The 121392-nt window shown below is 37.1% G+C and overlaps 2 protein-coding genes across 3 annotated transcripts; both read right to left on the reverse strand.

The window, feature by feature from the left end:
* Positions 1 to 26841: 26841 nt before the first annotated feature.
* On the reverse strand, positions 26842 to 103154 carry UBE2W (ubiquitin conjugating enzyme E2 W). 2 transcript variants are annotated; one of them, XM_039238383.1, is made up of 6 exons: positions 103053 to 103154; positions 61680 to 61771; positions 56228 to 56330; positions 44864 to 45019; positions 41231 to 41306; positions 26842 to 32240 (listed from the first exon to the last, which is right to left on the reverse strand). In XM_039238383.1, the coding sequence occupies exons 1-6, from the start codon at positions 103152 to 103154 to the stop codon at positions 32227 to 32229; spliced, it is 543 nt and encodes a 180-aa protein (XP_039094314.1). In that variant the 3' UTR covers positions 26842 to 32226. The 2 variants fall into 2 exon arrangements, with proteins under 2 accessions (XP_039094314.1, XP_039094315.1); XM_039238384.1 differs by lacking the exon at positions 103053 to 103154 and adding an exon at positions 79293 to 79310.
* On the reverse strand, positions 87761 to 88141 carry LOC120235865 (signal recognition particle 14 kDa protein-like). Its single transcript, XM_039238385.1, has one exon. The coding sequence runs from the start codon at positions 88118 to 88120 to the stop codon at positions 87788 to 87790; it is 333 nt and encodes a 110-aa protein (XP_039094316.1). The 5' UTR covers positions 88121 to 88141; the 3' UTR covers positions 87761 to 87787.
* Positions 103155 to 121392: the final 18238 nt, after the last annotated feature.

Genomic DNA, 121392 nt, shown 5'->3' on the forward strand with positions numbered 1-121392 from the left:
AAAAAAAATTTAAACCAGAAAAAAAAATATTTTAAAAACAAAACAAAAAAAAATTGTCTCAAAACAATAAATGGGTCATGAGCCCATTTATTATTTGTTTTAGATAGGAATTGTATTTCCTCTTAATTTTTAAATTATTTCCCCTCTTCCCACAAAAAAAAAGTGCACATTTTGCTGTTGTTCCCTTGTTGTATTCTCTCTGGCAAATGTTTATACTCTTGATACGGAGTTACAGATAAAAAATGCTTTATCTTCCATCCTCCTAGACTGATGTTTGAAAGAGAAATAACATTTCTGGTAACCTAAGAAACTTGGAAGTGAGTTAAAACAGTCATTCTCAAACCTGGCTGTGTGTCAGAATCATCGGGGGGAGTTTTATTCCCCTAAAGTAGGAATTCTGGCTCTATTCCAAATCTTACTGGAAGGGGATTGAGTTGAATTGATTTAACACTCAGTAATGCTTCATTTAACGAAGTCATAATTTTTTCTTAAAGAGACAAAGATATAAAACATAATCTCTTTCCTTTCTGTTACTGGTAGGAACTAATGAGTTCATGAAAGTCTCTTCTTAACTACAGAGAACAAACTGATGGCTACCAGGGGGCTGAGGGGTAAGATAGGTGATGGGAATTAAGGAGGGCACTTGTTTGTGAAGAGCACTGCGTGATGTATGAAATTGTTGTATCACTATATTGTACAACAGAGTCACATTTAATCCATTCTCTAGATGTATATTCTAGACCTCCACCACTACTTTTCTCTCTCTCTCTAGAGTAATAAGACTATATAGTTTCTCTGAGTAACATTATCTTCCTTTCTTTCTCCTTGCCTCTTACCACATTCTCCTCTTTCTCTCTCTGAATTAAGCCTTTTAGTCTCTCTGCCTGGTCATTGTCCAATTTCACTTCCTCCCCACCCTGTCATTTCTCTCTTTGTACATGCTCTTCCATCAGCACTGCATACACCCTGCTCTTTATCTGTAGCTGGGAATTCTAGTTTTATGCTTTTAGACTGTATTTTGTCTTTTGGCTTTTTTCTTTTTTCTTTTCTTTTTCACTTTCAGTATGCTTGTTTGTTGGATTTGTCTGTGCATTTGCATGCGTTTGTTTCCTGTGTGTTTGTCTGTTTTCTTTTCCAGGGCTACCTCAAGAAACAAGCCAAAGTACACATGGTGGAGAGTCCCAAATACCACTACAAGTAGGGAAATAAAATAAACAAAGTCTCAACAAGGGAGACCAAGAGACACCATTCAAAGAACATATCCTGAATAGACAGGCCCTGGACAGTCAATGAGTTTTCTTTAATACAGCAGTACTCGCAGGTGCAGAGCACATAACAAGCTTTTAAAACTAACAAGAGACAGAAAGCTAACCAAAATGATGAAACGGAAGAACTTTCCTCCAGAGAAATTCCAGGAAGAAATGACAGTTAAAGAACTGCTCAAAACAGATATAAGCAACATAACTGAACAAGAATTCAGAACAATAGTCATAAAATTAATCGCTGGGCCTGAAAAAGACATGGAAGACAACAGAGAAGCTATTGCTACAAAAACTATGGAGTTTAAAAATAGTTGTGATGAATTAAAATATGCTATAAATAAGGTGCATAATAAAATGGAGGCATCCAATGCACGGACTGAAGAGGCAGAGAGAACAGGTGAATTAGAAGACAGAATTATAGAAAAAGAGGAAGCCAAGAAAAAGAGAGATAAACTGATCCAGGAGCATGAAAGGAGAGTTCGAGAGTTGAGTGATACAATCAAATGGAACAATATCAATTTCATAGGAATTCCAGAAAAGGAAGAGAGAGGGAAAGGCGCTGGAGTCCTTGAACAAATTATATGAGAGAACTTCCCCAATCTGGGAAAGAAAACAGACATTGAAATCCAAGAGGCACAGAGAACTCCCCTCAGTCATAACTTGAATTGATCCTCTGCACGACATATCATCGTGAAACTGGCAAAATATAAGGACAAAGAGAGAATTCTGAAAGCAGCTAGGGAGAAAAGGGCCCTAACATACAAAGGGAAACCTATCAGAGTGGTGACAGACCTATCTACTGAAACTTGGCAGGCCAGAAAGGAATGGCAGGAGATCTTCAATGTGATGAACAGAAAAAATATGCAGCCAAGAATCCTCTATCCAGCAAGCCTGTCATTCAGAATAGAAGGAGAGATAAAAGTCTTCCCAAATAAACAAAAATTGAAAGAATCGTCACCACTAAGCCAGCCCCACAAGAAATCCTGAGGGGGACTCTATAAGGGAAATGCTGCAAGGAACACAAGGTACCAGAGATACCACTACAAGCAGGAATCCTACAAAGAACACAATGACTATAAATCCATATTTTTCAATAATAAAACTGAATGTAAATGGACTAAATACTGCAATCAAAAGACATAGGGTAGCAGAATAGATAAAAAACAAAATCCATCTATTTGCTGTCTACAAGAGGCTCATTTTAGACGTGAGAACACCTTTAGATTGAAAGTACGGGGATGGGGAAATATCTATCATGCTACTGGAAGTCAAAACACAGCTGGAGTAGCTATACTTATATCAGACAAAGTGGACTTTAAAGTAAAGACAGTAACAAGGGATGAAGAAGGGCACTATATAATAATTACAGGGTCTATATATCAGGAAGAGCTAACAATTATAAATGTCTATGCACCAAATACAGGAGCACCCAAATACATAAAACAATTAATCCCAAACAGACACAATCTTATGGATAACAATGTGCTAATAGCAGGGGACTTTAATACTCTACTTACAGCAATGGATAGATCAACTAAACAGAAAATCACTAAAGAAACAATGGACTTGAATGACACATTGGACCAGTTGTATTTGACAGATATATTTAGAACTCTACATCCTGAGGCTGTGGAATTCACTCTCTTCTCAAGTGAGCATGGCATATTCTCCAAGATAGATCACATACTGGGTCGTAAAGGAGGCCTCCATAAATATAAAGAAACTGAGATCATACCATGCATGCTTTCAGATCACAACGCTTGAAACTTGAAATCAATCACAGGAAAAAGTCTAGAAAGCCTCAAAACATGGAGGTTAAAGAACACCCTACTAAAGAATGAATGGGCCAATCAGGCAATTAGGGAAGAAATTAAAAAGTATATGGAAGCAAATGAAAATGAAAATACAACAATCCAAACTCGATGGGATGCGGCAAAGGCAGTCCTAAGAGGAAAGTACATTGCACTCCAGGCCTATTTCAAGAAATTAGAAAAAGTGAAAATATGAAATCTAACAGTGCATCTAAAGAAACTAGAAGGAGAGCAACAAAAGCACCCCAAATCCTGTAGGAGAAGAGAAATAATAAAAATCAGAGCAGAAATAATATAGACTCCAAAAAAACTGTTGAACAGGTCAATGAAACTAAGAGTTGGTTTTTTGAAAAAATAAACAAAATTGACAAACCTCTAGCCAGGCTTCTCAAAAAGAAAAGAGAGAGTACTCAAATAGACAAAATCATGAATGAAAAGGGACTTATTAAAACCAAACCCTCAGAAATACAAGCAATTATCAGGGACTATGATGAAAAATTATATGCCAACAAACTGGACAACTTAGAAGAAATAGACAAATTCCTAAACACACACACACACACTACCAAAATTCACACGGGAAGAGATAGAAAATCTGAACAGACCCATAACTAGTGAAGAAATTGAATCAGTTATCAAAAACTTCCCAACAAATAATAGCCCTGGGCCGGATGGCTTCCCTGGGGAATTCTACCGGACATTTAAATCAGAGTTAATACCCATTCTTCTCAAGCTATTTCTAAAAATAGAAATCAAAGGAAAACTTCCGGACTCATTCTAACGAGGCCAGCATCACTTTGATTCCCAAGCCAGACAGAGACCCAGCAAAAAAAGAGAACTACAGGCCAATATCCTTGATGAATACGGATGCAAATATCCTCAACAAGATACCTGCAAGTCGAATGCCAACAGCACATAAAAAGAATTATCCACCATGATCAAGTGGGATTCATTCCTGGGTTACAGGGCTGGTTCAATATTCACAAATCAATCATTGTGATACATCACATTAACAAAAGAAAAATAAAAACCATATGATCCTGTTGATAGATGCAGAAAAAGCATTTGACAAAACACAGCATCCCTTCTTAATAAAGACCCTCGAGAAAGTCAGGATAGAAGGAAGTTACTTAAACATCATAAAAGCCATTTATAAGAAGCCCTCAGCTAACATCATCCTCAATGGGGAAAAACTGAGAGCTTTCCCTGAGATCAGGAACACGACTCGGATGTCCACTCTCACTTTTGTTTTTTAACATAGTGCTGGAAGTCCTAGCATCAGCAATCAGACAACAAAAGGAAATAAAAAGCATCAGAATTGGCAAAGAAGTCAAACTTTCACTTTTTGCAGACGACATGATACTCTACATAGAAAACCCAACAGACTCCACCAGAAGCCTACTAGAACTGATCCATGAATTCAGCAAAGTTGCAGGGTCTAAAAAATCAATGTACAGAAATCGGTTGCATTTTTATACACCAATAATGAAGCAACAGAAAGAGAAATCAAGAAACTGATCCCATTCACAATTGCACAAAAACCCATAAGATACCTAGGAATCAGCCTAACCAAAGATATAAGAGATCTGTAGGATGAAAACTATAGAAAACTTATGAAGGAAATTGAAGAAGACACAAAGAAATGTAAAAACATTCCATGCTCATGGATTAGGAGAATAAATATAGTTAAAATGTCATTACTACCCATAGCAATGTACACATTCAATGCAATCCCAATCAAAATTGCACCAGCATTCTTCTCAAAACTAGAACAAACAATCCTAAAATGTATATGGAACCACAAAAGACCCCGAATAGCCAAAGTCATATCGAGGAAGAAGACCAAAACAGGAAACATCACAATCCCAAACTTTAGCTTCTACTACAAAGCTGTGATCATCAAGACATTATGGTATTGGCACAAAAACAGACACACAGACCAATGGAATAGTATAGAGAACTCAGAATTGGACCCACAAATGTATGGCCAACTAATCTTTGACAAAGCAGGAAAGAGTATCCAATTGAAAAAAGACAGCCTCTTTAACAGATGGTGCTGGGAGAACTGGACAGCAACATGCAGAAGAATGAAACTAGATCATTACCTCACACTATACACAGAAATAAACTCAAAATGGATAAAGGACCTGAATATGAGACAGGAAACTATCAAAACCCTAGAGGAGAAAGCAGGAAACAACCTCCTTGACCTCAACCGCAGCAATTTCTTAGTTGACACATCCCCAAAGGCAAGGGAATCAAGAGCTAAAATGAACTATTGGGACCTAATCATGATAAAAAGCTTCTGCACGGCAAGGAAACAATCAATATAATAGACAACTGACGGAATGGGAAAAGATAGTTGCAAATGACATATCAGATAAAGGACTAGTATCCAAAATCTGTAAGGAACTCACCAAACTCCACACATAAAAAACCAAATAATCTAGTGAAGAAATGGGCAGAAGTCATGAACAGACACTTCTCCAAAGAGGACATCCAGATGGCCAACAGACACATCAAATGATGCACAGCGTCCCTCATCATCAAGGAAATGCAGATCAAAACCACACTGAGATACCACCTCATGCCGGTCAGAGTGGTGAAAATGAACAAATCAGGAGACTCTAGATGCTGGCAAGGATGTGGAAAAATGGGCACCCTCCTACACTGTTGGTGGGAATGTAAACTGGTGCAGCCCCTCTGGAAAACAGTGTGGAGGTGCCTCAAAAAATTAACAATAGAACTCCCCTATGACCCAGCAATAGCACTGCTAGGAATTTACCCAAGGGATATAGAAATGCTGAGGCATAGGAGCACATGGACCCCAATGTTCATAGCAGCACTCTCGACAATAGCCAAATCATGGAAAGAGCCTAACTTTCATCAACTGATGAATGGATCAAGATGTGGTTTATCTATACGATGGAATACTACAGGGCAATGAGAAAGAATGAAATCTGGCCATGTGTAGCAAGATGGATGGAACTTGAGGGTGTTATGCTGAGCGAAATAAGTCAGGCAGAGAAGGACAGATACCATGTTTTCACGTATGGGAGGATTAGGAGGAACTTAATGGAGGACCATGGGGGAGGAGAAGGGGAAAAATAGTTGGGGAGAGGGAGGGAGGAAAACCATGAGAGACTCTTGAATGCTGAGAACAAACTGAGGGCTGAAGGGGGTTGGGGGAGGGGAAGGGGGGGAGACGGGCATGGAGGAGGGCACTTGTGGGGATGAGCACTGGGTGTTATATGGAAACCAACTTGACAATAAACTATGAAAGAAAAAAAAAATAAAGTGAATCTTTTGCAGAATCAAAGGAAAAATAAAAGCAGCCTCTAATTCAAGTGCACATACAAACATCCTGGAAGACGGCACACATCTTTGCAGAGAGACCACTGGCTCCAAACTGATACATCAGCTGTCCCTCCAGTAGGCTGCTGTAATGCGCTCTCGGGTCAGTTATCTCTGGATGGTGCATCTGTGATATGGCCGGTTGATCCCACAGTCGTTGGCTCATTCCCATCCCTCCTCTGCTGGGAAGTGGGTCTCCTGATCAGATACCACATTATTGGGAATCCGTGCCTGTGGATGGGGGACTCTATGAGACACCAGGTAGTGACGCTGGCTCTTCGACTATGCTGGCAGAAAAGGTAAACCAATAACCAGAATAAGTGTTACTCTGGTGAGAACAAATTCTTGCCCTTTGTCACAGTTTGCTAGGGCTGCCATAAAAAAGTGCCACCAATTGGGTTGTTAAACAAGAAAAGTTGTCTCACAGTTCTGGAGACCAGAAGTCTGAAATCAAAGTGTCTGCAGGTTCCTTCTGAGGGCATGTGAGGGAAGGGCCCCTTCCAGGCCTCTCTCCATGGCTCACAGATGGCTATCCTTATAGCCACATGATTTCCTCCCTGTGTCTTCACATTGTCTTCCTCCTTTGTGTGCCTCTGTACAAATTTTCCCTTTTTAAAGGACATCAGTCATATTCAATTGGGTCCTACTGTAATGATCTTGATTACCTCTGTAAAGGTAATCTCTAAATCAGGTCACGTTCTGAAGTACTGCAGGTTAGGACTTCAACATATGAATTTATGTGTTTTTTATTAAATTTATTATTGAGACAGAGAAACAGAGGATGAGCGGGGGAGGGTCAGAGAGAGAGGGAGACACAGAATCCGAAGCAGGCTCCAGGCTCTGAGCTGTCAGCACAGAGCCTGATGTGGGGCTCGAACTCTCGAACCATGAGATCGTGTCCTGAGCTGAAGTGGCCACTTAACCAACTGAGCCACCCAGGCGCCCCCGACATAGAATTTAGACGGGACACAATTCAACGCATAACATTCTTCCAGGACAAAAGGGGCCCAACGTAGTGATTTTCCCACCATTGGATTGTTGGCTGTTGGAGATAGACACTTACACACAGTTGTGCACATGCGTGCGCCTGCGCGCACATGCACACACACACACACACACAAACATAAAGATAATATTTATTTCTATAAATATTCTAAAGCTTTGTTCCGCAATGCAACTGAGTTACTTGGGAAGAGTTTGATTCTCTTGAAACTTACTCCGGGCTTTCTGAGGTGAGTGCAGAACAGTATTTAATTTTTCCTCACTACTTAGGCAATACTCTTCTATGCCCCATGAATGACAAGGATTTCCGCTCTGACTGGTGGGAACACGGACTCTTCACAGCTTTTTGTGATCTCTGCACATTGCTTCTTTTGGGCGGTTCTCTCCCCAGCCTGAGCATTTCCTCACAGGCTAAAGACTTGCTGGACACCACCTGGGGCTCCCTGGCATGCTCTCTCTGCAATGATCTCTACTCACCAGTATTTGCTCCTGAGAACGCCAGTCAGCCTGGGCCTCCATTGATTTCCAGCTGTGTCTCCTCAACGCAGGATGATGGTAAGGTTCCACTTGGCTCCCGCTCCAGGCACAGCAGCATGGAAACACCACCCTGGCAGGAAGCTACAGCTTGGAGGGCTCACCACGTTGTTTCCCTTCTTCCAGGGACCACTGTCCTTCCTTTCCCGATAGCCAGTGTTTTGGAAACTGTTGTTTCTTATAGAGAGCTTTTCAGTTCTTTCATTCTCTTAGTTCCTTAAATTGGTCCTTGTTACTTCATCTTGGCTAGATATAAAAGATTATAATTTTAAAAATATATATTCTATTTTGGCAAAGTGATGGGGGACAGTATGAGAGGCTTCTACTTGGCTTTACCTAACATGATGGCTTTGGCCCCCAGGAGGCAGACTCAGTATAAGGTGTACTTCAACTACCAAATATGTCAATCCCAGTCAAATATCCAGGTATGGAAGACTAGCCACAGAGTGCAGACCCAGTGAACCCACCATAAACTGGAAGTTGCCAAGGACCCTATTTATTGCCTGGCTCCTCATTTGTTCCATCCTTGAGACGGGAGCCAAGAAGACATTTTAGACCCTTGTGTTCAATAGCCCTAGAAATGTCTGAGTATTCTTCTTTCTTCACTGTATAATCAGCAGAGTAAATAATGTCATCTGAGTATGTACCTTTGGGGAAGAAGTGGGGAAATCATTACAGTGTATACTAGCCATGGTATTGCACAGTTCTTTCTCCTGCAGTCAATGAGTCCTGGATCTAAATACTGTTTCTTGCCTACAAACATGGCAAGATCATGTAATTTTGCTGAGTTGACCACATAGCCTCTTGTTCAACCACTATTGCATTTACTTATTTATTTATTTATTTATATCAGATAAAAACTGTATATATTAAAAGCATACAATGTGCTGTTTTGATATTTATATACATTGTGAAATGATTAACATGACCAAATGGATGAACACATTCATAATGTTTCATACCATTTACATATGCATGTCCACGTGTATGTGTGTATGTAAAAACACTTGAGATCTATTGTCAGCAAATTTCAAGAATATGATACATTGTTATTAACTATAATCACCATGCTGTCCAATAGGTCTAATTTTGCTTTCTTTTAATTATATATACTGAGTAGTATCCTTGTTGGTTGTTTCTGTTTTGCGCCTTTGGGACTCTGTTCTAACCCTGTCCAGAACTCTCTGCAATGCAAGCCCTCTTGGGTGCATTTCTGATCTAGAGTTATTACAATTAAATCTCTGGTTTCTGGCAGTTATGCACCACCACCTGCTTTATGTTGCTTTGGGGCTGCTTCATCCCCGTTGCCAACAACAATCCAAGTTTTGGGATAGCCTCTCCAAGGGCTTGCCCTGGCCTGCGGAGGAGACACCACTGAAATTCCTAATGATTCTAGTGCCTCCTTTACCTGCACCTTAAGATGATGGCCTTGTGATCATTTGTCCTCCAGGACATCTCATGGAATATAATGCTCTCGGGAGTCTTCTGATCTCACATAACATCCACTCCACTTCTTTTTTATTTGTATTTATTTTATGCTCACTTCTTTATTTTTATTTATTTTGACAGAGACAGAGAGAAGGAGATAGAATCCCAAGAAGGCTCTGCACTGCCAGCATAGAGCCTGACATAGGGCTTGAATTCACAAACCATGAGATCATGACCTAAGTCAAAATCAAGAGTCAAAGCCTAACTGACTGAGCCACCCAGGTGCCCCAGCATGCTCACTTCTTTAAGTCTTTTATTCTCTTTCTATATAGTATAGTAATTCAAAGGAGGGCATTAAAGGCAAGTGGATCCTACTATTGCAAAGCAGACTCCATCAAGAAGCCTGTCCATAAACAGCTGGGAACACTTCACAAGTGGATTCCCCTCAGCTGGACCATGGATGCCCCCATACTACACATACCTCATCCACAGCCTCCTCCCTGCTGTAGCTGGGTCCCAAAGCACACCCCCAATGGTGGTGGTAAGAGCAAACTTTGGAAGACGGCTAGTGAGCACACACAGAAAGCTGGCCTGAATCTGTTGGCCAGCAAGACAGCACTAACTAGAGCTTTAGCTCCAACTTAGGGAAATCAAAAGTAAAGCTGTCAGCAATGTCAGCATGGTGTGTTGCAGGATTGAGAGAAGGCATACAGGCTTAAGAATTGTGCCACAAGTAGGAGCCAGAAGCATGGAGCAGATGTATCTACAAAAGATATGACAAAGCCTTAGAATCCCTAGCAGGGCTGATGGAAGGTATTTCTCTCCCAAAGAAAGTAAAGACCACAGGAAGTGACTGTCACTTCAAATGCAAAGACGAAAATGCAAAACTTAAAGGAGAATGAAAAACCAAGGAAACAATGCACTACCAAAGGATCACAATAATCTTCTAATTACTGGTCCCCAAGAATTAGAGATCTGCAACTTACCAGACAAAGGATTTAAAATAGATGTTTCAGGAGCACCTGGGTGCCTCAGTTGGTTGAACGTCCAACTCTTGATTTTGGCTCAAGTCATGATCTTGCAGTTCGTGAGATCCAGCCCCATGTCAGGCTCTGCGCTGATAATGCAGGGCCTGGTTGGGATTCTCTCTCTCCCTTTCTCTCTCAAAATAAATAAATATTTAAAATAAAATAAAATAGCTTTATTTACTTACTTACTTACTTTTAATGTTTATTTATTTTGAGAGAGAGAATCCCAAGTAGGCTCTGCACTGTCAACGTAAAGGATCTCTCGAACCCTAAGATCATGACTTGAGCCAATATCAAGAGTCAAATGCTTAACCCACTGAACCACCCAGACATCCCTAAAACAGTTGTTTTATTTTTATTTTTTATTTATTTATTTTTAAATATTTATTTATTTTTGAGAGACAGAGTGTGAGCAAGGTAGGACAGAGAGAGAAGGAGACACAGAATCTGAAGCAGGCTCTAGGCTCTGAGCTGTCAGCCCAGAGTCTGATGCGGGGCTGGAACTCATGAGCCGCGAGATCATGACCTGAGCCGAAGTCGGCCACTTAACCAATTGAGCCACCTAGGTGCCCCTAAAACAGTTGTTTTAAAGAAGCTCAGGGGCACCCAACTGGAGCTCAGGTCTCATGTCAGCTCAGGTCTAATTCAGCTCAGGTCATGATCTCACTGTTCCTGAGTTCATCCCAAATCAGGTTCTGTGCTGTCAACGCAGAGCCCACTGTGGATCCTCTGTCCCCCCGCCTCTCTGTCCCTTCCCCATTTGTGCTCTCTGGATCTCTCAAAAAGAAATAAACATTTAAGAAAATAAATAAAGAAGTTCAATGAGCTACTAGAAAATACAGAAAGATAATTCCACAAAACCAGGAAAACTATACATGAACAAAAGGAGAACTTTTACAAAAACAGAAATCATAAAAAAGAACCAAATAGAAATTCTGGAGCTGAAAAATACAATGAATGAAATGGAAAAAAAAAAAATGCAGTGGATGAAGTAGAAAAAAGAATCTGTGAGTTAGAAGACAGGAATGTTGAAATTACATAGTCTTGAGAACAAAGGAAAAAAGGAAAAAAAGTGAAGAAAGCCATGTGATCTATCAGATACAATAGAAAGAAACAATTTGTGAATTATTGAAAGAGAAGAGAGGGAAAGGCGCCAGAAAGTTAAAGAAACAATGACTGAGAACTTCCCAAATCTAAGGGAGAGATTTATACATCCAAGTTTATGAAACTCATAGGTCACCAAAAAACTCAAAGAGCTCTTCTTCAAGACACATTATAATAAAATTGTTAAAAATAAAAGATGAAGAGAGAATCTCAAAAAGCAATGAGAGAAAAGCAGCTTCCAATTTACAAGAGAACCACCATAAGGCTATAATCAGATCTCTTGCCTGTTAAATTGTCAGCAGAATATTTAACAGGCAAGAGAGAGTGGGATAATATATTCAAAGTGCTGAAAGAAAGAAAAAAAAAACTATCAACAGAGAATAGTTTAGCTGGCAAAGTGGTCTTTCAGAAATGAAGGCGAGATAAAGACCTTCCCAGACAAAGAAAAGCTGAGAGTTCACCACCACTAGACCTGCCTTACAAAAATTGCTGACAGGAGTTTGTCAAGCTGAAATAAAAAGAGATTAATTAGTAATAATATGAAGGCATATGAAAACATACAACATACTGGTAAAGGTAAGTATATAGTAAAATTCAGAATACCTAATACTGTAATATGATGGTGTGTTAACTCTAGGATAGAGGTTAAAGGACAAGAGTATTAAAAATACTTATAGCTATAATAATTTATTAATAAATACACAATACAAGAATATAAATTCTGACACCAAAAACAAAAGGGGAAAGTAAAAGAGTAGAGTACTTGCACATGATTGAAGTTGTCACCAGCCTAAAACAGACTATAATATTTATAAGATATTTTACGTAAGACTCATGGTAACCACAAAGCAAAAACCTATAGTAGATTCACAAAAGATAAGGAGAATGGAATCAAAGCACACCACTATGGAAAATCATCAATTCACAAAGAGAGGGAGAAAGAAACAAGGAAACTATAAAACAGCCAGAAAACAACTGGCAGTAGTAAGTCTTTACATATAAATAATTATTATAAATGTAAAAGGATTAAATTTTCCAATCAAAAGATAGAGTGTATTTAGGTAAGTAAAAAAAAAAAAGACTCAACTACAAAAGGTCAGGTACAAAAAAGAGCCACCTACAAAAGGACCATTACAGTGGCACCATTTCAGTCGAGTCGGTTAAGCATCTGACTTTTGGTTTTGGCTCAGGTCATGATCTCACAGTTTTTGGTTTGAGCCCCACTTAAGGCTCTACACTGACAGTGCTGAGGCTTCTTGGGATTTTCTCTCTCCCTCTCTCTGCACCTCCCCTGCTTACTCACTCTCTCTCTCAAAATAAATAAATAAACATTAAAAAAAAAAAAAAGGCTCACATCAGCTTTATAGACACACAGAGGCTCAAAGTGAAGAGATAGAAAAAGATATTCCATGCTGATGGAAACCAGAAGTGATCAGAGTAGCTGCTATAGTTTTGTCAGACAAAATAGATTTTATGTCAAAAACTGTAAGACGAGACAAAGAGGGCCATTATATAATGATAAAGAGACGAATGTATCAAAAAGATATAATTCTAAATATATATGCACCCAATATCACAGCACCTAAGTATACTAAGCAAATAATAACAAATCTGGAGGGAGAAATATATTGCAATACAATATTGGTATGGAACCTCAATATTCCACACTTCCAACAATGAGCAGATCATCTAGACAGAAACTCAATACAGAAACAAATTTGAATCATACTTTAAATCAGAGGGGAGCCTGGCTAGCTCACTCAGTAAACTATGCAGTTCTTGATCTTGGGGTCACGAGTTCAAGCCTCACATTGGGCGAAGAGCTTACTTAAAGAAAAAAAAAAAAGCATTAAACCAAATGGACCTAATGGTCTATTGTTGTGGGTTTCTAAAAGTTTATTTATTTATTTTGAGAGTGAGAGTCAGGTGGATCAGAGAGAGGGAGAGAGAATTCCAAGTAGGTTCCGCACTCTAAGTGCAGAACCAGATGTGGGGCTCGAACTCATGAACTGTGAGATCATGACCCAAGCTGAAATCAAGAGTTGAATGCTCAACCAACTGAGCCACCCAGGTGCTCCCTAACAGTCTGTTGTACAGAACATTCCATCCAACAGCAGGATATACATTCTTGTCAAGCTCATAAGAAGTATTCTCCAGAACAGATCCTATGACAGGTCATAAAATAAGTCTTAACAAATTTGAGAAGAATGATAATGCCAAGTATATTTTCTTATAATAATAGTATAAGACAGAAATCAATAACAGGAGGAAAACTGGAAAATTAACAAAAATGTGGAAATTATACAACATACTCCTGATCAATCAAAAAAGAAGTCAGAGAAACAAATATTTTGAAACAAATGAAAATGGAAAGAAACACAATGTACCAAACCTTATAGGATAGAGCAAAAATAGGTATAGAAGGGAAGTTTATAGTGATAAACGTACATTCAGAAAAAAGATCTCAAATAAAACATCTTACACCTCAAAGAACTAGAAAAAGAGGTACTAACTAACCGCAACATTAACAAAAGGGAGGAAATAACAAAGACTTGAGCCGAAATTAACAAGAGAGAGACCAGAAAAATAATAAAAAAGAGCCAGTGAAAGTAAGAGCTGATGTTCTGAAATGAAAAATGACAAACCTTTAAACTAGACTGAGACAAAAAAGAGAAGACTTAAAATAAATAAAACCAGAAACAGAAGAAGAGACATTATAACTGATGAAACAGAAATACAAAGGACCATAAGAGACTGCTATTAACAACTATATGCCAACAAATGGGATAAACAAAAAGAAATGGATACATTCCTAGAAACATACAACCTACCAAATCTAACCCATGAAAAAATAGAACATACTAATAATGACTAAGGACACTGCAACCAAAAATTTCTCAACAATGAAAAGCCCAGGACCAGATAGTTTCCCTGGCAAATCCTATTAAACATGTAAAGAAAAATTAATGCCAATGCTTCTTAAACTCTTCTAAAAAAGTTATGAGGCCAGCATTATCTTGGTACCAAAAAGGGCACTACAAGAAATAAAACTTCAGGCCAATATCACTGATGAATACAGGTGTAAAAATTCTCAAGAACATGTTAACAAACCAGATTCAACAGCACATGAAAAGGATCACAAACCATGATCAAATAGGATTCACCCTTGGATGCAAAGATGGTTTAACACATGAAAATTGAGAAGTGTAGTGCACCACATTAATAGAATGAAAGATAAAAATAGAAAGCATTTGATAAAATATATCTTTTCATGACAAAACTATCATAAACTGGAGTGGAAGGAATGTACATCAACATAGTAAAAACCACATAATTAATGTCATATTCAAGTGGTGGAAAAGGTGGAAAACTTTTCCTTTAACACCAGGAACAAGACAAGAGTGGTGCCCACTCACCACTGCTATTCAACACACTACAGGAAGTCCTAGCCAGAGCAATCAGGTAAGAAACAGAAATAAGTGGTATTCAAACTGAAAGGGAAGAGATAAAATTATCTTTGCAAGAAATATGATATTATACATAGAAAATCCTAAAGACTCCACCCCAAAAGTGTTAACTAAGCAACAAATTCCGTAAAGGTACAGGATCCAAAATCAACATACAGAAATCAGCTTCATTTCCGTATACTAATAGCAAATATCTGAAAAATAAAGCGATTCTATTCATAATAACATAAAAAGCAAAAAAAAAAAAAAAACAAACCAACAACAACAACTTAAGAATGAGGAACTAAATACAGATTTTTCTAAAGACATACAAATGGCCAACAGGTATATGAAAAGATGCTTAACATCTCTAACCATCAGGGAAACGCAAAACAAAAACATGAGGAATCATCTTGCACTGTTAGAATGGCTACTGTAGAAAAGACAAGAGATAACAAGCGTTGGCAAGGATGTGGAGGAAAGGGGACTCTTGTGCACCGTTTGTGGGAATGTAAATTGGTACAGCCACCACGGAAAACTGAATGATGGTTCCTTGAAGAATTAAAAAAATAGAATTACCATATGATCCAGAAATCCCACTTCTGTGTATGTATCCAAAGGAAATGAAATCAGGATCTCAAGGAGTATATGTGTTCCCATGTTCCAAACACCATTATTCACAATCACCAAGATATAGAAACAACCTAAGTGTCCATTATCTATAGACAAATGGATAAAGGAGTTGTGAGACATGTAAAATGGAATATTTTTCAGCCATAGCAAAGATCTTACCGCTTGTGTCAACTAGCATGGCTCTTGAGGACATGATGATGTGAGATTTGATGTACATTGGGATCTAATGATTACAAGTAATAATACGGTACTATACACCTGAAAGTTTCTAAGAGTTAGATGTTAAATATTCTCACCACAAAAAAGAAATGGTAGTTATGTGAGGTGATGGAAATGTTGACTAACCCTATTGTGCTAATCATTTCACAATATGTAAGTGTATCAAATCATTGTACACTGGGTGTCAGTGTTGAACGTCTGACTTCAGCTCAGGTCATTCTCTCACAGTTCATGAATTTGAGCCCCGTGTCAGGCTCTGTGCTGACAGCTCAGAGCCTGGAACCTGCTTCGGATTCTTTGTCTCCCTCTTCCCTGCCCCTCCCTCACTCGCACTCTGTCTCTCTCAAAAATAAACTTAAAAAAAATTTTAAATCCGGGTGCCTGGGTGGCTGTGTCTCCCTCTCTCTCTGACCCTCCCCAGCTCAAGCGCTCACTCGCGCTCTCTCTCTCTCAAAAATTAAAAAAAAAATTTTTTAAATAAAAAAATAATTACAATGTAATGATTTGTGTTTTAAATTTTTAAAGTTTTTGTGGGTTTGTGTCAAATTTTGTTTAAATTAAAAAAATTTTTTTTTAAGTAGGCTTCATGCCCAGTGCGGAGGCCAATGCAGGGCTTGAACTTATGACACCGAGATCAAGACCTGAGCTGAGACCAGTAGTTGGACACTTAACTGACTGAGCCACCCAAGTGCCCCTACGTTGTACACCTTAAATTCATGTTTTATGCCAATTGTATCTCAATAGCATTGAAAAAAATTTAAAAAAGGGGATAGTTCTTTCCTTCCATTATGAGACTCCACATATTCCAGGTAGATCTTATTCTTTATCTCTTTTTTTAAGTTTATGTATTTATTTTGAGAGAGAGCACAAGCTGGGGAAGGTCAGAGAGAGGGGAGGACAGATGATTCAAAGCAGGCTCTGTGCTGACAGCAGAGAGCCCAGTGTGGGGCTTGAACTGACGAAATGTGAGATCATGACCAGAGCCAACTTTGGATGCTTAACCCACTGAGCCACCCAGGCGTCCTGATTTTACTATTTCCTAAACCTGCTTATGTACTTGGCAGTTGGAAGAGGTGGGAGCAGAGTCTAGGAAGGATCCCTGATGGGTCTTCTCACTGGAGGGTATTGTAGCTGTTAATAAGGAGGGCAGGTCATCTCTACGGGCTCTAAAATTACAGAGGAGTCAGGAAGCCACGATCTCTGGAGTCCCACACCCAGATGTCTCTATCTCACATGTCAGGGTCTCAAGTTGTCCAACTGGGACCCTGATCTTCGCATAACAGATCTGCCCAGTTAAGCATCCAAATATCTTTGAAGCTCAAGGCTCTTTCATTTTTTTTTTTAAGATTTTATTTTAAGCAATCTCTACACCCAGTATGGGGCTTGAACTCACAACCCTGAAATCAAAGAGTCACATGCTCCACTGAAGTAGACACAGAATCCTAAGCAGGCTCCAGGCACTGAGCTGCCAGCACAGAGCCCAATGTAACCGTGAGATCACGCCCTGAGCCAAAGTCAGATGCTTAACCAACTGAGCCACCCAGGCGCCATCCTCAAGGCTCTTTTAAATGCTGACTGTGGTCTTGGACTTTTCCTGTTCTCTCACTGCAGGAGTTAAGACCTTCTTTGGCAATTACCAAAGAGGCCCTCTGGTGTTCAGTAGTAGTTTTCAATTGTCATCTGCCCTCAACTTTGCATTATCCCTCTCTTGGAGATGCTACAGATTCAATTGTTCGTGTTGTCCCCTCCCAATTTGTATGTGGAAGTCTTAACCTAATGGGATGGTATTTGGAGATGGAGCCTTTGAGAGATGATTAGGTTTAGATGAGATTATGACAGTGAGGCTCTCATGAAAGGATTAGTGCCCTTATAAGAGCAAGTTCCCACTTACATTCTCTCTCTCTCTCTGTCTCTCTGAGTGTTGTGAGAATACATTTCTGTTGTTTTAGCCACTCTTGTATGGGATTTTGTTATTGTGGCCCAAGTAGACTAAGACAGAAGATAATACAATTTATTAACAATCACCCAATTTCATTGTCCTTGCAGTCATTGTTCTCCCATATTTTTCAAATGCTTGAACCATTGTACTGTCCAAGGCAGTCCTCTCCAATGGAGCATTCTTCCAAATCACCACTTGTGTAAATTTTAGCAACTGGGCCACATAATATCTGTGGCAGGGTCTATGACTCAAATGCCACCTGGGATGGGGTCCTCATTGTCAAGAAGATAGTGAGTGTGATTGGGTCTCAAAACTCTATCTCATTAACTTTCTTCTTGACCACACTCAGTGGTCAATCAACTCTGTTGATTCTGGTGGTGAGAATCAACACTAGATTTAGGAGGGCATTGTGGTTTTTTGTGGTGCAGAGTATGTGTAAGTAAAAGTTATGTATGTTTGTGAAAGATAAAAAAGGATTAGGCTAGGGGTGTCTGGTGGGCTCAGTCAGTAAAGCACACACCTCGATCTTGGGGTCGTGATTCCAAGCCCCATGTTGGGGAGGAGGGGTTTACTTTAAAAAAAAAAAAAAAAAAAAAGATCAGGCTATGAAAACCAAACCATGGCGTAGATCTGAAACCTGTGAAAGGAGAGAGTGGAGGAGGCAGATGAGGGTAAGGGCAGCGCCAGACTGAGATGCACATCTGCCAAGATCTCACTGATCCAATGGGAAAATCTAGACCAAGGATGATCTATTGGAGAAGTCCCACACTGGGCAGCAAAGGCTGCTGGCTGGAGGCTGCTTGGGAAAAGTGTGATTTGGGCTCTATCTGCAGCAGATTCTGAAGGGCTACCATTGGAGAATACCAACCAGCTAACTGTACTGCTTGCAGCTGACCAGCAAGTTATTTCATGAAAGGAGATGGTACACTCCCACAGCAGCCATGCTCACCTGTGGTCACTGGAGGGAGTGGGGGGAGAGGGAGGGAGAGAGAGAGAGGGAGGGGGAGGGAGAGGGAGAGACTGGAATGTGTTCATTTCAACAGATCGGAAATCACAAAACAGTATGTAGAATTCAGTTATTCAAAATAGAAACCAAAGGAATGACCATTTGGAACCAGCATAAATTCACCAAGGATGAGTTGCACCAGAATAACCAGCATCTCTTTCTTTGATAAACTATATAGAAATACAGCCTGAGAGATAATAGTTTGACATTTGGTAGAAAAAATAGCAGATAGTAGTTAAAAGGTTTAAATAACACGCTGAGCTGCACACAGGATGCTGTCAGATGCTCATGTCCTTACTTTTTTTTAAACCCTGAAAAGGTGCAGAAAGGCTTTGAGGTGGTACTGAAAAGGAGGGAGAGAGAATATGGTACACAATAGAATAAAAAAGCAAAAAAGCACAAGGCTCAATAGAATGGCAGAACTTAACAAAGTAAAATCTCTTGGGAGGGGCGCCTGGGTGGCTTAGTCGGTTAAGCATCCGACTTTTGCTTAGGTCATGATCTCTTGGTTCGTGGGTTCGAGCCCTGCGTCGGGCTCTGTGCTGACTGCCAGCTCAGAGCCTGGAGCCTGTTTCAGTCTGTGACTCCCTCTCTCTCTGACCCTCCCCTGCTCACGCTGTCTCTCTCTCTCTCCTAGAAATAAATAAAAAACATTAAAAAAAAAAATCTCTTGGGAATAAGTAACATACTTCACTTGGGATCCCCTCTCCCCTCAAACAAACAAACAAACAAACAAACAAACAAACACAACCCTGTCAGAAAGGTATTTCATTTACATGAAACACAGTCAAATGTGCCCCTGGCGTACCTCCAAGGAGCTCCTAAAGCTCTGAGAAACAGCTTGAAAATCCCTGACCTGAACCACAGAGCAAATTCCATTATTTTTTTGTAGATCAAACAGTTCAAAGTAGTAAGATCAGTTCTGGTTATCACACTTGAGAGCATCTTTGAAAATCTTGGGGCTACAAAAGAATAATGAAAGGATTTGAAAACGTATCAGGTAAAAAACCAGCGAGGGAGATATTTTCCCGGGGAAAAAAAAATGTGTTCTCAGAACATCTGGAAATATCTGGAGAAGGGACCAGGACTTATTCCATGGGTCTCCACAAGGCAGAACTAGCAAAAAAAGAGACGGAGAGTGTGTGATTAGTTTCCTAGAGCTGTCGTAGCAAACAACTACAACCTGGGTGGTCTAAAACAACAGACATTTATTCCCTCACAGTTCTGGAGCGAGAAGTCCAACATCAGGTATCAGCAAGACCACGCTCTCCAAAGGCTCCTGGGAAGATTCCTTCCTTGTCTCCTCCATTTCCTGCTGGTTCCGGACAATCCTTGGTGTTCTTTGGCTTGTAGATGTATCACAGCATCGTTACATGGAATTCGCCCAAGCTCCCGTGTCTCAGTGTCTTCTCCAATTTGTAGGACACCACGTATATTGAACTAAGGTCCACGCTACTCCAGTGTGGCCTCACCTTAACTAATTACAGCTTTGACAACCCCGTTTCCAAATACAGTCACATTCTGAGCTACTGGGAGTTAGGATTTCGGCATATATTTTAGGAGGACACACTTTAATCAAATCGTATAAGCAGACTTCGGTTTGAAAAAATAACTTCCTAATAATGAGGTTTGTTCAAAAGTGTGTAATTTTCTGTGTTAATTCCCATCAGTGAAGGTGTCGGGGGTGATCACTTCAGAGAGATGCTGAAAAATAACTAATTCATTGGGTAGGTTATTAGACTCGAAAATATTAAATTTTTCAGCTGTTGGTCAATAGGCAAGAATTTCATGAACTAAGTGAGATCACATCACTCTTTCATTAACATTGCCACCTAAAAACTTCAATTCACATCTAGTCACTAACTGACTAGCTAAGTTACTGTATTTGGTACTATGAGGAAGTACAAACATATCCCTTCCCCCAAACCTGATCCCCCCTCCTTGTGTTTTGGTCAAAGTCATCAGCCTCTGTTCAGTTGTCTAAGCCAAAAAATATGGATGGGGGTCAGGTTAAGTATAAACATATTGACTTAGAGCATGGACTTTGAAGTCAGACTCGATTAAATTCCAGCTCCATCACTTTTAAGCTGTAATTTTGGGCAAGTTGATTATGGTTGAATTTGCCCACTTTCTTATACTCCACTTCAGGCCATTATCATCCTTTGCCTTTATTGCTTAAAACCTCCTAATTTTGTTTGAGTTATAACATTCAGTAAAGTATTAATATTTAAAGCATGGAATTATATTTAAGTTTTGTTTTAGAGGGACAGCACGTGAGCAAGGAAGAGGGGCAGAGGGAGAAGGAGAGAATCTTAAGCAAGCTCCACACCCAGTGCAGAGCCTGATTTGGGGCTCAGTCCTACAACTGATCATGATCTGAACCAAAATCAAGAGTTAGATGCTCAAGCAACTGAGCCACCAAGGAGGCCCTAAATTGTGGAATTTAATGAGTTTTCATATACATATACATCTGGGAAACCATGGTAATCAACTATCCATCACCTCCAAAAGTTTCTTCCTACCACCCCATATATCTTCAGGCAAACACTTCTGACTTTTGTCACTATAAATTTGCAGTTTATAGAAATAAAACCATACTGTGTACTTTTTGCATGGGTATTTTTACTCAGCATAATAGACGTTTATCAGTGTTGTTTGATATATCAACAGTTCATTCCTGTTTTATTGCTGAGTAGTATCCCAATCTACGGATATCTCACATTGGCTATCCAATCACCTACTAATGGACATTTGGGATATTTCCAGTTTGGGTATTTTTACAAACTTGATACAAACCTTTATATACAAGTCTTTGTGTGGACATATTCTTTTTCTCTTGAGTAAATACCTCAGAGTAAAATGGCGGACTTGTATAGTAGGTACAAGTTTAACTTTTTAAAGAAGCTGCCATTTTCCAAAGTACTTACACCATTCTCCATCGCTATCAGTTGTGTAGGAAATTTCCCATTATTCCACATCCTTGCCAAAACTTGGTATGATTAATGCAGTGACTGTGCAGTAGTATCTTGTGAGTTTAATCTGTATTCCCCTAATGACTGATACTCAGCAGCTTTTCATTGATTTATTTGCCATCTCTGCATTTTCTTCAGTCAAGAATAGTAATTCAAGTAAAAATAATCACAAAATTTGCCCATTTTTAAATTGGGTTATTTTGCTTCATGTTATTAAATCCTAAGATTTTTTTTTTTTAAGTTTTTATTTATTTCTAGGAGAGAGAGAGAGACAGCGTGAGCAGGGGAGGGTCAGAGAAAGAGGGAGTCACAGACTGAGAGAGGCTCCAGACTCTGAGCTGGCTGTCAGCACAGAGTCCGACGCGGGGCCCGAACCCACAAACCGCGAGATCATGACCTAAGAGAAAGTCGGACGCTTAACCGACTAAGCCACCCAGGCGCCCCATAAGATTTTTTTTTTTACAAATCTAAATTCAAGCCTTTTATCAGATTATATATTTTGCAAATATTTTACCTTTACAATTTCTTTTTAAAAGCCTTAATTTTAAATTTTGTTGAGTCCAATTTATCAATTGTTTTTAGTAATTTGTTTCATAGCTAAGAAATCTCTGCCTAATCCAAGATCTTGTTTTCTTGAAATTTTATAGTTCTACTCGTTAAGTGTATGATTCATTTTGGGCTAATTTTTGTATAGAAGATTTTTATTTTTGTTTTTTTACAAATAGCTTTCCAAATGTTCTAGTACCATTTGTTGAATACATTATTCTTTCCCCCTACCAGTACCTTGGCATCTTAAAAAAAAAAAAACAAATTTCTGTACTCTCCCTTCTGTTCCATTGATAGGTCTATCTTTCTGCCAACACTTTATAATAAGCCCAAGTCCTCATCATCATTTGTTACTGATAAGGTCTCTTATTTTTCCCCTCTTTGTGACCCTTCCAGCTCACTCTCCAGACTATAAGCCAAGGTATTTTTCTTAAGTGCAAATCTCAATCCATCAGTCCCTATCACCCAGGAGATAAAACCAAAACTCTATTAATTTGGTCTTCTGCATGATAGCTCTAATTTTATCTCAATTTATTTTTATCACTTCCGCATCCACATTCAATGCTCTGAATACTGTTCTCTCTCACTCTGAGCTTTTGCCCTTGTTGTGTGCCTATCTCAGATGCCCTCATCTTCACTCTCCCACCTTTGCCTGGCAAACATTCACCACTTCCCCTGGAATTTTCCTGGACTCCTTTAGACAGCTTTATTCTCACCTTGATGCTCACTCAACACTCTTGTGATTAGCCTATCACACCAACTGTCATACTATTTTAATTACCCATTTGTTTTTTCTGCCAGATCATAAGCTCCTTGAGATACAGAAAGCACTTTATATTTGAATGTGTAAAGATGAACAAGACAGTTCTTGTTCTTCAGAAGCTCTGAACACAATGTGGTATGCAGAGCAGTAAACTGTACCAGATCCTGGCACTCCCCACCCCACACCTCCAGTGCTTTCTAGGTCATTTCAGTGTTTTGTTTCCTAGAAGGGATAACCTTTGTGTATTGGTCACTGTATTGAAATAAATCACGTGTATGGATAATTTGAGACCTAGGAAGAGAATAGTTTCCTCCACAGAACTTTTATTTGATCCTGGCCACCTCCTGAGGACACTGCCAGAGACCACACCTCTCAATCCAAGTTCAAAGCCTGACATTCCCTGAACCACTCCAACATGTAAGTCTGATTCAGAGTTGTTTCCTCAGGTGACCTCTACTCTGGGGATGGAGCTCTGATGGTTTCTGGCTCTAGTTTTGATAGGTGGGATGTTAGTATAGTGGCTCAGACTCCTTCCTCACTTTATTTTCTGAGCAACATTTCCTGTGATACTGCCTACACAGTGACTCAGCTTTGTAATCTCTTCTCAATAATGCCCTAAAGAAAAAAGGGACAGAGTGCTAGGCCCAACTCTTTGTTCAGCAGAAACTGAAAGACCAATTTCAACCTTACCCTCACTCACAAGGCTCTGCCATCCTTTGGGCCTTGGCTGCTGCTCACCTCCACCCCTCCCCTACCTCCCGCCCCTTACTCTGAACCAGGCACATCCTCCAGGCTGGTCCTCATACAAACCCTGCCCTAGAACTTCTGTACTTGCCTAGAACTTATCTAGCCATTACAGTACTTTTTGCAGCCAACGCGCTTCTGTGATTATCAAAAACTGCTATTTATCCGCACCTTTTAGGGCTCATTACTTTTGATACTATTTTTTTCTTATTCTGCTCAGAACATATATGCTTTGTCTTTTTGAAGATATATGCTGTCTTTTTTTTTTTAACTTTTTAAAAAATGTTTACTTATTTTTCAGGCTCCAGGCTCCGAGCCGTCAGCAGAGCCAGACATGGGGCTCAAACCCACAAACCACATCTGACCCGAGCCAAAGTTGGACGCCCGACTGAGCCACCCAATGCACCCTGGTACGTGCTTTGTCTTATCTGCCAACCTCAGCATATGAGGTACGAAGTACTTGCTTAATGTCTGTTTTTAACCTTAATGAGCATTTGGTTTACCTTTATGATCTTGGGTCTCCTCAGATATATTTAGCTTAAAACAATTATATTATTTTTTAAAATAAAATTCCTTAAATATTGTATTTTTGAGAATGTGCATGACCGTTCGTGCATGTGGGGAAGGGACAGGGAGCAGGGGGCCAGAGGATCAGAAGCAGGTTCTGCACGGACAGCAGAGGGCCCGATGAAGGGTTCAACCCCACGAACCGTTAGATCATGACCTGAGCCAAAGTCGGACACTTAAATGAGCCACCCAGGCACCCTAAAACAATTATATTCTTGTAAATACATTCAAAGTAAGCAGTTTACCTCAAACAAAGGGCAAAGATATGGGAAAAAAATTTTTTTTAATAAACCAAAGTAAAACCAGTGAAGAATGGTTAATGGATTACTTCAAACCATTTTGAAGTACTTTTTTTCCTCAAACTTTCTAGGACAGGAAGGATAAGGTGTTCTGCTGTGACACTTCACACAGATGGTGGTTTAGATGTAGGTTTCAAAAGTGGTAGCACCTGCATAATTTCTTTGGAAAAGTTACTATAAAAATACAACTACAATCAAGTTAATGTAACAAACGTTTATTAAAAGCTTATATGATGTGTACTGTGCGCTATATGCTGGGGACACAAGCACAATTGTGATATTGCCCCTGCTGTTAAAGAATCCAGGACAGAAGACGGGTACGGAAGAAGGACAAAGATAACCTTATAACTACATTTGAACTGGACTTTCAGGTAGAAAAGCAGATGAAAAACACTCTAGGAACATGGACAAACATTAGCAAAGTACAGGTAGTCTTCTTTTGCTACTATTTAAGGAACAAGGTGTGCAGATGGCTGAAGAGCAGCCTGGGAACACAGGACACAGGCAGTGAAGGGCCAAAATATGGCAAAGGCACTGGGAGAATGGAGAGATTTGAGATTTTTTAAGGAGAGGCTCTAAAGGACTTAATGATGAAAAATATCAGAGAGGACCAGTAAATTGTGGTTAAGTCTTCATTTGGATAACTAGTTGGATAGGAATGCCAATTATGACAGGAAAGAAAAGAGAAACATGCTTTCTGGGGTGTGAGAGGGGACATAAACATGTTTTTAAGGAGTTTTATTTTTACTATTTTTTTAATTTGAGAGAGAGCATGAGTGGAGGAGAGGAGCAGAGGGAGAAAGAATCTTAAGCACACTACACTCAGCTCAGCGCAAAGTCCCAGGGCTCGATCTCATAACCGTAAGATCATGACCTGAGCTGAAGCCAAGAGTAGGAAGCTTAATCAACTGAGCTACCCAGGTGCCCCAGGACATAAGAAAATTTTAATGTTAAGTTAGAAAGCTTTTCTGCAGGATACAGTCATCCGTATTAGGTTCTTGCCTGATGAGTTATATCTACCCACAATATTTCCTTGAAGGTCACGTATATGAGAAGAAACTTTCTACCTTAGTTTCTTATTTGAACTTTCCTTATTAAAACATTTCCAAATTCTGCTCAAGTGAAAAGAGCACACAGGTGCTCCCACTTATATATTTTGCCTTAAGCAAACATTGAAAAGAAATCTCGTAAGTAATTTTAAAGATTTATTGACAGGAGTTCCCAACATGACAGATGTTGTAGAACCACTGTGACCTTGGACCCTATGATCCAAGCACAGAAAACTCTTAGCTGTGTCCTCTGACTTCTCTTCAGTTCACATTTAATTTTGCTGTATGTTAGTTTGAAAAGTACTAAGGATACAGAGAAGATTTCAAAAGACTCACTTATCCACAGTGGCTTAAACCATCTAAGAGAGGTAGAAATTATTTTAAGGATTATAATAAAAGGAGAGAATGTCGTCAAAGTACAAAGAAAGATGGATCTTTCATTTTTGTAACCAGCTACTCATCTATTGTTGAGGGATGAAGAAACAGCATGTTAAAATAAGGCAGGTTTATGCCCCAGTGAGGAGTAAGGCGATCCTGAGGAAAGCAGATCCCCTAAGTTTTCTAACAGAAAACTTAGAATATGTGCAGAGAATTCTTCCTGCTATGAATAACTGAGATGCAGAAGAGATATCCTGATTCTTCTACTTCTCCTCTATTCTTCCCATAACTTCAGGAGTCATTTATCTACATAAGTTAGTTGATTTGTGTGTATATTTAAGGAAAGTATTCCAAAATTCTCTACATATGTCCTTATTAATCTAATACAACTTAAAGTTCAGCAACACAAGACTCATGGTGGAACTCTTAAGCAAGTGCCTAGGTCTCAATTTCCACCTTTTGTGAAGATGCCCGTCTTTTAATCAGGACTTCTTCAATTAAAGCATCAAGAACCACTAAAATACACTAGGCTACATTGCTAAGTAAACACGATCCACTAAATAAACAAACAAGTGGCGCTAGTTCATCCTGTTGCATCTATTTTTGGAAATGGACATGTCACTGTTTCCACAAACCTTTGAAGATCGCACGCAGTCCTTTGTGATGAGAAACTAGTGTGTAAGTAAATTTTTACATTATTATAAACTACAAAGAGATTTAATTATCCAATTTAATATTCAAGTCTACATAAAAAAAAATCAATGACAACTGCTTTATTATTAAAAGTTACTGAATTCCATAAAGCACACAATGTAATTTATATTCAACTAACAAAAGTTTGGTACATGTATTTAAAAATATATAATATATAGATTTATGTCTTAACATTTATATTCTATTCAAAAAGCAGCTTTACATATTTTACAACTTGAATTTATAAAATATATACATCCACCCTATTCAAATCCTCAAGCATGAGCTTCCATTCCTATTAATAAAATGCACAATCTGTATTTCTGAATATATAGAGAAAAATGGTACCAACTAAAAACAACAAATCCATTTTAACTTGAACATGGACTAAATTCTTGGCTACCAGATAACTGACATGATAATCAATTCGATTAATGATTTTTATGCCAAGGCTGACAATCAATCTGCATTTATGTAAATAATCTGTGGTTAATTATTAAGAGACTTGCATTTATATTTATGGTATGTGACATTCTACCACATTCCTTGCTGGTCTTGTTTCAGGCTTTAGAATTAGAGAGGTGGGATTATTCAATCTTTCCATTTACCAGGAAATTTGACAAGTGAGGTCACACCTAACAAGCCAAAGCCCAGAACCATGCTTTGCCTTTGAGAAAACTGCTTAGAATTATTGCAGAAGCAAACTTTTCACAAAACCCTGACAAAGTATGCACCAATAAATAGAAAGAACCGTTTCTCTTTTTCCCTGTCAACTGCACTCAACTTGTACAACTGAAGGTCTTTAGGTATGGTAAAAACATACCAGCTTCTAGTCAGGCATTCCTTCCACATATCCAAAATGTCTTCAGATACTATATTGTTTTATAATTTTTTTTCATAAAACAGTCTATATAACCATTCTGGAGACTCATCCTCAATTATCAGTCCAATAACTTTGGAATTAAAGAATCCCAATAACTTTGAGAATTAAAGTCACAAAGAACACCTTAATCATCAGGTCCATGTCAGAACCAGAACTTCAACTTGAAGGATAAAGATCTAAGTTTGAAGTACATGTTTAGACTTCACGGGCCTCTAATGATAATGATGCATACGAGCCAGTCTTTAATGCAGTTTATGCTGAGAAAACAAAAGTCTCCCACAAATTATTATTAAAAAGAGAAGTTCCAAATCTCAAAATAGTGTAGAAACTTAACTGGAAAAAAAACTTTTACCAAAACAATTAATTCAATTCATTTGGGCAGTAATTAGGCTTTGGGAGAGTCACCATCCAAAAAGTAAGCAAAGCTTCCTTAATATTAGTATTTAAGAACTAAATTACAATCAACAGCTCATTTATCAAGTAGTCAATTATTCAGCAAATTTAGACACCTACTCTTGAACCAAAATAACGTATCAGAAATTCTACATATTTTATTTGTAGGAAGGGGTCTTCTTATTTAAGAAAAATTTCTGCTGTAATTTCAATAATCTTCCTTCTCTGGATTCCCTAACCTGAAGGAAAGGGAGGAGGAATGAAGGAAGGAAGGGAGAGGGAGAGGAAAATTTAGGGAAACTGAAGGCTGACATATTGGATATCTGTGAGAAGATAGGAAGAAAGAAAAATAAGAGAGATAAAAACAAAAGACTGCAAAGAGGATCAGAACCAAGTGGTGAAGATTAAAAGACACCTTCACAGAACTTAATCATGCAAAGGCATTAGCATAACACACAATCGTGCAGTAACTGATTTGGGGGACAGTGAATCTTCAGAAAAGATATGGGTAAGCCTCAGTTCATTCTGAATACCAATTTATATACACTTAATAATCCTAAGCATTCAGCTAAAATATGTACAAAAAAACTAAATAAAAGTGAGATCAAGAAATATAAGCAGCAGTAACCATAAAGGCTTAGAACTAGTGACACTGATTTCTTTATTTAAAAAAAATTTTGAACACACAGTACCTCCTCTTCTCTTCTATTTTTAGGAAGAAGTTTTAACAAGTTTTAAATATCTCAATTCTCAAAAACAATAGGCTTTTTAAAAAGTAAGACTTGATTACCAGAAACAAGTAATATGTGGTTACATACCATTTTCATATCACTACTCATTTCCATTATTTGTCAATTCATCTTTGATGCAATCTGGAAATAATTAAGCAGTCACTAGATACCTGTTTTAGAATCTGAAGAAATTATTATTCACCACAGGAATCTAATGATATATATTTGCATATATTTAAAATTGCAGAAGGGAAAAAGTAATAAACTATTCTAGTTATTTTATACTAAATATTTATACCTAGTCAAAACAATAAGAATTAAGATCTTTCTCCAGATGAACCGTATATAAAAGGTATTTTTTAGCATTTTCTGTTGGGGATTAAAAACAGCTTTATTTCCCTGCTAGCTAAAAGGAGGAATTCATACACTACAAGTAAGTCCTTTAGAGGTGAATATTAAATTCCTTAAGAGAACAGCCATAAAATTTATTTTAAAAAATTTATCTTAAAAAACTGAAAACCATTTCTCTCTTTAAAATCTATGGCATTAATACCTACTTGACATAATATTTTTTTGAAAGGGCACCAAGTTCATGATATAAACATGCAAAATAAGGAAATGAATGTATCACTGTCTTAAAAGAATTTGGCAAACCAGAAGAATGGCCTTAAAATAAATAAATAAATAAATAAATAGAGAGTACATACTGTCTAAATATGAAAGTATAATTCTGTAGGCCTATGTAGCAGACAGTGCCCCAGAGAGCAAGGGAAGAGGGAAGTAGCATATTCCTATGTACATTTTCTTGGTATTCTGGTTGTCTGTGTAACAACATATTACAGAGAAATATTGTTTATTATTACAAAGTCATTAAATGCTCTCTCTAGAGCAATGACTTAAGTAAACATCTTATGTCTTTTAATAAGGTAACTTACATTTAAAATCAACTTAATTAAATCTAAGTGCAAAGGAGTTTCCAATAATTCCTAAGTTCAAGGGAGTAATGTAACGAATAAGGTGTTATCTTATTGCAAATTTTGAATGGTTAGTATTTCTATATTTTAGGATATTTCATCTTCTCTTTAAACCGTAAAATGTACTGAAATTATTTGGTTTCGTTTACTTTCCTCTGCTTCATTTTAATTTGTTTTATGGTATCTCTATGTAGAGAGAGAGGTATGTTAAAATACTATTTTTATTTTTAAAAACTCAACCGAGGCTATATATGACCTATCAGTCTACAGGATAGCATTGTTAGTCTTTGACCTGGTATATTAATTCCTTTGGTGAATAAACGTCACAGGTCATTTCTTTATAAAAGAATTTTAGTAAGAGGACCAGCATTATGGAGAATGATTCCCCCACCCTCACAAAGGATCAAGTCAATCAGTAGTTTAGAGCAGTTGTGTAAAATATGAAAAATATATAATTTGTCGCTTCAATTTTCATATTAAAAAGCAGTTAAAAATAAAAACTAAGAGCAGCTCAAAGCATTCCAAAAAACATTTTTTGTCTTGGTTAAACAGGGCAACTACTAAGACTGAAAGAGACTACGGTGAGAACTTAGGTATATCTAGTGAAGAAAGAACAAAAATGTGTTTAATTTCAAAAAGTGGTAGTTGCTAACTATAGTATAAACAGTGTCCACAATTTGGTGGCTGGCCATAGTTTTAATTTGTTTTCAAGTTATTTCTACAGCAGACATATTTTTGAAGTCTACCCACCCCTGAGTTCAGCAATTATAGTTTTAGAGTGTAAAATTATATGCCCTTAATTAACAACATGTACAAAGCTACAAAATGTCATCTATACAGAGATTAAAAACAATTTTGAAAATACTCCTTGCCAATTATTGATTGGATGGTTTTGCTGGGGTACATACTTCAAACCTTTTAGCCAATTGGCTTTTATTTTTAAGCCCAAATCGATTCATATATTTATTCACTGCAGGATATGTCAAAAAGAGTGCAACAACAGGCATTAGTAAAAATAACGTTGTAGTAGAAACAGATTTTTGCATATGTGAAAAGGTAATTTATAAAATACATAATCGCTTTTTAAAAAGAGAACCTAGCTGCAGTATCATTAACTTACATGGTACTGAGAATTGGACCTTTCAACAATTTTTTTCTATAGAAAAACTTTATCTAGCTGTAAGCAAAGTCTTTTAAACAAGAAAACAAAACAAATCCCTCCAGGAAAAACCGTATGGTTCTGTGAGACAAATAAGCAAACATACCATTCTATAGTGTACTTTTGCCTAAATTTCAAAATAAAAATGTCCACACTCTTTTGTTAAAACATTAAGCCTCTGTCAAAAATGTATTTCTTATTGTAGGGTACAGGATTAAAGGACAAAATGATACTTACAAGTAAAGAAAATTTACAGGAAAAAACTCGACAAAAGTTTTCCAAGTGAAGTATTGTAACATTCAAACTTGACTTAAAACATAACAAAAGAAACAAAATTGCAAACAAAAACCGTTTATGGATTTTCCAAACATAAATAAATGAAATAGTGTTTAGGCAGTAGGGCTCATGCTGATGGCTAGCAGGAAGTAACAGAGTGTAATCTACTTGGAAAAACTATTAATGTACAAATACGCCCGAATTAGGGACTGCAGCAGCTGACTCATCACTGCCATTTTTCTTACTTCCAAAATAAAGCCTTGATTAAACCACTCATACCCTATATTACTCATACCTTTACTTCAGAGATTGAGGAACTATATACAACAAATGGATTTATTTTCACCATAGGGATAACATATTGTACCTCTCTGCCAATGTTACTTGAAAACCTTCCATGTCAAAACAATTTGACAGCAGATATAAACAATTCAATAAATACGCAATGATCTTTCATTACAGTCCTTTAAAGACGCATGTTAATTCATGCTGTTAACCTTAGGATCACAGTGCATAGAATCCAAATATAAACAGTTGGGGTGACTTTCAAAGTAATGTTGGATCCCTCACTTTATTTATAATCCCACTATAACCAATAAGTTCATTTCATAGGCCCTATCATGCATTAATCATTGGGTGGCAGGAGTTAATGAAAATTTTTCCTATTAAACGTCCATTGCCGGCAATGAACGTCCCAAAACCGCCAAGGATGTCTTTGTTATTGCACAATACATGAGGACCTGGAACTTTTCCAAAAGCTTAAAAAAATAAAAATAAAAAATGGAATTATATTTGACATTTCCTGACACCTGCATTAATACTGTATGACTAATAAAAGCATGTCAGTTGCCTGGACTGAACCAGCGATCAACATGCGCCCAGAATGCACACAAGTAAAAATGCAGTAAAAGGAAGTAGTCTTCATTGCCTATAGGTCACTTCCAGTCAAAGGTTAAAGTTCAAAGACTGAATGATCAAAGTGCTCATTTTCTCAGTAGGACTATCTTCTGCTAGGAGGATGATAACAGTGGCATCAACAAGTATCATCTTTAAGAAAAGGAGAAAAAAGATAATTAAAAAAGTCAAGCATGCATAAGTAAAATCCACAAGTTAGTCTAACATATAAATAACTTCAAGTAGCAAGAAGAACATGGTTTATTTGACTCACTTGGCTCCGCCAATATGTGCAAATAAGAAGTCCAATTTGTGTTCAATGATATAGTGACAAACGTATCAAATTCTATTCTTTCATGGAAATGTAGTTCATACAGATCTTAAATAATGTGTTAATGTGTTAGTTCTACTTAAAATAATAAATTGATATATGTTAGCATATATTCAGGATTTATCAGTCTCAAGAGTTCTTTTAAGGGCCACAATTTTAAGTTATAACGAGACAGGAAGTAAACTCCTGACCAACAGTGTCATACTATTTAACACAGGATAATACAAGTTGTGCCTTTAGTCTATGAAAGAAAGAACTTCACAAATAAGGTATAATCTCCAAATCAATTAATACATAGTTAGTTATTAATTTCTCTCTAGAAAATACATTTTTCAGTAAGTATAGATATATATGGAAATTAGTTTAAAAAACTAAAATAATTTAGTAATGACTTCTGGTAACCTCAACATATTATATTTATGTAAGACATGTAATTTGGGGATTTATAACTTATTTTACAAATTTTATTTCACAAGATATATCTGAAGGATTTATTTTGAGGACTAGTTACTCTTCAGAAACAGGCTTTAGACAGAAGCAAGACTAGTACCAACTACCCAAGAGTTGTAAAAGCTCTAAGGAGAACATTTCTGAAAAATTGGCCAAAATATTTTACAAAATATCCCATCTTAGCATCAATACACTGCTAATAAAACCCCCATTCTCAAGGATTCAATGAGAGCTAAAAACCAGTAAATCTGACTTCTATGCTAGGCAAACTCATGGAATATTCCATCACCCTATACATTAAGGATGATCTAAAGGGTGAAATACACTGGATTTTTAAAATAAATCATTAGAATTTTTTAAAGAAAATATCTTTAAGAAGGAAGTTAAGTGGACAGTTTAATAGTTTCTAAACATCACATGAAAGTGTGGTTCCTAAATTACTGTGGAACTTGGAATAGAAAGGAGATAAAGATATCATGGGTATGGAACAAATTTAAGAGTATAAAATTATTAAAACATCACTTTTCCAACAAAATAATTTATAACATTAGGGCCCTTGAAATTAATACTCAAACTAACAGCCCTTAGATCTCTATGCTAAGGGATGGCACTAAATTATACCTGATAGGTCAAACTTTAAGTATCAAGCCATATGACAATGTATATAATAAAAAGGTGAGACAAAATTCAACTTGAGCATCATATACCTAGTTAATGGCCAAAAATAAACTTTTATTTCCAAAGACATATCATCTTTGATAGGTGATACTGAAAATGGATCTTCATCAAGTTGTTCAGTTTTGAAGTTTTTCAGTATAGTAAGTTGCTGTCGAATGTGCTACAATCCACCAAAATGATTAAGAAATCCAGATAAAGCTATGCTCCCTATCCTAATCCTCACCTTGGATTAGAAGTTAAAAAAAAAATTTTTTTTTGAGGACTAATATGATACTCCCTGCCTTAAATACTCTATCTTTAGAGAAACAAGCTTACTAAATAAGTTTTGAAAATGGAGTTCCAAGATCTCTGATGGCTGGACCCACAGGGTCACATGGACTTAAACATTACAAATCCATTATGGCTGTAATAACCAAAAAGTCTATGAGCAAATAACTTAAGTATAGAGACAAGTATGAGCCAAAGCCATGGCTAACTTTTTCCTAGGAAAAAAAAAAGGCCATCATTAAGAAGCAAAAAACTCATTTGTTAGCAAAAGGAACAGTTTCATCCTACAGATGAAAAAGATTACTGAATACCAGGATGACTTACAAAAAAAGACGGTTATAGTAAGATCAAGACAAATATAAGTCTATAAAACATGCTCAAAGGACACAATATATCTAACCTCTTGAATAAAGTATTTGTAGCAAGATGAAGGCTTGGAAAGAAAATCTTAGATGAATCCTTTAAATTTTTTTCTGGAACTGTATAAGCCCTTATTAAAACTATATCCTCAAATATAATACACAAATCACCAGTTCCAAAGAGGTGATAACTACCATGGCTAACTTCACTAGGCTTCTGGGAAATATGAGAGAGACCTGTATTAGAAGAATCATTTAGTCTTCCCCAGAGTATAAGAACCATCACATTATAATGGACACCACAACCATCACATTGTATTGGAAAGCACACCCCTGGATATTCCCAGGGACAAAAGACTAGAAGAAAAGGAACACAGTAATAAGTCAGTAGATATGAAGTGGGATCCCAATTCCAAGAAAGACAAAAATAAATCTTTACAGGTGAGTTTGTGTCTCAACAGTGTAGGGAATTAAAGTTTTCTTTTGATGAACCAGTACAAGAAAGATTTCACAGTAGACAAGAGAACTGTTATCTAGCATGAAATAAAGGGGAGAAAGGCTGTTAAAATGAGTAAACATTTAGACTTAGGAATTCAGAAAATGATTTTGTAAGGTAGCACAAATAAAAAAGTTTACACCTAACATATGTAGTTCTATGGACAGCCAAAAGGCAGGAAGAAAAAGAGTACATTAATACAAGTCTGAGACAATTTTATGTTCCTATCCCCTTATAATCCTTAAAATTGTACAGAAAATGTTCCAGCTGAATGGAACCAGAATGTAAAGTTTTATTCAAAAAAAAAAGAGATTATTCTACTCCTCCCCAAATTTATAAACTCAACAGTTTATTGGACATAACATCGAAACATTATGCCAATCTATTTCCTGTAAGCCTAGTTTTCTGAAGCCATTACTCAGTAACAGTCTTAAGATATACTGCTCAATTCTCTATCACCTTGAGAAAAATGCTTCAAGGAACCAGATCAGTACTACCATCTGTGGAAAGCAATCATTATGAAATTAAGTTATATACATTCAATATGGGCCCCAGGAAACAGATGGATCATATTATTAATGGATGGATTCTATTGGCTATCTTATTCAAATATTTTTATGATTTCATAAAAGGTATTTTTTATCTCTTTCAAGAACAATTATATCTGTTTTGATACTGAACTTTGGGCTCATTCACTTGTGCGCTGGATACATTTGTGTGCTAAGCTGATGACCTTTTTAGTCCTGGGCCCTTTTGTATGCAGATATGAATTGTCTCTTCAAATACCTATTTTAGTTAGTTCACTTTATTATTTTTTTAACATTATTCTCTCTGTTTAATGGATTTTCCAAAGCATATGGACCCCTGGCCTTAATTCGCAACACAGAGTATTTGCATTCCAATGATCTTAATCCTTCAGTGAACAGAAACTATGCAAGAATTCTAAACAGGTGGATAGTAAACTTCAAGTAAGTAACAGTAAGGAATATGTATTCACATATCAGGAAATTTTTACACTTTAATATTAAGGAGCTAGAGACAAATCTCAAAAAAAATGCAGAAAGAAATGCAGAAGATATGATACCATAAAGACAGTAACAATAGGGTAGCAGTGACTGTCCTACATTTTCAAGGTATACTAACAACGTGGAAGATCACAAATTTAAGTTGAAAGAGGTTTTTCAAACACCCAACGCTGGTATCTATCTGCCAACTCATGTCTGGTGTATCAGCAGAATCCTGCTCTTCTAAAACCAGACCTACTGAATGGACAAAGTATTGTTTTTCATTAATAGTGGCATCCATCCTGCATCCAGCAAGCCCCCTCTCAAGTGTACAGATATTATGAAACTAACCCCAAACCCCTCTTCCCTCTGGATTACAAACACTGACAAACACTCTGTCCCATGTTGACCCAAGAACTGTGGAGCATGTACTGAGGCCCACAATTCTGCTTGGCTTCTAGAAATTGAAACGTTAAGTGTTTCAGTAAGTACATCCAATTCCAAGCAAGTCTTTATTCAGTCTCTGATCTTTTTGTTGAGGTTTGCAGGTCATGTCAGGACACAGGGCTGGCCTTGTAGCCCTTTCGGAATTAGATGATGCTAAGAAATAACAAGAGTCCATATTTCTTGGTAATTTGGTGTTGTAAGGAGAACACAATTGATCAATGAGCATCTTTTGGAACTAAAGCAGCTAAGCAGAAAAACATATAAGCTGAAATCTGGAAAGCTCAAAACAAAGCTGATGTGTTCTGCTTTATGAGTGAGAGTATGATTATCTTTTTTGATAAGATTTTCCAAATTCAACTATAAGGTCAGGTGAGCCATTTCTCACACTGCTTATAACTGTCACTATGAAATGTATAAAAGCTACACTACTGAAATGCTTTAGTTTTTAAAGGTGAAAGAAGAGTTCAAGGAAGGCTGTCTACACCCACTCACCTTTATGAAAGAGCACCTGCTCTATCATCTCAAAGTATAATTAGTATTACCCTTTCCTGATTACATATGATGTTCACTCATAAAGCAAAACTGTGTCGATTTAAAGAGAGATTCTGGGAGGGGGATGATTCAAGTATGCAGGGTTCAAGCATGAGTACAAAACATACTGAGATAAGAATCACTGTAAGTCAATACTCTGAGGATAAGTTTTAAACAGAATTATATGTAAATGAAAAAAAATGTATCTGTACCTGGGACTGGAACCTGAATTAGAATAGTCATAATTTAGCTGAAATATAATCCAGTCTTTTAAAGATAGCTAATTTGTATTTTGGGGGCAGGAGAGGAGAAATACACTTTTACTCTGTTTATTGGTGAAATGAATTCCTGAACTATTACATATTAAGAAGTTAATTTAGTTTAAAAAGCCTCTTTTTCTTAGTACTTTTTGGCTAAGGTAGAGAATGTAATAGTTCAAGCTATTAAAAGACTTTTTCTATGTTAGTTATCAAAGTAAAAATTTCTCAGTTAACAGATAAAAGCTATTAACTATGAAAAATAACTTCTACTATGAAGTGTATTTTATTTTAAATAATTTTATATTTCTAGTTTCACTATGTGACTTTTCTCCATTTCTTTTTTTTTTTTTTTTAAGTTTATTTATTTATTTTGAGAGAGAGCGGGGAAGGGGCAGAGAGAAGAAGAAGGAGAATCCCAAGCAGGCTCCAATGTCAGAGCAGAGCTGGACACAGGGATCAATCCCATGACCGTGAGATCATGACCTGAGCCAAACCAAGAGTTGGATGCTTAACCGACTAAGCCACCCGGGCACCCCTCTCCATTTCTTATTCAAAAGTACGTAATGAGTAATTCTAGGAATATTCTTAGATAAAGGACTTCTCATAAGTCCTTTTATCTAAAGGGAGCATCAGTGGGCCTGAAAGACTGTTATCTTTTTGAAATTTCCCTACCAGGGAGGTAAGGAAGGGAAAAAATAGGAATGTACTGTGTCTAACACACTGAGGCAGGAGAGGTTATACTTTCAAAATATATGTATTTTTAAAATTCATCACTCCAAGGCAATTTCTTCTCAAGTTTTATTAGAAAACACAAGTGGCTTAAAAACACTATGAAAAAGACAATGAGGCATTTCTTTTTTAATTTTTTTAATGTTTTTATTTATTTCTGAAGACAGTGTGAGCAGAGAGAGAGGAAGAAACAGAATCTGAAGCAGGCTCCAAGCTCTGAGCTAGCTGTCAGCACAGAGCCGGATGCGAGGCTCAAACCCATGAACCGTGAGATCATGACCTGAGTGGAAGTCGGATGCTCAACTGACTGAGCCACCCAGGTGCCCCTGGGGCATTTTTTTTTTTTTTATGATCAGTATAGTTGAGTTTGAAACAGAAGGACTATATTATCTTTAGAACTTTGACACTTTAAAAAATGTTTGATGTAGTGTGTTTGTCAACATTGATTGACTAATCTTAATTTTTGATGAATCTGGGACTTTCTATGCTAAGATACAGGGTCTGTGACACTCAAGAATTTTTTTTTTTTTTTTGGAAGGGCTCCTTGTAAATGCAGAGAGAAAAAGCAGTTTGGTGTTTGGTCCTAGGCAAGAGGATGAAAAAGAATGAGAAGCCAAAATGTAAATTGAATCAAAGGACTATTTACTTAAAGTAGGGTCTTATTAAATGTTTTAGTAGACCTTCAGTGCTCAGAAAGAACTCCTTAAGTCTGATTATATTTTACATGGAAACCTGTCCTTTTAGATCTCAGAATCCCTGTAATGGCAGTCCTCAAGTGACAAGCTCTATCAGAATTATTTGGGGATACCTTAAAAACTAAAACAAAATGAGCATTCTAGGCACAGTAATAAACTTTATTAGATTCTTTAAAAAGAAAAAGTAATCAACAAGACTGCTGAAAGAGTTCCTGAGGGTGTGTGTAGAGGAAGGATTTGTTGAGGCAGGTGTGTATGTGTGCATGTCTGTGCCAGATTCACAGTACATGGAGGATAAAAAATAGTGTGTAAGTAATGCTCCACTTAACATTCTACGTATAAAACACTTCATGTTTTAAAGATGATTTTCTTAGGAGGACTGGGACACCTGAGTGGCTTGGTCAGTTAAACGTCTAACTTCAGTTCAAGTCATGATCTCACAATTCATGAGTTTGAGTCCCACGTCAGGCTCTGGGCTGACAGCTCAGAGCCTGGAGCCTGCTTCAGATTCTGTGTCTCCCTCTCTCTGACCCTCCCCTGCTCATGCTGTCACTCTCTCTGTCTGTCTCAAAACTAAATAAACGTTAAAAAAAATTAAAGATGATTTTCTTAGGATGGATTCTCAAAAGTTTGGTAACTGAGACAAAAGGCCTGATCTTAAACTTTGTTAAGATCTTGCTATAGATCTTTGTTAAGATCTTGCTATACATTCTGCTAAACTTGTTACACCATCAACAAATTCAAAAGTACTATTTGTTTTCTACTCTGTACCCTTTTCCAGCATTGCACTCATTTTATACAACTGTGCCAATTCAATAATTTCAAAATATTAAATCTGTAATTATTTTACAGTAAAATTTTTGGCCTATGCTTTTAATTAATTTTATTTTATTTACTATGTTAAGCAACTCTCATAAATGGTCTTTATTTTTAATAAGCTATAAATGCTTTTTACATTTTTCAAATAAAGGTTTACTGTGCTTTGAGGTTTATTCTTAAAGGTTTAAATTTTCATAACTCTTTAATATTTAATATTAATATTTATGATTCTTTTTCAGAAATTCTTCCTCCAGAGTTAATACTTAACTTTAAAAAAATACACTTTCAATACTCTGGTTTCTCTTCAGATAGTATAAATCTTTCACCTTTTAAAAAAATACACTTTCTTTTGTTATAAAAAATATTTAATTTTAATCCACAGGAAATTTTTAATTCATTTGCCTTTTTAAAATTCTTTTATTATTTTTTTAATGTTTTTTATTTATTTCTGAAAGAGACAGAGAGAGAGAGAGAGAGAGAGAGAGAGACACAGCGTGAGCAGGGGAAGGTCAGAGAGAGAGGGAGGCACAGAATCTGAACCAGGCTCCAGGCTCCGAGCTAGCTGTTAGCATAGAGCCAGCTGTTAGCATAGAGCCAGAGCCCGATGCAGGGACTCGAATCCACAAACCGTGAGACCTGAGCCGAAGTTGAATGCTTAACTGACTAGCCACCCAGGCGCCCCAGGATTACCAACTTTCTAACAGGATTACTTACTAAATAATTTTTCACCTTCTCACCAGTTTGTGACACCTAATTCACCATATATTAAAATTTTATATATAGAAAAGCCTAGGAAAGGGTAATTCTATTTTGATGTCTTTTCTTGCATTAGTATGTTTTGGTATCTGGTAGATCATTCTCCTTCATTATGCTTTAGTTCAAAATCCAAACTGCTCTTCTCACCTATTATTTTTTCTAGCTTTGAAGCACCTACCCATCATTCCACCAGATTTTTACTAAATCATATTAAACCTATAATTTGAAAATTATTTAATACTGGTTTGTCATCAAAGATCTCTCTTTTTTACATAGCTCTTACAAGTTTTGTCGTTTTTTCTTCTAGGTCATCTGTAATTGTCATTAACATTATCCTGAGTATTTATTCTTCCACAGCTCTCAGGAATGGCATTCCTCTTTCACTATGTTTTCTAATTTGTAATTGTTGGCATAGTGCTATTGTACTGATTCTAGTAATCACTCACCTCAACACCTGCAGAACTTTAGAATTTAAAAAGTTTTTAATTGACTCAAATTACTTCAGGTAACAGGAAGTTTCACAATGGACATAAAAGTATGGGGGGGGGAGTCATATTCCTAGTAATTAGCTCTGTCAGATCTCATTTCTTATTAGGCTAACATTTAAAAAAACTAAAAACAATGCTCTGATGGATACAAAATCACAGGGGGTGGTTTTTGTTCATTCCCTTCAAAAAATACACTGAAGAGTAGAAAATTTTTGTTGCGAATTTCAAATAATTTCAAAAATTTCCTCTTTAAGGAAGTAAGCAGTGAGATCAGTTTAGAAAAGACTAGCAGTTTTCAATTAATTTATCAGCAATCTCCCAATAAAATCAATAAAACAAAATCAGGGAGAGACCTATATTCATACAGCTACAATCAGAAGAACCACAAATTTTTGACAACTATTAGAAGAACTTTCCTTAACTGAATGGGCCATCTCTTACAATGTGATTGATCCCCTCTCCCATCACTAAGAACAGTACCAGAATAAAGTAATTACAAAAGACATCAAAATTTCTATTTCAAGTAACAGATTTCCAAATAACTAATCCCAATTTCACTTAAAAATTATTAAAGACTATTTTTTAGTGATAAAATGGTAGCATTTTAGAATGTTAAAGCAATTTTATATTTTACTTACATGATAGCTATGATTTTATGTGCCCCATTAAAAATCTAGTCCAATGTATCCATTAAATGTCTTAAATATTTTAAAGACTCTTCTCCATATTACGAAACTGTATCAGTTATATACTCCCTTCTTTTCCCTAAATAGATATATAACCTTTCAAATAAAAATGCTAAAAAGTTAAAATTCTAAAATAAAACTGCTTACCATGATACCACCATTTTGTTTTCTTTGGATTCTTGTTACATGTTCGAACATAAAAAGAATTATCTGGTGGTCGTCTCTGAAACCAAAAAGAATTTAAATAGATAAGAAGTTGTAAAATAGAAGATTTAAGGAGACAGTTTTAATAAAAGCTTTAGCAGTATTATTATAGAAAGCATAAAAAATATAAATGCTTATGTGGCACAAATGAATATATTCCAGGAAAAGTAGACTCTTAACACTGAAGTTAAAAAATAAAGGTATGCATGTGTGATTTGGATTAGGTTCCAATTATTAACCCAAAGTGATAGCATTATGTTTTAAAGAATTTTGCTTTCATTTATTTTATCTCTCTAAAAATAATTTAGTAATTACTTTTGTAAACTAATTAAAAAAAAAAGCAGGTATGTCTACCTAAGTAGGTTTCTCTGAGTAACTAACAGCAAATTATAAACCTCCCCAAAGAATTATGGTTTTCCTGTAAGGTAGTATTCACCAAGGACAGACCAAGGGATTCAGTTTCCAAACAAAATATATGAGGAAAAAAAAGGGGGGAAACTATATTAGCATTTCTGCTATACATATGTCCTGACTAGCATAATATTAGAAACATATGGCAGCTCTCCAAGGGAGCTATAGCAGGGAAAGAGATGCTAACAACACAGAAGACAGATTATGGAAGGGAATTTCCCTGAAAATGCTGGATACTGATCACACAAAACGAGTATGTGACTCTCTACACCAAAATTTGGAAACACGTCAAATTTGTACTAACGCCACTAAGGGCAGGTTAGTAGGTAATATGATAGGTCCAACCCAAAACCAATGGTGAGTAGGACTGCCTAGACAACAGGAAGGGAGAAAAGCAGTCCACTTGGCACTTCTATCACGCAGGTACAGAACTGATCTTCGCTGAGCCTTGTAATGCTCTTATAATATAGTTAATAATAGTAATTTAATAAAAGGGAAGAGTAGAATATAAAATGTTAAACAGCTTTCCCCAAATTACTCTGCTGATACAGATGGAGAAGATACCTGAAAAATTAATATTATGAAATTAGATGACTGACAACCTCAAAGAATAGATGGTCTGTTGCTGTTTGTTCTACAAAGTCACAATCTGTGTTCATGTGGAATAAATTGCTACCACTGCAACAAATTTCATAAACTCATTTTATGAAATGTATATTGATTAGAAACCATTCTTCAAAAAAGAAAAAATATATATTTAAGGAAAAAAACACTCATTCTATTTGCTTAAGTCAAGAATACAAGCAAACTAAGTGATCACAGAGCTATGGTTCTTAGAAAAATAAAGTAACTATACAAAAAGATGGGGATTACCAAAATGGTTTTAGGAACGGAATACAAGCTAGAAAATTTGAACGATCTACATTGGAAGGGCACTGAGAATAAATGGTAGATTACTCAAAAGCCTCTCAATATCATAAATTATCTTTAATCTACTAAAATCTACTGATATAATGGATTTAAGTGTCCTCAGTTTAGGGAACCATTCTTGACTGTGAAAAAGAAAACTGGAGTGAAGGAATTATGACTAAATCAAAGTTCCCAAACGCTTATAGTAAAAAATTAAAATTTGTATTCAAGTCAAATATTAAAGTGAAACTCATAGCATCACCTGGCCACAGAATAAAATTCACCTCTTTTAAAAGAGCTTTGGTGAGTAGTTAGAAGACTTTTAAAAGCTTATTTGGAGCTAGATCCCCTCAGTGCCAGAGCAAGTTTCTTCTTTCTTCACCTTTGTAATCTCGTACTTAGCACAGTGAAAATAGCAGCTAGTATTAAGTACCTACTAAACGTTTGCTGAATTTTTCTCATATTTCACGGAACTAATATGGTTAGAATTCTATCTTCCAGATTATCGTATTTAAATATAATGAAGGTTATATTATATAACATAGCTTACCAATAATTCAAATGGAATAGTCATTTACTAACTATGCAAAAAAACTAGTAGTAGAAAACTGAAATGTGAGAGGAATGATGAGAATTAAAAAAGGATAAAGACTATAGTCATTTTCTAGCTTTCAATAGTAAATCATTACATTTATTTATTTTAAATCATTACATTAAAATGCAAAAAAGTGCTAATTAATTCAAGGCATATGCAAGGGCTATGGGTACACATCACTGGTGTTCATCTCAACTTTTCTCATTAAACTCTATACTTACTCCTTCACCTTTCTGAAGACATTAAACATTAACAAGGACACAGAAGTCCTTGTAACTGCAAACTGCTCTGCTCTACAACCTAAAAATCTTTATGTGTGCTGGGACTGGAAGTGTGGGGGATGAGAAAATATGGAAGCAATAAATGAGTAAGCGTTGTTTCCAAAGCCCTTGGAGGTTAACAAAAGCTCAAGTGTAGCCTTTATATGCAATGTGGAAAAGCCCACAGGCAAAGAAGGAAACTTAAATTAAAAAGTCATACTACTATTAGATAATATGTACCTTATTTCCTCTCTTCTAAGATGTACATTTTTCTGCACATTTTCTTGAATATTCTTGAATGGGGACACATACCTTTTAACTAATGGTGTCACAGTTTTAACTTCCAGAAGTTTTTTTTCTTTCTTATATTAGGCATATGAAACTATATACTAAGGGCTCATAATGCCAAAATTAAAAAAAAATACAATTTAAACCATTTTTTGAACAAAAAAAACCTATTGGTTTGTTTTTTTTAAACTAACACCAAGAAACAGCTTATGGAACTAACATTCCAAGAAACTTACTTTGCAAACAGTGTCTTAGTGTTTCAGTCTTGAGGACCTATCATTTAAAAATGAACTACTATCCCCCCTTGAAGTTCTCTAAACACTAATTTAGTAAAAATGATAGTTGAATTTGGAGAACACAGGAAAAAAAATGCTGAAATAACCCCAAAGATCCCTAATATGTAAGGTAAATTTGTTTCTCTTTTAAACCAAATACAATAGGAAACCCTTGCGAGGAAGAGTCTTTAAAATATAGAAATATGAGTACTGTGCTACCCTAACCCTCAGGCAGAAGTGACAAGAGGGCCAGAAATGCATATAGGATTTAGATACTTTAAAAGGGTATCCTAAATTTGACTCATCTGACTCTGCTTTCTGGTAATTTTTGCCTTTCTGTGGATTAGTGAAAGAGAATTAGAGAAAAAGTCCAGAAAATTCTACCGGTAATCAAATCCTCCTCCTTCAACCTAGTCATTATGATGATCATAATGATAGGAAAGCTCTGGTTCCCGGGAAATTCCCTAAAAGAGGCTGATAGAGTGGGAGCCAGCAGGGTGGAAAAGGGAGCTATGAAACTTGTTCCTGGGGCTTTCCACTGTGAAATTTAGAAGCAAGAATTTCTTGTACACTTATGCCCTGTGTATGCTTACAGAAATAAAATTAAGATTATTTAAGAAAATTTGCAGAACTTTTCTAAGAAATATAAAACAATATCTGACTTCTATGTGGAAGGAAAGATTATCACAATAATTTTCTAATCTATTACTAAACATGTATTACCTATAACTTCATAATAAAAGGTATTAAGTCTTTCAAATAAATTATATATTAAAATAGTTTCTCTACCTACACTAAAAGAAGAGATATTACCTGGAATAATTCTGAAAAGTCCTACCTTTTCTTTGCAGCTGGAAAGCATGCTAATAATGCTAAGACAAACTGATTGGACTGAGAGCGCTGGGGACCAGTCTTCTGTTAGAATGGATAAACAGATATGACCATTGCTATAAACATGAGGATGAACAGGAATATTTTCACCAGTAAACATGACCTAAGAAAGAATAAAATTCCATTAACACTCAAATATTCTGTATTATAAAGAAATAAAATATTCTCCACAGAACTTATTATTTTAAAAACCAATTAAGAACCAGCAAAATCAGTGCTAGAAACAAGATAAACAACTGCTCACTGTTTATTCTCATCAATTCATGAAGTACTGGTTTCACTGTACGAATGATCACACAGGGAATGGTACATATAGGGGAAAAGTCCAGATCATCTATCTTTAATTTCAACTATTTTTCACAAATTTCTTTTAAAAATTCAGAAATTACCATGCATTTTTAGCCTAGTGAAAGACTACTATATTTATAAGAATGCTTTTTCAAAATCTACTCATTGCTCTCTGCATACAGAAATCATATGAAAGTATTCAATTTGGGGACAACATGAATTCTGGATGATAGGAGCACCCCCTTCCACTTTGTAACAATGCTATCACCTAAGGTACTACATGCAAAAGGAAATGACTGCTATATATATACACCACCTGCTCTAAACTCACTTGTCCATTATGATGAGTACACATTACTATTTATTAATCAGCAAGTAACTATGTGCTTACACACACACACACACACCAGTTGAATGAGTCTCCCAATTACTTGTTTTTCTCTGCCTTTTCTTCTACTCACTTCTTCTAACAGTTTTTCCTTTCTCTACCTTTCCTTGCTTCGGTACTGTTTTTTGAAAGGTAATAAATCTATTATTCCTGCCTTTGCCCTAATAATTCATTAAGTATCCTGATAGTAGTGCTTCTTAAATGTATCTACACTGGGCACCTGGGTGGCTCAGTTGGCTGAGCATCCAACTCTTGATTTCAGTTCAGGTCATGATCCCAGGGTTATGGGATCAAGCCCTGTGTGGGGCTACACCCTGAGTGTGAAACCTGCTTACGATTCTCTCTCTCTCTGCCCCTTCTACACTCGTGTACACTCTCTCAAAAACAATAATAATATATTAAAAAATAAATAAATAAATAAATAAACACGTAACTCCATAATTAAAAACAAAACCCATACCTACACTAAGCATTTGAATGGGCAAAACAGTGAATTCATACCTTCTGAAGAATCTGTTAAGCACAGCCCAAAGTAGGACAAAGAAAGCAGAAATCTAATATTTAAGAATGCTTATATAGGTTACTTCATAAAAATTACTTTGATATAAAATTAATCCACCAATCCTTACATTAATTTTATGTTGCAGTAAGATGTACCATTTTTATTGTTGTTTAGTAGAAATTACTAATTTCTTACCTTAAAAAAAAATCACCTGAAAATCCGGTTAAAAATAAAAATTCAAAAGTCCCACTTTCACACATACTGATTCAACAGGTAAGAGATTTTTATAAAGCTCATCCAATATAAACCAGTAGTTCCCAAAAGAGATTTACAATATCTCTCTCAGCCCTACAAACTGCTTCACACTTGAATACAGCAAAATCTTAGTTAGAAGCCCTACTTTCAGTTATGTCAGAAACTAATGAAGTATTTATTACTCTAGGCATAGCCTATTTTCCCTGTTATAGAAAGCCAGTGAAATAAGTGTGGCTAGGGTAAAGTATGTCATTATTTAATATGGGATGTTATAGAAAGTTATCATAAGGTGGATTTTTGCTTTTATTTTAAAATATCTAACAATTCTGACTTTATTACAATTTCAGAAATATTTACATTTGAACAAAGCACTCTTGCATAAGGAAGAGTCCTCTAACACTTCAAATATACTAACATATGGAACTCAATGCCTGGACCGAAGCTAATATAAGACAACAAGAGGAATTTTTTTCTCTCAAAGGAATAATTAAATACATTCGCATATTTTTTATTTCTTTAAATTCTGGTCATGCAGTCTGTATTTCCACTGAAAAGAGCTAAAGTAGAGCTGAAAACTAAAAGTAAATCTCAAAATAAGAGATATCACATTACTTGCTCTGCCTGACTGTAGAAGACCACCCAATCCCAACTCTGGCACAGCTGTGTTTAAAGCACATTATTTATCTCAATTTTATCTATCAGTGCTATTACTTTTTGCTAAAAAAGTGCTGCCCTACAAAAGGAAATGACTGCTTAAATGGTCTTGCAGCTCCATACTTTTTGAGTCTACCCACAATTATTTTAAATTTTATTTTTTATAAACATGTAGCCCATTATACGTATTTTATATGCCCACAATGTGTTGTAGATTTCTAGGATTTACAATCTCACAGAATATGCATCTGCTTTGGGGTATTCATTCTGCCACAAAATCCCATTTGACCACTAGGATATTTTCAGTAAGAACACAAATAATGCCCAAGACCTTATCCCCTGCCATGAATTATTTTTTAAAGGGTATTTTTTTTTTCAGTAAGATCTCCTTTTTAAAAAATCACACAGAATTGTGCTCTGAAAGTACCAAAAGAGGGGCGCCTGGGTGGCTTAGTCGGTTAAGCGTCCGACTTTCGCTTAGGTCATGATCTCGCGGTTCGTGGGTTCGAGCTGACTGCCAGCTCAGAGCCTGGGGCCTGTTTCAGTCTGTGACTCCCTCTCTCTCTGACCCTCCCCTGCTCATGCTGTCTCTCTCTCCTAGAAACACAACAAAACAAAACAAAACAAAACAAAACAAAACAAAACAAAACATGAAAGTACCAAAAGATGAAGAACTGCTAAGTTATCTTCTTTGGCAAAAATTAATCAATTCATCAGCAACCATCAAGGAAAACACACAGCAAAATACAAAGGTTATCACAACATGCTCTAAATAGCCAATTCACAAGGCAGAAAGAAAGTAATATTCCTCTTAGAGAAAACGGATTACAAACTAAATCTCTTGGCCTGAGAGCCAAGAAGTGCCCATGAACCAGGAAATCAGGAGAGAAGGGATGAAATGCAAAAGATATCTACAGCAGGAGCAGCAGACACTGATAAGCACAAAAGAGAGCCAGAAATCAAGACAGAAACAGCTCTGAACTCTAAGGAAACTGAAATAATAAAATTAATCAGACCTCAATAAACCTTTTTAACAGCAAATGCAGCCAGCCTAAAACTTTCAGCAACCAAACAGGGGAATCAATAAGCTGCACATATTAAGAATCAATAAGCTGCACATATTAAGAGAGCCCCTAGGACCTAACCTTCCAGATACAGAACTTTAGAGGTTTGCCTAAACATAGAAAGGCTGAGTTTACATGCCAGAGATGATTCCCTGAAATAAACGAAAAAAAGAAAAAACTTTTTTCAACAGCTTCATGTAAAAAGGCCAGGAAGTAGCTTCCACAGACAGTTTTAAACTCTGCAATTCTGGTTCTTTACATGTGACAGGGAAAATAAACAAGGCTGAATTTCTTTAAGATCATGCTCTTAACTGTCCTCATTTATTTAAACACACAGTACAGGGGCGTCTTGGTGGCTCAGTCAGTTAAGCCTCAGACTTGGGCTCAGGTCATGATCGCACCGTTCGTGGGTTCGAGCCCCACGTTGGGCTCTGTGCTGACAGCTCAGAGCCTGGAGCCTGCTTCAGATTCTGTGTCTCCCTCTCTCTCTGACCCTCTCCTGTTCACGCTGTCTCTCTCTCTCAGAAATAAAGAAAACATTTAAAAAAAATTTTTTTAAACACACCGTACAATCCAAAGGAGGAAAGGAACATTTCAGTTATTTAACTGCGGTCAAGCAGTTTCTGAATAATGAAGAGATGAAGAGCTGTTTTCAGAATTAAAAATTTTTTGAGGGGAATCCCAAGTAACTGGCAAAACTAAAACAGATTTAATAAGACAACTGAACACAATGAATTTCAAACGAAAGGAAATAAATAAGAACTTTGCTAATTTATTTTAAAAGTTATTTATTTTTAAAATTATTTATTCAGATTAAAATTTAGCATATAAACAGTTAACAGCCAGAGACTGCATACACTCCCTACTGCATAAACCAAACAATAAAATGGAACTACAGATTTTATTTATTTATTTTTTTATATTTTTATTTATTTCTAGGAGAGAGAGAGAGAGAGAGACAGCGTGAGCAGGGGAGGGTCAGAGAGAGAGGGAGATACAGACTCTGAAATAGGCTCCAGGCTCTGAGCTGGCAGTCAGCACAGGGCCCGACGCGGGGCTCGAACCCACGAACCGCGAGATCATGACCCAAGCGAAAGTCGGACGCTTAACCGACTAAGCCACCAAGGCGCCCCATCCAGCACTATTTCTTGAGGAGATTGTCTACCCCTCACCGTATAGTCTTGGCCCCTTTGTCATAAATTGATTAACTACCAATGTTTTGTTTCTGGGCTCTCTATTCCATTCCACTNTCTGAGCTGGCAGTCAGCACAGAGCCCGACGCGGGGCTTGAACCCACGAACCACGAGATCATGACCTAAGCGAAAGTCGGACGCTCAACCGACTAAGCCACCCAGGCGCCCCTGGAACTACAGATTTTAAAGAATAAGCTGCTTTATGGGGAAAAAAGCCACAATTTTAGATCTAATGCAGGTGAATCACATGTGAAGTTGTGAGTCTGCCTAAGAAACAGTCCTCAGATGTTTCTAAATTTCCAAACATTTCCCAATCATCATGGTATACAAGAACAAGTATGATCTAAGAAAACTATGCTCAGGATGCATACAATTTTGGAGTAAGTAAGCACATCCAACCTAAAGTTTTAAGCAAGTCAACCTCTGGGTAACTTTTGGTACCAAATGTACTGTCTTTCATAAAACTACTAATCTTGAGAATGAAAGCTACTGACAGTGACAAAATAAAGACTGGACATTAAGTAACTATTTCTAATAGGAAATTCATGGCAGTAGCACATTAGGATTTCCAAACATCAAGCCCAACACTGAATGAGCACACAAAACTGAGATCTGACCACAAGGAAGGCATACTACTGTGTTCAGACTAATGTTCTGCAACTAATTAGAAAGTGAGAACCTAATATAGGGTCAAACTAGGTCAAAACACGTATTACAAGAATAAGGAGTACAAAACAGGCTATAAAATATAAAAGCCAATCTACAAAACTATACCAAGATTTCCCTAGGGACAATATAAGGGAACGTTTTCCCTTATTAAAGCTGTTAAGTAGATAACAGCACTTAATGGGCAACTACAGAAATTGAACATAAAAGCAAAGTCTGTTGTAATCAGATATCTAATTATTAATAACGTATGATATATGCAGTCTAGCACAAATGGTAAATATTTCACAAAAATAACTGGGGATTAGAGTTTTAGCAAAGTTTTTAATTCAATGCTCCCCTTTTAGTAATTTAATATGTACTTGTAGCATCGATATTAACAGTTCTTCTGGTATTCCATAATTACCCTTACCATGCACTATACAAGTATTATACAAAGTTCCTGGATACAATGAAACTAAACTTGGGTTCCCTGAATGGTACATTCTCTCTCCTTTACAAGCCGTGTTCTTCTAGCGTACCAGTCTTCTCCTCTATCTTCCCTTCTTTACCCCCAAGGCTTCACTTTTTCCTCATCAGGTGTCCTAGATGCTAGACAATTTAAGGCAATAAAAATGTTTATTTAAAATGACTTTGGAAAACTTAACCACCATCACATGAAAGAGCAAGGAGAATCACACTATGAGAACACTATGAAAATAGTTTCTGGATCTCTGCAACGGAGGAGTATTAGCATCAGAATTAAAGGGTCCATGTTAAGGGGGCACAAATAGGAAGGGGGTAACAATGAGGAGAAAGTGACCTGCCCCCAGTGTTTCTAAAGCTTTGTAATAAAGGCAAGTATATTTCCAGCACCACTTTTAGCATCAATATGGTTTTAGGACTAAGTACAGTGTTCTCTTCCCCCTAATACTTCCCCACCTATTTCTAAATGCCTAAAATTTCAATAAAAATTAGAGTTGAAAAGCTTAAAAACAAGATATAACCAGGATATTTACAAGATAATATAGATGTGTTTCAGTTTTATTGCATTCAAATGGAATGTTCTGACAGAGGAAGGGGGTATAAGATCATAGATATTTGGAAGGGAAGGGCTGTTAATGTGAGGAAATAGAAAGGAAAAGAAGCAAAACAGCAGACACTAAACTTGAGGACTTCACAGTTTGGATGGAGAGGTGACTGTACCCCCCAATTCCTTTGAGATAAATCTCCAAATCCTTCATACTGCAAGACTCTCTTGGATAAACCCCAAAACATTCTTCATGTTTCATCTCCTCCCACAGCCCTCCAAGTATCTATACATAAAACTACATTTGCTCACAAATCTCAGAAGAGGCCATGTCTTCTTGTGACTTGCTCCACTTTTGACAGAAATTCTTCTTGTGCTTTAAGTCCCAGTACAGACAGGTTTTTCTTTTCCTCCTCATCCTAATCTAATAAGTCACTGCTTTCTCTTTTGCTCCCAAAGCACACAATTCATACTTCAGTTAAGGTCCATACAGTTACCTAGGCCAAACATTGTGGAAGTCTTCCCTGACTCATTCATATTCCTCATCAATTCATGAGTAAATCCTGTTGGCTCAACCTTTAAAAAAAGGTCCAAAATGTGGCCACCTTCCATAGCCTCCACCGCTATCCTTCTGGTACAAGCCACCATCAACTCTCACCTGGATTAATGCAATTGTTGTCTAGTCTCCCTGTCCCTTGTACACCCAACAGCCAATGTGCCACAAAGTAGCCAAATTTTTCCTTTTAAGTAGGATTATGTCATTCTTCTGCTCAAAATATTCAAACGTTTTTCATCTCATTCTGAGTAAAAGTCAAAATTCTTACAATGGACTATATATGTCTTACACAATTCATGATGGACCTTCTCGCCCAAATTATCTCTCATATCTATGCCCTCTACCTCCTACCCCACTTCTATACCACTCCAGGGACCTGCCACATGGCTCCAGATTTAGGGCCTTTGCATTTCTTTCTTCACCTGCTCTTTCCATACTTCTTTCACATGGCTTACCCACTCACCTCTTTGAGACTTCTGCTCCAAAGTCATCTTTTCAGTGAAATCTTCCCTACTTGTGCACTTCCTTACTTCACTACTAAATTGCTAACACTTAGTGCAGCATCTGTTGTAGGACATGTGATAAATACTTACAGAATGAATTAATCTGTGTCTACCTATCCACAGAATACACCAATTATTAAAGGCAGGCCCGATGCCTTTTAATTTCTGTGCTCTTTTTTATCTCTCAAGTAGAGAATACAGGGTTTGGCACATAATTCATGTTTAAATACACATTAATTCAAGTTCAATCAATCATTCACCTATACTCTAGCACAGAAAAACATCTAATAGACAAAGATATTTTATTTTCTGTATGGCTGACTGTAAGTGCACATTAGTAGAAAATAGTGATGGAAAAGTGCCTCATCCCTGCTCCCAATATTAAATGGTTTTGTTGTTTCGGTTTCTTTTAAAGCAAATGACAGGGCCAAAAACCGGTTTAGATAGGCAGCTTTTTCACTATAAAGCAAGATACAGGAGAAATTAACTATAACTAGCAGGGAAAAGAAAACACAGCAGACTATACAGTTTATTATGGTCTTAAAGAGCTAACTTACAGATACAAAAATACAAAGCTCACAACAAACTGGTCTATTTTAGGTTTATTTTACCAAATTCGACTTTTGTAAGTGGTAGTAAATTCAATACTAATTACTGCACAGGAAGATCAAAAACTAATTTTCTAGCAAGTACCAGTGTTACTGGGTCTCATCAAATAAAATCTGTGGTAAGTAAGGAATTTCCTGCCCTTGAGTGGTTCTAATCACTTCCCCAGGGCAATGGACCAATGGAAAGTTTCAGTTATTGGAAAAACCTCAAAGCTGATATGCACAGCAAGCAACTGTTAGACTATTATTATTATTTTATAATCTCATAGACGATGTGATTAATAAAAACTAAAAAGTAATTTTAAAGTATTACTAGCCTTAGAGCAGCTCTGTCATTTTCTCAATCATGGATACCAAAATATACAACCTATGTACACACACACACACACACACACACACACACACGGAATTCTACTCTGCAATCAAAAAGAATGAAACTTTGCCATCTGCGGCAACGTGGACAGAACTAGAGTGTACTATGCTATGCAAAATAAGTCAGTCAGAGAAAGGCATATATCATATGATTTCCTTCATATGTGGAATTTGAGAAACTCAGCAGATGAAGATACGGGAAGGGAAGGAAAAAAAAGATAAAAACAGGGAGACAAACCATAAGAGACTCTTAAATACAGAGAACAAACTAAGGGTTGCTGGAGGGGTGTTAGGTGAGAGGATGGGTTAATGGGTGGTGGGCATTAAGGAGAGCACTTGTTGTGATGAGCACTGGGTGTTATATTTAAGTGATGAATCACTAAATTCTACTGAAACTAGTATTACACTGTATGTTAACTAACTTGGATAAAAAATATATTTTTTGAATAAATGAATATTGAATAAAAAGCATGAGTAGAATGGGGGGAAAAAAGAAAAAAGAAAAAAAAGGAATCCTCACAGTCCAAAAGATTGGGAACAACTGCCCCAGAGCTTTCAAAGTTATCATTCTACATATAACCCTTCACTTTTAGAGATAATATTACTGTCTGGATAAATAGGCATTTTCCTCATTCTAGCAATTACACCTAACTGGCAGTATGGAAAGAAGTAACTTGGGTTTTGAGTCTTGACTATCCTACAAGCTGGCTTTTAAACCAGGAACAAAACATTGTACTTCTATAAACTTCACTTTCTTCACTTATGAGAATGAATCCATCTTCCCTAACCACTTCGTTAGAGCTGTTACAAGACAAAATCAGAATGAAAGTCACATTAGAAAGTATGATACAAATATTACTACATAGTAAAAGGCATGGAGGTAAATGTGAGGCTGAAATGGTTAAGTTTATACTTGAACTCTTAAGCTAAAGAGTTTTCAGATTTGACTCCACAGAAAAAAAAGAAGCATTAGAAGGAGGAGAATAGGAATTGTGGTGGTGGTGGTGGTGTGTGTCTGTGCAAACCAATGAGGGAACTGCACCTGCAGAGAAATCGAACAGCACTGTGAAAGGATGGTTAGGAGTGGAAAGAACTAGAGGCTATTATGTAATAATCCATATGAAAGAGAGACTTGGGACAACAGCACCGGCGATAAGAGTAGACTGACTGATGCACTGCAAAAGGACCTGAAAAGCCACATTTAATGGTGAAGGAAAGAATTTCAACACAAGCAGACAGATGGACAATAATCCAAGGGAAAAAAAAATTTATTTTATTACTGGAAGAGACGGAGTTTGGAAGTGTTAATTTGAAACATCTGGAGGTATTCAAGTAGTGATATCCAAAAAGGGTATGATATTAAACCTCAGAAAGAAAAGGCTGTACACACACCAATAGATCTGGGAGTTAGCTGCTTAAGACGGTTGAAGACATTAGAGAAAAGAGTGAGAAGAACAGGGGGTATTGAATAAAGAACCCAAATAAGAAGAATCAGAAGAGTGTGCAGAAGTCAAACTAGGGAAGGAGAAAAAATAAATCTGAGGTATGATGGAATCCATCATATATGCTGTAACTTACAGAAATATTCAAGATGAAATTCAAATGATGTTGCAGAGTGATATTTGATTTAGAATTAAATGCTAAGGAGAGAGTTTAGAGGACATTTCTGCCTTGGTTTACAGAACTATTATTTTCCTCTGATAAAAACAATCTGTAGGCTCCCAGAGGAAGCCTTCTCCAACATCCCTCTAGTCAACATTTCGGAGTTGGTGAGTCATATTCTTCCTTCATATACCTTCCACAAACTTAGCTGAAGTGAAGGAGAAGAACAGGTTGAAGGTGAAAAGGAGATATCTGAGACAACAATGCTTTTAAGCATTAACAATTGAAATGATGCTGATAAGCCAAAAAGCAACAAAAGGTGAAGATCATTTTCTAGAAAGAAAGAAGATGTTTGCTTTGGTTTCTGATCGTAGTCTACAGGTGCTTATTATAGAGGCCTAAAGGGGGCACCTGGGTGGCTCAGTTGGTTAAGTGTCCAATTTCCGCTCAGGTCATGATCTCATGGTTCGTGGGTTCGAGCCCCGCGTCGGGCTCTGTGCTGACAGCCAGCTCAGAGCCTGCAGCCTGTTTCAGATTCTGTGTCTCCCTCTCTCTCTGACCCTTCCCTGCTCTCTCTCTCTCAGAAATAAATAAAACATTTAAAAAAAAATTATAGAGGCCTAAAAGCCATTACCTTTGGCTTTATTTTTATGAAAATGATAAAAATAAGCTTCCTAATCTTAATTTTCTGCTCACATAAAAACTGTAGAATTCAAGGAGTCCACTTCCATTTAATTCTGTGCCTTAAAACAATTACCTCTTTATTTATAGCATAATACAGTAACTGACTTCCATTTGTACTCCTGCATGGCCAAGAGCACTGTTAGGTATATTAAAGTGGCAAGGAAATATGATTTTCCTCAAAAATAACATATTTTAGCACTTCAAATGTAGAATTTTAAGTATTCGGGAAATTTCATTATCCAGAACCTCATTATCTAGCAATATTAGACAGAGTTGGCATTAAGTCTTATCATTTTGCCACTAGTAACTCATTCACCCATCTTCGAAGCCAGCAGTGTGGAAGTCAGCCTAGAGTCTCCTTTTCTCTAACTTCTAATGATTAATCATTCACCACAGTTAAACAGCTCTCAAAACAGTTCCTCTACCACTGTTATCATTTGTCCAAGTATTAACCCATTACCTAAACTAACTGTGCCTCAAATTATAATGATCAGATTTAGGGCCTGTGTTTCGATACTTAATATTCCGTAATATGTTCTATCTTTGCAGTAATAAAAGGCTACAAAGACAGCATGTTAATGCAAAATCAAATAAGTGTTCCTTTCAAGAAAGCACTGCCTCCTCACAATTATTCTATTCTATCATCTAGGAATAAGTGCCTCCTGGTATTCCAAAATGCTAAGTTCTCCCACAATCCCTGGACCTGGGTTAGATTTCCAGCCTCTTTCTGCTAACATCTATGGATAAGAAAAACTGTTAAGTTCTTAGAAGTACAAAAGCAAACCCCTAATCTCAATGAAGTAAAACGTTCCTAAGATCTTGATTATATTACAAGTAACATAAAGGAACAAATCTATTAACATAATTATAATAGATTTTTTAAGTTTGTATTTAGTCAAAAGTCACTAATTTAGTATTTTGCTATAATCTAAAAACACAGTGAAATGTTAGAAAGCAAGGCAGTTACCTGAGGAGAGTCAAAAGGATATCGACTACTAAACTTAAATAGAAGTTGAAATTTTTCTCCTTCATATAAGGTACCTGGTGCACCTTCCATGTCTACAATCCACCTAGAACAGAAAAAAGAAAGAAATTAAAAAACTTCAGATAAGAGGAATTGGGATGAGAAAGAGAAAAGGGAACACCAAAAACTTTCTCAATGCTGGGCATTAGGATAGGAGTCATTCATGTGCAACAGGAGCTTCATCCTGCCAACATCTGTAAAAGTAGGCATTAACACCCTTGCCCTATTCCCTTCTCTGACACTCAAGGGTTATTTAACCAGACCAAAGTCAGACAACTAGCAGAGGACAGAGCCAAATTTTAACCAAGGTCTAAACACACAAAATAAAACCCAACTCAAGGGTGCTGACATTAAAGCCTGTGCACTTGCTACAAAATTTATGCCACCTTAGTTCTCCAAAACACTATTCTGCAATGACTGAATAGATTTTTATAGATAACATGAAACAAATGAACTGCCTTTCTGATATCGTTTTAGAAGCAATGGTGGAAGTAGGTATCAACAATGACTAGAGAATCATGGGCATTAGACACATCTTCTCATCAGTACTCTAGAGAAGACTAAACAGGAGAAAAAGAAGCTAAGCTGACATCAGTCCACTTACTCCAATGGCTATTTAAGGCTCTATACCCCTTGCCTTTGCATCTCATGTTTCAGATCTCTTCTCAGAAGAGATTCCTATGACCTCTTTATAAGCTTACTTTGTTTCCACATACAACAATCATGAATACAAATCTGTTTATAATTATAGACTGTAAACTTACCTCTTACTCTTTTAATTTATTTTTAAGTAATCTCTACACTCAACACAGGGCTAGAACTTACAACCTGAAGATCCAGAGTTGCATGCACTACCAACCAAACCAGCCAGGCACCTCTATCTCTTGCTCTTTTAAAAAAAAAAGGGGTAACAGGAGTAGATCAAGGATTATGGTGGCAAAGATGATAGGGTCACACTGAGAAGCAAAAGTGGACCAACCATTAGAATGAGTTCCTAATTATATCTCTGGCCAATTCTCTTCATCTTAAATTTTTTAGGTTTAAAAATTTACTACTTTAAGCACAGGGGGAAAAAAAGGAAGTAATATTGAGAATACAGTGTTGGGGTTCTAGTCACGATTCCATATACTATGGACTTAAGACTATGTAAAATAATAAATGTGCCTACTCTCTGAAAGTAATCAACTAACACATACGGGCCCTTAAGAGCATAGTTATTTATTTTCAAAATGTGTGTTGAATACTATACACCGTATTAAAATATATAAGCCAAGGACCAATATTTTAAAGTGAAATTATACAGGCCTGTCCTTTAGCTGTGTGGCCATGAATAAGCTGTTTTACTACTCATTGTAACTATTTTAATTGTAAAACTGGTATTAAAAACAAGTTAAAATTTCATTCAAAAAAGATATTCATCTCAAAGTGTTGGAAAGATAACTGGCATTACATATGCAACACATAGCACTTTCCTGACGTCAGAACCAGTACACAGTAAATTAAATATAATGCATAAACTGCATTAAAAACAAAATTTAAAACAAAAACCTATTCTCTTTACAAACCAGGTCCTTCCTTTCTCGCCATCAATATCCCCTTTTTTAATTCCCCCCTGACATCCACTATGCAGTTATTGTTCCAAGGAAAAATCAGAGGACTTCCTGGTGTCCTTTCATTCTGTTTAAAGGCAAATTTTAGGACATGATGCACCACAAATTTACATGTGCTCTATCCAAACACAGCTTTTAAATAATAGCTAAGCAAATATCTCAGTAATTCTTCCAATACCTGGGTGAGATAGGTCAAAGAAGGCATAATTTTCAACACTGTGTGGGGTAATTTTAAATAACTTTTTGCTAATTAAAAAAGTAAGGTATGTTTGCTCACCATAGAGAATTCAGAAAGGTATAAATAAGTAAAAATCACCCAAAGATAATAACATTGAAATTCTTTGGGTACATTTCATTCTAGTCATTTTGTAGTTTATGCTATTGACATCCAGTAGTTGAATTATGTGCACACTTAAATTATATACATTCAAATCACCAGTGTTTATGATTCCAATTATATGCACATGCCCCATGATATGGGAGAAGTTTCAGTTCTTAACTTCCTGTGAGTTGCTATTGTTCTAGGATTCTAATGTTTAAACAGGTACTTTTCATGCATTCATAGTTCCTACTAATCAAAGAAAACAACCAACTATTTCCTTCTGAAGGAAAAACCAGCTCTGTTGGATGTATTAAGACAGGATACATACCAATATTGCCTCTCTAAGGGATATTCACAGGTAATTATGACTATACAAAATTTTTGTGTTTCATGCTGACTGTAAGCTATAACTTATGGGATGCCATTTTGCTGTCTTACCTTGAGAAACCATTTCCCTATTACTGGTATTTACATGGTTTCCAAATTGTCCCTAGAAATAGTAATGTTGAAATGAGTAGAGTTAGATCTAAGTTAATCTTTTTTTTTTTTTTTTTAATAAGCTCTATGCCCACCAACATGGGGCTTGAACTCATAACCCAGAGATCAAGAGCGGCATGTTCTACTGAACGAGCCAACTAGGCACCCCTGGGTTAATCTTTCTATATCTCTGTTCCTTCCTTAAGACAGCATAGGGATTTATTTCTTAGGTCAAAGGATATGATACTCTTATTTTTCAAATGTCTTAATATATGCTACCAAACTGTCTTCCAGAAAACTGAATGTGCTTTCATTTTAATTCTTACCCCATTTAAACACATACTTTAAGATCAAATTTTTTAAGAGTACTTTTAAGTCCTGGAAGATAGACAAAGTTAATAAATTTCTGTGATTCATTTATAATAAATTATTTTAAAAGAAAAACTGCTTAACAAACATCTCTAAATAACAGGTTTATCCTGCAACAAAGACAATGCTGTTTTGGTAGTTATAATTTATGGTATAAATATCTGACAATCTATACAAATGTTTCCATTTCTAGAAATGTAAAACATTCCTTTAACATTTTATAAATCATTGTGTTGTATAGTTCCGCACCCCCCCAAAAAGTAAAGATTGAAAGAGGAAGCACTTGTTACCAATGAAAATGAAATATATTCTAATTATACAGAACAAAAAAAGAATAATTTAATTATACAGAACAAATGCCATACACTCCATTTTCAAATTTTGACAGAAATGAGAAATCAATTCAAGAGTCACAAAAAGAACCTTAAATGCATTATTACTAAGTAAAAGAGATCAATTTGAAAGGCTACCTACCGTACAATTCCAACTATATGACATTCTGAGAAAGGGAAAACTATACAGAGAGTAAGAAGATCAGTGGTTGGGGGAGGTGAATAGCTAGAGCACAGGGGATTTTTAGGCCAATGAAAATATTCTTTATGATACCATACTGATAATACAGGTCACTGTACATTTGCCCAAATCCTTAGAAACATCAAGAATGAATTATAATGTAAACTACAGACTTTGTGTGAGTATGATGTGTCAATCATAACTCATCAGTTATAACAAATATAACACTCTGGTGGAAAGATGTTGATAACAGAGGAGACTGTATGTGTGAGAGCAGAGGATATATGAGAAATCTCTGTATCTTCTGCTCAGTTTTGAGGGAAACCTAAAAATACTCGAAAACCCAGCAATGTTGTAAAAAAACTATTATAGAGTTAGAGATCTATACTATATTTTCAAACATCAATATCCATCCAATTCATCAAAAGATTGTTCTTAAAAAGCTTGACTTCTGTCTTAAGTACTGACTCAAGTGTCAAAGTCAAAGGTAACCAAAATAGTTTCTCTATAAGGATAAGTATGTCCATGAATTTTTTTTGCATATTTGTTTATTTTGAGAGAGAGAGGGACAGAGACAAAGGAGAGAATCCCAGGCAGGCTCTGTGCTGACAGCAGGGTTTGATCCCACGAACCATGAGATCATGACCTGAGCCGAAATCAAGAGCTGGACACAGCTGACTGAGCCATCCAGGTGCCTTAGTCCATGAATTTTGATCACTTTTGCTCTCTGGACCTAGAATATCACTAAATATTTGCCCTACAACTTGGTCTACAGTATACCATTATCTTGTTGCCTCCTATTCTTTTTATGGTTTTAGAATTTTTTGTTTTTGTTTTTGTTTTTAAGGAGAGGGTCCATTATTTTAAATTCTCCCCTCCCCCAATTTCAGAACAGTTACGCTTGTCTAATAAACTATTAAATAAAAGGAGTGGTAAACATAGACTATACAGGGTGTGAGATCTTAAGAGGATACTCTTGAAAATGTTTCAAACTAATTCAAATACTCATTTTTATGAGAGAGGACACATATCTCTCTACTCTTCTTGGTACTGTATCTGGGAAAAGATTTCATTTCTTTACCCCCAAGGAAGGAGCTGAATTAGAATATTTGTGTCTTCCTTCCATTATTCACTTTTTCATACTCATGAAGAAGGTTCTTATCTATTAAAAGAGGTTGCTGAGGGTCTGATATTCATTTAGTTACCCTTCTGTACAGTGCAATTAATGTGTTTATGAGATGGAGACACCTCTTGACTATTATTCTCTTTTAATGTAATGTAACACCTCTTTACATGTAGTTTTGAAAAATGTAATAAACAACCTCATATCAAATTGCTCTATTTGAGATGATCATTTCATAAACAAAGTCAGACCTAAGTTTTTAAATGCTACCACCTTAGAAGGAGACATTTTAAAATATTACTAATCAGGGGCACCTGGGTGGCTCAGTCGTTTAAGCGTCTGACTTCGGCCTAGGTCATGATCTCACACTTTGTGAGTTTGAGCCCCGTGTCAGGCTCTGTGTGAACAGCTCAGAGCCCAGGCCAGATTCTGATTCTGTGTCTCACTCTCTGCCCCTGCCCTGCTTGTATTCTTTCTCTCTCTCGAAGATAAAAATAAACACTAAAAAAAAAAAAAAACAAAAAAAACTGATCAAATAATGGTTTTCAAAAAGAAAGGGTTCCTATATGATCCTATTATAAAAAACAAAATTGTATATATAAATGCATAGAATAAGATTTATTCACTTACCTCTTGATGGAAGAGAGTGGAAGGAAATATGAAAATTCTACATTAAAAAAATAAGTATATATTCATACATTACACTAATAATAAAAGAAATACATAATGCTTCAAAAATTAACTACCAGGGCACCTGGGTGGCTCAGTAGGTTAAGCATCTGACTTTGGCTCAGGCTCAGGTCATGATCTCACGGTTCATGAGTTTAAGCCCCACATGAAACCGTCAGCCCACTTCACATCCTCTGTCCCCTTCTCTCTCTGCCCCTCCCCAGCTCACGTGCATGCGTGTTCTCCCTCTCTCTCAAAAATAAATAAACATTAAATAATTAAAGTAATAATAACAATACATTAACTACTTACTGTGTAATTGAATTTTGAACACTCTTTTCATTTAAAGTCATTCCAGGAGGTGGGTCATTTTGCAAAGCCAACAGTTCTTTCTGCAGTCGTTTCTAGAAAAGAATTATCAAGAATAATTTATATTTTAAAAAAAAAATGACAGTGTAAATATCCTAGTTACACAGACTAAAATCCTTTATTAAATTTCCTCCATAGGCTCATATATTTTCAAGTCCCTTACATCTTGTATATATGCCTCACTCTCACAGTTTTAATTGCCAGTCTCATAATTCACAATCAAAAAATGTCTAAATATATTTGAAAACAGTGATGTTGTAAAGTGGTTATGAAGAAAGGCCAGCTACCTATAAAACATCACTGTTAATCCACTGAGGTTAGGTTTCAAATGCTTAAAAGTTTTAGCAGTGTTTCCTTTACTGATTTCCAATTTAAAACCACAGTTCTCCATCATCCTTAAAGAATGTGTCATTTCAGACATGCAAGCTTTTCAGAGAAACTATACAAATAACCATTCATGCAAAGACTTTTGAAAACATTTTAACTTTTAATTTACAATTTACAGCTCATATTTGTTTTCTTAAATAGGATATTTGCATAAAAACTTCAATATCAGAATATAACATATTGGGGCCCAAGATATGCAGTTATTTTTCCACATAAATCAAATGACTATGTATTTTACATTCTTGCTTATATAGTTTTTATTGTTCAACTCTTCCCATGTTATCACTATGGACATTCTTTTTCAGTATACAACAAAGCAAAACAAAAACCATAGGAGCCCATAACTTATGAGTTTAAAAACCAAATAACCCATGTTATTAGAATTTATTTCATGGAACATTATAAGGACTCTTAATGGGCATCTTTTCTTGGAATAAAGTAGACCAGCATGGATATCTGTTCAGAACTCAACATTCTCTACTTAAAAGCTAGTTTGTGCTTTTTCTGGACAATGAAATATCACTACCAATACAGCAATTATTTCTATACTTTTTCAATTTATGGTACCTTTAAATAAATTTAACATCATCCAACTGCACTACAGATTAGGGAACCTCTCCCTTCTTGGGGAGCCTGGGTGGCTCCGGTAACCGACCAGCTCTTGATTTCAGCTCAGGTCATATCTCATGGTTCATGAGTTTGAGCCCTGTGTCTGGCTCTGCACTGACAATGCAGAATCTGCTTGGGATTCTTTCTTTTTCTCTCTGTCTCTCTCTCTCTCTCAAAATAAAGAAATAAACTTAAAAAAAAATTTTTTTTAAACCTCCTTCCTTCTCTATTGAGAATCACTGTAAAAGAACTTATTAACAGGCACACACAGTTGGCCCACAAGCAGGTATCTGTGGAATACCACACCTATACTGTGTCTTTTCTGCCATTACCCCTCCATTTGTTTGCTGTCGCCTCATAATGAGGACAGACTATGTTGTTGATCACAGCATCCCCAGGGGCTAGAAAACACTCAAAAGCATTTGACAGTAAATCACTGAATGTTAAAAAAAAAAAAAAATTCTCCTAAATTCCTAAATGGCTCTTAAAGTGGCCAAGAATGAAACATTTCCTTAGATCTTGCAGTATCATAACTGCTTGTAAAATGAAAATAAGGTATCAACTACTTACAATTTCTGATTTCAGCTGCCTTCCAAACTGCAAAATGATTACAAACTGAACAGTAGTTAAGAAAAATGTTAATTATCTAAAATATAGAAATGAAGCTGCCTAGGTGACCTGTTTTGAATAAAGAAATATATTTGTGTGATGTCTGGGTGGGTCAGTCAGTTGAGCGTCCAACTTCAGCTCAGGTCATGATCTCACAATTCATGGGTTCGGGCCCCGCGTTGGGCTCTGTGCTGACAGCTCAGAGTCTGGAGCCTGCTTTGGATTCTGTGTCTCCTTCTCTCTCTACCCCTCCCCACTTCATGCTCTGCCTCTCTCTGTCTCTCAATAACAAATAAATGTAAAAAAAAAAAAAAATTAAAAAAAAGGAAATATATTTGTGATAAATTTCTATGTTGGAACAAGGTTTTTAATTCATTCCACTTATGTTAACAAATATAGGTTATATAATCAAGTAAATTTTTTTCAAGTTTTTTAATTTAAATTCCAGTATATTTAACATACAGTGTTATACTAGTTTCAGGTTTGTAATACACTGATTTAATGATCAAGTAAATTTTCAATATTTTTGAAAGAGAATGAGAGCACACATACGTGTGCAGAAGGGGAGGTGGAAGTGCAGAAACAGGGGACAGAGGATCCAAAGCAGACTCTGTGCTGACAGCAAAAAGCCCAATGTGATGAGGGGCTCAAACTCACGAACCATGAGATCATGACCTGAGCTGACTGACTGAGCCACCCAAGTGCCCTGATCAAGTACATTTTTATTAATTTTTTAACTGTTTACTTTTGAAAGAGAAAGAGAACGCTCATGCACAAGGGGAGAAAGGGCAGAGAGAAGGGGACAGAGGATCTGAAGCAGGCTCTGTGTTGACAGCAGAAGAGGCTGATGCAAGGCTTGAACTCACGAACCACCATAAGATCATGACCTGAGCCTAAGTTGGATACTTAACCAACTGAGCCACCCACGTGCCCCTCAAGTAAAATTTTAAAAACACTGGGTGCAACAAGGAAAAACTGGTATCTTCAATGCAGGACTTCTCAGAGACTGCCACAATGATTCTCCGAGGGGAAGAAGATAACAAAGAGGTTTCCAAAAAGTAATGGAATCCCATTAGTGTAGAACATCTCCAAAGTCTTGTTTCTTTTTTTTTTTTTTTTTAATGTTTTATTTATTTCTGAGAGAGAGAAAGAGACAGCATGAACAGGGGAGAGTCAGAGAGAGGAGGAGGCACAGAATCTGAAACAGGCTCCAGGCTCTGAGCTAGCTGTCATCACAGAGCCCAACACGGGGCTCGAATCCACGAACAGTGAGATCATGACCTGCGCCGAAGTCGGACGCTTAACCGACAGAGCCACCCAGGTGCCCTGAAGTCTTGTTTCAATAACCACGTTTTGGGTAACACTAGTGTAGAAATTCTACAGATCTAGAAAACTTTACTAAAACAGGACAGGCAAGCCCTGTTATCAAATCAAGGATACAGAAGAAAGTCAATTTGCACAGCTACTAACTGAAACATAAGGATATAAAGGTAAGCTAACAAGAGTTTTATTGATATCATTATTCCTAGGTCTGTTGAACATAATGATTAAGAGTTCTATGAAAAAAGAAATGTTTTCCCCACCATGACACTAATTCTTACATGTCCACAAAGAAAGAGATCTGTGATGACCAAACTCCCAAGAAAATCTCCAATTAACTCCGCTTCCTTGTATTCACATCTTTGTGTAGTTCCTTCCCACACTGTCAAAATTCACTGATAGCAGAAAAGATGGTATGTCACTCCTAGATTAGGTTACAAAAGAGTATAGTTTACATCTTGGTCACTCTCTTTAGAATCACTTGCCATACTGTGAACAGCCCAATTCAGAAGCCCGCATGATTACTGGCCTCCTGTTAATAACGACATGATTTGGAAGCATATTCTCCAACCCTAAGCTAATCTTTCAGATGACTGCAGCCCAGGCCAATACCTTACTTACAAACTCAAGAGAGACTCTAAGCCAGAACTATCCAACTAAGCCTCTGGTTCCAGACCCTTTGGGCTACATAGGATTATAAATATTTGTTCTTTTAAATTACTAAATTTGGAGATATTTTGTTATTTAGCAACAGATAATGCAGGATTTCTGCGCCAAACTGCCCACATGAGAAGCGGCTATAATCTACAACTGACTTTCCATTTCAGTTTCACAGGTCAGAATCTAAAACATTCTGAGAGAGTGAGTCACCACATAAAAAGACAATTCATGCCAGTCCTGTACCGTCTTAGCTACTAGGCCATAAAGTACTTTGCACATATCCACATCGCCTCCAATAAAAAGATAAAGCAGGACCAACCTTTTGAGGGCCAATGAATGTTTACTAAGCCCGCTAATAAAAGTAATAATTCACCCATGCACTTAAAATCAAAACATTAAAAAAAAAAATACAAAGAATGGAAAGTCAAATGGTTTGTCAATTTGGCAGTTTCACAAAACAGAGAATTTACCCTTTGGTAAATTCTTCCCAGAATAATAATTCATTGGAAAAGGCAGAACATGTCTTTAAATAAGCAATCAGTCCCCTCAAGGGTCCTTTGGGTCGTCTAAGAAGCTACTTCTAATGAGGTATACTCAAACACAAAACAAAATAGAACAACAACAAAGAAACTGGCCCTAAGTTCATGAATATGGACAAAAGAAGCTAAATGAGAAGGACCTAAAAATTTGATGTAAAAATAAACAAGAATTCATACTTACTTAAGGATATAAAGAGCTAGTGATCTATTTAGAGATTATACCATGTAGCATCAATTAACAGAAAGCTATTATCACATGAGGAAGCATTCAGCTCTTCCTATCATTGAAGACAAAGTATTATAAAAGTAGATGAGAAACACTAGCAGAAGCAATGATACCACCAGCTGTGAAAACCATTATGACAACATGCCCTGCTTTCCCAGACAGTACTAAGCATGGCAGCTACAGACTGAAATAACTGAAGATAATGGAAAATAATTGCAGCAGATAACTGCCATAACCAGAGAAGCAGAACTACCCAGAAACCACTGGGAGGGGAAGAGGCTAAGAAATTTGCAACGGTTCTTGGCCAAGGATCACCCTTTGTACCTAAATTGGTGAAGCATAGAAAAACTAATTTTATATATTGCAAATGTATCATGATTCTATGAGTCTAAGAAACACCATCAATGTTAAGATGCACCATTATTTTATGTAACACTAGAAAAGGAAAATTGCTGCCAATTGAACAACAATACACCATTGGTAAGACATATCTTCATTTCACATTAAATATGAAAAAACTACACTTTAAAATCTATGAATATTAATAAAAGTTTAATTTTCCTAATATTTAAATACCAGAATTACTTGCAAAATAAAAATTAAGTTGCTGAATAAAATTTAATATGCTTAAAATGATTCTTGTCTCAATATTTAATACCTAACCAAAAATACATGATTTCAGTCACTCTTTAAACATGCATTTTCTTTCCAGAATTTGCATTAACAGTGCACAGACATCTTACCCTCCCAGACAAAAAGGCCTAAAGCCTCTGGTAAAAGAATTTCTTTTTCTCACCTCATTCATCAAAAATGGTCAGGCCCAGAATCTAAATGTTTGGAAGTACCACAAATCTAGAGTAAACCTGAAAACTCTGAACTAAGCCATCATCTTATATTGGTTCAAGTCTGGAAAAAAACAGGAATTTGAGCTCTGAAGAGGTCCAGATGGATTTACATAATCAGTAAGAAAGATCCTGATACCTCTAAATACGCTGAGAGAGAAATAATTAAACATTTTGAGAACTGGTTTGGCTTGGGGTGCCTGGCTGGCTCAGTGAATAAAGCATGCAACTCTTAATCTCAGGGTTGTGAGTTCAAGCCTCATGTTGGGCGTGAAGCTTACTTAAAACAAAAACAAAAACCAGATTTGGCTGTTTAGTAGCTCTGGCTTCAGCAGTCCAGCCAGCATTTCCTTTTCTTTTCTTCCTCACAAAAGCAAATTGTTCAAAGTGATATGAATCCATTCTAATTTATTACCTTTTGTGGGGAAGGGGAGTATTAAGAAAACCACTGACAAAATTTGCAACTATTATCAATGACAAGGTATTGGAACATACCACAAAACTGAAGGACACTCCAGTATGTCATAACACTGCAGCTGGGAATCTCTGCTCTAGATAACTACAACAGCCTAGGACTTGTAACCCTGTACTTACAGTGACACCAGTTCAGTTCCTAAAATTTTTTCCAATTCAATACATGTGAGGTACTATTCTTGAGATTTATCCTCCCCTATGCCTGGGGCTTATTCCTACAGGCCTGGGTTGAAGAAAGAAATTAATATAGTATGAAAAGGCTGGTCTGGAGCTTAACCTCCCCTCTCCCCACTACTACTTCTCCAAGAATTACTACAGTAAGCTGCTTTACACCAAAGCTGAACTGTGGAAACACAAAACAGTTGACACAGTAAAGAACAGACACATTTATTATTACTCGTAACTTCATGAGATGTAAAGCCCTTGGAAAGCTCAAGCTACAGTTTATATACAAAAGAGAGAAAGCAATTTAAAAAATAATCCCTTTAAAACTATAACCACTGTATTCTAATCAGTCCTATTCCATTTCCCCCAACTCAAAGTATCAAAGTTATCCAAATATACACTCATAATGTTAACTCAAGCTTGAATATACCATATGCCTCCCTGGCATAATCAGGATATGAGATAATGGATAAATATAAATACTAACACTTTTAAATATTAAAAATTTTTAAATAAATGTGGGGATTGAGGAGATGGGTTAAATAGGTGATAGGGATTAAGGAGTGCACGTATGATGGGTAGGGGATGATGTATGGAAGTACTGAATTACTATCTTGTACACTTGAAAGTAATATAACAATATGTTAATTGAATTAAAATAAAAACTCAAATTATATAGACATATAAATACATACATATATACATAAAATCTCACAGGTCCAAAAAATGTTTTTAAATAAATGTGGTAAAACTCTATCCTAACAGAGTCCAGCAATTGTGTACTGAACATAATAATTTAGCTTAACAACAATGACTGCATTATTGTGAGAGCCTTAAATAACAATGAGATCTATAAGACCATAGGACTCTGCAGCAAACTGTGATAGTTTGGTATCCTTGTTTTCCACTATTTTTTTTTTTTTACTATCATCTGCTTTTTCATTGTCAATAAGTTATCACAATACCTAACTTCTACTCACTGATAGCTTCTTTTTCTTTCTCCTCTTTTTTCTCTCCTTCATCTGCTGCTTTCCCCTCCACAAGCCCACCCTGCATTACCTAGCAAGTTTATTTATTTTGATGAATGTATCACTTTATTTCTGTGTAACCGTACTCATCGTCAGGGCTAGCATTAATAGTGCCAAACATTTATTTCTTCACATGCACTTAAACCTTTATTAAATAAACTGTCTCAATGAAACCAACTGGAGAAATTAAGAGTAATTTCTCCAAGTCTTCATTAAATAAAAAGCATGGCCCAGTAACAGGTCCACAGATCACACTGTGTAGCACAGTGCTAAACCACGGAGTTTCATCCCAATGATGTGATCTCTGCCTCTTCAGCTACTGTCATTTTCATCAATGCCCATGGTCATATATTAGTCCCAGTTTTTCTTTTTCACACAGCTAAGGATGATGAGTATGACAGTATTTACAAAAAAGGTACTATTATGGTTCAACTTTTATATTGAACGTTACTGTTTAAGCTGAAGCATACATCATCAAATGAAATGTATCAGTTAGCCAAGTTGTAAATGCAACATCAATATTCTTAAAGGAAATTAAAAGTGCTACTCCAGTGAAAACATGAATGGTAAGAAAACAAAACAGCCTTTTATTGCTGATATGGACAAAGTCTGAGTGGTCTGGACAGATCAAACCAGCCACAAAATTCCCATAACCCAAAGCCTCATCCAGAGCAAGGTCCTAACTCTCCTAAAATCTGTGAATTCTGAGAGAGGTGAGGCAACTGAGAAGAAAGGTTTGAAATCAGCAGAGACTGGTTCATGAGGTTTAAGGAAAGAAGCCGTCTCTGCAACATGAAAATGCAAGGTGAAACAGTAAGTGCTAATATAAAACCTGCAGCAAGTTATCCAGAAGATCTAGTTAAGGTAATTAACAAGGGAGGCTACACTAAACAGATTTTCAGTGGTGATGAAACAGCCTTCTACTGGAAGATGCCATCTAAGACTTTCCTAGCTAGAGAGAAGTCAATGCCTGGCTTCCAAGTGTCAAAGAACAGGCTGTCTCTTGTCAGGGGCTAATGCAGCTAGAAACTTTAAGTTGAAGGCAATGCTCATTGGCCATTCCAAAAATCCTAGAGCCCTTCCGAATCATGAAAATCTATTCTTCCTGCGCACTGTGAATGGAACAACAAAGCCTGTATGACAGCACATATGTTTACAACATGGCTTACTGAATATTTAAGCCTACTCTTGAGACCTCCTGTTCAGGGAAAAAATATTCCTTTCAAAATACTACTACTCACTGACAATATACCTGACCTGGTCCTGGTCACCCAAGAGCTCTGATGGAGATGTGCATTGAGATTAATGTTGTTTTCATGCCAGCAAACATAGCATATATTCTGCAGGCCACAGATCAAGGAGTAATTTTGACTTTCAAGTCTTGTTACTTAAGAAATACATTTAGCAAGGTATAGCTGCTCAATGGCAGAATAGATACTCTGAATATTTCTATAAAAAAACAAAAAGTGAGTGTAGGAATCCTGAAATAAAAGATCATGGTTGGATTTCACCTTGGGGATTTCTACCAAACCTAAGGAGGACAAGACCAAAACATGAGGCTTCTAACAGAAGACTATGGCTCTTCAGTGTCTTAGGGTAAGATAAAGGACATAGAAAATTCCCTGTTTTGAACTCAGCAATGGGCAAAGGAAGAAAAAATTTCTTCCATGAAATAAATGTCTTAACCACAAGTGGACACCCACATGGGTTTATAGTATGAATTCCTACAACCTCAGACAAGAATTTAATCAAAAGTGGTCCAGGAAGGAATGCCCAGGCAACTGGCAGAAGTAAATATAAGCCCTAGAGGAAAAGAAGTTCTATCCTTTGAAGCAACAGTTTTGCTTATCAGAATCTAGAAAGATAAATTAAAAATTAATAAGGATCAAATGAGAACTTATTCAGAAGACAACAGCATTCAATACGCCACTGTGATAAAAAAACTATCTTCCCCAGGATTCAGAATACCACCAGATCCCCCAATTAATTTATGTCCTTCTAGGATTTATATAACTGTAAGCAACTCTAAGGCAGACTGTGTCTATTTGTCTTTGTATTCCTAGCATTCAAAACTGTGCCTGGCACATAATGGTTTTTGCTCTAGTAAATATTTAAAAAATTAATAAGGGTGTTGACCAATTCACTATTTGCAAGGGCAAAATCCAGAAACAATATATGTGTCTGTCAACAGCTAAATCACACAAATTATGGCATATGGAAATAAGACTATGCAACCATTAAGAATTACGTGTACTAACAAAAGAACCTCAAAATATACTGATGAAGAAAAAGCAAGTCTCAGAATATATAGAATTCTTTTATGTTAAAACAAAAGCAAGAGATTATACTGTTATATAAATGCATACAAAAGAGGTCTGAAGGAAACACATCCAACTATTTTACGGTAATACCCTCCTAGCAGTGGAAATGGAGGATAAAGACATCTTTATTTGTACTATATACTTTTATACTATATCTCTTTTACAATAAGAATGTAAACATGAAGGACACCTAGGTGGCTCAGTCGGTTATGCGTCCCACTTCAGCTCAGGTCATGATCTCAGTTTGTGGGTTCAAGCCCCACGTCAGGCTCCGTGCCGACAGCCCACAGCCTCAGTCGGCTTCCGATTCTGTGTCTCCCTTTCTCTCTGCCCCCCCCCATGCGCACGCGCGCACGCGCGCACACACACACACACACACTCTCTCTCTCTCTCTCTCTCTCTCTCTCTCTCAAAAAATAAATAAAACATTAAAAAAAAAATAAGTAAGTTAAATAAGGAGCGCTTGGGTGGTTCAGTCAGTTAAGCGTCCCACTTCAGCTCAGGTCATGATCTTACAGTTTGTGGGTTCGAGCCCCGAGTTGGCCTCTGTGCTAACAGCTCAGAGCCTGGAGCCTGCTTTGGATTCTGTGTCTCCCTCTCTCTTTGACTCTCCCTTGCTCACACTGTCTCTCTCTCAGGAAAAAAAAAAAAAAAAAGAATGTTATTTGGCCATAAAATAGAATGAAGTACTAACACGCTGTAACATGGATGAACATCAAAACATTATGCTAAGTGAAACAAATCAGCCACAAAAAACTACATATATGACGGTATTATTTACATGAAATGCCCAGAACAAGCAAGTCCATAGATACAGACTAGTATCTGCCTGAGGGATGTGGAGTGAAGTGTTAGAAGAGAGAGTGCTTGTGGGTGTAAGTTTTCTTTTGGAGGTTATGAAAATATTCTAATATTAGATTATGGGGACAGGCGTAAAACCAGGTAAATATACTAAAAACCACTGACTGTACATTTTAAATGGTTAAATTTTATAGCATACAAATTATATCTAAACAAAACTTTAAAAAAACCCAATGGATTAAATAGCAGATTAAAATAGGTGAAAAGAGAATTAGTACCTAGGACAATAACCTGAAGCATTTATCAAGGATATAACAGAGAGACTGAGATGACAGTATGAAACAAGAACACAAAGGAGAATAAGAATCAACACTTTAAGAGATAATGCTTGAGAATTTCCCAGAATTGTTGAAGATATCAATCCTCAGGTCCAAGAAGCCCGATGAATTCCAAACAGTGTAAATAAAAAGAATTAAATTAAACTGATGTTTAAAAAGAGCTTAATCCTAAAAACCACAGAGAAAAGACAGATTACCCAAACAGAAATGGAAATTAGGCTGATGGCCTAAAAGTAACAGTGCATTATCTTTAGTGGAGTGAAAACAATGGACAATTTTAACTCCTATATCTAGCAAAACTAAATTTCAGGAACATAAGTGAAATAAAGATATTTTCAGACAAAGCAGAGTTTACCACCAGCAGCAACCAACAAACAATAAATCTTGACTTCCTTCTGGAAAAGGATCCCAAATGACAAGTTAAAGATGCAAAGGATGGGGCGCCTGGGTGGCTCAGTCGGTTAAGTATCCGACTTCTGCCCAGGTCATGATCTCACGGTTCGTGAGTTCGAGCCCCGCGTCAGGCTCTGTGCTGACAGATAGCTCAGAGCCTGGAGCCTCCTTCAGATTCTGCCTCCCTCTCTCTCTGACCCTCCCCTGCTCACGCTCTCTCTCTCTCTCTCTCTCAGAAATAAATAAAACATTAAAAAAATTATTTTTAAAGATGCAATGGAATGGGTGAGCAAAATTACATAAACATGTAAGTAAATCTATAAATCTAAACACTGGTTATAAAAAATATAGGCCCATAACTCTGTATGGATAAGCTCTTGGGGCCAAATGTGTTTCAAAATTCAGAAATTTTTGGATTTCATAAAAATAACAATATCAGGGGCACATGAGTGGCTCCAGTTAAGCGTCCAACTCTTGATTTTGGCTCAGGTCATGATCTTAGAGTTTGTGGGATGGAGTCCCATGCCAGGCTCTCTGCTAAAGTGTGGTACCTGCTTGGGATTCTCTCCCACCCTCTCACCGCCCCTCCCCTGCTTACACTGTCTCTCAAAATAAGTCAGAGGGACCAAACTACACACCCAAAAAACAAACAACCCAGTGAAGAAATGGGCAGAAGATATGAACAGACGCTTCTCCAAAGAGGACATCCAGATGGCCAACAGACACATGAAACGATGCTCAGCATCCCTCCTCGTCAGGGAAATACAAATCAAAACCACACTGAGATACCACCTCACGCCAGTCAGAGTGGCTAAAATGAGCGAATCAGAGAACTCTAGATGCTGGCGAGGATGTGGAGAAACGGGCACCCTCCTACACTGTTAGTGGGAATGTAAACTGGTACAGCCCCTCTGGAAAACAGTGTGGAGGTTCCTAAGGAAACTAACAATAGAACTCCCCTATGACCCAACAATAGCACTGCTAGGAATTTACCCAAGGGATACAGAAACGCTGAGGCATAGGAGCACATGTACCCCAATGTTCATAGCAGCACTCTCCACAATAGATAAACATGGAAAGAGCCTAAGTGTCCATCAACAGATGAATGGATCAAGAAGATGTGGTTTATCTATACCATGGAATACTACATGGCAATGAGAAACAATGAAATCTGGCCATGTGTAGCAACATGGATGGACCTTGAGGGTGTTATGCTGAGCGAAATAAGTCAGGCAGAGGAGGACAAATACCATATGTTTGCACGTATAGGAGGATTAGGAGGAACTTGACGGAGGACCAAGGGGGAGAAGAAGGGCGGAAATGGTGGGGGAAAGGGAGAGAGGCAAACCATGAGAGACTCTTGAATGCTGACAAAAACTGAGGACTGATGGATGTGGGGGGGGAGGAGGGATGGGCATGGAGGAGGACACTTGTGGGGATGAGCACTGAGTGTTATGTGGAAAGTAATTTGACAATAAACTATTTGTAAAAACAAAACAAAACAAAACAAGTCACAGGGGCCTCTGGCTGGCTCAGTCTTTTGAGCATCAGACTTCAGCTAAGGTCATGATCTCCCAGTTCATGAGTTCGAGCTCCGCACCAGGCTCACTGCTGTCATCGCAGAGCATGATTCCAATCCTCTGTCACCTGCACCATACCCCTCCTCCGCTACTATCTCTCTGCCCACCCCCCCGCCCCATCTCAAAAAAATACATAAACTTAAAAATGTCACAAATTAGGCTTCAGCACTTCAGTAGGTAAATATTTTCAATACATGGGATTTTTTTCAGGACTATGCAGTCTCATGTCCATTCAGGGCAGGTTTTGCCACTAGAAAAATCTGTGGTCAACTTACATAGAAGTTTTGGTTTCCAAACTTTTTTTTTTAGATTTTGGATTTCAACAAAAGATAGGAGCCTAAAATGTCAATCGGTAAGATTAAAATAGGACATAACCAAAATACAGGGCAATTAACACATAAATTGGAAGACAGGTGATGGGAGTCAGAACATTCTAAAATCACACTGTTTTAGAAGAGTACAAACCAGAGGAGCCTGGCTGGTTCTGTCTATAGAGCAGGCAACTCTTGATCTCAGGGTCATAAGTAAAAGAGTGCAAACATACTCATAAGCTTTATGTTGTATGAAAGACAATGATTGCTTTATTATTTTAACTCCAGTACAGTTAACACAGGTAACTTTAGATTTTGATAACTATGCATGTTAAATTAGGTATCATAATGCCTAGAAGTCAATAAGAAAAATACAAACAAACAGGAAAACTGGCAAGAGACTAGAATATACAATTTACAGAAAGCAACCTAATGACCAATTTACATGAAAAAGGACTCAGCTTCATTGGTCATCAGAAAATGAAAATTAAAGCCATATATTACTATAACATATATCTACCAAAATGGCTAATATTAAAAACAACTGACAAGACCAAGTTGGCAAGTATGTGCAAGAACTGGGCTTTCATACAGCTGGTGGACAAACCAATGGGCATTTTGTAAACTTGAATATAAACTATACTCTGACCGACCAATTTTATTCCAAGGTTTCTCAACATATATACATATATGTTCAATAAAACACATGTATAAGAACGTTTATAGCAGCATTGTTTTTGAAAGTACCAAACTAGAAACAAATGTCTATCAAAAGTAAAATGGGCACAAATAACATATCAGATAAAGGGTTGGTATCAAAAACCTATAAAGAACTTATCAAACTCAACACCCAAAAAACAAATAATCCAGTGAAGAAATGGGCTAAAGACACGACAGTCACTTCTCCAAAGACATCCAGATGGCCAACAGACACATGAAATGATGCTCAATGTCACTCATCATCAGGGAAATAGAAATCAAAGCCACAATGAGATACCCCCTCACACCTGTCAGAATGGCTAACATTAACAACTCAGGCAACAACAGATGTTAGCAAGGATGTGGAGAAAGAGGATCTCTTTTGCACTGCTGGTGGGAATGCAAACTGGGGCAGCCACTCTGGAAATCAGTATGGAGTTTCCTCAAAAAGTTAAAACTAGAACCTACAACTCAGCAAGTGGACTACTAGGTATTTATCCAAGGGATGTAGGTATGCTGTTTCGAAGTAAACATGCACCCCAGAATTTATATCAGCACTATCAACAATAGCCAAACTATTGAAAGAGCCCAAATGTCCATCAATGGATGAATGGATTAAGAAGACGTGGTGTGTATGTGTGTGTGTGTGTGTGTGTGTATATATATATATATATATTCGATGGAGTACTACTTGGCAATCAAAAAGAATGAAACCTTGCCATCTGCAACTACATGGATGGTACTAGAGGATATCATGCTAAGCAAAATTAGTCAGACAAAGACAAATATGACTTCACTCATATGAGGACTTTAAGATACAAAACAGATGAACATAAGGGAAGAAAGGCAAAAATAATATAAAAACAGGGAGGGGGACAAAAACATAAAGACTCTTAAATATGGAGAAGAAACAGAGGGTTACTGGAGGGGTTGTGGGAGGAGGGATGGGCTAAAAGAGTAAGGGGCATTAAGAGATCTACTCTTGAAATCACTGTTGCACTATATGCTAACTACCTTGGACATAAATAAAAAAAGTTTTTAAAAAGGAATGTAAAACGTAAAATGGGTAAATTATTTGTGGTCTATTCAAACACTTCAATAAAAATTATTCAGTTCTACACAGAACACGGGTCATCTTAAAAAGTAATGTTGAGCAAATAAAGTCAAAGAAAAAAATATGTCATATAATTTCATTTATATAAAGCTCACCAACAGGCAAAGTAACTGATGGTATTAGAAGTCAAGAAAGTGATTACCTTTGGAGAACAAAAGGTAGTTGTTATTGGGAATGGGCATAAGAGAGGCTCCTGATGTACAACTATTATTCTATTTCTTTGTACGTGATAGCATTCACATTGTGAGTATATAAATTCTACATTTAGATTTCTGAGTGTTATATCTCAGTAAAAACATTCATCAAAGTTTTTGAAAATTGACTATGGTGACCAACTCGTTAATATACTAAAAGCCAGGAGACTGTATACTTTAAACTAATGACCATAGTATGTGAATTACTTCTCAATAAAATTATTAATAAAAATTTTATTAAACAATAAAAAATAAATGAAAGATAAACATGGAAAATGTTAAGTGTTGAATCTACATAAAAGCTATAGACGTACTTTTTTTTTTTTAATGTTTTTTATTTATTTCTAGGAGAGAGAGAGAGAGAGAGAGACAGCGTAAGCAGGGGAGGGTCAGAGAGAGAGGGAGTCACAGACAGAAACAGACTCCAGGCTCTGAGCTGGCAGTCAGCACAGAGCCCGACACAGGGCTCGAACACACGAACCGCAAGATCATGACCTAAGCGAAAGTCGGACGCTTAACCGACTAAGCCACCCAGGCGCCCCTATAGACGTACTATCTTTTCCACTTTTCTGTGCATTTGAAATTTTCATAACAGCTAGTTTGGAATAGGGGGAACCTAGGGTGGCTCAATCAGTTGAGAGGGTTTGAGCATGTGACTCTTAATATAGGTTCAGGTCATCATCCCACAGTCCTGGGGTGGGAGTCCATCCAGCTCTGCATGGAATGTAGAACTTGCTTAAAATTTTCTTTCTTTCTCTTTCTCTCTCCCTCCATTCCTCCCTTCCTTCTCCATCCCTCTCCATGGCTTGCACTCTCTCTCTAAAATAAAAAAAAATTTTAAAAAAGGGTGCCTGGGGTGGCTCAGTCAGTTAAGCGTCCAACTCTTGACTTTGGCTCTGGTCATAATTTCACATTTTGTAAGATCAAGCCCTGCCTAAGATTCTCTGTCTCCCTTTCTCTGCGCACCTCCCTCGCTTGTGCTTTCTCTCTCCCTCTCAAAAATAAACATTAAAAAAAATTAATTAAAAAAAATTTTAAAGTTTGGAATAAAAACATGAATGACAACATTGAAAGAAATGCAAAAATAGCTAGGGTAACTCCTAAAAAAATAGGGGGTATATCTTCTAAACAAGTAGAAGTGGGAAAAACAAAATGAGAAAAAAGAAAACTCAATCTATGCTAAGGAAAGACAAAGGTACAGAACAAAAGCAGGATAAATGAAAAGCATTTAAAAAATAATAAATTCCAATAAACATATTGGAATGTTTAATGTTACTCATAAAAAAATAGATTAAGTTCTTTAAATGGTAAAGATGTTGAAAATATATACTTACGATATTTTTAAGAGATATAACTAAAACAAAAGCACAGAAAGGTTCGAAGTCAAAGGACAAAAAAAAAAAAAGATACCAGGCCCCAAGAAAGCCAACATAGTTTACTTGTAGCTGGTAAAACCAACTGTAAGGCCAAAAATATTAAAAAGAAATCTCCATAGTGATAAAAGGTTCAATTCACCAAAAGCATAAAACCTGAATATACCCAACTTGGCCTCAAAAACTCATCAACAGAAGAAATCAATCTACCTTCATAACAGGAAATTTCATTAACGTATCTCAAAGTAATGGACAAATCAGACAAAACAACCTGCAAACTACTTTTGTCAGGCTCCCTTCTTGGTTTTGCCAACAGGAGGGGGGGGGGGAGTGTAAGAAAAATGCCATTCCCCACCTCCTGATTCTGATAATGCCTCCAAAATGAAGGTGTCTTCTACTGAAGTCAAGAGCAGGCAGTGGGTTTCTACCAATAGCAGTAACTCAGAGTAGCTCCAGCAGCTTAGTAGCAAGTGCAAGCTCTTTGGTTGCAGCCATTAAGGAGTACAACTCCCAGATCTTTTAGAAAACAAAACAGAACAAAGCAAACCTCCTTTGTTCTTCTCAAACCCTCTACCCTCCCTTTGGCGGTCTAGTCCTAACCACACCCTAGTAACCAATTACCTGCATTAAACCTCGCTGCATGAAAATGCCTACAGTAATTATTATATATTTACCTACCTGGTCACTGATATCCATTTAAACTTCTACTTAAAAATAGAGCATTTTTAAAATATTGCCATTAATAACTAGAGAAAACAAGTTTTTCAAGCATTTATTAAACATTTGTAAGAAACGACCAGTGTTAAGCCATAAAATCTACTTTCAAATTACATAGAATTGTAAGATACAAATCACATCCTCTGACCACAATGCAGTAAGTTAGAATTAGCAAAAAGAACTAGGAAACAATGCATGCATTTAGAAACCTTAAAACACACTTTTAAATACAATGATCAGGAAGAAATCATAGTGGAGACCAAATATATTCAGAAATTAATTATCACAAAAATACTACCTCTAAAACTTACGAGATAATAGCTAAAGTGTACTTAGCATAAACTACATTATAGTTATTAATGTAGTTTTTAAACAATGGCTCTTAAACTTTTTTGGTCTTAGACAAGATCAGGCGCATTTACGGTGGTATGGCCGTAGACTAAACTTTCTGGTCTTAGAAGCCCTTTTATACTTACAAGATTTTTAGTTCCCCACAAAGCTTTTGTTAATATGGGGCAAATATATACCCACACACATATATATGTATAGAGAGAGAGACAGAGAGAGAGTTGTTAATATGGGGCAAATATATATATAGAGAGAGAGAGACAGAGAGACAGAGAGAGAGAGAGATAACTACTAATTTTGAAGAGCCTGAAATTAAGTCCTCGGGCGGTGCGTAGCCCTAATTCCAGGAAAAGCTTCAGCTAAAGCCACCCTCGGATCAGCCAATCAAAAGAAATGCGTAACATTCCTGTGGTCTGAGTCAGGGCTGGGAACTGCAGGTAGTTACTCTGTACAAACTAGCCAATCACTCACCGCTTGCCTAAACCCCACGAAGGCCCTTTGAGCTCACCTCATAATTGGTCATTTTCAAAGGATTCTCAAAGATCATGACTGGGTCCCGGCAAAAGTAACGGACGCCTCACAGACACTGAATGGTCAAAACTGTTACTATGGGTGCTGTACAATTAGGATTGGTGCTTATGTGATGATGTAGTATGTACATGTGCACTGTAACACCCCCGTCCCTTACCCCATAAAACCCCTGCTCGCGATTGTTCAGGGCTTCGCCTAGCTGCCACTGCGCTGGTAGACGGGTGAGTCCCTGCTCGAGCTTGTAATAAAGACCCTTATGTACCTGCACTGGTGTCGGCTCCTTGGAGGTCTCTGGGGACTTGCGATTCGGGCACAACAATTTGAATTGTGAAATTTTAGTCTGTTAATCCATTTAAAAATAAAACTTACTGGGTGTTATATGGAAACCAACCTGACAATAAATTATTTAAGAAAAATACAATAATGAACTAAAAAAGTAAAACTTATTGATAACAAATGTTTTATTATTTTAAAAAACGTTTATTTTGAGAAAGTGTGTGTATGCAAATGCGGAAAGGGCACATAGAGAAGGAGAGAGAAAAATCCCAAGCAGGCTCCATGCTGTCAGCACAGAGCCTGAAGTGGGGCTTGATTCCAGAACCATGAGATCTTGACCTGAGCTGAAATCAAGTCAGAGACGCTCAACTGAGCCACTCTGGCACCCCAACATACAAATATTTATGAAGATTTTACTTCTGATACAGAAGTTATGAGAAGAATGGCATTATTTTATATTTTTGTAGATTTCCTTTAATGTCTGCCTTAAGAAAAGACATCTAGATTTGTAAGGTGGCAGGACTATCCCTGGTAGGTATCAAGATTTCACCAAAAACTGTGAAGTATGGACACACAGGGCAGAAGAGAGAGCCCAGATGTCAACCCATACTATTTGGAAACTTGATTAAACTTGATTAACTGTTTACCTTGTTTGGTAAACAGGAAAGGTTCTTAATAAATGGAACTGAGAGAAACTAGATAGGGAGTTTAAAAAAAAAAAAGGAAAAGAAGTTGGATTTCTACCTCAAACCATAAATATTAAAAGATGAATGTGTGAAAAGCTAAACCATAAGACTTTTTGGAAATAAGATTTTAGGACAAATTTTAGAAAAATTTCAGGAGCTCAGAGTAGAAAAGGATTTCTTAAACAAAATGCAAAATACACAAACAAAAGGAAATGACTGACGTCGTTCTTTGGGGTTAATCAAGACCTGTGAAAGTGAAAAAACAAATCTTGAACGGGGAAAAGAATTTAGCCATAAAGGAACTATAAATCAATAAAAGACAAATGAATTGAAAACAGTCAATGGGCCATTTCAGACAAGAGGAAACAGAAACGGCCCATAAACAAATAACCAAGAAATGTAAAATAGAAACACAATGAGACACCACTTACAAAAATTATGAACTCAGACGATACCAAATATTAGGGAGTATGTGGTATCCCTGGGACTCCTGTACTACCAGCAAAAACATAAATTGATTTAACAACTTTTGACATTTAGTAAACCCAGTAAGTCCACTCCAAGATATATACCCTAAAGAAAACCATATACATGTGCACCAGGAAAGAGGTATCAGTATATCTAAAGCAGAATGTTCATAATAATTTGGGACTAAAATAAATAATGACAGACTTTGTAACAAAGAATACTTAACCTTAAAAATGTACTACATCCATCAAGATGAATTAATCTTAAAATGTTAAACAAAAGTCAAAAAAACTACAGTATGATTCCATTTATTTAATGTTCAAAAAAGCAAAACAATATACAGTGCAAAGTAAACCTACAATGAAAAACTGGGGAACCAGAAGGGGGGCACCTGGGTGGCTCAGTCAATTAAGCATCCGACTTCGGCTCAGGTCATCTCATGGTTTGTGGGTTCAAGCCCTGCATCGGGCTCTGTGCTGACAGCCAGCTCAGAGCCTGGAGCCTGCTTCAGATTCTGTATCTCCCTCTCTCTCTGACCTTTCCCTGCTCAGGCTGTCTGTCTGTCTCTCTCAGAAATAAATTAAGAAAAAAAAAAAAAAGAAGGGAAATTTATTACCAAAGGACATAAAGAGGCAGATAGTAGGCTTCAAAAGTAATGGTAACCTTTATTTCTTAAGCCAAGTATTTTATTAATATTACTTAACATATTCACCTACAATTTTTAAATTATTTTATGTAAATTTCATCATCCTTTCTTCTGGGCCATTCTCAAAAGTTTGGTTGTGAAAGGAGGGACAGCAACAGAACGATAGTTGGCAGAAGTGGTAGACGGAGGTGTTTATTTTTTATGGAGAAACTTAAGCACAAGTAAATACAGAAGGCTGATACATGATATGTAAAAAAACCTATGAGAAGATGGGATTTAGAGTTCAGGATCAGGGACTGATTTTACAAGGGAATTGTCTTTTCAAGGGCAAATGCTGTATACCTAGGAACAAAGATATAAACCAAAATATTTAAAATTAAAATAATCCCTTCATCTCAACATCCAGTGATTTTCTTGGGGTAGTGATTTTTCTTTTTGCCTATCTGTAATTTTCTATAATTTCAACAATAAATGTGTATAAGTTTTCTAATAAAAAATAGTAATTCTGGGGCGCCTGGGTGGCTTAGTCGGTTAAGCGTCCAACTTTCGCTTAGGTCATGATCTCGCGGTTTGTGGGTTCGAGCCCCGCGTCGGGCTCTGTGCTGACTGCCAGCTCAGAGCCTGGAGCCTGTTTCAGAGTCTGTATCTCCCTCTCTCTCTGACCCTCCCCTGCTCACGCTGTCTCTCTCTCTCCTAGAAATAAATTAAAAAAAAAAAAATAGTAATTCTAACAATGGTGTGGCAGATATACTGGAGAAGTTAAGACAGAATGAAGGCCAAGAAGTCAGACTGAATACTAGAAAAATAAGGGTTGGGACATTAAAGCAGGGCAATCAAAGGACTAAACTGGGATGCAGAATGGAATGGATTTCGTGGTAACTGGATTGGCGGGGGGGGGGGGAATTAAGAATGACTCCAGGATGTTAGTCTGGATGAATGGTGGTGGTGCTATTAATCTGAAAGAAATACACTTAAGAGATATAAGCAGGAATTGCAGATCTCTTTGGGGTTGGAGGCAGCTGAGACTAAATTCAGTTTTGAACCTGTGGAATTCAAGCTTCTTGTGAACATTAAGATTGATGGATGAAAATAAGCCAATCAACCAGAAAAGAAGCATAGCTGTTCCTTTTAAACAAGGCTCTTTAGGTTGGGTAGGCTTTCTACTATAAACTCAATGTACACATCACACATACTTTATACCTTAAGCCGGGTTTGCTTCATTCAGAAGGCAAGGAGTTTACAACCCCAGAATCAAATATGAATACTCAAACTAGTTCAGAAATTATCCATCTGGTGTTTTTGAAAATTATAACTACAATAAAATATTTAAGTTACCCAGAAACATTGACTCCGGATGAAATAAAATACAGTCTGAGTCTACTTTCTCCCCTTGATCACTACATTTCATACTGTAGATGAAAAACAGTCATCAGCATTAAGCCTGAGAGATGAGGTCTCATTTAAGCTAACCATTTTAAACTTTGGAAAAATATTTAAAAAAAAAATTTTTCCCCCTATAAAAGTACAACTCAAAATTTTTTACCTTCCAGTTTGCCAGGCTGGGCTATATCCAGAGCCTTTGGTAAGTGTTAATAAGGAAGTTACTCAGTAAAATAATATGTCATAAAGCATAAAACATGCTATGTAGTGGAAAATGCACATTTTAGCCAGGGCTTGGCATACATCAAACTTTAAATATGCAGAATAAAATGACTGATAATATTATCCTCAAAGAGTAGAAAGTTTGGTTTAACCTTCAAATCAAACTGCAGATCACAGGAAACCAGAATTAGGATTTAGGAATAGTAGCTTCTGTCACTTATTTGTTCTAAATTTAAGCAAAGCACAAACCTTAAGAGTATAAACTAGAATATGCTGTAAGGTATATATTTAATTGAAAAAAATTAATAACCTACTTTCAGGAGTGTATATGTTGAATAAATAATCATCTTTATCTTCATTCCTGCATAATTAAATATCTATCTCAGATTGTTAATAGGATAGAATGAGACTGTCCAACAGATAAAATGTTATTTTGAAAACTTGAAAGTTTCAAATAAACACACAAAGGTAGTATTAAAATTCAAAGATGAAAAAAAGAAAAAAATAAGATGGTAAATAAAAACATAAAAGAGGACTATCCTAAAATTAGGAGTTTTCCCTAACCAACTTTATTAGAGAGCAAATAAAAATATGCATCCGCTTCATTTGCTTTGGGGAAATATTTTTAAATAACAAACTTCAGCGTCTCTCTCAGCTGCAATCTATAAATTTAGCCCCACATGTTCTCCAAAAGTTATTAATGGAAAGCTTCCTCTTAGCAAAAAATACTAAAACATACAAAGAATGCAAACCACCAACTTGTTTCCTCATCTTCAGCCAACAACTAAAAGAAAAAAAATCAAAAACAAAAACACATGGTCCCTACAGTCAATCTCTGGTCCTTTGCTTAAGTCCCAGACAAAGGAGATTCTTTTCTCTTTTCCAAATCTTCCCATCTGTCTATGTCTGGACCTTATCAAGTCATCTAGGATCAAATTAATAATTTGGTTTCTAATAACTTCACTGTTTGCCATTCTGTAACCCCTTCCTTCAGCCATCAACTGGGTCTCTGTCAGCTTTAAAATAAGCAAAAAGTCATCCTTTATCCTCTCTGTCCATTTCCTCCTTTGGTTTCACTGTCCCAACTCCTTGAACTTAGTCAACATCCACTGCCTCTCTACTTTCCCTCTCATATATTCACTTAAGCTTCAACCCCTCAAAATTTCTCAAGATTCAGTGCTACTTGCTTATTAAATTGTACTGGGGTTTGGGGTGCCTGGCTGGTTCACTTAGTAGAGTATGCAACTCTTGATCTTGGGGTCGTGAGTTCAAGCTCAGTGTTAAGTGTGGAGCCTACTTTAAAACAACCACCACCACCACCACCTACTGTGGTTCCCATCTTGGTGACTTGTCACTTATAATCTTTCACGTGAAAAGCTTTACGCTCTTTGATTCTGTTATACAAAACTTGGCTATGTTCCCATTTCTGCTATATGTTTTACTTACTGGCCACTCTTTTTGTAGGTCCCCTTAAAACAAAGTAGTTTTCTACCATTTTTAGAAAGCTCCAATCCCTTGACTTTAAACTCACTGCCATCACGCATTTAAGAGCCAGGAAATACAGAAAATACTGAGTTCTATGACTCAAAAACACTATTCTTGAAAATTTATTCTAAGGAATAATTTAAAATTGAGAACATGATTAGATCATGACACGGTTAGAACAAACACTGACACTCAACTCTCTATACCAAAAGACAGCTTCCAGGACCTTTATCTTTTAAGCATTACGACTAATGAAGATTTTGTAAGATTCTTTTTAAGCCACAAACTCAATGGATCTTAGTTGGACAGATATTTCCTTTTTATAGATTTAATCCCAAAAGAAGACGCAACCAATGATTTGTAACTTACTGGGATAACTATTAGAACATTCATGTAACAAGTACATATATTTTTAAAGGTGTACTGCATTCTTTCTTATTGCAAGAGAATAATTGCAATAAGAAATTACTGTTCTGAGTAAAATCTAGTTTTGTAATGGAACTCATCTTGGACAGAAACAACTGGTAATATGGACAATTTCTTTGAGAACATATCAGTTCTGTCTGTTAAGTAGAGTTATCTGAAAAGTATGAACCTAGCCAAGTTAAGTTACCTCAACTTTGGGCCCATTTTTTCATTAAAAAAAATGTCAGACTAAATGATCTCTAAATTTCCTTTTAATTAAAAAATACCAGAAGGCAATCTACTTGTTTTCACAAGTTAGAATTATAGGCAGCTTCCTCTAGACATTGTTCAGTCTGATTCAATCGTATTCACCTGCGATTAGTTTTCTGTAGTTTTACAAGTAATGCATATATTCTCATTAAAGTTTTAAACACTTCTGTACATTACCTGGTAAATCCTATATATTATAATATGTTCATCTAATGTGAACATAGTGTTATTTCTGTATATCCAGATCTCTACATAACTACAATGGTTTAAAGCATGTTCCAAAAAACTAAATACAGCAGTGCCCCCTTATCTGAGAGGGACATACTACAAGGCCCCTTGCAGATGTCTGAAACCATGGAGAGTGTCAAACCCTAATAAAACTGTGTTTGTTTTTTCCTATACATACATACATATGTTAAAGTTTAATTTACAGACTAGGCACAATAAGACATTAACAATAACTAATAATAAAATATAACAACTATAACAATCTACTACAGTAAGTTATGTGAATGTAGTCTCTCTCAAAATATCTTTTTATACTGAAGACATCCTTCCTTGTGATGATGTGAGATGTTAAAATGCCTATGCAATGAGACAAAGTGAGACAAATGTTGCTGGCACTGTGACCTAGCATTAGGGTATTATTACTGACCTTCTGACCTATTCTCAAAGGATATGTCAAAAGGAGGACTGTCCGCTTCTGGTCCACAGAAGCAAAAATGCAAATAAAGAGAAGGCTACTATACAAAGAACTGTTTTTAGTACAACGTTTTTAGTTAACCAAATGAACAAATCACTACCATGAAACCAAACATAATTCATAATTCATATAATCATTACCTTGTATCTTGTCTAAAGCAAGCAATTTTCCATTTTTAATTAAAAACAGTATGGGGAGGGCAGCTGGGTGGCTCAGTTGGTTAAGAGTTCAACTTTGGCTCAGATCATAATCTCACTGTTTATGGGTTCAAGCTCTGTGCTGGGCTCTGTGCTGACAGCTCGGAGCCTGGAGCCTGCTTCAGATTGTGTCTCCCTCTCTCTCTACCTCTCCCCCACTTGTGCTCTGTGTCTGTCTCTCAAAAATAAATAAACATTAAAAAAAAAGTATTGGGGGAAAAGCTACTCAGTATAAACAATTTTCCTTCTTCCCCTTGTTACCTTTTACCCATTTAAACGCCCACAAAATATGATGCCTTTCTCAGCACTATTTATAAAGATTACCATCAGCAAAAATAAAATCATAAAGTGAACTACTAACCTTAAGATTCCAGGTTAGTTACTTTGTCAAACCCAAATATCCATTTAATGAAAAGATAGTTTGTGCAACTTTTTTATTATATTGAAGATAAACAGTTGTTTTCTTCCTCAGCATGCTCAGTTATGCTATCCCATGATTTTAGGGATTTACTCCATCAATACCTTCTCTTGACACAGCAGAAACCTCTATAAGATTAGAATAACTTTAGCAAATAAGAAAATAAGAATCAAAAAAAAAGAAAGAAAGAAAAACAGAATCACATTTAATGCTTACAGGAAGATTTTTAACATGAAAAATATCGCAATAGCTTAAGACCTGGTGCTTAAGGTAGATGGCAGAGTATCTAAACATATGTACATATATATAGAAGTGACCAAAATAAAAGTAGTTTTTTAAAAATAGTTTATGTTTTATAAAAGACATCAATGTGTTCTAAAAGCCTACAACAGTATAAATAGTACAGTAGTAGAAACATTACTATTTGTTTAAGTTTATTTAGTTACCATAAGAGAGAGAAAGAAAGCATGCACGCGCACGAGCAGGGGAGGGACTGAGCAGGAGGAAGAGAATCCCAAGCTCTGCACAGTCAGCACAGAACCCGATGCAGGGCTCAAACTCATGAATCGTGAAATCATGACCTGAGCTGAAATCAAGAGTCCTATACTTAGGGGCACCTGGGTGGCTTAGTCGGTTAAGCGTCCAACTTTCACTTAGGTCATGATCTCGCGGTTCGTGGGTTCGAGCCCCACGTCGGGCTCTGTGCTGACTGCCAGCTCAGAGCCTGGAGCCTGTTTCAGTCTGTGACTCCCTCTCTCTCTGACCCTCCCCTGCTCACGCTGTCTCTCTCTCTTAGAAATAAATAAAACATTAAAAAAAAAAAAAGAGTCCTATACTTAAAGAAATGAGCCACCCAGGAGGACCCAGTCTTTAAAAAAAAAAAAAAAAATTTTTTTTAAATAATCGCTACACCCAACGTGGGGCTCTAACTCACAACCCAAGGATCAAGAGTCGCACACTCCACTGACTAAGCCAGGCAGCACCCCAAATCACTGTCTTCTTAATAATTTTTTTTGGGGGGGGATAAGTATAAGTTTAATGATCCATTGTTCTTCACACAGATAGCCGCAGAGACTTTATAATCCCGGGATATACAACCATGCAACACAGACCAATTAGCCAATTCTCCAAGAAACCTGGCTTCATACAACTATCCTGTAAACACTGCAGCTCTTCTTCCACCCAAAATAACCCTAATCTCCCAGGAAAAGCTATTAGAGGGGAACCAGGCACCTGGCTCTGCTGCCAAAAGTAAAAACCAAAAGGAAAATAGTAGTTCGGTGGTTAGTTGATGACAGCAAGAAACCTGGTGCCCTTCACTGCGCTGCTTTGCTCTTCTTACTCTTGCTCTTTTTGTCCCTCTTCTTCAGCCCATCCACGTTAGCTCTCGATAGGTTTGAGTCAGCCGTGTGAAACGTGTTCACTTCTTTGGAGCTCACCACAGTGCTGGTCTTCTTTTTCCCATCAATAGCTCTTAACAGACACTTGTTGTCAGAGGGCTCAAAGCCCTCCACAAAACCCTTCCTCGGAATGGGTTTCGTTCGACCATCGTACTTCTTCAAGGTGATGAACATGCTGCCCGACAACCGGCACTTCTGGAAGAGTCTGGTCAGCTCTGTCAGGAACTGTTTGCAATCCAGAAGCACCATTCCGGCGCCGCTAGCCCCCCGCGTCAGCATATTCTTAATGATAATTTTGCTTACAAATTTACACACATTTGGGCCTCAGTGGTCAAAAATAGCCACAGTATTACTCTAGGAGCCTAAAAATACCTTTAGTATGTTTCTTTCACTCCATGCAAACTCAGAAGTCAGTAACTTCTTTAACATTTTTGTAAAATTTCTGGAAATACAAGACCATCAAGATTTAACTAAAAACCTGGGGGAGCCTGATGGGCTCACTTAGAAGCGTATGGAACTCCTGATCTCAGGGTCATGAGTTTGAGCCTAACATGGGTGTGAGATTACTAATAAAAAATAAACTAAACAAAAAACAACTTGATTTTTTCCAGAGAGTAACACAAAGCAATCTATTTGAATAATAAAGAGAACATAAAATGTATTTACACTAAATTTCATCCTAATAAAAAAAATATGAAAAATATAAATGATTGATTTATGTAATCAATTTTGGCAACCAATGTTGCCAGTTTAAGAAATTATCAATTTACCTTTAAATTTTTTTCAATTACAAAACTAGAGCTGAATTTTACCTTATTTTTGGCCAGTTTATGAAAACGTAAAATACAATAATAAAAGACATTAACAACATATTTTAAATAAAAAACATCTGGTTTCGGTCAGAAACAGATACAAAAAATAATCAATTTTAGAATAGATGCTGAAAAAAAAAAGGGAGAAGCAGTACCTATTGACACTATTTTTACAGTTTAGGATCATGGCTAACGCTTTCCAAGCCTTCATCATTAACTATCTTACCTTCCTCTGGTACTTCTATCACTGTCAACACAAACTTCTAAAAACCGTTAAGCTTGACAGGATTGAGCCAGACTTCTTTATCCTTTCAGAGCTGATTTTTCTGTTTTTTGTTTTGTTTTATTTTTGGTAGGAATATGCTAAATTGACCAATTTCTTCCATGTACTGTAAGTTGGAAGAATCAAAAGTAAAGCTCTGTCACTATGTAAAACTTTAACTGCATTTAAAGATAAAAAGGCTTGGGGCGCCTGGGTGGCTCAACTGATTAAGCGTCTGACTTCGGCTCAGGTCATGATCTCACAGTTCGTGGGTTCGAGCCCCGCATCAGGCTCTGTGCTGACATCTAGCTCAGAGCCTGGAGCCTGTTTCAGATTCTGTATCTGCCTCTCTCTCTGACCCTCCCCTGCTCATGTTGTCTCTCTCTCTCTCTCAGAAATAAATAAAACATTAAAAAAAAAAAAAGATAAAAAGGCTTATTAGAAGGAGTGCATGGGTGGCTCAGTCTGCTGAGCTTCTGACTTCAGCCCAGGTCATGATCTCACAGCTCGTTGAGTTTGAGCCCCATGTTGGGCTCTGTGCTGACCCCTCAGAGCCTGAAGCCTGCTTTGGATTCTGTGTCTCCCTCTCTGTCTGCCTCACCCCTGTTTGCATGCACGCTCTCTCTCTCTCTCTCTCTCTCTCAAAAATAAACATGAAAAAAAATTTTAAGGCTTATCAGAAACCAGTCTGCATCTTATAGACATCAACAGAGGTCCTATCTTCTGCAACATCTGAAGGAACTAATCACAAATTCCCCATGCCAAAGCACCCCCTCCCCAACAATCTCATACCTCCACAAGCACACACAAACAGATCTATACCCAAACCACACCCAGACACATCCTAAGAATAAAACATCTGGAAAAAGAGGAGTGCCTCGGTGGCTCAGTTGGTTGGGTGTCCAACTTCAGCTCACATCATGATCTCACAGTTCATGAGTTTGAGACCCACAATGGGCTCTGTGCTGACAGCTCAGAGCCTGGAGCCTTCTTCAGATTCTATGTCTCCCTCGTTCTGCCTCTCCCCTGCTCACACTCTCTTTCTCCTTCAAAAAAAAATAAGCATTAAGAAAAAAATTTTTACCAACTTGACAATAAACTATTTGTAAGAAAAAATTTTTTTGAATCTTGAAAAAGAATAAATTTCAGATATGAGAAATATCCTGAGCACAACATATTTTGCTTTTAGAGAGAAAGCAACCACATTATTTTAGTATCAATAAAGCAAGATTATCTGCTGTCACGATAAGGGTTATGGACTAGAAGTTTAACCATGAGAAAAAATAGATTTTCATTGGGTTCATAAAGATCTCTCCAATGTGAAAGAATTACCAACCAAATATAACCTAGTTGAAAGAGATGTATATAATTAACAGAAAAATTACACTGATTTTAAAATTCTATATACTCTTTTCCATTCACCTCAATTCTGTAATTGGGCCAGGGCAGAAGCAAAAAACAGACATCAAAGGAGTGAGAGATATAGCAAGAAGTCCATGTTCTCGTATCACTTCTGACCTATGTTGAAAAAAAGCATTTCCTTGAGTCTCTGTTCTACTGAAACAGAATACTCAGAAAACACCTGATACACTTCTCTGTGAGTTAAAGCCTAATAAAGACAAACTACCTTTACAATATATACAAGGCAGAAATGAAAAATACTATGAAAGAGGTAAAAATGTGCTATGAGTTAAGAAAAAGTGCATACACTGTGAGGACTGAAGATAATTTTGGTGGATTCATGATGTCAGGTATAAAGTGAAAGGGTTCAATAACCTGCTAGATAAGTTTGGTGGGTTTTTTTTTTTTGTTTTTTTTGTTTGTTTTTAATCCCAGGAACAATAAGAAGACAAGAAGGGGAGCTATCAAAACTACCAAGATTTCAAAATGGAAGTTCAATATAAAAAGTGACTAAAAAGAATTGTTAAGTATTTCTAGCAAGTAAAGGGTACAGAATCTAAATGTTTGCAGTAATGTCCACTTCAACTAAAGGACCGGGGAAACAGACCCAGCACCCAGAATCATAAATAACATGACTCTCAGGGATTTTAATGGAGTGACAAAAAGTTCAGCATAGGCCTTACAATGGGAGATGCAAGGGCCAGTAATAACAATGGCCCTAAGGAAGAGCCAGAAGACTAAAGACAAGATTAACTTTTCAAGAGCTACTCAGATTTTGATACAGGACCCCTAAGATTATTTAAAGTAACAACAAAATAACTTGAGATTGGAATTATTCAAGTTCAGCTCCAAAGATTCATGAAATAAAATCGGTTAAGTTTTTCTAGGCACACAACTGGCATGGAAGAATCATTTAGCTTATAACTGAGCCTAGAAGACCATACAGCAGCCACAGAATGTATTTTGTTCACAAAAGTATCCTCTCCACAAAAGAACTCTCCTGGCAAAAACTTTGTAATAACCACCTAACAAAGAAATTCACTAAAATTAATAAAGCAGTCAACATTTGTTCTGAAATGTACAGGAAATGGATGTGCTTTGATAGAACTGTAATTATACACACAGCCAGGAACACATAAAAACATTTTCAGTCTCAAATTTGGTTTTTAAAGTTCTCTCCAGAGGTACCAACTCTGAAATGTCTATTATTGGGGCACCAGAATGCTCAGTTGGTTGAGCATCCAACTTTAGCTCAGGTCATGATCTTGTGGTTCACAGGTTTGAGTCTTGAGTCGGGCACTCCGCTGTCAACATGGAGCCCACTTCAGATCCTCTGTCTCCCTCTTTCTGTCCCTTCCCCACTTGTGAGCATGAGCGCACACTCTCTCTCTCTCAAAAATAATTTTAAAAAGGTCTAATTAAAAAATGAAATGTCTAGGGGCGCCTGGGTGGCTTAGTCGGTTAAGTGTCCGACTTTCGCTTAGGTCATGATCTCACAGTTCATGGGTTAGAGCCCCGCATCGGGCTCTGTGCTGACTGCCAGCTCAGAGCCTGGAGCCTGTTTCAGAGTCTGTGACTCCCTCTCTCTCTGACCCTCCCCTGCTCACGCTGTCTTTCTCTCTCTCTCCTAGAAATAAATAAAATATTTAAAAAAAAAAAAAAAGAAATGTCTACTATCTTCTGAACTCTAAATCTGGTCCAAGGAGATGGATTACACCTTATCCTATTTACATCATTTACACACCTAAGTTCACCCCCTGTAGTAAAGATTACTACATTAGAATTACCCAAGAGTGGAGAAAAATTCCAATACCCAGGATGTATGCCAGATCAATTAAATCAATCTCTGGAGATAGCTTTTTTCCACTTTCAGAGCTCCCCAGGTGATTTCAATATAATGCCAAAGTGGGAAACCACAAACTTGAATTGTATGGGTAAGTCAAGGAAAAAACTAAAAGGTATCAATCGACAGCAGAAAAAGGGAAAAAAGCAAACAAGAAACCTAGATGTAGCAAGGACATTACCTTTTACCAGTTTTAACCTGGTTTCAATATATTTTAAATCAAAGGCAGAGTGAAATTTAAATCAAACAGCCAATTCTCAGTATTCTGTAGTTATGTTAGACTATAAAGTCACAGCAAATACTAAATTAGCAAGTAACTGAGCCAACTGTTCCTAAGGTAACCAGAGTTAGGTTCCTGCATCCTCCGGTCACAGTTAACCAATCAATAACAACCTGTTTTGTGTGTTTAACGAACCCTTAATATATGTTGTTGATTCACTAACATCAAACCTAAGGCCAAGAGCCTATGCCTGAACAAAGGTTATCCAACACACACCTTTTCTACATAAGGTACATTACAGTTTTCTTGCAATTAGGAAAACCAGACGGCACTTCAATACTATGCTTTAGCACCATTTTAAACAGTGAAATCTCAAAAAGCACAGAAGTGCAAAAAACAAAAAAACCACAAGGCACCAAATAGACCATAAAAAGGACACTGCTTGGACACAGCAATGCAGCTGAAACAAGGCAGTTTGTTTATTTGACTGCAGGTGGGAACGTGCACATCTAGGTACTCCAATTTTTCATAGCTCTGCACATAAGTACAAATCACCACAAAAGCACCATGAGGATTGATTTTAGGCTTACAAATAAATTTTACCAAGCAGGCAAGTTCACAAATACAGAATCTATGAATACCGAGAATAGTCTGTATAAGTGTCAAGGTAGCTCAAACTGTTACAAATTAATTCTATTCCAGTTTCCACAAAGCAATATGCTCATCTATGTAATTTTCTCCACTAGAATTCCTAAAGATTCCTAAGATTTCCTAGGAATGTGACCATTTTTCTCATACCAAATCTGTATTTAACAAAGAAATCTATATACTCAGGGCGCCTGCGTGGCTCAGTAGGTAGAGGGTCTTCAGCTCAATTCATGGTCTGACAGTTTGTGGGTTTGAGCCTAGCCCCACTTCGGGCTTTCCACTGACAGCACAGAGCCTGCTCTGGATTCTGTCTCTTGTCTCTCTGCACCAACCCCCTCAAATATAAGTAAACGTTAAAAAAAAAAAAAAGCCTATATACTCAATCTGCTCAACATATCTTCTTTTCATGTAGTACAAAAGTAAACAAATTATATTTTATCAAATACTTCTAATCACAAAATGCAGCAATGATTTAAAGAAAAGCCATGCTGGTTGAACCAGATGACCTCTAAAATGCCCTGTGGCGTGAAGTTTTTTTAAGTCTAAAAAGTTAAGTTGGTATGCCTACTTTAATTATGATAAAAGCAGATATATGAATAAATATTCTCAGTAACCGTTTATTAGGACCACAATCACATTTTTTAGTAGTAGGGCTGCAATACAAATTCTCATCTGAAAAAGAGCTTAACAAGCTCCACTCAACTTAGAAAAATAACTTGAATCCAGCAGGGTACTATCAAGTCTGATGGGCTCTCACGTTGGGTAACTTCAAAAAGAAAAAAAAAAAACAAGCCTCCATATTAATGCTAAAACTAAATATGCCTCACCATATATGAAAGTTGACTCAAAATGAAGCAAAGACCTAAATGTAACCTAAATGTAACAGCTAAAACTGTAACACTCTCAGAAGAAAACACAGCTGTAATAAAGTGTAAATCTTTATGACCTTCGATTGGGTAATGACTTCTTAGGTATGATACCAAAAGCATAAATGACAAAAAGTTAAATTAGACTTCATCAAAATTAAAAATTTTTGTGCTTCCAAGGACACCATCAAGAATGTGCAATCGTTGGGGCGCCTGGGTGGCTTAGTCGGTTAAGTGTCCGACTTTCGCTTAGGTCATGATCTCGCGGTTCGTGGGTTCGAGCCCCGCGTCGGGCTCTGTGCTGACTGCCGGCTCAGAGCCTGGAGCCTGTTTCAGAGTCTGTGACTCCCTCTCTCTCTGACCCTCCCCTGCTCATGCTGTCTCTCTCTCTCCTAGAAATAAGTAAAACATTAAAAAAAAAAAAAAAAAAAAAATAAAAAAAAAAAAAAAAAAAAGAATGTGCAATCGTGGGGCGCCTGGGTGGCTCAGTCGGTGAAGCGTCTAACTTCGGCTCAGGTCATGATCTCACAGTTAGTGGGTTCAAGCCCCACATTGGGCCCTGTGCTGACAGCTAGCTCAGAGCCTGGAGCCTGCTTCAGATTCTGTGTCTCCCTCTCTCTCTGATCCTCCCTTGCTCACGCGGTCTCTCTCTCTCTCTCTCAGAAAAAAAAAAAAATGTGCAAACGTAACTCAAAAGGAGAAAATGTTTGCAAATCACATATCTGATAAAAGGCTTATATTCAGAATACACACACACACACAAAAACTTGCTTACAATTCGATAAATAGACAACTTTATTTTTTAAATGGGCAAAGGATCTGGCTAGACATTTCTCCAAGAAATTTACCAATAAATGCAAGATGCTTAACATCTTTAGTTATTACAGAAATGCAAATCAAAACCACAAGGAGAGGGGCGCGTGGGTGCTCAGTGCGTTAAGCATCTGACTCTTGATTTCAGTTCAGGTCATGATCTCAGGGTTCATGGATGGAGCCCCAAGTCGGGCTCTATGCTGGGCATCGAACCTGCTTAAGATTCTCTCCCTCTGTCCCTCCCCTGCTCATGTGAACATGCACTCTGTCAAAAAAAGCAAAACAAAACAGAAAACAAACAAACCCACAAGGAGGTATCACCTCATATCCATAACGATGGCTATTATTTAAAAAAATGGAGACACTGGCCAGAATGTGTAGAAACTGGAACCTTTGCACACTGCTGGTGGGCATGTAAAATGTAAAATGGTGCAGCTATCCTAAATGTCTGGCAGTTTCTTACAAAGTTAAACACCAAGTTACCAAATGACCTAGCAATTCCACTCCTAGGTATATACCTAAGACAAATTCAAACACAGCCAAATAAAAACATGTACATGAATGTTCACAGTGGCATTCAAAATGTAGAAACAATTCAAATTGCCAGTTAACTGATGAATGGATACAGGGAACAACCCAAATGTCAATCAATTGATGCATGGATAAACTGTGGTATAACCATAAAATGGACTGTTAGCCATAAAAAGGAATGAAGTACTAATACAAGCTACAATATGGATGAACCTCAAAAACATTATATTAAGAAGCCATTTACGAACGGCCACATATTTTATGATTCCATTTACATGAAATGCCCAGAATAGGCAAAAAGAGATAGAAAACAGACTAGTGATTTCCACCTGGAATGATGGGGGGGGGGTAATGGGAAGTGACTAATAGGTCAAAGTTTCTTTTGGGGATAAATTAAATAGTATTGATGGCTGTAAATATACTAAAAATCACTGAATTGTATATTTTAATAAAACTGTTAAGTTTTATAGTATGCAAATATTTCAATCAAAAAAAGAAAAACTTGAATGTGCCATTTAAAACAGTTATAGAGGGGCGCCTGGGTGGCTCAGTTGGTTAAGCATCCGACTTCAGCTCAGGTCATGATCTCACGGTTCGTGGGTTCTGGACCTGAGTCAGGCTCTGTGCTGACAGCTAGCTCAGAGCCTGGAGCCTGCTTCGGATTCTGTGTCTCCCTCTCTCTCTGACTCTCCCCTGCTCACACATTCTCTCTCTCTTAGAATTAAATAAAAATTTTTTTTTTATTTTAAAGATTTAAAAAATAAATAAAATAAGAAGCCTATAGTCTCTGAAGATCCATAACATGAAGTGATTTGCAATTTTATCCCATGTTTCTTTTATTATTCCTATTTTGTATTGGGCAAAAAAGGTTACACAGCTATTAAGTGGCAAAGCTAGAATCAGTTCAAACTAAGTTTATCTGAATCCAGAAGCTGGGCCAATTTATCCCTTCAACATTTACTGAGGGCCTACCAAACACCAGGCACTGAGTCATGTTCAGGAAAAACAGTAAGTAAATTAACAAACAGTACGTTATGGCTATGAAAAATTTAGCAGGGTAAGGGGAATTACAGCCAGGGGTGGAAGAGCTATTTTACACTGGGTGGTCAAAAGAAGGGTTCTGAGAAAACTACATATGAACAAAGATCTGAGAATAAATAAAGGAAGTGAGCCATCCAGATAGGTGAAGACTCCAAGAAGAGGAAATAAAGGCAAAAGCCCTGAGGTAGAAACAGTAAGGAGTCTGTAGATAAGAGAGCAGGGGAGGGGAAATGAGATAGATAAAGTAAAGCTTTCTATGCCTTGAGGGACTCTGGATTACAGAAGACCCCTGAACATGGGTTTGAACTGCACAGTTCCACTCACATGTGAATTTTTTTTTTTTGATAAACACAGTAGAGGACTATAAATGCATTTTCTCTTCCTTAAGATTTTCCTTCTTTTTCCTAGCTTACTTTAAGAATACAGTATATAATGCACATAACATTCAAAATATGTGTTAATCAACTTATGTTATCGGGGCTTCCAGTTAACAGTAAGCTATTAGTAAAGTTTCTGGAGAGTCAACAGTTATCCATGGATTTTGGACTGCACAGTGGTCAGCACCACTAACCTTTGCATTGTTGGAGGGTCAACTATATATTCTGAGTAAAAAAGGGAAACCACAGCAGGGATACAAGTGAAGTGACATTTGACTTTTGTTTTGAAAGAATCTAGATACGGGAGAAAAGATAGTAAGGGAACAAGGGCAGAAGCAGGGCGACCAGTTATGGAATTGTTGGTATAATCCAGATGAGGGATGACAAGGATTTACATCAGGGAGTAATTCAGAAAAGAGGACAAAAAGTTGGATTCTGGATATATTTCAGAGGTAGAACTGGATAGAATTTGCTGATGTTTTGACTACAGGATAGGATGAAATCAAGGTTTCTGTTTAAACAAATGCATGAATAAAGTTGTCATGTACCAAAATAAAGAATACTACAGGAGAAAAAAACGGAAGGAAAGTAAAAAAGTTTGGGAAGGAAAGTAAAAAAAAAAAAAAAAAACAAACAGTTTAACACATGTTAACCACTAACTTGATACACTGATTTCTGTGCAACACAGACATTAAGTAGTGAAACTGATCCTAAAATCCAGGTCTTCTGATTCCAGATCCTGTGCTTTTTTCCTAATGAAGTTTTATAAGACCTACTGAATGAAATTAGTTTTTATCAGAATAAAATAACTCAAAGACATGTTCCATTTGTTGCTGACCCAAAACCTGCATTCACAAATAAAGGTTATCAAATGAAGAATTATTAAAAACACCTAACAAACAGGAAAAACTATTGTGGAGGTAAAATCAAAGCAGACAGCAATGATACAAAGAAGTAAAATTCATGTAATGTTCATTTTAGATAAATACTATGCAGAACCTATTTGCAGAAAGATGCCAGGTCACCCCTACTTTTAAAATTCTCCTTGATAATAATGCCTATCTTTGGGGCACCTGGGTGGCTCAGTCGGGCGAGTGCCCAACTTCAGCTCAGATCATGATCTCGCAGTTCCTGAGTTTGAGCCCCACATTAGGCTCACTGCTTGTAAGCCTGTCAGCGCGGAGCCCACCTTGGATCCTCTGTCCCCCTCTTTCTGCTCCTCTTCCACTTGCGCTCAACCAAAAACAAATACATATATTTTTTAAAAAGCTATCTTTGAAGAGTAAAGATTTGCCATAGTTTTACTCAGCACACAAGTACAGCATAAAACAATTCTTTTTAAAATGTGATGCATAAAGTAACTTTATATTATAAGATATAGGGAATATTATTCTCTCATCTTAGCTATAGAATAAAATATTATCCTAGTAATGTTTACTTCTTGACTGTAAAGTAACTGCCCCAATGATTTCTCTACAATGCCAAACTTGTTAATATGTTAGTGACCTACAACTTCAGAGTATCAACAGATCTAATCACAGTTTCACCACATAGTTGCTATGTAATTTTGGGTAAGTCACTTGCCAAATAAGTGATTATTCTCTGTCTCTACTGAAATAAAATAGGATTATCTGATTTTCCATTTTATAAGATTGGAGTAAGAATCCTGAAAGAACATTAAGTATACTTTGTAAAACATAAAAATTATGGCAAACATATAAACTAAGAAAATACGCCAACTTGGGAGGGAATACATATATATATATGAATTTTAAAATATTCCTTTATAGGGCCTCAACCGTACTATTTGCTTAAAAATTGCTTAAAAAAATTCTCAGGGTGCCTGGGTGGCTCAGTCAGGTAAGCTTCCGACATCAGCTCAGGTCATGATCTTGTGGTTCATGAGTTCAAGCACTGGCTTGTAAGTTCAAGTCCTATGGTGGGACTCTGTGCTGATAGCTCAGGGCCGGAAGCCTGGGAAGCCTGCTTCAGAGTCTACGTTTCCCTTCCTCTCGGCCCCTCCCCCACTCGTGCTGTCTTTGTGTCTCTCAAAAATAAACATTTTAAAAAATTAAAATAAAAGACTTCAGTAAAACAGAATTAAACTATTTCAGAACTTGCTAATTAAAAATGCTTTTTGAAGTGCCCAGCAATGAACATTTGCTGTAATCACTATGCATACATCTATGGGACAGAGAAAAGGCATTTTTCCCATTCTCAGGAGATCTATGGCCTATGGGAGTGGAAGAGACCTGAAAAGTTAAATGAAACACCCAAACACTTTAGGATAAAAACAGAAGGCACTTCATTAAGCAGTAATCGATTAACAGCTAAAAGAAAGTATCACAATGACTGCTTTCAAAGTTTAGATGATTACCTTAGCTTTACCTTTTACTCAAGTAACTACTAATCTAGTTATGTTTATCATTCACACAAAATACCTTCAATTCTGTTCTATACTGTTCCCCTTTACCTTGGCTTGTCTCAACAGCTCCCTGACAGCCCTGTTCCTAGCCAGAATATCCAATAAACCTTCTCAGATACTGTAATTCTATAGATACTCCCCAAGTTCCCAGTACTCCCTAAGCCTCAAGATCCAAGATGAGTCAGGGCGCCTGGGTGGCTCAGGTCATGATCTCACAGTTCGTGGGTTTGAGCCCCGCATCGGGCTCTGTGCTGACAGCCAGCTCAGAGCCTGGAGCCTGTTTCAGATTCTGTATCTGCCTCTCTCTCTGACCCTCCCCTGCTCATGCTGTCTCTCTCTCTCTCTCTCTCTCTCTCAAAAATAAATGAAACATTTTTTTAAAAATTAAAAAAAAAAAAAAGATCCAAGATGAGTCAATTTTCTAAACTTGATTATGCTGTAACCCTTCACAACATCACAAATACTCATATGGAGTCCATCAAGGCAATGTGACTACTGAAAATGCCAGTAAGAGCCCATATTCTACCTCACAATCACTACAGCCAGATACTTGAGTAAACAGCAGTGCAGACTTGTGAATAATGCAAAATAATTTATTCTAAATCCTCTGAAAAGAATCACCCATTCATAATCCACCTGTTACTAAATCTTAATCTCCTTCATCTAGCCAAATCAACAGCTAATAGTTTAAGTCTTTATTAGGGAAAAGGGAAAAAAATGCACAAAATCTGCAAGAGTAATTTAACATGTCTAGAACTATCAAAATTAATGTAGATCTATTTCTTTACTCTAACTCCTGCCAATGTTAAGCACTGCTAGAAGCCCACCACTCTCTTAAGAATGGTTTCTTTAAACATAATTTAGCCATTATCTTGGTAATCTATGACTTTGTTCTAGGAAGAAACAATAGGAAAGAAAAATAAAGAAAAAAATGAGAAAGAACATCTCAAAGGCTCAAATAAGTTTGAAAACCAGAGCCCTAATCTGTATACGGAAGAACAACTCTATCAATATTATAGAGGACAGCATCTCTAGCATTACAGATGTGCCAGATGTACAGATGTGATACTGATACTCATCCCCAATGTTTTACTTCATCCACCTTAGTACCTGATTCAAAAATTATTTCCTATGTATGCCACCACCTGAGAAAAGGTTGGGAGGCACTGATAGGGTACAGCAAAGAAGTTAAAACCTCAACTTCAAAATACTCTACAATGAAAAAATCAAAGTCTATTTGATGTTATTGATCCTAAAGACTTATTTCGTTTTAGGGTTAGGGTTAGGGTTCAAATCCTACATTACTTTTGTAGAATATTTATGTTTTTAAAACACAGTTCCTCTTACAGTTTATGTAATCTCTTCATCAGCAATATCCTGGTGTGGGTTAAGATAAAGAAATCTGAAAACTTTTTAGGTAAGGACATGGTCAGAGCAGCATTTGTGTACAGTATTCTTTTTCCTAAGCACCCTAACTGAAATCCTCAAAATATCTACTTCGTAACTTCCTTCCATAGCACTAACAACTTCTAATATACTATGCAATTAAGTATTTAGTTCTTTTCTGTTTCCCCCCAGCTAGACTATTGTATCCACAAAGTCAGAGGTCCTTATCTGCTTTTGATCACTGCTCTATCTCTAGCACCTTGATCAGTACCTTAAAAAACAATTGACAGGTAAATAAACAAATCTCCTAATTTGGTTGCAGTTTTATATGTAATTCAGTTACCACCAGAAAACCTCCATCAGGTATTTCAAAAATACAAACAAGGGGCCCCTGGGTGGCTCAGCTGGTTGAGCGTCCAGCTTTGGCTCAGCTCATGACCTCACGGTTCATGGGTTCAAGCCCCATGTTGGGCTCTGTGCTGACAGCTAGCTCAGAGCCTGGAGCCTGTTTCAGATTCTGTATCTTCCTCTCTGACCCTCCCCTGCTCATGCTGTCTCTCTCTCAGAAATAAATAAAATGTTAATAAATTTTTTTAAATACAAACAAAAGGAAAGGTCTTAATTTAATTAAAATAGGATACCTTAGTTTCCCATTCCTCTAATCAGAAGACAGAAAGGAATGAAGGGTAATAAGATAGTCAGAGGTAGTACTTGGGACACAAAAAATGCAGTGACAAGTATTTGTTTTTTCTATTGCTTACGTCACCATGTAAAATTCAAGATTATCACCACTAAATTCTGCACTGATCCAGTTCTGTATTTTTTCTTCTAAAAACTCTGCCTTTTCTAAAACCCTGAAGTCTAAATCTAACCACCTAATTAGTTATCCCTAGAATTCTCCTGTAAAATATAATCTCACAAATTGTGGATTTAACCTTAACTTTTAGTCTTAAAACAAATGCTTTTAATCCTAAGACAAATAATCTTAAATTAGTCATATAGCCTATCTACTGTTCAACTAGTGTTCCACAGTTCCTTTTTTGGCCTCAAATGACGAAACTTCTCTAATGTCTTTGTGTAAAGTATAATGTTTCCTCAAATTGTTCTTGTTTTTTCCCTGCACCATTTTGTGACATGCCTTCAACTAGGAATGCTATATACATTTTTCCATTCTGCAGGAAAGTCCAGAAGAAGCAGCAAAAATAAAATTATCACATGGAAAATAGGTTGAAAGGAAATAGATAACACAAAAGCACAGAAGTAAATATGAAGCAAATATGTCCAAAAAAGAGGAACATGCAGAAAGAGAAGAAAAAGTGATCTTAGAAACGACCAAAAAAAACAGTGAGGGGGAATACGCAGATTTGCTTATTCTTCTAGAAACAAAAGCACTAAATCCTTCTAAGAAAAACGTCGGTCTCTTTAAGATGGTGTTAAAACTCTAAAAAGCACTCAGCTGACACTTCAAACAAGAGTTCTAACTCCTCTTCCTATATGTTTTCATTAGAGCTAGTCTTCATCTGTGAAATTAAATGCAGACTATAGATAATACGGTCAATCTTTACAAAATTGCAGTTATGGTTGCCATCTTTGCCTGGAAAAAAAAACAAAACAAAACACCAACTCCTTGGATTGGGAAAAAAGGAGTATATTAAGTTGGAAAGCCAGAAAACCATGAACTGCTAAGTCAGGCAGCTATGACACGGGTTAATAAACGCCTCCTACCAAACTAAGATTCCACTAAAGATCTGGGGAAGAAGGGCAAAGGGCTGTAGCCTTACCGCGATCACAAGGGTGGGGCACCGTGAAAAAATTTTTGAGGGCGAGCTATCCCGGAGGTATAAGGGGGCTGGGGACTCAGATCTCGGGGAGATTACGTACTAGGCGGCAAATAATGTTGATGGGCTAAGGGCAGCTTTGGGGAGAGCGACAAAGTGAGCTGCCAGACTAAGGTTCGTTGACAGTGCGAAGGCTAACAGAGGAAGGTACCCACGGGGCAAAGGATTAAGAGTCGGAAAAGAGGAGAGCCGAGGGGCCGAATAGTCAGGGAAGCTGGGCGTGGGAGGCCTGAGCAGAGGCCGCGAAGCGCTTTTGCAGCCAGCCGCCTTCTCAGCTACCCCACACTCAGCCCCTCTCAGGGCCGCCCTTGCCCCAGTGACAACGGCGAGAGCAGCTGTTTCCGCTCGGCCGGGGACCGCGAAGAAGGCATCCCTGCGGCCGGCGGACAGGCCAGCGTGTGTGTGAACGAAAGATGATTTCGAGACCACTGCCGCTGAACCAACGCCAAACTTCGCCCTCTCCTCCCCTTAGCCTTTATCCCCCAACTTCCCGGCCGGCTGGTGTCCGCTTCGACCGACCGAGGAACCCCCCTCCCCCGCCCTTCTTCTCGCCTTCTCTCACCCCTCCTCAACGTCCCGAGGCTGGGAAAGGACCGGCTAGCAGGGCCGCTCCCAAGCCCGCCCGGGTGCCCCAGAGTCCCGGACGCCGCCCCCGACAAAACGCTTGCGTCCTCTCGGCGGCTCCCTCGCCCGCCCAGATGCTGCAAACTCCTCTCACCTGCATTGACGCCATGATGGAACCATCCCCCCAAGGCCGGCGAGGCCAGAGACGCAGGGGGCGGAGCTGCCGTGCTCGCGTCACGCCGCGGGGGCCCAGCATCCTGGGCGCGGGGGGCGGGGCCTTCGATGGGAAGGGGGCGGCGGGAGGGGATTGGCTGGCGCGCTGGGCCTCCGTGGGGGGAGGGTCAGGCGGGAGCGCGGTAAATGGCGCTGTCGGTACTCAGTCCCATCCAGCTCTCCTGCGTCCCGGGCGAGCTCACCTGCTAGCCCGGTCGTCTAAGAAACGCCGCCCCGGTTCCGATCTCTCCACGGTTGTCGTCTTTTTTTCTCTATACCCCGAGATCTTGATGATGCCCAGTCCCGTGGAGTTTTCTTGTTTGGTTTCTTCTACCACAGGTGTATGGTTTACAGATTTTTTTTTTTTCCTTTCGCGTCTTTTCCACACCACCATGCCAACTTCCACATCCTTGGGGCGAGATACCCGCGCGGCTGCTTTTTGGTCCTTAACGGTGTGGAAGGCTTCTCATATTCCTAATTTGGGGGATAGAGACACAGATTTCTTTGTACAATGGGATGAAAATTGAGAGTAAAACAGCACTTTGGTGAAGTTTTTCTTTGTGTGCTGTTGGCTCCTCATTACCCCAGCCCCTCAGTTTTAAACTTCATGCGTATCGGTAATAGTTAACGGTTGTTATGGCATTCACATTTGTTTAGAGATTTGACCCTAGACGTGATTTTTTTTTTTTTTATGTACCAGTGCACTTTGTAATTTACACTTATACCTTTTATCACATCCGACTTCTCTTCAGCTTGTTTCATGGTGGACAGTTTTGTAGTTTTTGACCTAGGGATGTATTTGAATAGGGAAAGCTGAGCCTTCAGAATTTATTCTGTGAATGCACCAGTTATGCCAACATTTATCAGAAAGGCACATTTTTAACAACTATCCCAAAATTGAAGATGTCATTGGCTTTTAAGAGGAAAATGGAAGCCAAAGGCTTGCACCTCGTGTCCTTTTAAAGATTTAGGTGGCTGATACATTGAATAGAATGCTTGATGCTTTACTAGAAGAAACACTTAAAGTCTATCATTTTATTAACTTGGGCTCTTTTTGCAAATTTCTGTAAGATTTAAATATACGAGCAATGTAGGATGTTATCCTTCCCCCTCTAAAGATAGATCTTTATGTTCTCTGGGAAGTTCTCTAACGTGTGTTCAGAAAGGGAAAAGATCTTTAAAATAGACTGATTATTCTATAGTATAATATAAACAAATTATTTTCATCACTAGAGAGGAAGTTATATTGGTTTGCTTTTTCCTCTTAGAATCCCACCCTATTTCCAGAAATGGGCCAGTTTCCCTTTGTTGTGCAAAATGACTGTGTCCTTGAGGGATGTTTGGAGGGTGTTGGCAGCCAGGAATCATCCTGAAGTGTATCTGGTGTCAGCTCAGTTGCGTTGTCAACGTTTCAACTGTGAGTAAAACCCATATATCCCAATGAAAGAGGAAAGCTTTTCCAGATAAATTTTCTTCTGGAGATCTTTAACTCTATGATCTCGGAAAATGGCTCCACAAGGTTGGGTTTTACCATCTAAAGTTCATTTTATTTACCTTTTTATTTTTAATGTTTATTTATTTTTGAGAGAAAGAGAGCATGAGCAGGAGAGGGGCAGAGAGAGAGGGAGACAGGATCTGAAGTGGGCTCCGAGCTGTCAGTGCAGAGCCTGATGCAGGGTTCAGACCCAGGAACCACAGAATATAACGTGAGCTGAGGTCGGGAGCTTAACAGACTGAGCCACCCAGCACCCCAAAAGTTAATTTTATTACAAAGTAGATTCTTCTTAAGGTATAAGTGACATCAGATGACCCCACAAAGCATTATGACATCAGCAGAACCAACAACCTGCCATGACATCCTAATTAGAAAAGGAGTTACAGAATTTTTTTTTTTAATAGTTATTCATATTTGAGAGATAGAAACAGTGTGAACAGGGTAGGGGAAGACAGAGAGGGAGACAGAGTCCAAAGCAGGCTCCAGGCTCACAGCCATCAGTGCTGAGCCTGCTGTGGGGCTCAAACTCACAAACCGTGAGATCATGACCTGAGCCAAAGTCAGACACTTAACCAACTGAGCCACCCAGGCACCCCAGGAGTCACAGAATTCTTAACACTCCTGGCAGTGAAATCAAACTCTGGTCCCTTGGGTTATATGTGTGTTTAAAAGGATCTTCATGGAGGGAAAAAGTACCAACCATATCTTTCCAGAGATATATGAAATAGTATATGCTTTCTATCTTTTTCATTTTTCTTTAACATATAACAGAAAGGTCCTGATGTACTCAGGAGCTAAAACAATGACTTTCAGATGGGGTGGAGTGTATAATATTTCCTGGGAGCATGAAATCTTTTTATCTAAAACATTTCATTAAACAGTATTTAAAGACTAGGCTTACATATCATTTCTTTACAGTGTGGGACTTACTAGCAGGTACGCGAAAGGGAAAATGTCTGACGGCACCAAAAGTGGAGAAGGAGGTGGAGCTCTCATAAACTCTATAGGGGTTAAATTGGTACAATCCCTTTGGAAAACAGTTCAGTAATAGTACAATTAAAATTTCCCATGCCCTTAATGAATCTTTTTAATGACACCATTTGCAATAAGAGATACAAGAGACGTATTAAACTTGTATGTTTAATCTTGTTGGAATCCTGATTGAAACCAACTGTAAAGAAGATAGTTTTGAGACAACTAGAGAAATTTAAACATAAAGCGTATTTCATAATTTTTGAGTTCCACATCAATTACAAATGACCATCATGTTCAAGGAGGTGATTCTCCCTCATCTCACAAACTACCCCCACCTCCCCCTCCCTGGAAGACACATACACACACACACACACAAAGAGAACATACACAAGCTATGTATGTGCCTGACATCTTCCCTACCAAGGTAAAGGAGGCAGAGCCTGTGACACAGCTGGATTTTCTGGCAGAAAAGGGGAGGAAATATGGGAAACAAAAGGGTCTAGTAACGTGAAGGATTCACAACGTGATCACTGGGCACATGCTGAAATATTAATAATATAATGTGATTTATGAGTTCTAGTGATTCACTAAACAGGAAGCTTAGGAGCAGTCCTATGAGAGTATGCTTGTTGAAGTGTGAAGTGGTAGAATTGAGGAGTCTTCACTTAAGTCTGTATCTCCATGGATGGTTTGTTCATAGTCTCCTACTGGCCGATCTCATCAAAGAAATGTAGGTAGTTCAGTAATTATTAGTTTGTTAATTGGATGTTGGAAAAGGCACCAAGCTGACAATCCAATGCTTATAGACTTGTCCTACCTCTGTCATTAGCAAGCTTGGTCAGGGCTCTTAATCTCTTTGGGTTTATTTATCAATGAAATAAGCAAGTCAGTCTGCATAATCTTGACGGTTTCTTCCAGATTTCAAATTCCACATACCTAGTAGAGATTATCAATAATTTAAATGATATGTCTGAAATACTATCTTTAAAAGTCTAAGATAAAACACAATGGGAATGATGCACTATTTTGAGTTAAAAAATCATGTTTATAAATATATTAGGAATGAACTTGACTTCACTGTAATTTATGTAGACATACTGGGGGGCCTTGGTTAACAATTTTAAAATGCTAGTGTAATCCAATTGAGCTACAGATGGGATTTAATAAAGTAGCAAAAACTCCATATTCGCAATTTAGAGTGATACTTTAAGATAAGCATAACCCTGGGGTTAAGTATCTGACTCTTGATTTCAGCTCAGGTCATAATCACAGGGTCATGGGATCAAGCCCTGTGTCAGGCTCCATGCTGTGCATTGAGATTCTTTCTCTCTGCTCCTCTCCCCTGCTCATGACCACTCTCACGCTCTCTCTCAAAAATAAAACAAATTTTAAGGGCGCCTGGGTGGCTTAGTCAGTTGGGCGTCTGACTTTCGCTTAGGTCATGATCTCACGGTTCGTGGGTTCGAGCCCCGCGTCGGGCTCTGTGCTGACTGCCGGCTCAGAGCCTGGAGCCTGTTTCAGAGTCTGTGTCTCCCTCTCTCTCTGGCTCTCCCCTGCTCATGCTGTCTCTCTCTCTCTCTCCTAGAAATAAATAAAAATATTTAAAAAAATAAATAAATAAAATAAAACAAATTTTAAAAATGAAGTTTTCTTTTTAAAAAAGTGTAACCCAAACTACTCATTTCATTGTGAAATCTACTAATAGAGGACAAAGAAAATTAGCACAATAACAAATGGTTTATATGTATGACCTAATATGTGTGACTTGTCTACAAGTCTACATGTCAAAAATAGTTGATTCACATATGTATCTAGTTTGTAAATGAAATTATGAATCAAGAGAACTTTGTCTTGACTTTCTCCCTTTTACCTGTCCCTCTAGCTAGAATTCTTTTCCCCAAGTCTATACTCCTTGAGCACATTCCTTGTTTGCTTCTCCCCTGAACCTCTTATCAAACATGTTCTTAGGGGTGCCTGGGTAGCTCAGTCGTTTGAGCTTCCGACTTTGGTTCAGGTCATGATATCACAGTCCATGAGTTCGAGCCCCACATCAGGCTCTTTGTTGACAGCTTGGAGCTTGGAGCCTGCTTTGATTCTGTGTCTCCCTCTCTCTCTGCTCATGCTCTGTCTCTATCTCTCTCAAAAGTAAATAAACATTCAAAAAATTAAAAAAATAAAACAAAGCATGTTCTTAGCAAGTTATCCTTTTTTTTTTCCTTTTTGTCCATGGACCTACTCACAGAAAAATGTGCATACCTGTGAAATTTTGTATTTCAGGGAGTAATCTGACCTTCAGAAGTTCATGCAACAGCAAAGGTAAACCTCAAGGTAAAAACACCTTTACTGAAGAGGTAACTGTCATGATAGCAGCTCAATCTCTTGACCTTTCAAAACCAATCTATCCTTTATGTAGATATAATCTCATAGCACTTGCTTCCTTTTGTTCACTTGGTTTTTTTCCTATCTTTCTGAAAAGCAGGGTCCTGTGTGAAAAGCTCCAGATTGGGAACCAGGGGAGTTAAATGCTTGCCTTCATCCTTCCCAGGGGTGATACTAAAGTTACTTTACAACAGATGTGGCACAGATGTAGCAAAGGTTCCAACCATGCAGAACAGAAGCTGCTCAGTGGACCAGGTTTCTAAAATTAGATCATAAGGAGATCTGGGGTGATTCAGAGGATTGAAGGGCGAGTCTTTTGGGAGTTTGAGGGAAGGGCTATTTACTAACCACTGTTGAAGTTTTCAGTGTTTTGATTTTTAGGGGGGTAGGTGATAGAAATGTTCTAAAGCTGGATTGTGGTGATGGTTATCCAACTATATAAATTTACTCAACATTTTGAGGAATTATGGGTGAAGTTTATGGTTTATAAATTATACCCCAAATAGCTTTTTATTTCTATTTTTATTATTTTTTTTCCAGTAATCTCTATACCCAACATGGGTAATCTCTGTACCTAATGTATACACCCAAACTCATGACCCAAAGTTCAAGAGTCACATGCTCTTCCAACTGACCCAGCCAGGCACTGCCCCCAACACCAATAAAGATGTTTTGTTTTGTTTTGTTTTTTTAATAAAAGCATTTAAAGATTTTAACACATCTATACCAGTAAGTCATGGTTGGTCTTTGGACTGGCTCTCCCATTTATGGTATGAGACTGAAGGCTGGTCAGGTATCTCCCTGGGTCTGGACTTTTTCATCTGTGAAATGAGAGTCAATTATCTCTTTAAAGCTTTCCACATAAATGATTTTCCTTGTCAAAACATTCCATAACTGTGTCATCACAATTCATATCACCCTCTTTTCACCTGCTCATAAGGCCATCATTGCCCAAACCCATATTTATCCTTCCTCTGCTGCTTAGGAAGTATGGCAGCCCTACTGATTCTGTCCTTGCCAGATAGTTCTTTTTTTATCCTATGAACTTCCCTCCTGCCTAACTTCCTCATCCCTTTTTTTGTGCCCCCTTTTGCCTGATCTCTGCTTACCATATGTTAGAAAGGGTTCTGGACTGGGAATCAAAAGGCCTATGTTTGAATGCTAACTCAGCCACTTCTTAATATCATGACCTGGAATTGGTCATTTAAACTTTTCGGGACTTTGGTTTCATCCTCTGTAAAATAGGGACAAAAATGCCAACACGTGGTTTGTGGTGGAGTCTAGGCGAGATCATGAATGTAAAGAAGCTTTATGAACTGTATATCACAATCCAGGTGACAGGCAATACCTACTATTTCCTCTGAATTACTCGAAGTTCTCTCTTCAGTGGGTAGATGACACATTAGCTACAGATAAGAAGTGAGGTGTGTGTGGCAGTGACTGAGAAATACCTATGACAAGATCCCCACATTTCATATCCCTTGTGAACATAGAACAGTCTGGTTCATAGACCAGACTGTGCTTTGAACTGAGCTTGCCATAAGAAAACTTTCTAGGTCGGGATGTTGCTTTTCCCTGCCCCACCCAATGTCCTTCCCCACATGTGGCATCCTTCCAGACCTGCCTTTATTTTTTTTTTTTATTTTTTTTATTTTTTAATGTTTTATTTATTTCTAGGAGAGAGAGAGAGAGACAGCGTGAGCAGGGGAGGGTCAGAGAGAGAGGGAGTCATAGACTGAAAAAGGCTCCAGGCTCCGAGCTGGCAGTCAGCACAGAGCCCGACGCGGGGCTCGAACCCACGAACCGCGAGATCATGACCTAAGCGAAAGTCGGACGCTTAACCGACTAAGCCACCCAGGCGCCCCCAGACCTGCCTTTATTAATAATAATGGTGCTAGCTCCTTGGGATTGAATATTTTTATGTGCCGTATAGGCAGTGTGACAGGCACCTGTATTTCTTGTATCATTTAATCTTTAAAACAGCACTATGAAATACATAAAACAATTCTCGTTTTACAGGTAAGAAAACAGACCTAGAGAGGCTAGATAATAATTTGCCAAAGTCACATGCTTATCCATAGCAGAATCAGAATTCTACCTTGGGAACTCTCTAACTCTGTGACTCTACTGATTGAATTCTTTAAATAGTCCTTCCAAATCTATTCTCTTAAGGACCCATATCGATGGAGTTTTAAAATAAAAGTAACTCTAATCAAACGGATTCATTTTAAACTATGAAACTTAATAGGAAATGTGGATTTTATATTTTACCAAGAATGCCTAATGCCCCCAAATATATCTAATTGTGACTTTTCAGACAGTTTGACAAAATAAAAACATTATGGCAATTTTGACCAAAAAGCATATATTGAATGCCAAGCATTGGGGATCTATAAATGAATAAGAAACAGCTCCTGCTTACAATCAGGAAAACGGATGAAAGAAAGGATTTTTGCTAGAATATGGATAAAATGACTTACTTGCTATTATGGGATCATAAGGGGGGAGGGCACTTGCTCTTGCCTACGAGCTTAAGACCACTTTCTGGAAAAACTAAGGCCTTTGCAGTGGTTAAAACAAAATCAAAAACAAAAACCAGGAAAAGAGAGGCTTTCTGGGCAGAGAGAGCAGGAACCACACAATTAGTGTTGAAAGGGGATGACAAGTTTGGTATTGCCCAGTTGAAATTGATGGAAGGAGGTGGGAGACAAGAGGTAGGCAAGACATGGCCTCAGAAGGCTTTGTTGGTTCATGAGTAGCTTGGACTTTATCTTAGAAACCATTTGCCAAGTTTGAGGCATTTTCACATGGGAAGTAGTAAGGCCAGATTAGGGTTTTGCCATGCCTGCTCTGGTGACTGAACAGATATAGTCAGGTAAGATCAGAAAAGAAAAATCATAAGAGGAGTCTATCATAAGGGTTTGACAAGTGGGGGATGTGGGCTTGGACTAGGACATGTAGAGAAATAAAAGGAAGGACTCTCGAGATACTTAGGCAGGGTAACAGATAGGATTGAGATTTGTTGTATGAAGGTTACAAGGAAAGACTATTTTGACTAGAAAATACGGGAGTTGGTAGATTTAGAAGAAATGGAAGTAGAAGGGGGAGAAAAAAATAATTCATTTGAACATGTTTCAGGATTTTAAATTAACTATAGGACATCTGTCATGCCTTTTTCTAGTGAAAATTGTAAAATCTATCTCAAATGAATTCACCAGAAAATCCTCAGAACAGAGGCTCAGTTGATATGGTGGGCTCTATTCCTGTCAGTCTTTGTTGTGAACAAAATGGCTACTAGTCTCCAGACTCCAGATATTCATCCCACCAGCTAACTAGCCCTAGTAGATAGTTATAGCAGCAAATATCTGAGAAGGGCTCCATTCGGCTTAGCTCTCATCAGCTCTGTCTCTCAAGAAATCAGTGATGAGAGAGGTGAGGTACTCTGATCAGTTAGCTCTGGGATGACTCTCATAGCATGGATGCAGGGTGGTCAGCCCCACTCAAATCATATGAGATGAGTTTTCCCATAAGAAAGAAGCTTCTTATACTAGAATGAGGGGAGATGACAAAAGAAATGCCAGAGAGGCAAAAAGGACAAAGGTCACTACCACAGTTAAATGGAATATATTCAGCAGATAATCTTACATGACCGACTTAAGCTGGGAGAAGGTAGAGAGAAACTTTCATTTAAGTGAAGTTTTAGATTATGATAAACATTAGATGGCCTGAAAAATTATAATGACTGATACAAGCTTGTTCTTGTGACAGAGAAATTGGAGAAGTTCTGGCTCCTTCCTGAGATTTCATCAAAGAAATCTCATGGGACAGGTTTGAAAGTAAAGTAGGAAACAGCACCACATGGAGTCTAGCTCATTAAGTAAAATGATTATATTTGAAACCATGAAAATAAAGAGATTACCCCAAGAGAGAGTTTAGGAAGAAGATGTTGCCGAGGTCAGAGGCTAGGGGAGCACTAACATTTAAGAAGGAGAGAATAGCCTAAATGCCAAAGAGTCTTGAACAGGGAGTAAGTAATCCATAATGTAAATTCATCCAAGAGAACTTATAAAAATTTTAAAAAACAGTTCAACTGAACTGGCAATGTGGAGTATATCAATGATAGTCATCAGATTACTTTTTGTAGGAATTAATTGTTGAGTGAACTGGTAAGGGAAGATATAGAGACATCTCAGCTTAACTGAAAAGAAAAACGGAGATGAGACTGTACTCAAGATAAATGCCAGGTCAAGAGTTGGGGGAAAGTTTTGTTTCTTGTTTGTTATCAGAAAGAGATTTGAGAAATTTCTTAGGGTAAAGGCATCAATAGAGTGGGAGATATTTGAAATTGTTACCAATATGAAGAGGGAGGGCTATGTTGGCTATTTTTATTTGATTTGATGTTGAGGAAAGCTCCTAACAGCTTCTTAAAATCATAATATCATAGGACTGGGGAAAACACAATCTTAAGATTATAGGGTATATGAAATTACAAGATAAATATAGTACATCCTCTTAGAGCATTAATTTTACTGTTGTATAAATTATTTAAAACAGAATGTTTTTTAGACTCCTGGGGTTTTGAGGATATACTTAAAATTACTTATGTGAAAATTCAGAAAATCATTAGGTATGTATTAAGCTTTATGCAGTTGCTGGCTCTGTTTACTTAATTGTCTTTATCAAATGAAATGAAAAATGAACAAAGTTTAAAATTATCAAAGCAGCCAACTTTGAAGGGGCTCTTCTGGCAAAGATAAGATGGTTTGAGCAACAAAACAAGTAAGGACTGTAATAAACTGAAGCACATAATTATATACATGGAATATATGTATATATATGTGTGTGTATATGTGTAGATACACACAATCAAATGTCATAAATTCATATCCATACTAAAAAAAACCCTCATTGGTCATCTTTGGAGTTTGCTATGTCACTAACTCATTGGGGAAAGAGGGGAAAGATTAGCATTTTTCTGCCTTTCCTATATAAACTGTATTTCAAGGTAACCAAATGGTTGATGTAAGGGAATTCTTTACAGAAGAATTACAGATATTGTACATGGAAGCTGTGAAAAAATAATTGTGCTGGCCCTAGTGAAATAATGGAACCTGGCATCAGTATTTAATGGGTGTCAAAGGAATTAGTTTGAACAAAAGTTGAAGGGGCAGTTTGTTATGGATGGATCATGTTGATATACCTGAATGAATTGACCAATTTTAATGTCAATAATAGTGGGACAACAGGTTTATTTCATGCCTGTTGAAGACAATACAATAGGAAGTAATATGAAGTGGTCTTGCCAAAAAAAAAAAAAAAAACTTATCAAGACTATATCTCATTCAGTTGGTAGGAAATAAGGATGAGAGAGGTACAAAATAGAGAAATTTATTAAACTGCACCAAGAGGCTGCAAATAACTAAAGNAGTTTGTTATGGATGGATCATGTTGATATACCTGAATGAATAAGGCAATTTTAATGTCAACAAAATCACAGCATGCCACATGATGCATACATGTTGAAGAAAAAAAAAAAAAAAAAAAAATGAAGTGAAAAAAAAAAAAAAAAAAAAACCTTATCAAGACTATATCTCATTCAGTTGGTAGGAAATAAGGATGAGAGAGGTACAAAATAGAGAAATTTATTAAACTGCACCAAGAGGCTGCAAATAACTAAAGTCAGATTATAAGAAATTCTCAGGACAAATGATGTTAGCTTCCTCAATAAATAACAAAAGAGATGTAGAGGAAAACTCACAGAATAAAAGATAACAGGATATTAAATAAATGCAGTATGATAAACTTGTGTAAGACCTGATTCAAAAAACTATAAACAGCTATTTTTGAGATAATAGAAAATTAACACAGACTGAGGGCTCCTGGGGGCTCAGTCGATTAAGTGTCCTACCCTTGGTTTTGGCTCAGGTCATGATCTCACGGCTTGTGGGTTCAGGCCTCACATCAGGCTCTGCTCTGATAGCACAGAGCCTCACTGGGATTTTCTCTCTGCTCTCCTCTCTCTGCCCACCCCGCCCTCAAAATAAATAAATAAACTTAAAAAAATATACAGACTGGATATTAATTTTTGAAGTAGAGAAGAAATAATAGATATGGAAGACATAAAAATGTTAATATATATAAATATATAGCCATAATTGATGACTTCTAAAAAAAAGCAACAAATGGAACAAAAAATATTTAAAAATATGTAGTATAACAAAGAATGTATATTTTGTCTTTGTCCCTGGTTTCTGACACAAAGCTCTTAAATACCTTGGAATTTTCTCAGTGATAGGAGCATCATATGTTAACTCTTAACAGGCCCCCATATATTTTCAGGATGGCAGCTGATTTCCAAAAAGACCAAGACTTGATTAGAAGCCTGAAACTTTCAGTCGAACTTCCCAAACCTCCAGGGGGGTGAGAGGCACTGAATATAGAGTTAGTAATTGAACATGCCTGCATGATGATATCCCCTAAAAAAAACCCAAAATAGAGGTTTTTTTTGGGGGGGGGCGGTTGTGAACACATTCATGTCCTAGAAGGACAGTTGTTTAAAGAGACTGAATAAGTGTAAGACCTAGAGTTAGATATGGTAGGAATGTTGGGAGCAGGAATTTTTTTTTTTTTTTAATTTCTAGGAGAGAGAGAGACAGCGTGAGCAGGGGAGGGTCAGAGAGAGAGGGAGACACAGACTCTGAAATAGGCTCCAGACTCTGAGCTGGCAGCACAGAGCCCGACGCGGGGCTCAAACCCACGAACTGCGAGATCATGACCTAAGCGAAAGTCGGATGCTTAACCGACTAAGCCACCCAGGCGCCCCATGGAGCAGGAATTTTTTTTAAATATGATTAAATGCTAAGAACTTTAAAGGAAAAAGTATACAACATGCAAGAAGAGATGGGTAACTAAGCAAAGTGATAAAAATTTTAAGAAAGTATAAAAAAGAAATGCTAATGATCAAAAACACTGTAATAAATGAAGAACGTTTTTGATGAGCCCATGAGAGGACTGAACATGGCTGAGGAAAGAACTTCTGAGCGGTAATAGAAACTTACTTCTAACACTGAAAAACATAGAGAAAAACAGACTAAAAAGAAACCAGAACAGAAAGGCCAAGAACTGTGGGACAACTACGAAAGGTCTAACAAATAAGTGATAGGAAAACCAGAAGAAGAAGAAAGAAAGGAACAGAAGCAATACTGAAGCAATAGTGACTGAGAATTTCTCCAGATTAATGTTAGACACTGAACCACAGGTCCAGGAAACTCAGAGAATACCAAGCAGAATAAATGCCAAAAAAACAAAAACAAAAAAATGTAAGTGTAGGCATAACATATTCAAACTTCAGAAAATCAAGGATAAAGGAAAAAAATATTAAAAGAAGCCACAAGAGGAAGAGAGCCTATAAAGGAACAAAGAAAAGCATTATATTCAACTTCTCGGAAACCATGCAAGCAAGAAGGGAATGGGGTGAAATGTTTAAATTGTTGAGAGGAAAAAACTACCAAACTACAATTATGTGCCTTGTGAAATTATCCTTCAAAAGGGAATCTATTGCCAGTAGACCTTACTGGTAAGAAATGTTAAAGTTCTTCAGAGAGAAAGAAAATGATATAGATCAAAAACTTGTGTCTACATAAAGAAGAGCATGAAAGGAGTAAGTAAAGGTAAAATAAAAACTTTCATTTTTGTTTTTCTTAGTTGATCTAAAAGATAACAGTTTGTTCAAAATAATGGCAACAATGTATTCGATTATGTATGTGCATATATATTTATACATGCCTATGTATATAATTGAAGTGAATGACAGCAATAATACAAAGGATGAGAGGGATGAGTTAAGATTATTTTATTATAAATTAACTTGCACTACTCATGATTCAATACAATGTTATTTGAAAGTGGACTTGGGTTAGTTGTATATGTGCAAACTGTAGGGTAATCACTAAAACTGCACACACAAACACACACACACTACTAAGGAAGGAAAGAAAATGGAATCCTGTAAAATGCTCAGTTAAAACCACAAAGGGGAGAAAAGAGAGAAACAAAAATAGGAACAAAGAATGGCAGCAAGTAGAAAACAGTAAAAATACGGTGGACATTAATCCAACTCTTATCAACAGTCACTTTAAAGAAGACAGAGATTATCAAGGTGGATCAAAAAAACAGGATACAACTATATGTTATATACAATAAATATACTTTAAATATAAAGACACCTATAAACTAAATGGAAATGAATAAAGATATATCATGTTAACACTAATCAGAAGAAAGCTGGAATAGTTTAATTCCACACAGAGCAGACTTCAGACTAAGGAAATGTATCAGGGATAAAGAGGGTATTACATAATGATAAAAGGATCGATACTTCAAGGGAACATAATCATTCTTAATGTGTATGCACTTTAAAATAGTGTCAAAATATGTGAGGCAAAAACTGATAGAACTACAAAGAGAAATAGATGAATTCACTAGTTGAGATTTCAACTCTCCTCCCTTAGAAATGGAAAAATCCAGCAGGCAGAAAAAAATTAAGGATATAGTTGAATTCAACAGGACCACCAATCAACTGGATGGGTTAACATTTGTAGACTATTTCATCCAACAACATCTAAATACACATTCTTCTCAAATTCACATGGAACATTCACCAAGAGAGACCATGTTCTTGGCCTTAAAACACACCTTAACAAATTTAAAAGAATAGAACTCATACATACAGTGTCTGATTTTAGACAATGGAATTAAACTAGAAAAAAAAATGCACCTGGACGACTCGGTCTCTTGAGTCCAACTCTTTGTTTTTTGAGTTAAAAAAAAAAAAATGTTTATTATTGAGAGTGGGAGTGAGGGGTGGGGCAGAGAGAGAATCTGAAGCCGGCTCTGCACTGACAGCAGAGAGCCTGATGTGGGGCTCGAATGAGATCATGACCTGAGCCAAAGTCAGTTAACTTAACCAACTGAGCTACCCAGGTACCCTGTTGAGTTCAACTCTTGATCTCAGCTCAGGTCATGATCTCATGGTTCGGAAGTTAGAACCCTAAGTGGGTTCTAACTCACTGTCAGTGTGGAGGCTGCTTGAGGTTCTCTCTCTCCCTCTCTGTCCCTCCCCCACCCATGCATGCATGCTCTCTCTCTTTCCCTCAAAATAAACTTAAGAAAAAAACGAGAAACAACAGAAAATAGCTGGAAAATCTCAAAATACTTGATTAATTAACACAATTCTGAATAATGCACGAGTCAAAGAAGAAATGGCAAGATAAATGTTTACAATATTTTGAACTAAATGAAACTACAACTTACCAAAATTTATGGGATGCGGTGTAAGCAGTACTTAGAGAAATTTATAGCATCAAAAACACATATTAGAAAAGAAGAAAGGTCTAAAATAAATAAGATTTTCCACCTTTAGATACTCGAAAAAGAAGAGTAAATTAAATCCAAGAGAAACAGAAGAAAGATATAATAAAAATTAAAGCAGAAATCAGTGAAATTGAAAATAAGAGATCAATAGAACCAGCAAAACCCAATCTGGTTCTTTGATAAAATAAATAAAATCAATAAGCCTAAAACCAGGCTACCTAAGAAAAAAAAACCATATTACTAATATCAAAAATGAAAGAAGGAACATCACTATAAATCCCATGCACATTAGAAGGAAAATAAAGGAATATTATTATGAACAACTCTGTACCCACAAATTTGATAATCAGATTGAAAGAGATCAATTTTTTGAAAGACATAATCTGTCAAAACTCACCCAAGAAGTAATAGACATCTAAGTATTCCTACATTGGGGCACCTGGGTGGCTCATTTAAGCATTTGACTCTTGATTTGGGCCCAGGTCATGATCTCACAGACATGAGATTGAGCCCCACATAGGATGTGGATCCTGCTTAATATTCTCTCTCCCTCTCCCCACTCGAACATGCTCTCTCTAAATAAAATAAATTAATAAAGTCCTACATCTATTAAAGAAATGGCATCAATAATTAATAACCTTACAAAACAGCATGGGCCCAGATGGATTTACTGGTGAATTATAACATTTAAGAAATAAATTATAGAGGGGCACCTGGGTGATTCAGTCGGTCAAGTCTCCTACTCTTGGTTTCGGCTCAGATCATGATTTCATAGTTTTGTGAGTTTGAGCTCCATGTCGGGTTCTGTGCCGACAGTGCAGAGCCTGCTTGAAATTCTTTCTCTCTGCTCTTCCCCTGCTTGCCTGGTCTCTCTTTCTCAAAATAAACAAATTTTAAGAAACTTAAAAATAATAAAAAAATTAAAAAGAAATTATACAAACTCTTTACAATCGTTTATAGAAGATAGAAGCAGAAGGGAATACTTCCTAACTCATTCTATGAGGCCAACATTACTCTATTATCAAAACCAAACAAAGATGTTACAAGAAAAGAAAACCAATATCTGTCATGAATATAGATGTAAAAATCCTCAATGAAATATTAGCATGTCTAATCCAACAATAGATAAAAAATGTTATAACTATGAGTAAGGAGAAATTTTCCCAGGTTTGCAAGACTGATAACATTTAAAATCAATTAATGTAACCCATCATATCAGTAGACTAAAAAAACAATAACATAATCATATCAATAAATACAGAAAAAACATTTGACAAAATCCAACATTCATTCATCATAAAAACTCTCATTAAACTAGGAATAGAGGGGAACTTCCTCAACTTGATAAAAAGTATCCATAAAAAACCTCATAGCTAATATACTTAATGGTGAGTAAAAATAATTTTTCCCTTTAAAATCAGGAACAAGGCAAGGATGTCCTTCTTATCATTGTTTTTTCAATGCCATATAGGAAGTCCTACTAATACAATAAAACAAGAAAAGGAAATAAAAAATATATGGTTTGGGAATGAAGAAACAAGACTGTCTTTGGTCACAAATAAAATGATCATCTATATAGAAAACCCAAAATAATTGACAAAACTCCTAGAAACTAATTAGTGATTGTAGCAAGGTTGGAGGATACAAGGTTACTATGCAAAAATAAATGGCCTGTATACAAAGAGCAAGTGGAATTTGAAATTAAAAACACATTATGATTTACATTAGCACTCCCCTCATAAAAGAAATAATTAAGTATAAACCTAATAAAATATAAGACCTATGTAATGGAAACTACAAAACTGATGAAAGATATAGGCACCTGTTGGCTGAGTCAGTAGAGCATGTGACTCTTGCTCTTGGGGTTGTAAGTTTAAATCCCATGTTGAGTGTAGAGATTACTTAACAATTTTTAAATCTAAAAATCTTTTTCAAAAACTAATGAAAGATATCAAAGAAATAATAAATGGAGAGGTAGTCCATGTTCATAGATAGGAAGACTCAATATTGTCAAGATGTCACTTCATCTCAATGCAATCGCAGTCAAAATCCCAGGAGGTTATTTTGTGGTTATTGACAAACTGATTCTAAAGTTTATACGGAGAAGAAAAGACCCAGAATAGCTGTGTCACTATTGAAGGAAAACAAAATCAGAAAATTGATACAGCTCAACTTTAAGACTTACTATAAAGCTACAGTAATCAATAGACAAATGGAACAGAATAAAGACTCCAGAAATAGACCCACATATAGTCAAGAAATCTTTCACAAAGGAGCAAAGGCAATACAATGGAGTAAAGATAATCTTTCAATAAATGGTCCTTGAATTAAACATCCACATAGGAAAAAGACTCAGACCTTACATCCTTTACAAAAATTGAGTCAAAATGGATCATAAACCTAAATCCAAAACACAGAGCTATATATCTCCTAAAAGATAATATAGGAAAAATCTAGGTAACATTGGATATGCAATAACATTTTAAGCATAACACTAAAGCCATGATCTAGAAAATAAATGATATGCTGGACTTCATTAAAATTTAAAACTTCCGTCTGTAAAATATGATTTCAAGATAATGATAAGACAAGCCACGGGCACCTGGGTGGCTAAGTTAAGCAAATTCCGCTCAGGTCATGATTTCGCAGTTTGTAAGTTCAAGTCCCACATCAGGCTCTGTGCTGACAGCTCCAGAGCCTGGAACCTGCTTTGGATTCTGTGTCTCCCTGTCTCTTTGTCCCTCTCCTGCTCATGCTCTGTCTCTCTCTGTCTCTCAAAAATCAACAAATGTTAAAAATTAAAAAAAAAAAGACAAGCCACAACGTGGGAGAAAATGTTTGCAAACAACACATCTGACAAAGACTGTTATCCCAAATATACAAGAAACTCAGCAATAAGAAACTGACAACTTAGATTAAAAAAAAAAAAATGGGCAGAAGACCTGAACAGACAACTCACCAAAGAAGATATGCAGATAGCAAGTATGCATATGAAAAGGTGTTCAATATCACATATCAGTAGAGAACTACAAATTAAAACAGTGACATACCACTAAACACCTATTAGAATACCCAAATTTTGAAGTATTGACCATATCAAATGCTGGAGAGGATGTGGAGCAATGGGAACTCTCACTCACTGATGGTGGGAATACAAAATGGTAGAGTTGCTTTGGAAGACAGTTTGAGGTTTCTACAAAACTAAACATATTTTTATATGATCCAGAAATAGTGCTCCTTGATATCTACCCAAAAGAGTTGAAAACTTAGGTCTACACAAAAACTGGCACATGGGTGTTTATAGCAGTTTTATTCATAATTAATAATTGCCGTAACTTGGAAGAAACTGAGATGTTCTTCAGTGAGTAAATGAATAAACTATGGTATATCCAAACACTGGAATATTATTGGAGCTCTAAAGAGAAATGAGCTCTGAAGTCATGAAAAGACATGGAAGAAAGAAGCACGTATTAGTAAGTGAAAGAAACTAATGTGAAAAGGCTACATACTGTATGCTTCCACCTATATGACCTTCTGGAAAACACAAAACTATGGAGACAGTTGAAAGATCAGTGGTTGCCAGGGGCTAGGGGGAGGGAGGAATGAATAGGCAGAGCACAGAATCTTATTTTAGGCCAGTGAAACTATTGTATATGACACTGCAGTGGTGAATACATATCATTATACATTTATCTAACACCTATCGAATGTCCAACACCAAGAATGAAACCTAATGTAAATTATTGACTTTCTGTGGTCATTATGTGTCAATATAAGTTCATTGATTGTAGTAAATGTACCTATGTGGCACATTGTGTACAACTGTGTAAATTGCAGTGGTGAATACATATCATTACACATTTATCTAACACCTATAGAATGTCCAACACCAAGAATGAAACCTAATGTAAATTATTGACTTTCTGTGGTAATTATGTGTCAATGTAAGTTCATTGATTGTAGTAAACGTACCTGTGTGGTACATTGTGTACAACTGTGTAAATTGCAGTGGTGAATACATATCACTATACATTTATCTAACACCTATAGAATGTCCAAC

The sequence above is a fragment of the Hyaena hyaena genome, unplaced genomic scaffold (assembly GCF_003009895.1).
Source record: "Hyaena hyaena isolate Hyena2069 unplaced genomic scaffold, ASM300989v1 scaffold_139, whole genome shotgun sequence".
Classification (NCBI taxonomy): Eukaryota; Metazoa; Chordata; class Mammalia; order Carnivora; family Hyaenidae; genus Hyaena; species Hyaena hyaena.

Coding starts and splice junctions, on each gene's coding strand:
- LOC120235865 (XM_039238385.1), bottom strand. CDS start 88,120: ATGGTGCTTCTGGATTGCAAACAGTTCCTGACAGAGCTGACCAGACTC.
- UBE2W (XM_039238383.1), bottom strand. CDS start 103,154: ATGCTGGGCCCCCGCGGCGTGACGCGAGCACGGCAGCTCCGCCCCCTG. Junction 56,331..61,679: donor GTTCAAAATTCAATTACACA/GTAAGTAGTTAA, acceptor TTTCTGTTCTAG/GTGGATTGTAGACATGGAAG. Junction 41,307..44,863: donor TTTCCAGCTGCAAAGAAAAG/GTAGGACTTTTC, acceptor TTTTGGTTTCAG/AGACGACCACCAGATAATTC.